This window comes from Gobio gobio (assembly GCF_949357685.1).
Source record: "Gobio gobio genome assembly, chromosome: 20".
Classification (NCBI taxonomy): Eukaryota; Metazoa; Chordata; class Actinopteri; order Cypriniformes; family Gobionidae; genus Gobio; species Gobio gobio.
Genome location: NC_137113.1, coordinates 37,158,343 through 37,293,868, shown reverse-complemented (window position 1 = coordinate 37,293,868; position 135,526 = coordinate 37,158,343). Strand labels below are relative to the sequence as shown.

Below are 135,526 nucleotides of genomic sequence, written 5' to 3'. Positions count from 1 at the left end.
CTCCACTGCTCTAGAGTCCAGTGGTGGCGTGCTTTACACCACTGCATCCGACACTTTGCATTGCACTTGGTAATGTAAGGCTTGGATGCAGCTGCTCGGCCATGGAAACCCATTCCATGAAGCTCTCTATACACTGTTCTTGAGCTAATCTGAAGGCCACACGAAGTTTGGAGGTCTAGCTATTGACTCTGCAGAAAGTTGGCGACTTCTCCGCACTGTGCGCCTCAGCATGCGCTGACCCCGCTCTGTGATTTTACGTGGCCTACCACTTTGTTAGTCAGTTGCAGTTCCCAATTGTTTCCACTTTGTTATAATACCACTAACAGTTGACCGTGGAATATTTAGTTGTGAGGAAATTTCATGAATGGACTTATTGCACAGGTGGCAACCTATCATGGTACCACGCTTGAATTCACTGAGCTGCATGCCTAGGTGCTTGATTTTATACACCTGTGGCCATGAAAGTGATTGGAACACCTGAATTCAATGATTCTTTTGGCAATATAGTGTACTTGTGAGGTCCAAAATGTCCCCACTAGGCCTGAAGCCTGTTGAACACCATCTGAGCTGGACCTCACAAGTTAAAAAGGCTTATTACTTGGCCAAATCAGGTTTCTAATTGAAAATCAAGTGTTTTGCACAGGTTTCTGTAAGGGTTTAGTGATCGGGGACCTCATAAAACGTGTGTTGATTATAAAATGTGTGTGAGATTTGAACTCAGAGCGTACGCTAAAATCCACACCTTTGTCTTTGACGAGGAAAGGTGCTAGCGCCACGGCAGATTCTTGTGGCAGAGTCGGAGTACTGCAGATATTTGGAATTCTAAGCAATGTTTGCCTCTCGCCATTCTCAAGGAAATGATTTGGACGTTGACTGGTGACCTTTTATGTGACATTAATTGGGCAGCGTTTAGGCAGAGATATTAAATCATTCAGCTGTGCAGGATATTTCAGGATATTTAGCGATTTATAGATTCCATATCTGGAACAGAGATGTTCGTTCTCTGCATGTACCTATTTTATATTTTGAGGAAAAAATTGGGTAATTTTTTTTTATCATTGTAAAAAAGTTTTATGTTCAGCCGCGTGTCCACCAAAGCATTTTTTCACGCGGATGGCTGGCGTATTCAATTGTTTTCAATGGGAGCACCACGTTTAGAACGCCATGAGCGTAAAGAGGTTAAAAGTAGGGTTTTTTTTATAAACACTTTTTGTTATACAAGTTGAAACTCTCTTAACATCCTGAGAGCAATCAATAATAGAAGTGGTCTAAATATAAAATTTTTTACATCTTTTGTGGAAGTCTCAGGACCAAAAATCCTCCAAAATTCGGTTTGAATACGATGATATGATGTCCTTTCCTGCCTGTGAATATGTGTATATACCTCTGTGCTCACGCAGACATATTTATTTTACACTTCCTCCTGAACCAAAACAACAAGCTTATGCTGCGTTTACACCATGTCATAGCTGTGATTACAAGATGGCAACCCGTGACGTTCCACCCTGAGCTGTTCACTGTTTCAAGCAACACTATCAACGCTGAAATGAATCTGCAGCAGTCAGGTGGTACAAATAATGCTGTCTTCCAGACAGATCGGGATTTGGATTATTCCCACCTCCTTCTAGGAACGCCACTCAAAGTCGGGCATTCGGCGTATGAACTTAGGGTACATCGATCGACTCGCATCCTTTGACGTCACCTTCAAGATATCGGCAAGTCCTAACATGCTTCCAATGAGCATACGTAAAAACAAACTTTAGACATTAAGTTTATGTAATATGCCTAATTTTTTGCTTTTCATCTGCTGTTTTCGAAGCGATTTTATGTTGTTTTTGCCATTGTTGACAAACATGATATGCTCTCATTGTGTGGTTGCGACATCATGTGGTCAACATGAACGTGACCTCTGATTGCCTGGAACTCACTGATGTCTGGGAGGTATTCCAGAAAGCAGGTTATGTGACATACCCGGGTATGTTTAAGAGTAAGTAAGCGGATAACCTCAACTTTCAGTTCCAAAAACAGAGGTAACTTTGAGGGTATGTAAGTAGCCATAACAACTTACTCTCTGAACATAATCTGCTCCGTATCAGCTCATGTACCAGGGTTAGTTTGCTTAAAGGGTCAGTTCACCCAAAAATGAAAATTCTGTCATTAATTACTCACCCTCATGTCGTTCGACACCCGTAAGACCTCCGTTCATACTCGGAACACAAATGAAGATATTTTAGTTGAAAGCTGATGGCTGAGAAAGGCTTCAGATAGGCCTCCATTGGCATTCAGTACATTTACACTCCCAAGACCCATAAAAGGCACTTAAAACGTCGTTACAAAGTCCTTCTCACCACAGTGGCTCTACAATAATTTTACGATGCGACGACAATAGATTTTGTGCGCAAAAAAAAATCAAAATAACACCTTTATCCAACTTGTTCTTGTCTTCCGTGTGTGCCTCCACGACGCATGCGCGAGAATATGACGCAGATCCGGCGTTCGGACACATGACCCAGAAGCGATTTGTTTACAAGCAGAGGAAGACGCACGTATCTAAGCTGTTGAATTCTACATTGATCGTGCTTTAGGTCTCGGCGTAGTTCTCAAAATCGGACTAAAGTGTGCATTTCATGGATTCCCGAACGCTGGCACTACGTCATATTCTCGCGCATGCGTCGTGGAGGCACACACGGAAGACAATAACAAGTTGGATAAAGGTGTTATTTTGATTTTTTTTATGCGCAAAAAAACTATTGTCGTCGCATCGTAAAATTATTGTAGAGCCATTGTGGTGAGATGGACTTTGTAACGACGTTTTAAGTGCCTTTTATGCGTCTTGGGAGTGTAAATGTACTGAATGCCAATGGAGGCCTGTCTGAAGCCTTTCTCAGCCATCAGCTTTCAACAAAAATATCTTCATTTGTGTTCCGAAGATGAATGGAGGTCTTACGGGTGTCGAACGACATGAGGGTGATTAATTAATGACAGAATTTTCATTTTTGGGTGAACTAACCCTTTAAGAGGCATTCAGATGAGTGATATATAATTAATGAAGCCTAGTTATATTAATATAACAAAATTTGTTATATAGTTGCAGTTGCAAAAAATGATTGCACAACCACCAAATAGGTGGCGATGTGCACTAGTAGGTTATGTAAATCGCCATTAAACAAAAGAAGAAGTGGAAGTAGAATGGCGCGCTCTTTCTTCTGTTTCCATGGTGAATCATCGATTTGTTGCTCTGTTGAGAATGTGTGTTAACCAGGAACATACTCTGAGTTGTCTGAACTTATGCTGCCTTCACGTGCTAGCCTATCGGAAATTTGATAATTCCGACTTCTGAAGCTCTTTGCATTCAAGTTTCAAAATGTGAGGGTGTTCATGTGCAATTTTTACCAAGGAAACTCGTATTTATGATAATTCCGAGAGCACCTGAAGGCAGCATTATTCCCGGACCTCGAGTAAGCAAGGTTTGGCTTAATCAACAAGTTCAAGGTAGGTAGGCCTATATGTGACGGTAAGTTAACCTTCCTTTCTGGAATACCCCCCTGAAGTGGGACATTTAATTTGAGATATTCCTACGTCCTAACTCCTCTGGAACGCAGCACAAGAGCTTTGTAAGTTGTTTGCGTTCATTATTATTCTTATATGCGTTAAGATAATTTAACGCCGTCGTGGCGCTTTACAGACTGCTGTGTTTTTTGAGCCATTCCACCGAATGGGTATAATTTCAGTCCCCAGGACATTTTTTGTATAAATTTGCATGGAAATGAACTCTAAAATACATTGTATAATTAAGCAAAGTGTCCTGAACATTAATCTAACTGCAAATGTAAAATATAAAATGTAAAACATTATTAACTACTGACACTAAAAAACAAATTGTATTTGTTACATGTCCCCGGTATCTAAATCTAAACTTTATCATGAAATATAATCATTAAAATCGTTCAGAAATCATACTTTTTTTTGCATTGTTGTGTGACTCCATATACCATCTATGCTTAAAAAATATATTTTTAATAAAAAATCCATAATATGTTATATAAAATACACATTTTAGTCGTGACCCCAGGTTTTCACTCAGTCCTGTTATCCTCACACATTGCCCCCTCTAAAAACTTGGAACATGCCACTAGACAAGCTTTTCAAAAGGATGTTGCATCATCTGGATCTTATTTAGGCCATGGGAAGACCAAAAGTAAGTCCTCTCATTTTTATTTCTGTATATTTGATAAAATTGTAACTTTGACTAAGAAGGTCATATCTCAACGCACTGTCCTGTTACCTAAATGATTTCTTATAGGTTATTTGTTTATTTTAAAAATATTAACTTTAGGTAAGTCACTACAATTTTGTCAGTGTCCTCATACTATTAGCTACTTAGCCAAGTGGCAATTTTGGCATGTATTTGCTCATTTTGTGCTTAAAATCTCAATCCTGTTACTTTCAGTCCTGTTACTCATATGAAAAATAACAGGACTGAGTAGAGTCCTCTGTTTTGTTGATAAAAAAAATTGTGAATATTAGTTGATATAATATTCACCTGATTTATGAGTTTTACAGTTGAAATTACGAAAATTGTTTTAGACATTTAGCACACGGCTATGTACACACTCTCTCTCACACACACACGCACGCACGCACGCACGCACGCACGCACGCACGCACACACACACACACACACACACACACACACGGACACTCATTCCTGTTACACAGTCTTCATTCCTGTTACCAAGTGTTCATTCCTGTATCAAAAAAAATATTTTTTTCTAAAAAAAAAAAATTTGTTAAACCACTGTTTTCATCAGTTTTGTTTGGTCCATCATTTATACAATTGTTTAATAAAACAAATAATTAAAAAAAAATAATAAACTTGTGGCTTCATTCTTCTTTAAAATGAAAACAGTTAGTGTTTTTTATTAAAAAGTCTTCATATAGAGTTTTTTAATCTCAAATATTAATTATTTGATCATATAACCAACAATTTCTTTAAAATATTTACTATCTTGAAGGATAAACAAAGGAATTAATTGACATGGTTTTAAACATGCTTTTTAAATGGCACATGAGTTTTGGTAACAGGACTGAGAAAACACGCACCCATCTTCTGCTTAGAAACCTTGTGAAGAACTAAATAAAGTTACCTGAGACTGACCAATACACATTTTGAAGAATTAAATATGTGTAGTATTAGATTCAGTGTTGAAAAAAATAAAAAATAATAACATTTTATTTTTAAGAGTTACAACAAGCAAATGTCACCCATTCGGTGGAATGGCTCGTTTAACGTTACTGGTCACATTATAGAAATCATTTGTAGATGCTCACGGTGTACTCATTTGTGAGTTTCTGTTCTTTCTTTCTTTTTTCCTCTCCAAAACGACATTCTTTGAGATTTTATGAATGGGTAATGTACAGGAGTTTTGGTAGTATAATTTCCCAGCTTTTGAAGGCATGGGACACCCTGGGCAGGTGACCAGTCCATCACAGGCTGATGCTGTTTGTGTTTCACAAATCAAGCATCATATTCAAGGCGAGTAAAATAAGAATAGTACTTGTGTACACTATTTCCACAGAAACTTCAATGTTTTATTGAAAAGCAGCTTTATATTCAAAATGGAAAGCGGGAGCATTGAGCTGACCCCGTCTTACCGATGATACTTCAAAACACAATTTCTAAATATTCAGTGGAGCTAATATGCAGCATCATTACCCATAATACATCTGTTCTCGTCTTATCTCACTTCATGAGGTAGTATTTTCATATAGCAGTTTAGTTCATCTACAGAAGTTGAGTCCAACATCATTTGTGTCTCAAAAAAGTTAAAATATGTTATACAGTATGGGTATTTTATGCAGTCAGACATTCAAAATAAAGAATAAAACAACCTATAAACAGAACAATAATTCATCAGGAGAAAGCACAGTTTAGTCCTGGAATAAATCACTAAGACCGTTTCTCAATACTTAAGTCACTTCTTCAAAACTCTTCACTCATAGAGCACAACATCAGTCTATGTCGGCTAAACTGTGGATCATTTTTCATTGCTTTAGACACAACCACCATCTAAACACCATCTAAACACTATAAACCTACAGGCAAATTTGCATGTTTACATACTCATACAAAACTGTTAAACTTTAAGACAACAATTTGCTGCATTTCTACAGTATTAGCATACTAAAATATATTCAATATCTAAAAAATGAAATACTATCAAAACAATTACTCGTATAGCTGGACTCCTACACAAATGTTGGAGTTTAGAAAACGTTGCCTAAGTATTGAGAAATTGGTCCTAGTGATTGTAAAAAAAACCCAATGGTATATACATTTCTAATGTGTAATCTATTTAAATTTTTACTTTATCCATTATTAGATCAGAATATGGTTAAACGTCAGCCATGCCTCTTAGCATGGTTCACAAAAGCAGTAAACTTTCTTTCTTAAGATAAGAATTATCTCTGACGTAAAACTAGCCTATAAAGCTCCTCCTGTGGGATTGTTGAGTAATCATATGTCAGACTTTGTCTTCTTGGTATGAACTTTCACAAACGCATTTACAGATATCTAAAGATAAAATGTAATAGTTTCTATTAGTTATTAAGTTATTCTAACACACACATCTAGTCTATTGTTGATGGCTGGATGACTGATGGTAAAGGTGGGCTGTATGGTGGAGGAGACATGTACCCCTCCATCTCTGAGTCTGGTACATCAGAAATATCTAATTTAAAGCTGGCCTGTAAAACAAAACATGATTCAAAGTTAAAAACAGCATTTCAACATAGAGATTTACATTCTGTAGATAAAACCAGCCTAAGCTGCACACAACTGGATTCAGATAGGGTCCACGTCTAACCAGCTGAAAAGTTGGCTAAACTAAGAGACCACCTAAGACCAGTCCAGCTGCTTTCTTTTCTGGCGGGCGGGAGGACAGACCAGATAGATAGACAGACAGACAGACAGACAGACAGACAGACAGATGATAGACAGACAGACAGACAGACAGACAGACAGACAGACAGACAGACAGACAGACAGACAGACAGACAGACAGACAGACAGACAGACAGACAGACAGACAGACAGACAGACAGACAGACAGACAGACAGACAGACAGACAGACAGACAGACAGACAGACAGACAGACAGACATAGATAGATAGATAGATAGATAGATAGATAGATAGATAGATAGATAGATAGATAGATAGATAGATAGATAGATAGATAGATAGATAGATAGATAGATAGATAGATAGATAGATAGATAGATAGATAGATAGATAGATAGATAGATAGATAGATAGATAGATAGATAGATAGATAGATAGATAGATAGATAGATAGATAGATAGATAGATAGATAGATAGATAGATAGATAGATAGATAGATAGATAGATAGATAGATAGATAGATAGATAGATAGATAGATAGATAGATAGATAGATAGATAGATAGATAGATAGATAGATAGATAGATAGATAGATAGATAGATAGATAGATAGATAGATAGATAGATAGATAGATAGATAGATAGATAGATAGATAGATAGATAGATTAGATTAGATTATAGACAGACAGACAGACAGACAGATGATAGACAGACAGACAGACAGAGGATAGACAGACAGACAGATAGAGGATAGACAGACCGACAGATGATAGACAGACAGACAGAGGACAGGCAGACAGATGATAGACAGACATAGATACATAGACAGACAGACAGACAGACAGACAGACAGACAGACAGACAGACAGACAGACAGACAGACAGACAGACAGACAGACAGACAGACAGACAGACAGACAGACAGACAGACAGACAGACAGACAGACAGACAGACAGACATAGATAGATAGATAGATAGATAGATAGATAGATAGATAGATAGATAGATAGATAGATAGATAGATAGATAGATAGATAGATAGATAGATAGATAGATAGATAGATAGATAGATAGATAGATAGATAGATAGATAGATAGATAGATAGATAGATAGATAGATAGATAGATAGATAGATAGATAGATAGATAGATAGATAGATAGATGGACGGACGGACGGACGGACGGACGGACGGACGGACGGACGGACGGACGGATAGACAGACAGACAGACAGACAGACAGACAGACAGACAGACAGACAGACAGACAGACAGATAGATTGATAGATAGATGGATAGATAGATAGAGAGACAGACAGACAGACAAACAGACAGATATATATATATATATATATATATATAAGACAGACAGACAGATGATAGACAGATAGATAGACAGACAGATAGATTGATAGATAGACAGATGGATACATAGATAGAGAGACAGACAGACAGACAGACAGATTATAGACAGACAGACAGATAAGACGGATAGACAGATAGATGATGGATGAACAGACAGATGGACGAACCGATGGATGGGTGGATAGACAGATCAGATGTACCTCTGCATATGATGGTGGTGGACACACTAGATCATATGGGGGTGGTGTGTACTCAGAATCCCCATGGAAGTCTGTCTGGTCTCGTTCGTCTCTCTCTTCTCTCACATGAATGGGATTTGGAATCACATAGACACGGTCGCTGTTTGACAGGTCGAGCGCTGAGTCAGTGTCTGAGACTTTCCTGCAGAATTTGCAGCAGTACCTCAGTATACACAGAGCCACAGTCAGCCCCAGCAGTGGTGTCAGCAGCGTCCTACACATCATGACACATCTTAGTTTGATGCATTGCCTGCATTCAGAATGATTTTATGAAGTGTGTGGTGTTGTGCTGTGAAGAGTGTTGTACATACTGGAGATAGTAGTATATATACTCAGCCATTGAATCGGCCTGGAATGTCTGCAGAGAAAAATGAGCGATTAAGGAATGTACATCTGTAAGTTATCAGAACAAGCTGTGTAAAATGCGTTAGATTCAATGACGTGACGCTCACTTTTGGTGTACAGAGCTATTAAGTTATTCAAAAATGCAGCTAAAAGAGGCAGTGGCTTAAATGCATGTCTACAACAAGTTTTTCCATTTCTGAATTCAAATTCATTTTGATCATTTTTGGAGGTTCTTAAAGTAAAATAATAGTGTTATGTTCATCCTGAGATTGTGTTTTTATTAAGATGGAAGTCTCTGTAAGGCTCAAATTATTGAAACATATCTAAAATGATTCTCCTTCAGTCAAAAATGTGTAATTTGTATAAAAACAAACAAACAGTAATACTAGTACTACTACTAATACATTGTGCAGTCAAACTAACAAAAGTTTGTAGATAAATAATATGTGACCCTGGACATTCACAAAATATCTTCATGGAACATGATCTTTTCTTAATATCCTAATGATTTTTTGGCATAAGGCATAAAATTATGACCACATTCCTAATATTGTGTTGGTCCCCCTTTTTGCTTGACCCCTGAAGGTGTGCTGTGGTATCTGGCACCAAGATGTTAGCAGCAGATCCTTTGAGTCCTGTAAGTTGCAAGGTGGGGCCTCCATGGATCGGACTTGTTTGTTCAGCACATCTCACAGATGCTCGATTGGATTGAGATTTGGGGAATTGGGAGGCCAAGTCAACACCTCAAACTTGTTGTTGTGCTCCTCAAACCATTCCTGAACCATTTTTGTTTTGTGGCAGGGCATATTATTCTGCTGAAAGAGACCACAGCCACCAGGGAATACCGTTTCCATGAAAGGGTGTACATTGTCTGCGACAATAGGTGGTACGTGTCAAAGTAACATCCACATGGATGGCAGGACCCAAGATTTCCCAGCACAACATTGCCCAAAGCATCACACTGCCTCCGCCGGTTTGCCTTCTTCCCATAGTGCATCCTGGTGCCATGTGTTCTCCAGGTAAGCGACGCACCCGGCCATCCACGTGATGTAAAAGAAAACGTGATTCATCAGACCAGGCCACCTTCTTCCATTGCTCCATGATCCAGTTCTGGCCTTTGTCAAACTCGCTCAAATCCTTACGCTTGCCCATTTTTCCTGCTTCCTACATCAACTTTGAGGACAAAATGTCCACTTGCTGCCTAATATATCCCACCCACTAACAGGTGCCGTGATGAAGGGATAATCAGTGTTATTCACTTCATCTGTCAGTGGTCATAATGTTATACCTGAGCAGTTTTTATGTTACAATATTATTCCAACTCATTATATTACAGTACAGTATTATTTATGTAATTACTTAAATCATTATTTCTTTCTTTAATATTAATGTTTTATTATTAATTAATTTGTAGTTTTCATATCTGTAGTGTTCAGGTTGTCAACTGTCAGAAATGTGTTGCTTGTTGAAAAAAAAGAAGAAAACTACTACTAATAATAAGTAGTGCTGTCAAATTGATGAATCGCTGGAAGACCAGGGAGAGAAGTAACACCTTTTCTTTGAGCTGGTTGTTTGTGCTAGATCTCAAAATTTGATGCATGATAGCCACATTTGTCTACTAGAAACATAACTTACTTGGCCGTGTACGACACCTTCACAGATAATGCAAATACTAAAGAGTTCCGTTGTTACAACCTCCCCCACTACTGGGCTGAGTTGTAACACAGGCTGGGGATAGATAAAACAGAGCTAATTTGTTGAAATAAGATCGACGCAAAATCTAAAATTTATGCAAGAACGTTATTGAAGAAGTATATTTTGAATAATGTGTGAAACAACAAGTGTCGAAAAAACATTGTATTGTATTTTTACTTTTATTACTTTAAATTGAACAAAAAACTTACTTGAATTTGTCTTAACAGGGGATTTGATTGATAACTGGAATCATAAGGGGTTGGTTGTAACATTTTTAATGAACTGTTACAACTATCCCCACCCAAAACAGCCACAACATAGCTAACTGTTATAGCATGTGGGGTTGAAGTTAGCATGAATGAACATCAAATTAAACTAGAGAAACAGTTGTAAGTCAAATAGATAGATCATCAATGATTGCTAGGCAAATAATCTTAATAAAATGTTTTACTTTCTTTCCTGAAAATCGTTTTTTTTGGTCATAAAATCTACAATGTTGCTCATAGTCACCATTTCTCCTGTGAACTCAATAAGGTGATGGGAGTATGATATTGATGACATCACCATAGCTCTTTTCTGACTTGTCAAATTGATAGCGTTAACTAACCCCGTGTTACAACACTCCCTGGTCTCGCCCTATATATGTACATGTACTGAATGTGTGTGTGTATATTTAATATATATATATATATATATATATATATATATATATATATATATATATATACATATATATATATACATACATATTAGTGCTGTCAAATCTATACACACACACACATGCAAACATTTCTTATACATATACATGTGTGTGTGTATTCAAATATACATAATAATTATTATACACAGTACACACATTATGAAAACACAAACTTTTATTTTGATTACAATTAATCGCAATTAATCAATTTATCAGTACTAATATATATATACATACACACAGTAAATATATTACTTACATTTAACCTAACCGATTACTTAACCTATTTGACAGCACTACTAATAAAACATTAGAATTTTGAAAAATTGCCTAAATATCTTCAAAAATGTCTTAAATTACAGGACCGAATTGATGTCTTTCACGATCTTAAAACCTGTTTGATCTAAAGGCTTATTTTAAATGATCAACATTACTTTTGTAGAGAAATATAAATTATGCCTACATATGAACTGCTACGCAAAACAAAATTTTATATAAAAATGAAATGGATGAGTTGGAGTGAATAGCGAAGGAAAAGCAGCCATAAAGAATTCCATGTGAACTCCATCAATTTGTTTAAAATGCGTCCCAACTCTACATAACAACATGCTTTACATAACCTTAAGCAAGTTTCATAACCACCACTGAAGTTATACTTCCATCTAAAATATTTTCCAGGAACTTGTAAATTAGTCAAAAATATGTTTTCACATTATAGTATTTTTTAGAAATGTCATACTCACAACTGTTGTATGTCATCAGACCCAAACCTGAAGAAAGTGGAACTCAAAAGTCAGTCAGGCTGTACGTGTGTTTTAACTGTGATCGTAACCCCTGCCTGACGTCCCGTAGAGGACTTTGAGCTGGACACAGCAGTCATCCGGGGTTGGGTTTGTAAACAGCAGGATTTGCACCATTCAGAACTGAGAATGACTTTTCAATTCCAGTTCATTTCCTCGATTTGAATTGAGACTTCACAGGATAGAGATTTTTCATTCCCATTTTAATCAACAAAACTAGAATCAAAATGGAAAACAATTGTTTTAAATAATTTGTTTACATTTTCAATCTGGAAAATTTAAACTTTATATGTCATATTTCAGTTTATGGCTCATGGTGGAAGGAGACTTCATTTCCCACAATGCACCAGTTTACTCTACATACTGTATATTATACAATCAATGTTGCCTATTTATTTTGATATTCTGAAAACAAAGTGGTGGATGTTTTTGGTGCGCCATGTGAAAATGAAAGTGTTTTGGTTTCTTTGTTAATGGTTTTGACAGTATTGAGCTTATTTTAATGAAATGTCAGTTGAGAAAAAAATATTCTACATACCAGGGAACAAACAGTCATCGTTTTACCACAAAACTAGCACAATGAGTTTTGCGGTTTCAACATCCCGGTCAGCATGCCCATTTCATTCAAATTTACACTCATTTAAAGTCTCCCCTACTTTGATAAACGCATTTGATACTTTCATATGAAAGCCAGCAAATCACTCCAAAAACAATGTCCCAGTCAGACCAGACTGAACCAAATGTTGAAATAAATTGACAAATGCATACTCGGCATCAGATTCATAATCATGAAACCGTTTCAAAGCTTATGTGCTCAAAAGCAGCTCTAAATTAGGTCAAGGTTAGGTTCAGGTCAAAGATTCTGTGCTTTTCTTATCATTGCCCTTTATCTTTGTCTTAAAAGTACAGTTCTGCACTTACAGTGGAGGTCAATGGCAACTTGTTACCGCCACAAAGAAATCTCACAATTCTGACTTTATTTTGTACAATAGCTAGTTTATATCTCACAATTTGGACTGTATTACAATTGCAAGTTTATATCTCACGATGCTGAGATAAGTCAGAATTGTTAGTTATAAACTCAAAATTGCATGAAATAAAATCAGAATTGCAACTTGTGTTATTTTTGGGAAGGTTACTTTGTAAATGTAATCGGTTACAGATTACAAGTTAATGTAATAAGTAGTGTAACCATTTCACTAATATATTTAAGTAATGTAACCGATTACATTTGATTATTAATTTCCAGCACTGGAACGCATTTTTATCACTTGCCATGGTGGCCACTCTCAGACAGGTTGCAGCCTAAAGATTTCAGCAGGCTGTGGACTGATGTAATTGGCAGACGTGGTGCTCTGCAAATTCAAACGAGAGCCAATCAAAAGCATCACTTTACTAAACATCCTTTAAATGGCAGGGGCACAATAAAAAACAGGCAAAGCAACAAATTAATATTATTCAACATATCCTCGCTTTTTTCAGAAAATATTCAGATGTACCCCCCTTTGTAATTGTTAACATTTTCATAAGTAACGCTTTTCCACTGGCCAACGCGAGCGCACACAGAGGCCGAAATCATGCCTCTCGGCACTCCCGCCCTAAACACGCCTGGACCACGTCACACAATAACAAAAGTACACCAGCAAGAGGAAGATGAATTAAATAAATCGCTATACAAAAATATCAGAAGCTGTCCTTTAGTCTTTATTTACTAACTTGGACACCGCACATGGCTATTGACTGACCACGAAAAGATAACTTACTTGCATTTGTCATTCGTTAATGTCTCGCAGGCTTGCGTTGTTTTTTTTTTTTTTACAATTACATTTCGGGCTAAAAGTGTGTTGTATTGAAAGTGTACCGAGTAAAATACAGAGTATCGAAAATGTACCGAGTAAAATATTACTGAAAATGTATTAGTAATGCCTTATACTACTGCGTTACAGCAAAAAGTAATATGTTACTGTAATGCATTACTTTTGTAACGCGTTACTCCTAACACTGTCTAGTTACATGTAACTAGTTACTCCCCAACACTGGGTATAAAGTCCGAACAGTGGGATATAGACTTTAATTGCAAGAAAAAAAAAGTCAGAACTGTGGCAGGAACAAGCTGCCATAGATGTCTATGGGGCAATTAACTTGAAATTGTAAATGCATTTCAATAAACTTTTTTCTACAAAGTGGAAAAAATAAAAACGATCATGCTAAGTGAGAAACAATTTATTTTTGAATACATTTGGGTGATGACAAAGCAACTTAAAGACAAAAAAACCTGCAGATCAGAGTCTAATGTTTACTTCCAGAGTTTCTTGATGGACATGTTTTTCTCACTGTCTTTCTGCATCACCTGTGAAAATACAGTCAATTATAAATTAGAGATATTCATGAAAACAAATGCCTCTAATATTAGGATTGGTAGGTTTAAACATTATTTGTACTAAAAGCATAAATAGAAAAAAGAAAGTATTTTTTTGTACCTTAGCCACTGCCATTTCAAAATCCTCTTGGGTAACGTGGACTCTCCTCTCTCTCAGGGCGTACATCCCTGCCTCTGTGCAGACACCCTGTCAGACAAGCACAGATAAAAACAGCTTACATCGATGCCGCTTCTCCTGAATAAGTGCCGCATAAACGCCCATAAATGACTGCAAGTGATCGCACAGGTTGAGCCCATGACCTCACCTTGACCTCAGCGCCAGACGCGCCTGGCATCAGCTCTGCAATCTTGCGCAGGTTAATACCACGCGTCAGGTTCATTTTACGGGAGTGGATCTTTAAAATGTCCAAACGGGCCTGCAGAGAACAACATAACACTATGAGGCTACTGCTAGTATTTATGCCTTCAATATTAGAGAGTCATTCAAATACAAGGATGTATTTCAGAATCAAGATGATTATCTGTAACAATCCCAGCTTACCGCTTCATTGGGAGGGGGAAATTCAATCTTCCTGTCAATACGGCCTGGTCGAAGAAGTGCAGAGTCTAGAATGTCAATACGGTTTGTTGCCATGATAACCTGAAGGAAACAAGAAAATATTCAGTAAATCAGACATTTCATATAGAAATATTATAAAAACATAGCACAGCACAGCAATGGTATAAATGTAAGTTTGAGCAGTTTTGTTTGGTCACAGCACCCCTGGTGGTGATGATTAGAACGGCAGTTCAAATACTATAAATGTATTATTTTATTAAAGCAGCACTAGGTAGGTTTTGCTCTCGGGGTCCCCCTACAGTTGGGAAACAGTATTGTCCTCTACTACTGTCGTAAACTCTTGTCATCCTTCATCAGGGGATGCATCGCACGCATTTGTTGACATGACAACTATGATAGCCCTGAACACTGCAGGAGGAGTTCACATGTCTATGGAGTTCACATGCAGATGTTCTGCTTGCGTCGCGTGTGAAATGTTTTCATCCCAGGTACAGTGGCAAATGTTTCAGCATGTCATATGAATATAATTTCATGGGTTTTATTTTTTTTCAAACGCCAAATGATCACGATGCTCACGTTTACAAGCCAGCGTCATTATAGTAGCCTAGTCTATTGGTTCCAGTTTTACGGAATCTATATGATACTTCAATTCAATGTTTGAGTGGTAGGTAATAACCATATATCGTCAATATTATAATATCAAGCTACCGTAGATGAATCTGCAAATTTGAAAAATCGATTTGCATTAAAGCTTGAGGCAAGACAAATAAACAAATATCACAGACATGTTAGGTATCCTAAAATATGATTTTGTACGTCTTACATATTTACTTGCAAGAATGTAGCCCCTCCTCCTCCAGCTCACGCCAACGAGCAAATGCTGGCCCAATGTTGATCCTCGTCCTGCCTTTAATACAATCAGTCTCGTTTCCTCTTTTTGCTTTCCTCCGACAAAACCTTTGCTTTCTTATTTTTCTGTGCTGCTTCGGCCATGACTATAACATTCGGCAAACAAATGATAGTTGGGCTCGGGCTCGCACGTCCGAATTTAAGGAAGTGGGGGTGGTGGTGGAAGTGACGTATATGCCGTAAAGCGGTCAAATTTTGTAGTTCTTTTTGTTCTCGGGTTACTACCCGAAACCCGAAGTTTAAAAGTACAATTAAAAACGATACAGACCCCGTCAGGCTATGGCAGACGTGTCATTCAACCTATTGTAAGTCGATGTATCATCACAAGAGGTTTGAAAATATATTATAAAGGTTGAAAAGTTACCTAGTGTTGCTTTAAAATATAAATTAATAGAAAATAAAGTATATTACTATTACAAATATAAAAAACTGAGCATTTAATAGTAATAATGTGACAATTTTACCGAACAGTAAGATTACAACACTAACATTTCTTCATTTTAAACCACTTCTTTAAAACCACTGAGCGTTTATTTTAGGCACAAAACCAAAGGGAGCCCTTGAAGCTGTTCTTTTGTTGCTAGATTTATGGATCATTCATATTACAAACTTGAAAAGATGGTTGGCACATGTTCCATTTTCAAACGCATGTTATAAGCGAGCCAAACTCAAAGTGCTTGGTGTGGGGTTTGTGTGAAGCAGTTGTACAGTGAACAGGGTCGCTCTGAGACTGAAAACACTGGCTCATGAGCTGCTGGGGTGTAAAAGAACACAGTGCCGTTCTTCATGTGCAGCACACCAGACAATCTTTGCAATTTGATAAATCACACTTAGCCACATCACAACCATGCATTGATGATGTTACTCGGTAGTTGACTGATAGCTTTTTAATTAATTCTGTTTTATGAATTCTATGTAAGGTGGAAAATAATCAAAGATATTTGAAATAGAACAAAATCATCTGCTTTGCTGTTAGCAGCCGTCATCGTGATCAAGATATTTGAAATTGACTCAACCCCCTCCCCCTTAACGCCATCAGAGGGACCAGTTGGAGCTAGAGGAACAAAAGAATGGCTGGAAGTCTGGATGGCAAAAAGGTTTTTACACCTTTGATTCAATGGGGGAAGTTTTGTCTGAGTTTAAATTTTGTATCCTTTCTGAATTAATCTGTAATTATTAACTATCTCCAATGTGGGACGGTATAATTGCAACAAAGGGTTAAAACGGAACGATTAAATGTATGATTAACTATCAAATATAAATGATAAAACAACCAGTTGGCATTCTCTTCTAAATGCGACAACTATGATAAATGGAGTCAGATAAAGAATATTATAATCAAATCCATTTTTCCAGCTGAAACACTGAACACGCGTGCGGCCTTCACCGCGATTCGCTACCGATCCTTGGAGCGAATTCATGCGGTCTTATATCTATGTTGTCTGTTTAAATTTGTTTTTAATTTGTCTGGATTCATGATTTAATAAAAATGTATCATCAAAAACGGTGGTAATCAAATAAAGGCGCTTTAACAATTTAATTCATCTTTTAAAAATGTAATCAAGTCGGCACCAATAGCCCAGTGGTTAGCGGGCCGACATATAGCGCAACTGCGTCTCCGGCGACCCGAGTTCGATTCCCAGCTCGAGGTCCTTTGCCGATCCTGTTCCCGCCTCTCTCCACCCCATGCTTTCCTGTCAAAATCTCTTCTATCCTATCCAATAAAAGGCCCCAAAAAAATGAATAAAAAAATAATAATAATAATTTAATCAAATGAAAAGTAAAGATTTTTTGGCAAACAAAGTGCAACAAACAAGTTTACTGCTAAAATTGTGATATTCATTAAAATAAAGTTTTCATTTTATTGATATTATTACTTTGAGATGTACATTCTACTGTACAATATATGTTGTCAACTTCTTCAAGTTAAACCAAACTTATTTTGAGGGTGTCAATTTCTGGGTGTATGTGACATGTTGATTGTTTTATCAAATGAAATGGTGAAATGCTGGTGAAGTGAGTCTCAGAGCAGCTCTGGAGATGAAGTTCATATCCTCATATAGTGAGACGGCTGGCGCCGAAAACAGCACAAGTGTCACGTGTGCTTGAGTAAGTGTAGTGGATGAAACCGCGCCACTCATACACACAGACACATGCTGACTTCCGTTTTAAATAGCAGTCTTTTTGCACTTTAATATTCATAAACACTACAGCTATATTTTTGATTTATTCATCTAAAACGTGACAAATTGTGTGACATTTCACGTTTTACTAGGGGTGTAACGGTATACGTATTCGTACCAAACCGTTTCGGTACAGGGCTTTCGGTACAGCCCGCGTGTGTACCGAACGGTTCTGAATGCAATCTTTAACAGTTAACAGTCGGCTTGTTTTAAGCACGGAACATTCTTCAATCCTAGTTCCCACAAGAACATATCAAGTATTCAGTCCATTTTATCATGAAATTCAAACGATAAATGCTGTTTTGACGCTCTCTGATCCCTGTAGAGGTGCATGCGTGTGAACGCGATCATCTCTTCCAAAAGAATAACATGAATTAATATCTTAAGGTATGTTGAGGATACATTAACACTTCAAACATATCATATGTCGTGTAATCGCTCAATCAGTGTTTCAACCGTGGAAAGACGCCGATATTAAAACAGCTTGTAAACAATGTCACACAGCATCACATTTACCTCAGAAGTCATTCAGTGTCCACAGCTGTTAGTTCACTAGAGAAATGAACTCTTTCGCTAAAAATATGCACTATATTAGGCTATATTAATTCTACTTAACCTGTTAAGTGATGTCTTGTTTATTTGATGCATGTTTAAATAAATCTGTCATGAAAATGACAGCCACGGTGTATAAAAGATTTCAACAACGAATTGAGAAAAAAACTATTTTACTTTTATTGGTAGATTTAGAAGTTAATGCAAAAACTGCCTTATGTGAATTTTACATGTTTGCACACAATGTGTTATTCGAGTGTTGATTATTATATCTAAAAATAAATTTAGGCTAATAGTTTGGGCTCTGTTGTTAACCTTTAATATTATAGTAATGTGCAAGTAAGGGTTCCCTATATAGTTTACAGCATTAACTTTAAGAAACGTTTAGTTATAATTTAATTCAGGGGTTTTCAAACTGGGGTCCGGGGACCCCCAGGGGTCCTCCAGAAGGTTGTAAGGGGTCCCCAGAAAAGACAAAACAAGAATTTATAAAGTCTACCAAACATTATAACTGTTTCCTTTCTAAATGTTTCACTCCTTTCTTGCCGTACATACTTCCCAGAATTGTATATGTTTGCTTTGTATCTTTCTGGTGAGTTTTTCTCACTATAGTCCCCTTTATCTTGCTCACTGGGGTTCTTAATGCAAGACGTAAGCTGCTTACATACATTTATTCTGAAAAAATGCTTATACAAATAATTTTTAAATTAAAATGTTCTTCTTCAGGTTTATATATCCAACATTAAGTATGGCCAATTTAAGTTTGGAAACAATATGTGGTATTTATAATGTCACACTTGCTATTTATACACACTTGACTATGTTTTTTCATACATAAAAATATATAGATTTTGGATTTTAGGAAGGGGGTCCATGATAAAAGATTCATCATATTTGGGGGTCCTTGGCATTAAAAAGTTTGAAAACCCCTGATTTAATTCATTTAAGGACAGACACAATTTTTTCATTAAACCACTGTTTCCTAAAAATAAATAAAAAGCAATTTTCTAAAACTGCTGTACCAAACCGTGACTTCAAAACCGAGGTACGTACCGAACCGTCAGTTTTGTGTACAGTTACACTCCTACGTTTTACTGTAAATCCCATTTTTATGACTGGAATTCTGACATTCTGCCTGCATTTTAAACATTGTGGAAATCAAAGATCCCTATATAAGATGTATGGTAAACCTTGGAAAATGAATAATAATAGTATTCAAAATGGTTGCGATCACACAGAAATTTTTTGCTATATCAGAAAGCTTTAAAACCTTAAAAAAAATAAAAAATAACTACCACTACCACTGGGTGCACATTTCAGTGTTTAGCCCGTAATAAAATGAGCAACTGACAGTTTGCAACCTTTAACTTTTCTCTCTGCAGATGTTTGCTTCTCACCTTGATGTTCTTGGTGGCCTCGAATCCGTCCAGCTGGTTGAGGAGCTCCAGCATAGTTCTCTGCACCTCACTGTCTCCACCTGATCCGCCCTCCAGCCGAGAAGAGCCGATGGAGTCGATCTCATCCATGAAGATGATGGAGGGCGCATGCTCTCTGGCCATGACGAACAGCTCACGCACCATACGAGCTCCTGGAATCAACACAGAGAGAATGTTGAATCAAATTAAGACAAGGAATCCAACCTAAGAAATCAGACTGATTTTTATAGTTTAACTTTCCAATTTCAGAGCTATCAGATGGCTTCAGAAAACTTGGAATACAGCAGATTTGTCATTTATGTTTTGATAATATCAATCAAAACATTTTGATAATATAGAATCAATGGTGCGAGCACTTCACTCGCATTAGCGACTAAAATGAGATGTGTGCGAACTTTAAAGTGTATTAAGGAGCACTTGCAAATAAAAAATCGTTTTATGAGATTTTAGGTCAAAAAGTATTACATCTCTTCAATGGTCTGTAATGTGACTATTAAACTTCAAAACGCTATGATTTATTTGAATAAATGTAAGCGCTCACAGTTTCAGAGCAGTTCGCAATTCACCCTTCGCCAGGAGTTTGATTGACAGGCGATCTGACCAATCACAATCTGCCGAACCGGCATTTTTGTCTGACAAAGCAGTCAAGAGAGTTCGTAGATTAACGTCGTGGACTTGAACTTGAAAAACGGTGTGAACTGACGTCTTTCCGTGGTTGAAACAACATGCCTACTGAAGTTCATGTTTGTTTGATACTATCAATTAACTAGAAGGAAGAGATGATCGGTTCACGAGCAGCTTGAACTGAGGTGCTACAGTGACCTGTCACCACACATTAAAGAGTCACAAAACTGTATTTATTGTTTCCATTTCTTTAAAAAATGACAACATTTTAGAGTTGAGACTTTGTTTCATGTTAAAAGTAACCTGCTCTGTCTTGTCTAGTGCGTTGTCAGTATCATCTTTGCTCTGCGATGTGTTTTGAATGTGTGCGGTGTGAGAGCACGGCTTATCAAACATAGCAACAGTAACTAAAGGGGGCGGGTCTTTGCGAATGGTCAATTAATGAATACTGTGCATTTATGCCAAACAATTCATTTTCTTTTTATGATTTATGACAATGTTTACTTTATGGTCCTAATAATGTAATTTGTTACAGATGGCTTATTTTGAATAAGCAGCTATCCATAATAAAATCACAAGAGTTTAAAAGAAGAGTTTTTCCCCAAAATAAGCTTGTTTAAAATTTAAAGTCCTTTACTATGGACTTTATTATGGCACCCCCTTGTTTTTCCTGCTGCCGTCTGTGTTTTTAATGTTAATCAAACAACAGACTTAATGCAAAAAAAATCACTCAATGCTCTTGACTGAATAATTTTAGTAACTTTAATAAGGATCCATATTTAATTAATACAGTGAAGACTATGCAGTGTTATTTTACATTTGATTATTCAATTTGCACTTTTTTATTTTTATTTAATTTGCATCTTTGTTCTATTTATTTGTTCTAATTACTTATAGTTTGATTATTTGTAGTTATTTTATTACAGACTGTGTACTTGACTTTAATAGTGTTTGATTTTGTTAGATTTTATATTATATTTATGTCAAATTTTTCTCATTCGTTCTTGCATTCCATATAAAACATCTAGCAAGTACAATTTGATTTGTCTGGAAGCCCACCAACCTTCTCCTATGAATTTCTGCACCAGCTCTGATCCGGACACCCTGATGAAGGTGCAGTCGGTGTGGTGGGCCACGGCTCTGGCTAACAGGGTCTTTCCTGTGCCAGGAGGTCCATAAAGCAGCACACCCTGCAGAACAACACACACATTACAAAATATGAAGGGGTGTCCAAGGTAGCATTTTTTTTTTTAATGACATGATTGACCTGATAAGAATGTGCAATGCTATCACTTGCCTTAGGTTGTGCAATTCCTAGAGCCTCAAACAATTCTGGGTGCTTGACTGGAAGCTCAATCACTTCCTTGATCTCTTTAATTTGTTTGTCCAGCCCTCCAATCATCTCGTACGTCGAATCTGGCACTTTTTCCACCATCATCAGCGAGACGAGTGGGTCCACTTTGTTTGGCAGGATTTTGTGAAGCGTGTAACTGTCATTACGAAGTGCTACACGGCAATTTGGAGTTACCTAGTGGAAATGAGAAATAAGTTCACTACCATATATATATATTTAACCAAAGGCTGCATGATTAAGCGCAATTTAATCGTTCTGTCCAATTAAATTGCATTTAATCATGCAGCCCTCGGTTTTAGTCATGAACGATACCTCAGGTTGAGGTGTACTACTACTTTATCACAATTTCTGGTTCTAACAATTAAGCAAGCATAACCGTCCGGTGTTTAGTTCCCCCTGGGAAAAAAATCCCCTTATTTGACATTTCCATGGCCTTACATTGGTCCCAAGCTTTCCTGATTGGGGTTGCCAGATGTCAAGAGTTAAAATCCTCCTATCAGAGCTTTTCTCTTAAATGGATACATTTTCTGCCCAGTGTTTTACTTAAAATCTCCGCACAGCTGATTATCCGAGAATATGACAAATATGTACAATACCGGTCAAAAGTTTGGAATAAAGTTTGACGCAGAAAATTCAGCTTTGCCACAGAAATAAATAACATTTTAAAATATATTCAAGTTGAAAACAGTCCTTTTAAATGTTCAGACTTATTGCTAGGGCTGTGCGATATTGAAGAAAAATGCGATATGCAATACCTTGATAAATAATGCGATGCGATATTGCTTTAAGTGTGTAAAATCTATTTAAATTATATTTTAAAATTATTTAAAAACTGAGAATGATACCATTTACGTGTTTCACATTCTTTCTGGGAAAAGAAAGCATCGTTACAACTTCTGAAAGTGACCAGCAGTGTTTAAGCAAAAAATAATGTCACAAATCTGACAATATAATTTTAACATCAATGTAAACAAACAAAAAATGTATTGCCAATATTTAAATATCAAAAACTCTTTGCTTGACTTGGTAATATATAGTTATATCAACGTAAAACTTAACATCAATCGGTGTGTGTGTGTCAGACAGCGCGAGACTGCAAGGAGTTGTTTTTCGCAAGTTATTGCGTTTAATAACTCTTTTTAACGTCAAGCAAGTCACATAAGTAACAGTCGTGTGCCCAATCTATTCTCTGTTATATGCGTCGACCTAAAACGAACACTTTTTACAATGTTGAAGTAGCCTATTAAAATCATTCAGATAATGCGTGGCGTTGCGATATGCATATCGCGATATGAACATTTGCGATATTTCGATATATTGTGCAGCCCTACTTTATTCTTAATTATTCTAAACTAAATCCATCACAAACTAAATCCATTGCAATAGACTGGCTGTGTTACATTTCATTAGAGCAGAATGTTTCTTCACGAAGCAGATCGTGTCGTGATTAAATCTGCAAGCAAACCTTCTCAGTGACAAACTTTACTACATCCAAACATGAATCTCGTCTATACTGTTTGATTGTGGTTACTGAAAAAATGGACTTACACCCAAAGTATATTTGTTTTTTATGTGTACGCTAGCATATGCGTACAGTAGCCTTTTAAGTGTACTCTATGATAGTGTGTGCAAACGCAGGTGGGCGACATGCGCTCTAGAAAGTTTCATCTTTATCTATTGTATGCACTATTTCTCTCCAAAAGTAATGACAGATAAAAATGTCTTTGTATTCTTTTAAACTAATCGCAGAACCCCCTCACACAAGGCCTTGTCAACGCGGTTACAAAAATTGGGCTGTGCACATACAGTATGCGCATACTATTATGGTGACAAATTTTTGCACACTTTACGCAGAACCCTGCTTACTCGTAAAAACTGAAGTATACTTTAGGCTTTACTCAACCTCTCGGCCACAAAACAAAGCGTTTTTGATTTAATAGAAAAATATTAACAATTCAGAATTATTGGAATTAATATTAGGAATTTCACTGTTTCAGCTTTTGAGAGAAGCTTTACTGTTTTACTAGTTTTTATAATGTAGAGAGTGTGTTGATGTATATGATATAAACAGAATAAACTAGGTAACTGAGGTAAAATAAACCCTGCCCATTAGTTCACTTGAATTGTTCTCATGCGAAAGAACAATGATGCTAAATAAATTTCTCAAATGAGAAAAATCGATCATAATTTGAGCAAAATAACTGTGATTAACTGCTTAACCATTATCATGCAGCCTTGGTTAAACCCAAAATAAAACACTTACATCATTTATATCAATGTTCTTATCCACATCCACCACAAACTTTCCTTCAGGATGCACCTAAAAACAAAGCATAAATATACAAATGAATAAACAATCTCTCAGCACTGATCATACTCATGAGAAAAGCAGGAAACAATGGCTGTCAAACCTTGACCAGCACTTTCTTCTTGTCCATGGCTCTGACCACCTCTCCTACATAAGACCCCTGCTCCTGCAGTAACTGAAGCTCCTCACGCAGGAGGCGCACTAAAGGAAACAAAACACATCCTGTCATGCCCTACTGATGATATTTTTAGCATAGGCTATTTGGCATTTGCACATGATCTCCAAAAAAATGACATTCATAAAAAAGTTGGTTGAAAGAGCTTTACCCTTGGCATTTAACTCGTTCCTTTGAGCCTGCAGACGTCTGAGATTTTGGCTTTTATCATTCACTGTCAACTGAGTAAAGAGACAAGCACATTTAGACACAACTTACCTTTGTGAAAAAGAAGCGAGCTTGATTGCACTGAATGTGCACTTGTAGTGGACTTCAAATCTTAAAAGAGTATTTTAATAATAGACATGCCAAAAGAACATTATTTATCTGAAATAAAACATTGTACTACCGTTCAAAAGTTTTGGGTCAGTAAGAATTATTTATTACTTTTTCTGGGAAAGAACTTAAAGAAATGAATACATTTATTCAGCAAGGATGCATTAAATCGATCAAAAGTGACAGTAAAGACATTTATAATGTTACAAAATATTCTATTTAAAATAAATGCTGTTCTCTTGTACTTTCTATTCATCAAAGAATCCTGAAATATTTAATAGAGAAATATTTTACACAACTGTTTTCAACATTGATAATAATCATAAATGTTTCTTGAGCAGCAAATCATCATAGAATGATTTCTGAAGGATCATGTGACACTGAGGACTGGAGTAATGATGCTGAAAATTCAGCTTTGCATCACAGAAATAAATTACATTTTTAAAATATGTTCAAATAGAAAACATGTAACAGTTAACAATATTAATGTTTTTTGTATTCTTAATTAAATAAATGCAGCCTTGGTGAGCATAAGAGACTTCTTTTAAAAACATTAAAAAATATTACCAATCAAAAACTTTTGAACAGCAGTGTAAATAAAAAATGTGATCAATTAAATTGTAAATAACGAACCTTTTCACAAGGGTTATTAATATCTACAGATTAAATTGTGTGTCAGCCAAACTACAATTCATGGCAATTCTCACCTGAAGCTCCTCGATTTTAGACAGGTAATACTGTCGGAGACCAGAGCCTCCTTTGCTCTCCTCAATATCCATCTGCAAAAATTATTAACAATAATATCAATACCACATACAGTTGTGTTATTAATGGTCAGGTAGTGTAACAGTGTCAGGTGGAGTAAAGTGGTGATTCATGAGGTTTTCTTAAGTTATACATTTACCATGTTATGAAGTATAATGAGAAATTTCTCACGTTATGATTCGAGAGTAGATTTCTGTGATGATGACATGATTAGAGATGTGATATTTCTTAAGTATAATCATATATATATAATTGTATTATTAGACACGAACGATTTCTGTGGTTATAATCAGTGATTTTGCATGTAATATCGGAATATTCATAATTTGTCATGTAATATATCCAGCTATCCCATGTTGTGATCAGTCTCAGTGACACAATGAGACAGCAAACTCGGCTTCATTCGGAGCAGGCGCGTTAAATCCAGACATTTTTATTTATACTTCTAAACAATACAATTACAGCAGATTCCGTTTATGAAATGTGTGATACTAGCGAACAGCTAAACTATACGATTCATATTAGAAGATTTAACACATAAATAAGACTTACTTGATCAACCCCGTCCAACGCCATCTTGAACATACAAACTTCCGTCCGTCAGCGGCGTTTTTTCCGCTTCGTTTTCCTCGGGCGTGATGCAGACTGAGGAGGATGAGATCTCTAGCGCCACCGACAGGCTGGAGAGACACACATTACATCTATTTTTTTTACAGTCTATTTTTTTTACAGTCTATGATCTAACCGCGATGAATAATGGTAACGGTGTAGAGGAAATATGTAAACGTTGAGGCTGGGCTCTTTTGACTCGGCCCATCAAGCAGTATGAAGTGACATGTATTAAAAAGTAATAGAGGCCAAATTACAGTGTTTTGTCATAAACTCACAGTGTTTTGTGCATTTGTATTTATATTAAATGTGTTGATATAGCCTATAATACCACAAAGCCATTCTAGATATAAACAATATTATACACAAAATATTACTATATTTTACCTGTGGTGATCTAAATAGACTACTCTATTTAATTATTCTTAATTTAAATAAGAGTAGAGTTATAACTAAACAAAAATGTCACCCTTTAAAAACGAGGTTGTTCTTTTTCCCAGATAGGCATACAGTTTGTGTATTAAATCTACACCCTAGTAGTGCCGATTTTTGCCACTACAAGCACCATTCACATTTTCTTCAGGAAATGTATATTAGTTGCTGTTGCTATTGTACAATATCTGCTGAAGCCCTCACAAAACCTTTGCTATTATGGAAGAATGAGTTGATTTGAGACATGTATGAAGTGTTTTGGTAGATTTAGTGCATTTTGAATGTGAAATTAACTGCTGTGACAGATGAAACTTGTTTAGGAGAACTGCAACCGTGTGAAACGTTTCGAAAAAGCACCCTATGTATTGAGATATAGGTCCTAGCGTTTCTAAAAAACTGTAATTGAGACCGGTATTACCAGACTAAACAGGACTAAAGACATACATGCATCAACATGACCGGTGTTTGGCTTTGTCAAACAATTTACCCTAGCAGACGGACATACCTGATTCTTACTTCTGCATTTTATTTCATCTAATGATAACATTTAATATTCCATCTATTAGGCTACTAATTTGATTCTTTTCTCAGACATTTTATTTTTGATCATAACATACTTTTTGTTCAGTCACATGTGATTCCCTTTCATGGAAACAACTTTATTGTTTAAAATATTTCCCAGTAAAAAAGTACAAAAGGTAAGCATTTCATTGATACAAAATATAAAACAGAACTTAAGTTGTAAGAACTTAATTGGCACTTGCACAAGGGCTTAATCCACTCATAAGTAAATCAAAAGTACAAGAGCTTGCATTTCAGATCAGCATTAATGCCGTCTGAATAATTCAGGTATAACAAAATGAAACCACTGAAAGGAACATTCAGAGTTCAACTGTATCGACAATATCTGTGGCATGCTGTCAATTAACAAAATCGAAAGTCAGAATCTCATTTTAAGCACACAACTGGCAACACATTTAGTTTTTGACCACTTTATAAACGGTAAAGTCAAAAGTAATTTTCTGTGGTGATCAGCAGCAAGTCACAGATGTTGAACCGGTTATATTCCTTATTTGAAAATTAAATTGCTGTCATCAATACTTACCACAAATGACAACACCAATATGAATGACCACATATTAAAACCCACTTAAACAGAAACTTTCCATCAGCTGTTTGGAATGTAGAAGTACACACTGAACTAAACTACTTATTAAAAAGAAGAAATATGGCTTTGAATACCTAAAAATAAAGAATAAGTTGATGGTTGGCACACCATCTTTCACAAATTCAGTCACTGCTGTACGGTCTGTACCACTTCAGCAGACTTGTTTTGAAAGCTAAATAATAACACGAACAGCACAAAAAAAAAAAAAATGTAAACACTAACAAGATGAAGACAGAAAGTCTGGTATAATGAACTAAACCAGCTGGACAACCAAATGTGCTGGAGTTCTCGTTGGGGCAGAAACACAAAAAGATGGCTCTTGAACACAGTGCAGCACATATTTTCCTGAGAGTCCAAATGGAAAAATCCACAATATTAAAAAAAGAAACACATTGCATTTTCATTACTAGTCAACCTAATTATAAGTTACTGCATTCTGACTCAAAATTGTGCAATTCATTTGTGAAAAAAGCCTTTGCGGAGAGAATTAAAACCTTTCAGAGACAAAATGGTGAATGTAGACTGAGTTTAGCAAATCCTAAAACCATAAACACAAAATGAATTAACAACAATAAGCGGTGTTGCATCTGTTTCCTATAGGAGTTTTAGCCAATTAGCTACAGTACAGTATTTCTTACTGTAAAATATGCAAAACAGAGCCCTACTTAACAGGATATAATAAAAGTAAAGATGTGTGTCAAAAAACTGAATCATGAAGACAATTAACTGGATGGCTTATTTTCATATTACATTTTCAGAATATATAAGAGAAGATTAGAGATTGAATTCAAAGAGGAAAATACATACAGAAGCGTTCCAGTTAACGTAACAGCATTTGAAATTTGATGTGACCAGATGCTGCAGCTGCGAAGACATTTATGATAGTGCAATATACCAAACAATACCAGCACCCAAAACTTCTATATGAAGTGCCTCTATTGGCTTTATTAGGGCACGGTGGTGTGAGGACCCTATTGGAATTGCTCCGTTTATTCTCATCTGTATTTGAGCTAATTCCTTGGATGACTGGATCTGGAGTCTGTATCGTCTTAAGTGAGTCGGATTCCCAGTACCTGTTCCAATTCTTGTCTCCTTTGCTGGACCTGAAAACAAACAAACAAACAAACAAAATACATATATATTCATTTTTTATAGTATTATAGATGCTATAGCATCTGATGTGTTTTGTAATGGAAAGAAATACCAAGCACTCACCTTTGAAAATATATAGCGTCCAACAGCTTCTGTGACCCAGGGTGAGTGATAAAACTCAGTTCTCCTCTCCTCCTCTGGATTTCCCACAGTGTCCGTCATCAACTGCATAAACCAAAGCAAAACATCCATAAATGACAGATGGAAAAAAAAGTCAGACCTAGTGCTGGGCGGTATACCGGTTCATACCGAATGCCGCTATTTATTTTTGTTATGATATGAATTTTGATTATACCGCAAAACCGGTATATGTCGTTTAAGCAACGTTTGGAACGCGGCGCAGCGCGACACTGTTTGAGAGGGGTCCCGTTTCACTGTTGCACTGTAGTGAGGACACAGCGGAGATCGCATTACAGCCTATGGCTGAATCCGATTTCGCCCCCTAAAGCCTCATTCTCTATTCCCTACTTTAGTCCAGTAATACAGATCAACGAAAACAAGTGAGTGAATTCGGACAGCCGTTGTGTGTATCGGCTGTACACTCGTTATTGCGGTGCAATGTGGGATTGAATGAGTGCACTCAATAACGTCCACTATGGTTTCGGACACCACTACAAATGGCTGTCCCCTCAAATAATGCCCTATTTGAGGTTATAGGGGGGCGATTTCTGCACGGAGCGCTGCGATGAGATTAACAACACTCACCACATGGATCATATAACACTGATATAGACCGGAGCGAGCGCGTTTAAGTTTTTTTATGGACCTATTTCATATACTCTAGTGCTCCAGCAGCATGTATGTGCACATATTTCATCACGTCTTCTTCAAATGAAATGAATGCAAAGGACACTGATACTACAGCCGTACGTCTGATCACGACGATAACATGATGGATTATTCTGATACACAGAAGACAATGACTTAAGTTAATAGACTGACAATTCAAAGAAGAATGGGCAAATATTTAACTGCTTTATTCTTTCTGTGTTAAACTGACGTGTGTTGTTTGTTCAGAGACTGTAGTGCTCTTAAATATATTGAAAATATCTTTAGACCCTTTTAAATGTTCTTCCACGTTTCTCCCTCGTTTTGGCAGTTTGTGGCTATATAGGGTTAGATTTTTAAAATGCTTAAGGTGCCCTCAACTCTTGTTTTTTTTCTCTCTCTGTGGTCATACTTTAATATTCATGTTAATATTTATATTTTAATAGTCTGTAATGAGCGTGTTGCAGGTCTGTGTTTTATTGGTTGTTGTCTCCCCACAGCATAATTTTTTCATGGTGCAAGCTCTCAGCGTACCTTGAGGTCTCGGCTCTGAGACTTGAGCCAGTCCTGGATGAAGTCCTGTGGGTTGTTACTGAAGCTGAGCATGAAGTCTCTCTGGGTCTTCAACTGGTTGATGGATTCAATAGTCTCATGGATCTTATGGAGAATGTAAATGTTTGGTTAAAAATTGCCCCATATATATAATATTGCCCCATATATAACTAATTAATCACACATTTTTTCTGTAATTTATCACGATTAAAAACATTTTGAAATATTTTTATATTGTAATAATTTCAGTTACTCTCCAAATTAACGTAGAAACAACTTAAAGACAGTATATTTTAACTATTTGTGGTAATGGCATCTTTTTAAGAATGAAGGCCAGTATCACTGATACTAATACTGCTACTGATGTCTCTATGAAATTGATTTTTTTAAAACATAAATTGAAAGCTATCACTTTCAACATTTATTAGGCTTTAAAACAATACCTTTTAATTTAAGTGAACTTAAAAAACAATCTACACATAAACCCATTATAATAAATGTCATATTTACCTGTGGCCTTCCTACCTGTTAGACATATGTATAGACAGAAATTGAATAGTTATCAAAAATGAAAAGTGATCAAACACTTTTCTTAACTGCATGAATTAGATTATATAGATTAATCCTTATTAAAGCTACAATTTTTGTTCTTTAACATTAACGACAGACATTACAGCAGCAGGTTTATACATGCCAAATATGATGCGGATCTGACACACTGTCATGCACATCTAATTTTCTCACAACTCGAAGTTAATTTAAGACATTATTTAACTCAATTAAGACTGCTCTTATGAGAATACTTGACAAAACGGGCATTTTGGCATAAATCTGTGTGTCATTGTTTGTTCAAGCGCGAAAGAGAACTCGATTCTGGTGAGTGTCTGTGCACACGAAACTTCTTTCTGTGCGTCGTGTGTCAGGACATTCACAGACAGTCGTGTTCTCTTTTGTCTTGTCACGCTTAAATGGTTTAAAAGCATTTGCATGAATAAGAACGTGATCATATGTGACCCGTCCCGTGCTGGCAAAATGAGTCGCAATGAGCAGATTGTCAAAAATGAGTTAGTTATTTTTACATTCTCTATTAAAAAACCTTCAAAATTATGTATGCTTTGTTGGAATTAGAAAGATCACCTAGCAACCATACCTTAAAATCCCTGGTAATAAAACCAAATTTGGCCACGCCAAGTCAAACCCCTATATCTACAGGAAAAATATTTATTCAACTTTTTTTCCCCATGATACCACAATTGTTTGATTAACAGTAATTAAACAGACAGCTTATATATATATATATATATAGACCTACTGTACCGCACGGATCTAATATAATGTTACACATCAGATGTTGTTCCCCAACAGTTAACCAAACATTCACTTAAGACAATCCTCATCAAGACAGATATTTAAGACAATACTGTAAATCTGTGTATATCTGGATCATTGGTTCAGACTCATGCCATTGAGAATTCGCTATGAATATTCACAAAGTTGGTATGCTGCTCTTTAAAACAACATCAAACTTGTGCTGAGGGGAAGCACAATCGCCATTTAAGCGAGCAGAGAAAAAAATCATTTTTCATGGACTCTCAGAAAACCTACCAATAAAGATACTCTTAGATGTTTAATTGCTATTTGGAACATTGGGATCGCTAGACAAGGGCTTAATTAACAAATTTTTTTGAAAAGCTCAAATTCAACCAAATGTTCACTTATTTTGCCTGTAGCTCGTAATTAGCCTGTGTGCATTCTGACTCATTTTGCCAGCATTGGTCACATTTAATGTAACGCTAGCCAAAGGATGATAGAAAAACAGATGCGTTAAATATTCTTAACGCATTAAACTTAAAATATATAACTCATAATAAATATTAATTTACACTTGGTCATTTACGTCCTTGCACACACACCTTCATCTCCAGGGCAGCAATCTCCTGCTGATTGGTTGTGGATGACAGGAAGCTGGTCATCTGAGCCTTCAGAGGGTCGTCCACCTCAACATCGATATCGAAGCATGCAGTCTTTTTCTGATCATTGGGATCCACACTGACAAAATGATACAGCAATAAAGCAGCATTTGGTCAAAATCAATTACTTCGACTATTAATATAATTTTCTACATTTAAGATGCTGAAAATAAGATATATAGAATAGTCATTCAACGTATTCAACAGTCCCCCAATATTCTCATCAATGCTGGACACAAGTTGGCTGTTTTTCTTTCCCTCAAACTCACTCATTTAAAATAAATACAATTTTAGTTTTGCTGAAAAATTTGTAGGTGCAAGCTATTTTCAGAAACCTTAGTGTGATAAAACGTTGGTTTGGTAGCTTAAATATTTATACGTCATATACATTTTGTGTATTAAAAACAACTAAAAGAGAGAAATTAACCAGAAAACATTCAGAGCAGAAACCATAAGCACACACCTGATGATATGATTGATGACGATGGGGTCGGGGTGCTGAAGGAGGCTGGCGAGTTTCATGGGAATATCTGAAAATCTCATCCTGGGGCATCCAAAGATCTGCAAGATTACAGCAGTTCAGTGACACATGGCTCAGTCTGTGACCAATGAGTTAGCACCTATCCCTTGGTTGTCTTTGGTTGCACTTGTGGAAAGCTCCCTGACACTATGCAGGGTGTTTGAAATATGGTTGCTAAGTTTTTTTGAATGGTTGACAACGGAAATTCATTTGTGAGTGGGCCCAAACAAGTCTCCATAGGGGCTTTCGCACCGGGTAGTTCTAGGAACTAGCCACCAGGGTGGTTCCCCGAGAACTAAAGGAACCCCTAGGGCAATTTTCCTGGTTGATGCCCAATGTCGCTAGCTGAGCATAAATACATAATTATGTTTCGCTTAGTCCCCTCAAAGTTGCGTTGGATTTTCTCTTTAGTGTAAAGGTTGAGAGGTCCATCTATCACTGTTTTCCATGTTCGTACAGTTAGTTCTGGTGTAAATATATAGGCTATAATCTGTGTGTGTACACACCTTTTTTAAATGGCCCTCCAGCTTTTTTTAAATGGCGCTCCAGCACCTGGTGTTTCACGTGCATTCAGCCAATCGGCGCACACCGGTAGTTCCTGCTACCGGTAGTGCTGGATTAGACCCTACTCAGAAGTAACTAAAATCGTCCTAGTTCCTGCCATGCAAACACACCAAAATCCAGGTACTTCTGCCAATAGTAATAGGAACTATGAAAAGGTTCCTCCAGTGCGAAAGCCCCTAATGATAATCAAATCTTTACATTTGTATTAGGTCTCTCCTTCTTTTTATAAATGGGCAGTTTGAAAAGAGATTCCATTGACAGGAAGGACGGAAGTAGCACAGGAGCTGATGCAGTTTTGAGTGTCATCAACATAACAGGGGGAAAATTAAACCAAGTAATGTAATTCATTGGTTTCAAGGAATTACAATTTAGTGAAATCATACAGAAGAGAATTGGGCCAAGAACCGAGCCCTGAGGGACACCTCTGTTGACAGGTCAGGGGCAGTGGAAAATTACCATTTCTGGAAAAAAGAAAAAATTGCTATCTATCTCTCAGGTATAATGTGCACAGCTGTGCCAGTAATACCAATGGCTTAGAGGCAAGTGAAAGCATGTTGCGGCAGACAGTGTCAAATACAAAGCTTAGATACCAGGGTTTCTGCAGTGTTTCTATTCTAATGTGTTTTAGATTGAGCTTCTGCAGGCTGTCGCAGAAAACCTATTAAGTTAAGAAAATAACCTTAGTAATAGTTCATTTATAGTTAAAAAGGGTAAAAACTGAACAGAGTTTTCTTAAGTGGTTTGTTGCAGCCAGGCACTGGATTGTAATTTCCTTCTAAAAGTGCTAAACCTTTTGCGTACCTGTCTGAAGTATCGGTTGCAGTTAATGTACTCTTTCTCATGGCAGTCTTGCAGCTTGTTGTTTTTGATGTAGAGCCACAGGGCCTGCATGATACTGGCTCTGGTCTGAGTGTGGACTCCCAACAGTCGAGCCAGACGTGGATCCAGCTTATACTGCGGAGGCTAAATCGAGTAGAAGGAGAAGTAAGATTATAGATCACCATATCATTAAAGACAACCATATACTCTGTAACAAACAAACTTATGAAATTAATAGACTGAAGTTTTCTTTTCTTTTATTTACTTTAGTTTTTTGGCTTTTAATCCATGTCTGTTAGCTTTGAGGCTATATGCAAGTGTTCTCCTAAAAGTAGACAAAACAAACTTTAAATTTGAAAACTTAAGTTAAAGGGAAAATGTACCAAAAAAAATATTATGCATCTTGGATTCATGGGCGTATCTAACCATGTCACCTGCTTCAATTCTGTTGAATGATTCTGTGATGTACACTAAAGACAACTGTCGATGAATACATAATACACTGCTTGGAATAATTACGATTTTTTAATGCTTTTGAAAGAAGTGTCTTTTGTTAAAGCTACACTGTGTGACTTTTTTAGTTTATTCTTAGCTAAAAACACTTAGTTCTTTCAAAAATATATGTGCTCATTAATTTTAATTAATTAATTAATTGTATGAGGGTCGCCATGTTGCCCCCTCCATCTTGAAAGTACATTAGCCAAAGAAGGACATACCCGTAAATTCCAGCTTCGCCTTTCCCGTTTTAACACGCGATGGCACCGTGTCAAATGTGGACGAGGTCGAACTGGAAGCCATATTAATCTTGGACTAAATCGGCCACCGTAGGAGTTAAAACGAAATCGGAATTGAGAGGAAGAGAAACTAATATTCACTGGTTGGTCATATACCTTTTAACCGCTAGATGGGGGAAAATATCACACAGTGTAGCTTTAACCAAGGCTGTAATTATTTGATAAAAATACAGTGAACAGTTATTGTATTTCTATTCTATTTGAATTTATTTCAAATAGGGATGCACCGGTTGACCGGCCAAAAACCGTAACCGGCTGTTTTTTGATTCTAGCGCGCAATCGGCAACCGGGCAGTTTTCTTTGTATTTTTCAGCCGATTTTTCCGGAAGTGCGCCCGCGTGCACATATGCCTATATTGCGATCATTCGCGAACATGTCACTTGTGTGTTACAAACGGAAACTGGAGAACTGAGGGAAGAGACGATATAGGCTGAAGGAAATGAAGAGCCGCTTTCCTGCGCGAGCTTACCTCTCCGCGCCCTCCACAAGCGTAGATAGTGAGCGTTTGTTCAGCTCAGCTTCTCACGTGTTGGATCGGATGAGAACGAAACAGACTAACTTCTGACAAAGCCGAAATACTTCTTTTTGTAGCCTAAAGAAGAACATGCATGCACTTTTGAAATTAATTACTATCAGTTCTGTAGCCTATAGGATGATCATTTTTATTTTACCTTAAAATTACATTGACTTAATTTGATTTAAAAAGCACCTGCATCTTAGTTGTTTCCGTTGCACTAAACATTATTTGATTTAACATTTTGGAACAATTATATGCTCTGGTTTTATTTAATTTCACTGGTAAAGACTTTTTTTTCTTTACACTGAATTTAAAAACAAATGCTGATTTAAGTAACATCTTTGTTTGGATTGCAGAATATGCAGTTGTTGCCTTAAATTTCACCTTTTAGCCTTTTAATTTCCAATTCAATTTCCCGTTAATTTCAGATTGCGGACTTGTTTTCATTAGCCAAAAGCCAATATAGGCTGCTAAATACCAAATAAACATCTTGTTCATGTATACTTTCATTCTTTTATTGTGAAAAAAAAATAAATTAAATCGGAAATCGGTATCGGTATCGGACAGTTTTCTTGTAAAAAATTGGTATCAGAATCGGCCATGTAAAATCATGATCGGTGCATCACTAATTTCAAAATGTTATATTTTATTGTAATGCAAAGCTGAATTTTCAGCAGCGATTACTCCAGTCTTTTCTTATTATTATCAATGTTGAACACAGTTTGCTGCTGTTTAACTAGAAAGTTAAATACAAAAGAATTTTCAGCAAGGATGCATAAAATCAAAAAGTCAATCAAAAGTGACAGTAAAGACATACAGGCCCGGTTTCAAAGACAAGGCTTAGATAAAACCAGGATTAGGCCTTGGTTCAATTAGGACATTTAAGTAGCTTTTATAAATGTGCCTTAGTGAAAAACATTACTGGTGTGTATCTTGAGACAAAACAATGGCACTGATATATTTTAAGATATATCCGTGCAAGTTGCTTTCAGTTCAGACAGCTCAAACATGCATCTTTGTCTGGGATTAGGCTTAGGCCTTATCTGTGAAACCGGCTGATAATGTTCCAAAAGATTTTTATTTCAAATAAAAAAATCCACAAAATGGTTGCCATACAAATATTAAGCAGCAAAACCTCTTTTCAATACTGTTTTGATAATATGAGCCATTATTAATAATTGAGCACCAATAATAAATGATAAAATTTGAGAACAAAATCAAGCATATTAGAATGATTTCTAAAGGATCATGTGATGCTGCAGACCAAAGGGCTGCTGAAAACTCAGCTTTTACATTTTAAAATGTATTATAATAGAAAACAGTTCCTTTAAATTGTAATGTTACTGTTTTACTGTATTTTTCATCAAATTAATGCACCCTTGGTAAGCTTAAGAGACTTAATTAGCTTAGACTTTAGAAAATCTTAAAGGGATAGTTCACCCAAGAAAAAAAAAAGCAGATCTTGGCAGCTATTGACTACCATAGTGGAGAAAAAAAATAAAAAATACTATGATAGTCCAGGGCTCCAGACTGCGACTAAAATTTGAGAGTGTGCGACCCAGTAAATTTGCCTGCTGTCGGTACTGGAGAAATTAAGAAAATACACATACTATTATAATTGATAGACGCTATATCTGTCAAATTCTATCTATCTTTCTCAGCCGTTTCTATATGAGATAATATTAAACCATTTGTCCGTGATGCATTTTTGCTATTCGCAATCCAGAAGAGAGAGAGAAAGCGAGAGAAAGCGAGCGAGCTCTCTCACGTGGAGCTACAGCGAACACAACACGTCAGTCAGCTAAATGAGTGACGATGGCCAAGAGAACTAAACAAAAGTTTATTCTGCTTAAACTTTAGGGATGTGCTGTGATATTAAAATAATTTTATTTTCGATTTCGGCTTCCAATAATTATAAAAAGAAGATATGAGGTAAAACTATACCTATAAGCCGTGTTCCGTCGAGCGCGACATCCTTCCCTTCACAGCCTTGCGCTGTCATTTCTCCCTAAACCTAAACTTAACGTCAGAATCAGTGATTGTTGTAAACTGCAGTCTCTACTGTTGCCAAACTGCGGGATGTGTTTGATAATAAAGAGCTATTAAATGCACAATAATCCGCGCAAGAGACGCTGTTTCCAACTTCAAGCGGCTTATGTGTGTGTGCTGCGAAATGGACCGACTTGCACTTTATATTTTAGGCTTCATGTGCGCGTCTAAACCATCAAATGAACAACAAATAGCCTGTGTCAAAATGACCGGATTGGAGAGTATTTACTTTAACAGTTTATATCTTAAATGGGCGTAAATAGTTTGGGGAAATAGGAGAATATGATATTATTAGTTCTGCATTCGGTCTTAAAGGGGCAGCGTCTAATAAACCTGCTGACCATTGAGCCATTAATTCGAAACAAACAAAAGGCAAAGAGAAAATATTCACATCTCTTGAATGAATAACTTTAGCTTCTATAAGCATTAATCTGTCAATTTATACAGTGAAAACTATGCAGTGTTGTTTTACATTTCATTACTTTATTAGATTTCTTTGCAGGTTTGTTCTTTCTAAGTAATATTAATGTTAGCAGACCTTCCGAATGGCTGCACACTGGTCCATTTACAAATAGATGTTTTATATTTTTGTTCAAACATTGCTGTTTCTTTTGCTATTGATATTTTACTTTTCAGATTATAAAGCCATGTTAATTATGTTCTTAATTAGGTTTTTTTTCTTCTTCATAAAAAAAAAACAAAAAACAGTATAATAAAAAGAACCGATAAGAATACCGTTAAAGTACCGGATCGGTAAGCGTAGTAATACCGTTAAAACCTTAACGATACCCATCCCTATACAGTGGACATTAGTAGATTTGGTTAGCATGTTGATTTACGGTGTGCGCCCCTAAAATTTTCAGTTGGCGGCCACTGTGCTCCTAGTGAAAAAAGTTAGTCTGGAGCCCTGTAGTCAATGGCTGCCAAGATCGGCTTGGTTACAATCATTCTTCCAAATATCTTCCTTTGTGTTCAGCAGATGAAAGAAATTAATACAGGTTTGGAACAACTTGAGGGTGAGTAAATTACTGGTGGTGTGTTTGTGAGATGTGTATGTAATACCTGGTGGTCTAGCATGAGAAGGAGAGTACATTTCACATTCACATCTCCTGGTCTCTTCACCTGAAATCCATCTGTCTCCTGAGTTGTGGGCATTCTGTGCCACTAAGACACACATAAAAAGATATGACTACAGATGTAATGACTGGAGTTACTGCAAGATAGTACATCTCTAAGAAAGTACTGGGTAATAGGAGGGAACTACATGGGTTAAGGTTAGGTTTAGGAGTCGGTTCAGGATTAGTACCTAGTTATTACCCAGTTATTGCAATTACTATAAATCACCCCTAAGAACCAGTGACACCCGATCCAAATTTTTATGCCAGTAATTATGGGATATCATTTAACTTGTGAATACGTGTCATTAGAGTCAGTTATTATTTACCCCCCCCCCCCCCCCCCCTAAAAAAAACAACACTATAAATGTCATACCTCCACCAAGTGGTTGTCTGGGCCATAAAGCTCTTTGTCCAGTTCAATAACCAGGCTTTTAAAGAAGGATGAAAACTTGCGTTTCAGTTTCCCAGGCTAAGGACAGAAAGAAGTAGGGAAAAGGGGAGAGAGAACATGAGATCTTTTTCAACATGAGATCAATGTGTTCAAGCCGTTGTTTGATACTGCATTGTTTGGAGCTGACCGCACTGGAGGGATTTTTTTTTTAGAAGCAGCACACACAGCTATTGCACCAGTATGTGTTTGCGCAATGCCTGGCCTGTTCCTCCCTTGCAGTACCACACAACTTATAACAATTGAAGAAAATAATAATTTCTTCTTTTCATGCGGCAGCATACATTCTGTTCAGCTGGCAAATACATGCCTAGATGTTTACTGACTAATTTCACAAAATAGGCTAAAGTTTCAATTCCCATTCCTTAAAAAGTCTGGGAACATGGAACAGCTTAGAGCACATCTGGTTTGGAGGAGTGAGCTGAGGACATGAGCCAGTGCAGTTAAGCTGGCCAACAGACCAAGAGACTCAAGACTGCCAAATAAAAAACATTAAGTATAAGGGCGACACATTCAGATTTATCTAGAGCTGTTACTTGTCATGAAACACTGGAAATGGACTCCAATGTGTGATCGCCCAACCTTGCCTAGAGTTCACATACATGCGAACAAGTGAACATGTAGTGAAAATCATTACATACATCCTCCAGGAGTTTGCCTTCCACTCGAAGTTCCCAGGATGACACCTTTTCAGCCTCATCTCCCTCCGGCTTGGCAGGTGTGTAGGTGTTGGAAATGTAGATCCTCAGTTTGCGTTTTTGCTGGATGAGTAGAAAAACGAGATATAAAAAATTTAATTTGGCTAATTTCTTCAAGTAGGCATAGAGAAAATACTGAAGCTAAAGCAAAAAGGGTTAGTTCACCCTCAAAAAATGAAAATTCTGTCATCATTTACTCGCCCTGACGTTGTTCCAAACCTGTATAACTTTGTTTTTTTGTGAGCACAAAATAACATATTTTGAGAAATGGAAGTCAAAGGTCACCAAAAGTTTGGTTACCAACATTCTTTAAAACAGTGTTTCTCAACTGGTGGGTCGCAAGACCGGTTTGAGTGGGTCGTGGACTGTGCAGTCAAAGAAACAACAACAAACGTAATAATTCCACGCATTTCTGATGCAAGACTTTTATTTTGAAAGATGTGCTTTTTTTTTGTCAGATGCAGTTTAAGTAAATAGTAGAAAAACGCGTTGTCCCGATTTAGTATCTGCGGTCAAGCTATATGTCAGTGTCATTATTCAAACATTATTTACGTAATTTGTTACGAAATAAAAAGTCTCTCACCTCAGAAAAGCAAACTTTCCTGGCCTGTCAGACTTTATACTGTACTCGTTGCATGTCGTGCTGTATATCACTTCATTATAAATAAAGCACAAAGGAAACTATTAGCATGTAATGTTGTAGTTATGTTGTCAATTAGCAAGTCATGAAATTACCTAGGGCTGGGCGGTACATCAAGTTTGTACGATATCAATATATTTTTTAGAAACTATATGGAATGAGGCAATACCGTTTATATCGATATACAGTAGATTGATACGAGCGCATCTGAAAAATAGCGGAGTATGCAGAGTGAGCTGATGCAGGGAAAGTGCATGATACAACTTGTCCTCAATATGACACATGCTTTATATTAAGGGCTTCAAAATAACTGGTAGCCTAAGATATAGTTAACATGTATAGTTTAAAGCAGCTTGCCCTGTCAGATGCTCTGAGAGATAGACTACTTGTGCTGACAGACAGATAAATATTTGCAGTGTTTAATGCGTATGAAATGCGGTGCTTTCCTCAGTGCATAACTTACATTTCACATGTATATTCTCCATCTGTAAATGTTAGAAAGTCATGCAAATACGTCCATTTTGCTGTCCGGAGGGGACGAGCCTTCTGCAAGTGAATCTCCGCTAAAATTCAGGCTTCCGTGAATGAGCGCCGCCGTGTACATGAGCGGCAGACAGAGGGAGCGCAATAGAATAAGAACGCAATAATTCGGGCTAAAATATACATATTTCTAAAATATTTGTTGTTGGACAATAAATGTGCCATATGTGGAATTTTAAACCTACAACTAAGTATATGTTTAATTTATTTAGGTAATCAAAAGTAGGCTAATATGCTTTTGTTTTTATTTTCATTTTTAGTTTAGTGAATTATTAATTTTGTTTTCAGATTGTAATGTTACAATGTTAGAATGTAATGTGATTTTAACACTCTTTTTGCACATAATATATTGCATAGCCTACACTACATTCAATGGATTTATTTATAGCCTTCAATATCAACATTGTTTTTAGGACATCATTAGGCAGGATGTGAAATAAAATTAATTATTATTAAAATAAATACAGATTTTTTCAAAAGAAAATTATTAGAAAAGGTATTAGAAAATACCAGGATATATACCGTGTATCGCCATTCAACCAAAAAATACAGAGATATGATTTTTTTGGCCATATTGTCCCAGCCCTAAAATTACCAAAAAGTACCAATTTACATAACTTGTACTTAGGTCAAACTCCTAAAAAATTGTGTCGCGGCTTATTGACCATGGGAAAATGTGGGTCCCATTGCCAAGCCAGTTGAGAACCACTTCTTTAAAATGTCTTCTTTTGTGTTTTACAGAAGAAAGTCATATGACATGAGGGTGAGTAAATGTGTGAACTTCTCTTAAACTAAGCTAAACAATTGCTAGTCCAGTCTACCGTGATCGGCTTTTTAATGGCCTCCTGAATCTCCATGCGTTTGCGAGCAATGGTCTGGTCCAGCTTTCTCTCAAAGGCCAAAAGGTCCATGTAAGCCTGAGACTCTGGGACCAGATCCCTGATCTGAGGAAAACCAAAATCATGAGAAACTATGTACTTCAGCATCACACACACACACACAAAAAAAAAACTGATTTAAACTATTCTGGTTAACCTCACCCTCTGTGGGAGCACTTTGTCAGCCATCTTACGCCTCTTCACCCTTAAAATGTAGAGCAGATGTGTAAGAAACATGACTCAACACAAACATATATTAAAATATTATTTCAATTACAGAGTTCAAAGTTTAGAGTACTGGAGATCTAAAGTGTAAGCCACATAATTATCCTCAAACAAACAACTTTTTCCTCATAAGATATACAGTGAAACAATCATTATTTTGAATAAACATTTGAAAATTACGAATCTTTCCTCAAAGGTTTATTGAGCTCAAATGCTGAATTACTTAAACTAAGCAGAATATATATATATATATATATATATATATATATATATATATATATGATAATTTTTTTTTAATTCCAACAATTCCATTTGGGAACGCTTCTAACAATAAACAATAAACTAAATAAAAGAGGAATGTGATTCATAAAGAGTCTCTGTTGCTAATTTTGTTCAAATAAATGTGCAGCGATGCACGAAGCACCATTCACACAGAAGTTATTTACAAACCATGCATTTTTCCGTTGGTCAATGTGGCTAATTCGCCAGACCAACTTGAGCATGAACGTGGGGAACTCTTTCGCCCTTCCACAAAACTTCAGATCGCATGGATTCCTATTGAAATGACTGGATTTTTCACCTGTTTTATCATTCAAAATAAAACATTTAAAAATCATCTGATTGCTTGCATCAGTAATAGCATACCTCTCCACAACTAGTAACTACATGCATCATTTAAGGTATTAAGAGCCGTTCACACCAAGAACGAAAAAGATAAGCTACAATGAGAACTATAATAGCGTCTACAACAGCGGATGATACCGTTCTGTTTAAGCACGTGCTGCAGTTTTGTCATCAACCAATTTAAATGCTCGAGCTCAAAGCAGAATAGATTTTGATTGGTTGTCAATCTTGTTATTCATCAGCTGGAAAAAAATTATTCTGAATTTGATTCCAATGATATCGTTTCTCTGTGCCATTATCATTTTTGTTGCAGTGTGGACTCTGCTATTCTTTTAATTTAGAATAATTTTATTTAACTATATTGTTATCGTCCCTGGTGTGAACGTGCCTTTAATCATTAATGCTTGTATCACAAAGAACCAAAGTTTAAAGGCACATTATGTAAGTTTCACCGCGAGAGGTGGCTTATTCAAAACAAAGGTGAAGCTTGATGACGGAATCATGGGAGTTGTAGTCTTGACACTTCACCTCCACAGCTGATGGAAAGGAATCCGACGGAATCTTTCCCGTTTGAACAAACAATAACAAACAGAATTTTACCAAAATGTCTATTTTGTTGAGTATGCTCATAAGAGCAGTCTTAAATTAGTTAAATAATGTCTTAAATGAACTTGAACTAAAATGAAATGCGTCATGTTCGGCAGCGGCAGATCTTAAAAGTCACAGCAGAGACTAATGCTGTCTGTCATTAATGTTAATCAAAGACCAAAGGTAGCTCTAATGGTGATTAATCTATAGGCTATTTAATTTATTATTTATGCAGTTAAGAAAGGTGTTTGATGTCTAACAGGTAGTGAGGCCACGGGTAAATATGACATTTATTATAATGGGTTTATGTAAAGATTGTTTTAAGTTCACTTAAATCAAAATTTATTTTTTAAAGCCTAATAAATGTGGAAAGTGATAGCTTTCAATTATACTGTAATGTTGAATGTCTATCATAAAAATAAAAAAATTCATAGAGACATCAGTATTAGTATCCGTATCAGTGATTAAACAGATATTTAAAATATACTGTCTAAGTTGTTTCTGCATTCATTTGGAGAATAACTGTGAAATTATTACACTATAAAAATATCAAAAACTTTGAAAAAAAAAAAAATGTATCACATTTTTTCATCGATTGACAGCACTAGTTATACCGCTACTCTGCTTTTGCTCGGTGACTGGTATAGGACACTTGTTGCACTTTGCAGTAATCTAGATCGATATTAGAATTTCATGTTAATAAAAACAGGATGACTAAATGACATGCAATTCATTTTAAAATACATTGTATGAGGGAGAAAGCTCTCTCTGATTATGCTATGTTAGGCGCTAAAAAAAGTGTTTCTGAGGCATGGTTAAATCATTACTCGCGGTGAATCAAGAAAACAAGCGATTCAAACAATAATACTAACTGTGTTGTGCTGCATAACAATGATTAGTTTTCTTATGATACATGTATATACAAACAGCTGCTCACCCGTCTAATTAAATACATAATATATTAAAGCGCTTTTGGTGTTTCCGAGATTTCTACGGAAATCAAGGGTAGCACCGATATGACGTCACTGATAAGCCACACAAGGACACGGTCCATAGCACTGGTTAAAATAGATGATTTCTCTGGATTTAAACATTAACGTTTGGAATAATGTAAGGACACATGTCAACAAAATATATAACATTGTTCTAGTGGTTTTTGGATATTTTAATATATAAAAAAATATTGTGCCTTCAACATTTATAAAAAGGATAGTTCACCCAGAAATTTAAATTCTGTCATTATTTACTCACCCTCGTGTCATTCCAAACCTGCATGACTTTCTCCTGCGGACTACAAAAGATGATATTTTGAAGAATGTTGGAAGCCAAGCAGTTTCGGCGACCACATTAAGACAAAAAAATATCTTCTTTTATGTCCAACAGAAGAAAGAAAGTCATGCAGGTCTGGAACGACATGAGGGTAACTAATACATTTCCATTTTTGGGTGAACTATCCCTTTACGATTTGGTTTAAAATGCTTAAGCAAACATCAGTAATAACAAAAACACCTGCCCCATGGTTGAGTCTTCTAGGGCCCTGTCCCAAATGGCACCCTAAACCCTCACGGTCTTCCTCTGAGTCCGCACTTTCACGACGTAATGCCACTTTGACTGCCAGGAAGAAGTCCGCTGCGTAACCCGCACCAGTGCGCATTGACGGCGCATATCAACCGCAAAGGGGGCGCTCGCGAGCACACTTCTCAGACCAAAAATGACAAATGGGACACCCTGCGGTCTCGTGGACTTAACGGACATGCGAACGCAGCAGCCATTGTAAGTCCACAAGACCGAAAATGCACATGAAGTGTGCCATTTGGTACAGGGCCTAGTACAGTGGTTCTCAAACCTGTTCCAGGGACCCCCCCACCAGTGAATCGGGTGTGTCTGATGAGGAATACATACAAAATGTAGAGTGGTGAGGGGCTCAGGACAGGTTTGAAAACCACTGTTCTAGTAGATAGTAAATACGGTTTTGTTCAAAATGCTTTAGCAAACATCAGTAATAACAAATACATCTGCCCCATGGTTGAGACTTTAAAACGTTTTAAAGAGCACCTATCATGGAATTTTGAAATTTACCTTTCATGTAGTGTGTAACATAGATCTGTGAACAAAAACATCCTGTGATAGCTTGAAATATGACAGTGCACCGTATATATAGTTATTTTCTTTCAAAAGTAAGAGTCGACTCAGAGTCATTTTTAAGAATCGTTAGAAGACCGAAGCTTTTTCTCTGACTAGTTGACGTCAACTTGTCAAGTTATTTGAATACGATACGCCCACTTATTGCGTTCCAAGACGCCAGTGAAAACTAGAAAACATCATGGCGACGAGACGCTGTGTTCTGAAGTGCGACTCAAAAGCAAACTTCTTTCATCTGCCCAAGGATGAGCATTTGAAGACTAAGTGGCTTGAAGACAAACCATACATCGTCGCGATTGTGTGTTTATTAGTCGTCAAATGTATGTTTCGCGATCTCAGGAAGCTTTTATTATGGACTTCTATTATGGCACATGGTTCTTCTTCGTCTGTCTGTACCATACATGGACTACATGTGCACAGAGCGCCCTCCGGCTGCCAGTATGAATTGAAAACAACACATAAGAGACTCAATCGCTCATGATTAGGCTATAACTGCCCATTTTGAGGAAGTATTGAATAAAAAATACTCCTCTGTTTAGAAATTTGACACAGACATATGAGAATCTATCAATATGTCTCCTCATCTGCACACTTTTGAACTAAAAGCCCTGAGGGATGTTGATTTGTCGCGAGTCTTCGTGAGGAGAATAGAGGAGTTTTTTTATGAATGAGATCAGCTGAGGCTCATATTACAATCAAACAGTACCGACGCGGTTTTCATATTCATAACTCCTGACACATATTAACAAATTACTGTCACTATAAGACTTTGATGGGCGTTCCGTTTCCGAAAATATCTGCACAGACTAAACCAATCACAACTGACTGGGTCATCGGACCAATCACCGCAGATTAGCGTCACGTAAAGGCGGGGTTTTGAAAAGTGAATCACTAAAGGAATCATTTGAGAATCGCTGTCAAAACAGGTAAAAATAAATGCATATTATAAGAAAACTAAAGTCTTTTTTGTCATTGCATGCATGCAAAACTGTTGTTGGGGACTTCTAAAACAATATTTGGAACATTTTAAATGCCATGATAGGTGCTCTTTAAATGTTGTAAATATATGCCAAGTAGCTATGCTACGCTTCTTTGGTAAAGTAAAACAAATGTCTCTGAGTTAGAAGGACAAAGAAGCCTTTGGTTTCCAGAGACTATCTTGTGGCAAATGACACTTTGGGTTCAGTACCAAATTTTTAAAGTGAGCATGAAACAGAATTTGCGATAGTCTTTTCTTCCCTATTGTGATGTATATCTGAGTGAAACTGCTTTTCAAACAAGAAAAAATGTAGCGCACTATATTTACTGAACTCGACTTTGTCCATCTGGAACTGATTTGGATCGTTGTGGTTTGCTATTGCAGTGATCTCATGTGAGTGACAGGTCGTCCCTTCCTCGTGCCAGTAAACACTTCATCAGATCGCAAGTAGGCCTGTCGCAATAATCAATATATCGACTTTATCGCAAAATATGGACATGGCTGCGATCATTTTTTGTGACACGGTATATTGGCCATTGTGTTTATGTGCATGTTTAATTGTTTATTTGTCAAAAGTATCCTTTTAACATTTAAAGGTGCACTGTGTAAATTTTAGTGGCATCTAGCAGTGAGGTTGCTAATTGCAACCACCCACCACTCGCCCCTCCCTTTTGAAGCACATAGAGAAGCTACAGTGGCCAACACAAGACAAAGATGTCCTCTGAGACCGCAGAGAGTAGCTAGCGCTCTGTAGAGCAGTTTGTCTGTTTAGAGCTACTGTAGAATCATGTTGCTGCAAAATGGTGACTTCCCTGTAAGGGGACCCGCGGTGTATGTAGATAGAAATGGGTCATTCTAAGGTAATAAAAACGTAACGTTTCATTATGTAAGGTCTTTATACACCACTGAAAACATAGTTATGTATTGCATTTCTGTCAATAGAACCTCATATATACTACACACTGCACCTTTAAGGGGATTTCCCATGATTGGAGTCAGTGCTGTTCAATGCATTGAATCAATGCCATTGTTGATCTCTATAAAGTGAAACATCGGCTTCAACGTTACACACGTGATGCGTTGATCGTCAATTGAGCCTTGTGAAGTGGCACTCAAATTAAAGTCATAAACATCCCTTGCCACCACCTACTGGCGTAACAATGTAACTGCTAGAGGTCGACGATTGATCGGTTTTGCAGATTAACCAGCATGATAACCGATTTCTGGAACCATTTGTTATCTGCAAAAATCCATATCCAAATCTATTTTCGCATCTACCGCTGGAGCGGCTGAGAAGGGTCTGCTATCATTATATAGTACGAGAGCAGCCTCTAGAGGCCAAATAAAAACTATCACTGATGCCTCGTGGAGATTGACAATGAACGATACAGATACAGTACACTACTGTACATGTTTTCATGTACACAATTATAAAGAAATCAATTTGTTGACTAGATGCTGCATTAGTGGAGAACAGCAGTATGTTTGCCGTTGAGCAGCACCTCAAGTGGTTAAAACTGTGACAAAAACACACGCAAGCCCAACCCAAATGTTTAATGTCACAACTGTTACCATCTATTTGCATTAGTTTATATCCAGCTGGTCGATTTTATGCATTCGTTATGCAGCAAAAGTGGCTTATTAAAAGCTAGTGAGAAAGCAAACTGTATTGTCATGCAGCCAACAGAAACATATAAACAAATCAGAAACGCATTTGATTTCAGTTCTTGTTATTGTCACTGTAATACATATTTTGATAATTAGATAATTAGATAATCATCAAGTGTTCTAAAATAGAGGCAAAAAGTGTGAAAGTATACATATAATATACACATGTCTAATTTCAATGCTAGTGCTTTTGTTAAAGCCGATAAATAATGTATTATTTCCTTCAGCTGAGTCACTTCAGATGCGCACTGGCTGCCATGATGGTTTTGAATTGCTTGAAATATGATGGGAATCACTTCAAAAAAGGAAAATACAGTAAAGTGCAACATATTCAGGGCAAGTCTATCATATAGGCTACATAAAATTATAATGAGAACATTATAATTATGTGCTTGGGACATGACTTTTAATGGTAAAACTTACGTTTTTTTAATCAGGCTCTCAAAAATTCTATAAAAATTTGGATTTAGATTTATCGGCCAATATATTGGTTATCGGCTTTCAAATATAAAGAGTTTTGAAATTTTTGAAAATGTTATTATCGGTGCATCCCTAATCTCTTAACATTAGTTATGCATTATGAACATAAATTATCAAAGTATAATTAATATATTAATATAGTACAGTACATTTTCATGGTTCAGTACAGTTTTTAAATGTTTGTAATAAAGTTCAGCACTATTTTAAGCATTATGTTTGTTTACATTCAGTGTCCGTTTAAAAAAAATATAAATTGATTAATTGGTTAACGGCCAGTGCAGTCCAACCTAGTTGTTGTTATCTATAAAATCCACTATCGGTTGACCTCTAGTAACTGCACTGACTGACAGCCTGTCTAGCGTAACATGTCAGTGCTGATACTTCTGAAATATCAGAACTTTTTGAAAGCGTCTTGCTCAGCCAGATTTGAGAATCAGAACTAACCTTTATAAATACAATAATAGCCCAAATAGCTTCTTTATATAACAAAATAATAAAAATACTTATATGGCAATAATATATAAAAAAAATGAATGATGGGCATAAATAAATCATAATAAATACTGCAATATTCCATTAAAATAAAATAAAAAACAACTTTAACTAACTTTAACATCATCTAAACCAAACTATACTTGGGGCTCCAAAAATAAAACCCTCCTTTGTTCATAAGGCCCATAACCCAGACACAGAATTGTGAAGTGAAATAAATGCTACTGTAACGTCAAATATTTTGACCATACATGCACAAACAATGATACTAAATGTACTAACCCCCTTCTCGGACCCATAAGACCCCCGGACTGCTGCTGTTGCTGCTGAAGAAGTCTCTTCCGGGTGGGGTCCATTGCGGCTTGAGGCATCCCGGGTCGCATGGGCATGCCTCCACTATAAGACGGACCAGGTAGAGGGGAACCCATAGACCCCATGCCCCCCATTGGCATTCCTCGGCTGGGTGGCATACTTGGGCGCTGTGGGTACAATTGCAGGATTTGAGACTGTTATTATAGGTAAAGTTTGTCCAACGTAAAACTTCATGTAGGAATGCATGACTAAAACAGCCTATAAAGGCAGCGTACAAAATACGGTAATATTTCACAATAAGGTTCCATTTGTTAAAATTAGTACATTAGTTACCAAGAACTAACAAAGAAAAATAGTTCAACATTTTTATTTTTTTATTATTTAGTTAATTTTGACATGTAATAATTCATTATTAAAATCAAGTTGCATATATTAATATTATTTAATAGAACTGAGCTTACATTAACTAACAATAAACAATTGTATTTTTTTTTAACTAATTTTAAATAAGATTAATAAATAACTCATCTGTTACTGAATTTAGTTAATTCATTAAATAACTAATGGGAACTTATTGTAAAGTGTTACCAAAAATACTGTGGCAGTACCATGGTGATACAGTGATAATATCAAATAGCTTTTAACTTGAATAAATAACATGAGAATGACAATGAATAAATGAATACCATATTCATTTAACGTTACACGGCATTTGAGTGGTCCTCAACAGCTCAGTAAATATTATAATATTACTATGGTAGCCTAAATGTTCAAACATTTTGGTATTACCATGTTATATGTCGAAACAAAATCGTATTACCATGGTATATAACTAAATGGAATACTATTACCTCATAACTTTTTTTAAGTTTCTGAGCAGATTTGCAGGTAACCTTAACTTAGTTATTCAAAGTAAAGCACGCGCGTTTTCTTCATGGTGGGATCCAAACGCGGAAGTAGATATGTTTATTCTTCGTGGGCCTCAGCGCTCTTTAAGTGTTTTTTAAACATTTTTATTTGTATTTTTGTAAAAATGCATCCTTGTAGATTATTTTCTGACAATTTTAATGTCATAAGTCTGCTAATAAATCGTCAATGACGCTAATGAAATGACAGAAGGGAAGACTGAAGCTATGGCGTGATGCTAAACGCTTCAGATAACAAATAAAGAGTTTTCTTCACTTACTTGGTGATACTGGTTGGGAGTACTGCCCATCCCTCTGTAGGGTGAATTCTGTGGCATTGCTGGCATTCTCAGTGCGCTGCTGTGGCCCGGGTTCATGGGGTTCATGCTGGGGTTTATTGGGGTACTGGGGTTGACGGGGAAACCCGATCTATTAGCCATGTTCGATTACTTTCACCGCTAATAACTGTTAAGAAACAAAATCAAAACCGTTACGGAGTCACGCGATAAACGTGCGTAACCATATCTCGTTCAAATATCGATTTATTCTTCCGTCTTTAATTGTCGATCGATGTCCGCTCAATGTGTCATCTCTTCCTCTAAAGCTTGTCAAACCCCCATTTAATCTTAATGGTTTCCTCTCAACAACATTTTAAGAGCCTGACCAATGTCTACACAGTTATCAGTGTGTGTGGCTTCTCAGATCTCCTCCCCCTGGGTTGCCAAATAACTTTGCCTCGTAATAATCTACCTAGGTTTTTTTTCTTCTTTTTTTTAGATGCATAATCATAGAGTGCATAATAGGCTCATCACCTTGCGACAGACAGACCCTTTCTAAAATATAAAGACAGATATACATTTTAATGTATAAAAACCCATTTATGCTTTTAAACTAAAAAATGAAATGTTTCCAAAATTAAATTGCCTTTTATATAAAAATGACAGCATATCTGAGATTAACATAAACGTTGGCCTATGCATATTTGTTTTCTGACCATAGTTGGGACTATTAGAATATGATCCACTGTCAAATTTGGTAAATATGTAATAAAATTGCATTAATATCTTGAGAGCATGTTAACTTTGATAGCCCTAAAAATACAACTTGTAAAATATATTTTTTTTAGGAACCCCTAGCATCCGCTGATTAAGTGGGCCAATAACACTCTAGTAATGAACTTAACGCTTTCACAAGGAGAAATAGTTCCAAGACGAACAAACAAGAAACGAAAGCTGCAATATTTGTGTGCGATAATATACAAGAGGTATGTGAAATATAGCCTATTAAGCATCACCAATTCAGATGGATCCATATAATTTCAAATAAAGACTAAATAAAAAAATATATATTGAAATGCCAAAAGTGAAGTGTTTTACTATTAGGTCAGTGTGTACTTAAAATGTTACAATTTTATATATTTATATATATATATATATATATATATATATATATATATATATATATATATATATATATATATATATATATATATATATATAAAATCTATTTATATTTTTACATGGATGCAATTGTCAGTTTATTTTATAACTGAAATTAAGTTTTCCCAAAAAAATTTTTAATGAGTAATTATATACTTATCACTTAATAAAAATAAAAAAAATTCAAATTTTTCCCTAAGGGGGTTTTTGGCAGATGTACTCTATAATATTACACAAGCAAAAGTCCTATTGTTCTGAATAGAAGCATTCCTTTGATTTAGCACTAAACACAGACAAGCAGAGAGATACAAACTGTGAAATTTCACAATGCGTCCAAATCACATACTGACTTTTACTGACTACATTTGATCAACTTTGCGTCATTAAAAAGCATGTGTTCTAAAAAGTATCCACTATGTTGCCATTGTGGAACGTACCATTTTCGCCTAAATGGAAATATTCGGACACGGAGTGATGTACTAAATATCAGGACTCCTTGAATGTAGCTCATCCAGTCAATTCTGAGGACCAGAACTATCTGTCTATACAAAAACTTGCCAGTTAATATGTACATTTCTTATGTGTAAATAAAAACAGTTCCAAAATAAGCCAAAAGCCTCAAACATTGCATTTTACACAAACTGGAACAATGTATGCGAGTGGATCCGGTCTGTAATCACCCAGCTCCAGCTTCACTCTGGGTTTTGAAAAACTCAATGTAAAATCTCTCTCGGTGGTCCGAAATGGGTGCCTTAACAACACCCACATTTCTGAAATAAATGTGTAGCACACACATGAAGCATGTTCAGGAGTTCTAATTTTTTTTATTACATGGATGACATGCCCATAAGCATATGGCTCACGGTCAGGATAGCAGCATCTTTCACCTAGTCAAATATATATACACAGTTACAAACAAAGTGAGACCGCACAGGACACTTTACACTGTAAACATCTAATACATAAAAACAAAAAATTTGAGAAAAGAAAAATTACAATGATAAAGATATTCTCAAGCCTTAATTCTTTTTGGAGGTCTATGCCAAACTCTCTTTGCAACCAATAACTTACTATTGAGAAAAAAAAAATGTAGTATGATAATATGCTATAGAACTAGTGACATAACAGTACAACTGTACCACATTTTGGCTATTGAAGTACAGAGAAAAGAAACAACTCTACTGGATCATGATTCTCAATTTTTTCTTTTAATATTAAACATTGTGTAGTAATTACCTGATGGGGAACAGTTCATACGGATTTATGATCTTGATTTGCTATTAATCTTTAACAATTTAATTATTAACGGATGCAAAATCCTCCCAGAATGAGAAATTACATATGAGAATGATTTAGAGAGAATCCTGCACCTTAAGTTATGGGAGAGCTCAACTGGCCCAACGTCTACGACTCGGCTGTTTCTGGCTGCCGATATGATGATCTGAGTTCTAACTTCCTCCCTGAGAGCATCGTGCAAGTTCCTCTATCCTAGATGTGCCATTTTTGAGAGACCAGCCATCAAAGCTGCATGAACAGGATATGAGAGATTGTGCAAAAATTTCTGAAGACGTAAAATGAAAGAAAAGAAAAAAAACTAATGTAAACTGAATGACAGAAGAATTAGTCCACATCTCCACTGATCAGCATAATTCAGCTCACACAATCCTGTGATAAGGTAAACCGTGTGGCACTGTGGGTAGTGAGTGACTTCTGCTACGCACAGTGTTATTGAGAGAATGTCTTGTCTCTTAGCAAAACACACAAACTGTCCTGATTCTCCACACGCCGTTTAGGACCCAGCAAAGCTTTTAAGAAAATGATTCACCAGTCAGTTAATTATAATGTCTTTTTGCCAATAACTTTCAATGACTTAAATAAAGACTGTTAGCATACAATAATCAGTTACAATATTTTTTTCAACTAGCGTGTAAAGCTTTTAAATTGGACCTTGAACATGCTAAATGCACCGTAAGGGGCCGTTAACACAGAATTTGTTTTTGCATTCCACTGCGCTGCATCTCCACTGGTTTCAATGTAAACGTGCTAGACGGATGTGTTGATTGTTGCGCTTGTGTCTTTTGCAGTGTCACATGCTTGACACGACATTCTAAAAATGCGGTGCTTACGTTAAAAGTAGTTCAACTTTATACAAGAAAAAAAGTGTACTTGTGTGTTTCCGTTTTTCAACGCAAAAACGCGTTCTGTGTGAATGGCCCTAAAGGCCCGATATACTTCAAGCAAAATTGAAGAAAGTTGAACTTGCGCGTGTGTCTGTCACGTATTTTTGAACAAAATCAGGTCAAAACAAAGTTTGTGTTGGGAGTCGAAACGGCTTGGCAAAGGGAACTTTCCAGAAAAGTTTGCTCCAGCTAGTAAACCCCTTCAAACTACCATTGGTCCGTGGTGATTACGTAATGGTGGGTGTGGCTCTGAGGCTCCGCCTTCTTTGACGTGGAAATCTTCTCCAGTTCTTTTCTTCTGTTCAGTCTGTCGAATCACAAGGGAAAGTTGTAATTCTTATTGAAAGATACACTGTTTTTTTTATGTTTAATACTGTAAAGCATAGGGCTCCTCGACTATGGTAAAAATCATAATCAAGATGATTTTGCTTAATATTGAAATCACGATTATTTAACACGATTATTGGTGGGTGATATGATGAAAGTCTTATTTCATGATATGGGTCATTTTAAAATGTCTATGAAATTTCACAATTATCAACCCTTCAGCAAACTAATACTAGGTTAATTAATGCAAATAAAAAAACAGTTACAGAAGACAAGTAAACAGTAATACAGTAAGAACAAAGAAACTAAATTACAAACATAACTGACAAAAAATACAAGTTAAATAAATAGTGATTTAGGTTTTTCAGGAAGATGTTCTAACAGTGGTATTCAGGTAAATAATAGCCAACAACAGAAATTGAATACAGCAATCAAAAGAAAATTAAATATAGACTAATCCTTATTAAAAATACTGGCCTTCAATCATAAAAAGATGCCATTACAACACATATTTAAAATATACTGTCTTTAAATTGTTTCTACATTAATTTGGAGAGTAACTGAAATATTACAATATCAAAATATTAACACACACACACACACACACACACACACACACACACACACACACACACACACACACACACACACACACACACACACACACACACACACACACACACACACACACACACACACACACACACACACACACACACACACACACACACACACACACACACACACACACACACACACACACACACACACACACACACACACACACACACACACACACACACACACACACACACACACACACACACACACACACACACACACACACACACACACACACACACACACACACACACACACACACACACACACACACACACACACACACACACGCCTTGATTAACCTCCCTGGAGACATGTGGACAAGTACTTATATAATGGATGGAGGCATTGTATTCGCCTGAAAGAAGAATATCATATACACCTAGGATGGCTTGAGGGTGAGTAAATCATGGGGTTATTTTCATTTTTGGGTGAACTATCCCTTTAAGACATAAACGACTGTGCTAACAAGCATACTTACCAAAAAGGTATTTTGACATATTTGTATGTAGGCTATTTGACCAGTTAGACACACAGGAGGCGCCTCGGGAACAGTATCTCTTACGCGGCTTCATACACTTTTAATAATTCTGTTTAATATCAAGCACGTCCCGCAGTTCAGCAACAGTAGAATGCATTTCACAACACTCCTTTATTTGGCTGATTTGAATGTCAAGTTTGGGCTTTTAGGGAGGAACGAAAGTGCACCCCTGTGAAGGAAAGGAAGGTTCGAGCCGGACGGAATGCAGAAGCGGCACAATAATAATTTCACGTCGATTAGCTTGTTTTGTTCGCTGGAAGCGAAAATCAATTACGATCAACTCACACAGCCCTAATAAAGCAGTTTGCTAGCAATCTATTGTATAAAGTGCTATATAAATAAACATATCTATCTACACCGCTATGATCAGATATTTTCCTAACTGTTGTTTTCTCACCGCTGTCATTTCTGTTTTGTTTATTTTGCTATTGAGGGAAAAGCATGCAATGCATATTAACATATCTAATTGCTGATCTCAGTAGTATGGGCTATTGGGATATTCGCTAACAGTATACCACTGCAAAAATGATACCGCAAATAACACACACACAAAAAAAACTTGCTGTGAGTATATCAGGGCCTTAACACTTGATATAATGTTAATATACTAGGGGTGTAACGATTCGTTTTAACAACGATTCGATTCGTATCACGATTTGAGGTTGTCGATACGATTCAAGGACGATATTGGTTCATTTAGAACGATTCGATCCGAAACGATTCAGTGACTTGAAATCGATTCAGTAACTTTTTAGCCAAAAATTGTGTGACTGAAATAAATATCTGGATACTGCTCAATGCAGGTGAAGTTTCCTAGATTCCTGTTGTTTCTTGTAAGGGAATCAGGTATCAATTAATTATGGATATAAACAAACAAGTAAACAACAATTAATGGCAAATGCATTCAAATTTTATTTGAATAAAGTGCAACCAACAGTTTAGGTTGAATTAAAAGGAAGTTAACCTTTTCTGCTCTCATTTTCAATTTTCAATACATTTTCAATAAAAGTACAGTAAGTGCAACCAACATTTCAACAGTAGGTTAACCTGCTACTTATGCTTTTGTTTTCCAACATAAAAATATTACAATATTAGTATAAAAAATAAAGTGCAACTAACTACTCTTCAGGTTTAATTAATAGTAGGTTTACCTGCTACTTTTGCTGTTGTTTTACAACATTAAAATAATACAAATACAATATTAATATCAAAAATAAAGTGCAACCAACATTTCTTCAGGTTGAATAAACTGGCTGAACCTGCTACTACTCTCAGTTTAATAAACAAACAATATTTAACAAAGATAAAATGTAAACAACTACTCTTCAATGACTCTACAGATTTCTTTTTCAAAAATATCAACATGATCTGACCGCAGAACACTTCTCTGTGCGTTCACTATGTCGCCAGCAGTACAAAAACTTGCTCTGCAGGCACACTGGTGTCAGGAATTCACAGGTAACATTTAGCAAGGGTTGAAAGTACAGGTAAAACGTTACTAACTTAGCTCTTTCTCCTGGTGGCTTGATAATTTCTCGCACGTTGGCTTCTCTGTCATCCGCCATGCTATGTTTTGTTTTCTTAGCGCTGCTGCTGGTGCGTGCGTTGCGATGATGTCACAGATAGGCAGACTTAATCGAGTAACGTTTAACGGCTTTATCATTAAAAGTGCTAAGAAAAAAATATCCATATAAAGTCTGACGTGCTTAAATCCAATGCGTTATTTCCCATGATTGATACAATCGATTGATTACCTTTTAAAACGATGTTAGATCGATATATGTCGTCCGGAAGGCCATCTTGCCGAGCACAGATCGATGTAGTTAGATCATAGGAAAATAAATCGATACATCGATGTAGTAGATGAATCGTTACACCCCTATAATATACTGTTGTTGTTATGGATGGAAGGGGACATACTTACCATTTTTGTGTTTCATGGATTTGGATCTTCTTGGTGAATTTGGATTCTGTACAGAAAGAAAAAGCACAAACTATTAGCCTGCAGCCAGGACATGCAAAGAAAGCAATGACAAGACATGGAAAAAAATGCAGGCACAATACGCTATAGTCCAGCACTGATTAGAGCTAATTTCTGTATGAACAGCTTGTAGCCAAAACATTATTGTTGACAGGAATTGTGGATAAGAATTCTACACCCTTTAATAAACTCATGCTACAGCTAGGTCTATAGCACCATATTCTGTGGCTACAAATACTGAGAGGCCATCTAAGAGCAGAAAAAAACAACTGTAACAGTAAAATAAACTTACCAAGAGTACAGGTTGTTTCAAAGAATGTAAAAATACCTTATCTGACTTTCTCTTCTTGGCTGAAAAGCAAAATATTGTAATATAACGTTAAAATGCAAAGACACACAGAGACATTCATAAAGAGTTGCAGTCACTATTTATGTAATGTAATCCAGAGTGGTTTAGCAATAATCTAGAATATTCCGAAGGAAGGTGATGTATAACTGTCTCACCTTTCTTTTCTGCCCCATAAGACCAGTCATTGTCGTTGACATCATCATTGTCTTCTTGATCGCTCTCTGATTTGTTCGTATTGTTGCCGCTTGCAATTCTAAAACACACACACATTACCATCACATGTTCCAAAAGTGCAGTCACATGACCAGCATTATCAATAATGAACTCCAGACATTCAGACAAGCACAACCTTTTATGAACATTTGCCTGGAGTTCAGGTGGCATCTATAGTTTTCTTCTGGGCGGTGAAGGTAGTGTTTAGTCATAATACCTGCGGTTGGCAATGCGACTGCTGTTGCGGCCCATGCCGAGGCATTTCTCCAGGTGAGGAGCAAAGCGGGAGGCGGCGATGCTCCGGCTGCAGTTGGGACACACACACTCTTTGTTTTTCCACTGGTTGTACACTTGCCCGAAAATGTCTACTCCAGGCTGGTCCACGATTTCTACAAGAGACAGTGAAAAAGGAGTTTCAGGTGGATTTTCACTTATAGATGGCTTAAATCTGAGTCTGTTCCTCCAAATACCCCATATATCAAGACAGTTCACTCACATTGCAATGAATGAGAGAAAAGCTGACTGTGTTCATGCCATGTCGTAATTACCATAACGATTCTGAACTGTAAAAAGCCTTCACATGCTTGTAGAACTTTTAATTGCAACGTGTAAACTCGTAATTTTCTGAGATCTACGAATTGTACCATGTGGCCGCTGTACCACATGATCACTGCAGATCTAAGGTGTGTTCGACTTCGACTTGAAGTGGCGCTGTGCAGACCGATCAGTGTGTGTCATCAAAGTACAGTGAGAGTGATTTGAAAGGATAGAGCTTTATTTATGGTAATTAAAAAAAGGCGTGAACAGTAAAAGTGCAACACGCAATACGGCAGAACATGTCCCGCCTGAAATACAAGTTTGTATCTACGAATTGGTAAAGCCATACCATTAGAAGGCTGCCATATTTATGTTTAAAGTCGGCGTGAAATTGTAGCGATAGTCTTTTCTTCCTCATTGTGAGTGAAATGACTTCTAGAACAAGTCAAAAATGTAGGGTGGGATTTGATTTTGTCTATCTGGAATTGTTTGGATCGTTGTGGTTTGCAATTGGTCAAATATGTGATTGACAGGTTGTCCCATCCTCACGTCAGTAAACACATCATCAAAAAAGAGGTGTTGCTGCAAGGGGGAGGGGAAGTTATTTTGATCAAATGTTATTTGCACAAAAAATGTTTTAACAATCTTTAAAGTAAATACTACAATATCCCATAAAATAAAAATGGTCCTTTAAAATGTTTATGGTTCATATCAAATGTTTTTTACATTTGTGTTGAACAAGCAGTTCAGTATTATTATAGCTTTCAGTATTTCCCCATTCAAGAATATAGAAGTTAGCATGCCAGAAATAGCATCCTAGAGACATTGCAAATGGTCACTGAGTGAGCTGATTTTTCTTTAAGTGCCTCTATTATGGATTTTTGAATATTCCCTTTTCATAAACAGAAACAGAAGCTCAAACATGTTTGCTTGATGTGTGAGAACCAAAGAGGTTAATTCTTGTGTGTTATGCACAAGCGGCAACCTCCTCCAGTTTCTCTTGAAGCCAATACGGAAGAGAATTAAAGGTCCTGTTTTTCGTGTTTTTTTGAAGCTTTGATTGTGTTTACAGTGTGCAATATAACATGTGTTCATGTTTCGCGTGTAAAAAAACACAGTATTTTTCACACAATTTACTTATCCGTATACTGCTGTTTTCACTGTCCTCAAAACGGCTTGAAAGATTTCCCTGTTCTATGAAGTCCCTCCTTCAGAAATACGTAACGAGTTCTGATTGTGCCAGCGGTTCCCGTGTTGTGATTCGACAGCAGCTTAGGGCACGCAGAGCGCACGTTACCGGAAAGGTCACGCCTCTCACCATAACGGGGATGCATGCGCTCAATGATCTCCAAGTACAGCGTCCCTGGGAAAGCCAAACAAAGGTGACTTGACTCCGGGATGAAAATAACAGCGTCTCGACGACATGGCGACAAACAAACTATACGAACGCAACCGAACGCAACACTTCCTATTCTCCACGCGGGAGCAGCAAGACCACGCCCCCTTTTTTGCGTGTTCTTGTGGGCGGAGGTTAGTCGACATACTGCTCTACTGACGTAATTAAAGCAGGAAATACCAGGATGTAGTCCTAACCGGCCGTTCGCTGTAGGCTTTGAAAGGGAACTTCTGTTAAATAAAATATCTCGCTTGGGATTGAACTTTGAGCGTTATAATTTTACAGGTATTATAAATGCTCTAACAGCAACATTACACACTAACTAAAGTTTGAAAAATGGGATCACGAAGAACAGGACCTTTAAACTTCAATTAATCGACTGGCCACTAGGGACAGGCTCCAGAAGGGAGCAGAATCTCATTGAGCCCCATGTTAACATGCCCAATATTACAGCATGGTACAAATTGTGGTTGTGGTCTATATAGTGAATTTTGCCCTTCATGACAACTGTGAGGGGGGTGAATTTTTTTTATAACGCATTCGTTTACATTATATCGTCGCTGTCCGATGAAAACCACGTATGTCCATTTTGCCGATTTTTAGATTTTTCGACGGATTGAATGTCCAGGTTAATTTCCGTATAGAATATGCTTCACATATCTAAATGGCCAATGAAAAGTTGTGAAATCATGTCATCTGTTTTTCACGTATATCCATTTGGTGTCAAAGCTGTCAATCACGCCGCGTATCTCCCACCCTGTGGAAGCATCTCGCCGGTCTCGTGAAACATGGCCTGGTGAGACAATGACTTTCCTTCATCGAGGTAAACGTTTCCCCCCTGACGCCAGACGTACGTCTAGGAGTGACAAAATTACGGTAGGACTGTACAAACAAAGTATCTGTCTAGCATTACCATGTCAGTGTATTGATTCATTGTCCCTTCATAGTTTGCAAGAGATATTTAATAAATGTATAATTAATATTAAATAAACTAGGCGTAGGCTATTTAAAGCTACACTATGTAACTTTTCCATCCACTAGAGGTCGCCTGTTCAAAACAAAGGCGTAGTTTGATGACGCCATGTTTGAGCGCGGAATCTTGGGACGTGTGGTCTTCACCTCACAGCCGGTGGAAAACAGTCAGGATAGGACTCGGGCAGAAATCATGTTCATGGATGCGATTATTAACATTACTGTAGTGAAGCAGAGCAGGACGAGTGTTGTGGAGCTGAGCAAGGCAGCAGGAGCGATTGAAGAGCGGGACTGTTATTATGGCATAGTCGCTGGCGGGACTTTTATTATGACACGGTTGCCGGCGCAACTTCCTCTTTTCCAGTCATGAGTTTGAGGTAACGCAACTCTGTTTATCGTATTAGATATATCTGAGTGTGATGAAAAGGAAGTTATGACGTTCGCTCGGCGGCTGCTATGACACTTGTTCACACTGCAGTGAAAGTAAAGTGTTTCACTGAATAAAACCGGAGACCGAGGGTGACGCAGATATGACGCAATCGACAGGCGACTCCCTCAAACGCATAGCTCACACGTCCCGGTTCCTTGGTTAAAATAGCAATTTTCTCACGATTTACAAATAGTTGAAAACATTTGGGATATTCTAAGTACTCAACTGAACAAAATATATAACACTGGCCTGGTGGTTTCTGGATATTTTACTGCAAAAATCCTACATAGTTCACCTTTAATAAACTGAGCGTATTCCGCTGTCAATATGAAACGCGACTTGGTCATTCTAATTAATGATCGGAAGAACGCGTATCGACCACCAAATGTTGGTCAAATGTGAATTATATCATTACACTGGCAAGAATATGGTTACATTTAAAGATGCCGTACCAAGTATGACAACGCTACATTCAACTGCTTTTGAAATACTGTGTTTTTTTTCACTTCTTGAAAAGTAACCGTTTTGGACATACGTGAGTTTCATCGGGCAGCGACGATATAAAGCCTTAAAGTTCTGCATAATTAAGGGCGTGGCCACTTTAACTGACAGGTGGATAGCAATTTATCTGATGTCTGTTAGGCCCCGTCCACACGAAGCCACAACTTTCCCTATCCGTTCTTTTTTTTTTTTTTCTCGTTTCAAGAAATATCTGCGTACACACGAGAGCATGAAAATGGCTCAAAACGATGTAGCATACATGCCAGGCCAGTCAGAGAAGAAGAGTTGTGGCTAGAAGGGGTACGGCAACAGTCGGAGGTGAGGTAAAATCTCACAATAAAATGACAATAAATAAATTTGCTACTTACCAGATGTGTTTTATTAACGCATACACCTACCCCAACCCTAAACATACCCTTACAATAATGCAAATACAGTAATTAAACAACGCAGTATTGATGTGCGCATGCCCAGTGCCCGTAGTTGTATCCCTTCTAGTCTTTCCGTGGTGTGATGACATCACCGTTTCACAAAATATACGGATTGGCTGTATACACGAAACCGCAAGGGTGTCGTTTTCAGATTTATCCACTTTAGGACCCGGTTTCAAAAAATAGCTGTTTCAGTCTCCCAAAACGCCGGATCCGTGTGGACGAAACGCCAATACAATAAAAAATGTATACGTATACAGTGATACGCGTCTCCGTGTGGACGGGCCCTTAGTCACCGTTTCCCCTCAGCTCCAGCCACGTCACGCCTTTTTGCCCATTTTCTGTTATCCGGGAGTGACGCGCGATGATGCGCTGCCAAGATGGCAACTACTTTACGCTTCAAAACTGCTCTTCAGAAACTTATGGGTGACGTCACGGACACCATGTCCATATTTTTTTTTACAGTCTATGGTTATGCAGCACGTTTGTGCTTCCACAAGAACCAATGAGGTTAATTCTCTTGTGTTACGCAGCACGTTTGAGCTTCCGCAAGAACCGCAATGAGGTTTGTTTTCACGCATCAAGCAGGTTCAGTTGAGCTTCTGTTTATGTTCACTGAAATTAGAGTTTATATGTAAATAAATGCCTAAATAAAATATGATCATCATATAAAGCGATCAAGTCTCTTCAGAAAATTTGGACAAAACAGCTCGATTCATATGGATTAGTTTTACGATTTCTTTATGAACTTTTTGAGGCGTCAATGTGGTAGTTGTGAAGCTGTCAATGGAGGGACAGAGAGCTCTCAGATTTCATGAAAAAGATCTTCATTTGTGTCCCTAAGATGAACAAAAGACTTACAGGTTTGGAACGACATGAGGGTGAGTAAATTACAATTTTTATTTTTGGGTGAACTATCCCTTTAATATACGTGTTAAATTGGAATATCGCATAACAATGCGTGAAATAAAGCAACATTTCCATCCATGTGTTCAAGAGACCAAACAGTTGATTGCCATAGTTAAGAAAGGTGTCAAGAGTCTCACCAAAGTCTTTCATACTCTCCTGGTCTGTATCATCCAGGAAAAAGTATCCCTGTTTGACAGCCCTGTGAACTTCAAAACAAAGACCCAAACAGGCATCTTCCACCAGGTCAGACAGGATCTCTTGAGCAAAGCCCTGTGGGTGAAGGCGCAACACATGCAAGGGTTAATGCGCAATCACACTGTAACCTTGAGAACGGTGAACATCATATTCGCACTCACTGGACACAGCAGAGAAAACCAATGAAATGAGTGTAAAATGTATATCGTGAGAGACAAGCTTCATGACACTGAGGTGAAACACCCGCATTAAGTGTTTGTACATTCAACACTGATCGGATTATGCAGAATATATAACACATGAAAAACAAAGGCTCACCTCCATCTTACTGTTGTCCATACTGGACAGAGACACGTCCTCCATTTTCATTTGCAAAAGCTCCAGGAGAAAGCACTGCTGTCTACATGCTGTAGTGTAGCAGTCATGGGCTGAGGAGAGGCTGGAACAACAACAACCCAAACAAAGGAAGACAAACAGAGACACAGGCAGGGAATGAGAAAGCAATATATAATCTCTGCTGCATTTATAAAGACATACAAAACAAAAGTCCTCGACGTGTATTTCTGGTTGACTTATAATAAAATGAACAATCGAATATAAATACACACCGCTGTAAAAACTGCTAGAAGAATGAGTGATACTCCATGCATTTCCTTAAATAAAAGCCGTTTATACTCCATACTGTAAACATTCGCATATCATATCGCAATGATTAAGGCCATTTCGTATTAACAAGGGTTACAGGCATCATATATTTTCGTTAATCGATGATTGATCACGATTAAACATACATCCCGGCTTGTCTTCGTTCGCCTTGACTGAAATAACAGGTTACGTTTAGAAGCTTGGGCAGATATATATCAAAATGCTGTAATGGAATAAGATAATAAATGGCAAGGTATGTTGTTAAATATGATTAATGAAAAAATTTATTACTATAAAGACGTTTACAGGGTAAGATTTGCCTCCATTGGCTTGGATAGCCGCCCTCTACTGACTTGAATTTGAGTCGTAAGTGGTTATACTTTACACTAACTGCGAAAATCCCAACGCAGACTGTGGCGTGGTCTATATTGTTTATCTGTATTATATGGACATTACTGTCACTCACCAGCTCTGGAATGGAGGCTGTTGCTGTTGTCGGTCTGTTCACTGCACTGACTGAAGCTGCTCATCTGATCAAATCAATAATGAAATCTCAAAGGAATCTACACGTTCTTTGTCACATTAAAGGTTTGCGCATGAAACGGAACACATACAAAAGGTCAAAAGAGACATTTCTCCTAAAGTATTTCCTCACTGACAAAACAAAGTTCCACATACAGCGTTCAATCTCTTATCCCCGTTTGCAGACTTCCATTTCCCTTCGCCCAGACCTGACCAATCGATCCTCGTTCATCTTATGTTGAAATGCCTCACCGCTGAATCGTCTAGCCAGGTCTGAGAAAAGGAAAATGGAAATTCAACTAAAGTTCTCATTAAAAAGGGATTCCATTCCAACTTATCTTGTCGCATCTGCTATATACTATAAGATAAGTTATATATATATATATATAGACCAGTACATAGTACCAAAATTTGGAAAAAATACTATTTTTAATGTTTTTGAAAAAAGTATCTTATGCCATCAAGCCTGCATTTATTTGGTCAAAACAGTAATATTGTGAAATATTATTACCATTTAAAATAATGGTTTTCTATTTTGATTTAGTTTAAAATATCATTTATTTCTGTGATGCAAAGCTGAATATTGGGTCTTTAGTGTTACATGATCCTTCAGAAATCATTCTAATTTATTATCAAAGTTGGAAACATCTACTTCATTTTTTATAACCTTTGATACTTTTTCAGGATTATATGATGAATATATAGTTTTACAAAATGTAATAAAGTTGAACTAAAATTAAAACTAATTAAAATTATATAACATAATAATTATATAAAATATGAATAAAAACTATAATATCGCATTGATACTAAAATAATACTGTTGCAGTATGTTTTGCTGTTATATGAAATCTTACCTGCTAGTGATTTATAAGCTAAAAAGCCATATTGGAAGGGTTGAATCCGGTCCATGAACACCCTTGAGCAAACGAACTGTGCGTCTGCAACCCTATTAATTCACATGTATGAATATCTACTGGTATTTAGCAATGATTTTTATAGAATTTGGTTTAGTATTAATGTTAGATAATTCTGCACATGGTAAATAAAAAATATAGGTTAAGGCTCTTATAAATATTACTGATCATCAGAGAACTCTGCCAAGATTCTTGGTTCTTATAACCATAAGCTCCTCAAAGTTGTGGTATTTTCAATAAAAAAAAAACATAATTTTTTAGTCTGAGTGATGAGATTCATCTGAATTGTTAAATTAACTATTCCAAGGCTGCATTGACATATGGTAACTGTATAGGCTCCAATATGTTACAATTCTGTTGATGGGGACAATAGCAAAACAACAAACTATTACTATGCATATTATTATTTAGCATTTGCAGAATTATATATATACACCGATCAGGCATAACATTATGACCAATATTGATACCAATATTGTCTTGGTCCCCCTTTTGCTGCCAAAACAGCCCTGACCCCTCGAGGCATGGATAAGGCCACAGCCACCAGGGAATACTGTTTCCATGAAAGGGTGTACATGGTCTGCAACAATGCTTAGGTAGGTGGTGTGTGTCAAAGTAACATCCACATGGCAGGACCCAAGGTTTCCCAGCAGAACATTACCCAAAGCATCACACTGCCTCCGTGGCTTGCCTTCGTCCCATAGTGCATCCTGGTGCCATGTGTTCCCCGGCCACCTTCTTCCATTGCTCTGTAGTCCAGTTCTGATGCTCACATGCCCACTGTTGGGCATGGGCACCCTGACTGGTCTGCGGCTATGCAGCCCCATACACAACAAACTGTGATGCACTATGTAATCTGACACCTTTCTATCAGAACCAGCATTAAATTCTTGAGCAATTTAAGCTACAGTAGCTCGTCTGTTTGATCGGACCACACGGGCCAGCCTTTGCTCCCCACGTGCATCAATGAGCCTTGGCCAATGACCCTGTCACCGGTTCACAGTTCCTTCCTTGGACCACTTTTGATAGTTACTGACCACAGCAAACCGGGAACACCCAACAAGAGCTGCAGTTTTGGAGATGCTGAATTTTCTTTTCTTTTTCTTCCAAATATGGCACCTTTATGCATTGTCACATTGGCTGTTTTGTCTTTTTAAATAAGCGTGTACATGTTTTTTTGATGTAGATCTATCGCTGACACATAAAATACACATTCTTTAAGAAATACACTACAGGTCAAAAATTTGGAATAATTAAGGTTTTTTAATTAAAGATTTTTGTTTTGTTTTTGAAAGATCATTACAAGGATCTTATCTGTGTGATGTGCTGGATGTCCTGGTCCTATGTACATTTTAAAGACCTTCATAATGCAGTACCTTACTGAATATTAGTGCAAAAGTTATAAAAGGCACTTTGTATGTACATTTAAATTTTGCATGTCGTGATGACATGTCATCTTGTATGAACTGTAATAGACCAATGTGATAACAATTTACAGACAGAAAAACCACATACACCAGTAAAATGAACTTGGTCGGGCATCATTTTGTCAAAAAATGTCATGGGCCGGCTGCACTCTAATTCTGTTGACATGAAAAGTTGATTGTTAAAAGGATCTATAATGGCATCTGAGTTTCGGAATACACATCCACTCCTGGCTCCTCTTCAAATGTTGCCTTGGAATCATCACCGTCAAGCTGTAATGGTTATACAGAGTACAATGGAAATGATTAAGATATGTTAAATAGATAGTTCACCTAAAAATTTAAATGTTGTCATTATTTACTCAACCACGTCTTTCCAAATCAATCTATTGAAGCCACAACCCCCCCCCCCCCCCCATAAAGTTAATTTATTTCAGTAATTCAACTTAAAAAGGTGAAACTAATATATTATATAGACTCATTGCATGCAAAGTGAGATATTTCAAGCCTTTATTTGTTATAATATTGATGATTATGGCTTACAGCTTATGAAACCCCCAAAATCCAAATCTCAGAAAATTAGAATATTACATGAAATCAATAAAAAATAAGATTTTAAATACAGAAATGTAGGCCCTCTGAAAAGTAGAATCATGCATAAGTACTCAGTACTTGGTCTGGGCCCCTTTTGCATGAGCCTGTGGCACTGCTGAGGTGTTATGGAAGACCAGGATGCTTCAATAGCGGCCTTCAGCTCTTCTGCATTGTTCGGTCTCATGTCTCTCATCTTTCTCTTGGCAATGCCCCATATATTCTCTATGGGGTTCAGGTCAGGCGAGTTTGCTGGCCAATCAAGCACAGGAATCCCATGGTCATTGAACCAGGTTTTGGTACTTTTTGGCAGTGTGGGCAGGTGCCAAGTCCTGCTGGAAAATGAAGTCAGCATCTCCATAAAGCTTCTCTTCTGAAGGAAGCATGAAGTGCCATAAAATGTCCTGGTAGACGGGTGCGTTGACTCTGGACTTAATAAAGCACAGTGGACCAACACCAGCCGATGACATGGCTCCCTGAACCAACACAGACTTGGGAAACTTCACACTGGACTTCAAGCATCTTGGACTGTGTGCCTCTCCATTCTTCCTCCAGACTCTGGGACCTTGGTTTCCAAATGAGATGCAAAATTTGCTCTCATCAGAAGAGAGGACTGGACCACTGAGCAACAGACCAGTCCTTTAATTCTTTAGCCCAGGAAAGACGCTTCTGACGACATTTGAATACCATGTTCAGGATCCGTCTGTGTGTGGTGGCTCTTGATGCAGTAACTCCAGCCTCAGTCCACTCCTTGTGAAGCTCCCACACACATTTGAACAGCCTTTTCCTGACAATCTTCTCTAGGCTGCGGTCATCCCTGCAGCTTGTGTACCTTATTCTTACACACGTTTCCCTTCCACTTAGAGGAATAGTTCACCTCAAAATGAAAATTTCCTGATAATTTACTCACCCCAATGCCATCCAAGATGTCCATGTCTTTCTTTCTTCAGTGGAAAAGAAATTACATTTTTTGAGGAAAACTTTTCAGGATTTTTCTCCACACAATGGACTTCAATTGCAACCAATATTTTGAACGTCCACATCAATGCAGTTTCAAAGGGCTTTGAAGTGCTTCAAATGGTACTGCGCGATCCCAGCTGAGGAATAGGGTCTTATCTAGTGAAACGATCGGCCATTTAATTTTTTTTTTTCAAATGTATATACTTTTTAACCACAATTGATCATCTTGTGCTGATATGCAACGAGCCAGGCATTACGTAATGTACGTTGAAAAAGAGATGGACATCTTGGATGGCATTGGGGTGAGTAAATTATCAGGAAATTTCCATTTTGAGGTGAACTAATCCTTTAACTTTCTATTAAAGGTCCCATTCCGCATGATCCCATTGTTCAAACTTTAGTTAGTGTGTAATGTTGCTGTTAGAGCATAAATAATACCTGTAAAATTATAAAGCTCAAAGTTCAATGCCAAGCGAGATATTTTATTTAACAGAAGTTCCCTTTCAAAGCCTACAGCGAACGGCTGGCTTGGACTACATCCTGGTACTTCCTTCTTTAATTACGTCAGTAGATCAGTAGAACAGACTAACCTCCGCCCACAAAGAAACGCGAAAAAGGGGGCGCGGTCTTGTTGCTGTCCCACGTGGAGAAGCGGACGTGTCGCGTGGAGAAAAGGAACTGTTGCGTTGAGTGTGTTTATCGCCATGTCGTCGAGACGCTGTTATTTTCATCCAGGAGTCAAATCACCTTTGTTTGGCTTTCCCAGGGACGCTGTAGAGATTATTGAACGCATACATCTCTCCGTTAAGAGGCGTGACCTTTCCAACATGCGCTAAGCTGCTGTCGAATCACAACACAGGAACTGCTGGCACGTGCGCTAAGCTGCGGTCGAATTACAACACGGTAAGCGCTTGCACAATCAGAACTCGTTACGTATTTCTGAAGGAGGGACTTCATAGAAAGAGGAAATCACCAGCCGTTTTTAGGACAGTGAAAACAGCGGTACACAGATAAGTACATTGTGTGAAAAATACTGTGTTTTTTTACACGCGAAACATGAACACATGTTATATTGCACACTGTAAACACAATCAAAGCTTCAAAAAAACACGAAGAACGGGACCTTTAATGTGCTTTGATACAGCACTTTAAGAACATCCAACTTCTTTTGCAATTACCTTTTGAGGTGTTCCCTCCTTGTGGAAGGTGTCAATGATGGTTTTCTGCACAACTGTCAGGTCAGCAGTCTTCCCCATGATTGTGAACCAGACTGAGAGACTATTTAAAGGCTCAGGAACCCTTTGCAGATGTTTTGGATTAATTAGCTGATTAGAGTGAGACACTTTGAGCCTTCAATACTGAACCTTTTCACAATATTCTAATTTTCGGAGATTTTGATTTTGGGGGTTTCATAAGCGGTAAGCCATAATCATCAAAATTATAACAAATAAAGGCTTGAAATATCTCACTTTGCATGTAATGAGTCTATATAATATATTAGTTTCACCTTTTAAGTTGAATTACTGAAATAAATTAACTTTCCACGACATTCTAATTTATTGAGATGCACGTGTATAGCCCCGTTCCCAACGAAATTACCTGAAACAATTTGTACCAGGAACTTAAAAAAAAAAAAAAAAATTGTCCCCAAGACCTGCTACTGTCTGCGTTTCCACTGTGGTCTAAAGTACCATGAAGATTAGGCAAATTAGATTCAAGCAGTAATAGCAGTGCATGCTTTTGCTGGTTATGTATTGGTTTACTAAAGAGGTAATTAACAAAACTGCGGAAAAGAGACAAGCACTGATACTAAAGCGTATTCTGAAAGCTCGTAAAGCTAGATTTAAAATAAGACAACGTATGTTATCAGCTATAACTGTTACATGCACGCCAGGCTCCACTCCCTCACTACCACAACGATCCCTGTCACCTGAGTACTGAGCACACACACCTGCACATCATCATCACTGCAATCACCACCTGCACTTAAGCCCCACGCTCACACTCAGTCACTGTCCGGTATCGTTTGCACATGACCCTACATGCTTGCTTCCTCAGACTCACCTGACTACTTACCTGATCCCCTTCGAACCCTGAGTGTCTCCTCGTTGCGTCCTGTCTCCTGGTCCTTGTCTCCTTCGATCCATTGTTCCTGTGTTCAAGATCCCAAGATGTATTGTATTACCAACCATTCCAGCATTGCCAGATACTCTCACTCAGACTCTCACCGCACCTGCTCACTTCCTGGTTACGAAATAAACTCTGCTTTCACCTGCCTCTGTTATCCGTGTCTAACTCTGTTTGTAACAGAATACCGGACCAACACAGCGCACCAGGATGAGCACCCCGGATCCATTCCAAGAGCTCGTCGACGCCGTTCGGCGAGCTCTTCCCACCAGTGCACCTGCACATTCACCGGCGAGCACTTCCGGGATCCACACAGTCCCATGGCCAGACCGGCGCCCTTCTCTGGTTCGGCGGAGGATTGCAACGGATTCCTACTGCAATGTTCGCTGGTCCTGGAGATGCAGCCGTGCCTGTACCCCAACGATCGCGCTAAGGTACCGTTCATCACTTCTCAACTCTCCGGTAAAGCGCTCCGTTGGGCGGAATCCATGTGGTCCACAGACAGTCCAGTGATCCAGACCCTGTCGGGGTTCCTAACTCACTTTAAGGAGGTCTTTGGGAAACCATCATGGGATTCTTCGATCGGAGAACAGTTATACCATCTGAAACAAGGTACCTCCACAGTTAATGAGTATGCTCTACAGTTTCGAACCCTCGCTGCTGCTAGTGGATGGAACGAGCAGTCCTTGCTTACGACCTACCGACAGGGTCTGGATCCTCGGGTGCGGCTGCATCTCGCCGCATACGAGGATACCATCGGGCTAGAACGCTTCATCCAACTCTCCATCCGCTTCGTTCCTCCGTCGACCAGGTGATGTCAGCACTCCAGAACCCAACCCCGAGCCCATGCAACTGGAGAACTCCCGCTTGACGTCAGCTGAACGGCAGAGACGGCTGACCCAGAATCTCTGTCTCTACTGCGGTCTACCTGGGCATTACATCTCAGAATGCCCAGTCCATCCTCCTCGACCCATGGTGAGTGCAATCATTCCTTCACTCTCTAAAATGAAGCCACTCACCACAACTGTGAACCTTACTGCTGCTGGAATCTCCCTTTCAGTTACTGCCCTCCTCGATTCTGGGTCAGCCGGGAACTTCTTCTCTGGAACCCTCTGCCGTCAGCTCAAGCTCCGCACGTCTGCAACTTCGACGATCTACCAGGTCCAGTCGGTAACGGGCAGACCACTCAGTCGGAGGCAGGTTAGTCGCTCCGTGGGCCCCATCGGAGTGCAAGTCGGAATCCTCCACATGGAGCGACTACACCTGCTGGTTCTGGAGGAATCCACCGCTGACATCATCCTAGGGCGCCCGTGGTTAGAGCAGCACAACCCCGTCATCTCCTGGAAGACAGGTGAGGTCCTGAAGTGGGGCGACAGCTGCTTCCCGGACTGCTTCCCATCTCCACCGATTCGTCCCTCTCCGCGTCCCCAAGATCTCCCCATCTGTGCCACTTCCATCGAGAGTCCGGTAGAGAGACGATCGGTGGATGCCCTCCTGTTAGGCCCCCTTCAGAGACGTCTTCTGTCCCCAACGGGCCTCCAAGCTGCCTCCCCATCGGCCATGGGACTGTGCCATCGATCTGCAGCCAGGTGAACCAGTGCCCAGGGGGAAAATCTATCCCCTCTCACTCCCGGAGGAGAAGGCCATAGAGGAGTACATCAAGGAGGCGCTGGAGCAAGGCTACATCCGTCCATCTACCTCCCCTGCTGCTTCGAGCTTCTTCTTCGTGGCAAAGAAGGACGGAGGCTTGCGGCCTTGTATCGACTACCGGTCATTAAACAACATCACCATCAAGTTCCGTTACCCCCTTCCTCTCGTCCCAGCTGCCCTGGAACATCTCCGTGGTGCCACTGAGTTCACAAAGTTGGACCTCCGCAGCGCTTACAACCTCATCCGGATATGTGAGGGGGACGAGTGGAAGACCGCCTTTGTCACGCCCACTGGTCACTATGAGTACTTAGTGATGCCCTATGGACTCGCCAATGCCCCCTCCGTATTCCAGGACTTCATCCACGAGGTGCTCCGGGAGTGTCTCCACAGGTTCGTGCTGGTATATATAGATGACATCTTGATCTACTCCCGGAGCATGGCCGACCATCGCCGTCACGTTGCGGAGGTCCTACAACGCCTGAGGAACTACCAGCTCTACCTCAAGGCCGAGAAGTGCCGACAAGTGGTAATGTTACATGCACGCCAGGCTCCACCCCCTCACTACCACAATGATCCCTGTCACCTGAGTACTGAGCACACACACCTGCACATCATCATCACTGCAATCACCACCTGCACTTAAGCCCCACGCTCACACTCAGTCACTGTACGGTATCGTTTGCACATGACCCTACATGCTTGCTTCCTCGGACTCACCTGACTACTTACCTGATCCCCATCGAACCCTGAGTGTCTCCTCGTCTCGTCCTGTCTCCTGGTCCTTGTCTCCTTCGATCCATTGTTCCTGTGTTCAAGTTCCCAAGACGTATTGTATTACCAACCATTCCAGCATTACCAGATACTCTCACCGCACCTGCTCACTTCCTGGTTACGAAATAAACTCTGCTTTCACCTGCCTCTGTTATCCGTGTCTAACTCTGTTTGTAACAATAACGGACATATTGACCGTGAGATGGCTCTGACGAACGCGCGTCACCAGATAGAAAGAGCAAGATATTCGCTGAACGCAGAACGAACGATCCTCGCAAAAGACTTTTAAAAATGCCGGTTGAAATAAAATGCTGCATGAGCTCAACCAATCAGCATGTTCAGCGCCCAAGTCCCACCCCCGAAAGTTCCTGAACTTTGAAAAAGTACTACATCGCAAGCAGGGACTTTCGGAGGGGGACTTTTTTACCCGGAACTTCATTTATTTAAAGGATTAGTTCACTTTTAAATAAACTTTTGCTGATAATTTACTCACCCCCATGTCATCCAAGATGTCCATGTCTTTCTTTCTGCAGTCGAAAAGAAATTAAGGTTTTGGATGAAAACAGTCCAGGGTTTTTCTCCATATAATGGACTTCAGTGGGACCCAAACGGTTCAAGGTCCAAATGACAGTTTCAGTGCAGCTTCAAATGGCTTTAAACGATACCAGATGATCTATAAGGGTCTTATCTAGCGAAACGATCAGTTTCTGCAAGAAACCGAGCAGTATTTATGCTATTATTTTACCTCTTAACAGAGGAACGCGATCGTCTCTGAGCTCCGCCATTTCTTCCGGAGAGTGAGGTCAAATTTGATCGTGGTTATAGATGTATCGATAGTAGATTCCTCATTCTACTGATCCGTGCAGTCGCTAATGAGGCATCTACGTGTACATCTATGACCACGATCAAATTTGACCTCACTCTCCGGAAGTAATGGCGGAGCTCAGAGACGATCGCGTTCCTCTGTTAAGAGGTAAAATAATAGCATAAATACTGCTCGGTTTCTCGCAGAAACTGATCGTTTCGCTAGATAAGACCCTTATTCATCGTCTGGTATCATTTAAAGCCCTTTGAAGCTGTACTGAAACTGTCATTTGGATCTTGAACCGTTTGGGTCCCACTGAAGTCCATTATATGGAGAAAAACCCTGGACTGTTCTCATCCAAAACCTTAATTTCTTTTCGACTGCAGAAAGAAAGACATGGACATCTTGGATGACATGGGGGTGAGTAAATTATCAGCAAAAGTTTATTTAAAAGTGAACTAATCCTTTAATATCAGCTGTATATTAGGTGAGTGCACTATAAGTGAGGACTTGGACTATAGCATGTATGTCAAATGGACTACTGGTAGGGTGCTTTTTAGGTGATCATTTGTTATTTTTTTGGAGCCTATGATTTGTTGTATGAACTGTGTGAAAATACCTGCAGGAAGATTCTTAAAAATGTTCCACAGAGATCGAATTTTCATTTTAGGGAAAACGGTTCTTTTAAGATGTACTGTTACTGTTCATTAAAAATTAAGATTTAGAAAACCTGAATATCAGGAAAATGTAATGGTAAGTTCAATGCGCTTTATGTTTCCAACTTGCAATAAACACTTTTGTTGTTGTCTCTGACTGTCAGTGCTCCACTTACACATTTCATCTCTTGCTCAGTGAAAAGTTGTCCAGTCATGAACATGCGCAGAGGGATGGTGAGTATCAGGACGAATGGCAGAGCCAGTGACACAGGGCTCGATTTCACCATCCACAGGATTGCCAGACACACGATCTGGATCACAGTGTACACGTGCATCCTACTGGTGCTGACCTGCAGAGGGAGACAGAGACCACATGCAAAAGGCAACCAACCTTGAGAATGAAACATATACAAGGAGAAATCATGTAATGCAAATAATGCAAAGTATTCCAACAGAGTAATGGTACCACATACTTTTGTAGCATAGGGTTCATTGGGGTGATACTTTTTGGGAATAAGGAGGAGCAGCATTCGATCCCAAAGCTGAATCCCACTGAGGGATGTGATTCCCATGTAGAGGAAGATTCCAAACAGAGCCGTAATAGGAATCATTTTTAGAACGGGCTCCATGAGGATTGAAAGACCTGCAAACAGACAGACAGAGAAGATGTTAATGTACTCTAGGAAGTATAGGACTGTAAGAACCAGGTTTAGAAGAACGTTAGACGTATGTCAACATACCGACAAGCAAAGCGACTATTACTCCACTGACTCTCTGTTCCAAAACCTTCTCAATCTCAGGTTTTGGGCCTTTGCTCATGACAGTCAGGGCATTGGCATGAGATACGGATCGTACGGTTGCGGCACTCAACCAAGGAACGCCAAATATGGCACCCAGACCTCCCATGCTCACCAGGATGAGAAGATCCATGTGGAAGCCAGAACCCTTGACCATTTTTCTCTCTGGTTTACTCACAATTAGTCTTGAAATATGAGAGACAAGAGAAAAGATCAGTTTATAAATAAATTAGCATAGCAAATAATTTTTGTTTTATTTTTATGTTGGTTATGCGTTGGTAGAATCTTTCATCTCCAATAGCAAGGGTCATCACATCACACTAACCCAACCAGTCACTTTCAATTTCTGTCACGCTGCGTAATACTGCTCTATACTGTTTACTTCATGTTTCCAAAGGAGGGATAGAATGATGCCATAGAAGAACCATTTTGGGTTCCCCAAAGAACCTTGAAAATCAAGTTTTTAATGTTGTTAATATGTCTATGTGTTGTATTTAATATGCTTTAAGACAAACCATGTACAAATTCAAGTCAACACCATTGCTGAGAATTTTATCCTTAAAACTGCTGTGAACCACAAACACGGTTTGAAATCGGTGTTGTTGTCTACATCACAAATACCACAATACCAACGTGCGGGTGGGCTTTGGCATATCATTAACTGTGCTTTGAAGCAGGGGAGTCTCAAGAGAAGCCAGGTTATCCCGGTATATTTTTCTGTTGATATGAAAAGTCAGGTACATTTAGCAATATAGCGGTGAATTATGTATATGATGTATATTAAGATGTTATGACACCGTATGTGCCTTTCTCCACTGATGTTCTAAGTTTCTAAGGATGCTGATTTTAGAAGTTTGAACATGGTTTGTCTAACATTAGCAAAACATTATTAGCTATTTAATAATGTAGTCAAAAAAGGCTACTCATATTAATTACCATTGTGTGTCCGACTTGGTAGCGATACATAAAATGCATTACTAATACAAATGCTTGTAGATGACTCTGTATAATTCGCTCTTCCACTTCTTCTGAATCATTTTCTGGTTCAAACATTAACTGAATTAAAGCTACACTGTGTAATATTTTCCCCCATCTAGCGGTTAAAAGGTATATGACCATCCAGTGAATATTAGTTTCTCTTCCTCTCAAATCCGATTTTGTTTTAACTCCTACGGTGGCCGATTTAGTCCAAGATTAATATGGCTTAAAGTTCGACTTCGTCCACATTCGACACGGTGCCATCGAGTGTTAAAAAGCGAAAGGCGAAGCTTGAATTCACGGGTATGTCCCTCTTTGGCTGATGTACTTTCAAGATGGAGGGGCAACATGGCGACCCGCATTCGAACCCATTACCGTATGTATTTTCAATGGCATATTATAAACTTACGAGAATATTTTATTACTTGAAAGAAGTAAATATACATTAATGAGCACATATATTTTTCAAAGAACTAAGTGTTTTTAGCTAAGAATAAACAAAAAAAGTTACACAGTGTAGCTTTAAACATTAGCTGAATTAAACAAGTATTTCCACTTGCCATTGTGCAGCGTATACAACAGTAAAGTTGACCGAGTGTGCTTGGTATTCTGAGCTTGTGTGATTGAGAGCAGGCGGGCCTAATTTGCATATTCATGAATCAGCGTATACAAAATTAAGCAAGGGTGTAAACTTACATTCAAGATATTTTAAGGCATGAAGATTTTTTTTACACAGGAAAAAACATTTAAATATGTAATTTTAGTGATCAAAGATGAGTTTTAGAGGCACAATATGTCGTTTTTCGCCGTTAGAGGTCACCTATTCAAAACAAAGAAGAGCGTGGAATCTTGGGAGGTGTCGTCTACACCTCGCAGCCGGTGGAAAACAGTCGGGATGGGACGTGGGCAGAAATCATGTACATGGATGAGATTATTGATGTTACTGTAGAATGAAGCAGAGCAGGGCCGAGTGCTGTGGGAGCTGAACGAGGTCGCTGAAGCCATTGCTAAAGAGAGACGAGCGTGACATGCAGCTCGAAAACAGCGTATGTGGGGTATTTGTGTGTTGAAAATTATGCTATAACGTTACTCAGCGTTCAATCGGCGGCTGCTATGAGATACTTGTTGCACACTTCAGTAAGATAGATCGATATTAGAATATCATATTAATAAATGCTGGATGGCTTGTGTTGCTAAGTGGCATGCAATTAATTTGAAAACATATTGTATGACGGAGAAAATGCTGTATTACTGCACAATAATTCGTTTTCTGTCTATAAATGTATCCAAATAGTTGTTCCATTGTCTAAAAAGACATAGAATATATTAAAGCGTCTTTGGTGTTCCCATGGTTTCTACAAAAGTAAAATCGAAGGGTACGGCAGGTATGATGTCATTGATAGGCGACACATTGACTTGGTCCGTGTCCTAGTTAAAATTGCTTATTTATCTGGATTTAAATATTCATGGGAACATCTGAGATAATGCAAGTACACAAGTCAACCAAATATATAACACTGTTCTAGTGGTTTTTGGATTTTTTAATCCCAAAATCTTACATATTGTGGCTTTAAGGGATACAATTATTGACTACAGAGGGACTTTAAGTTATGTTGCAAATGACGCACTACACTCTGCACTATGTACTCAACTGTTTAGTGTATACATTTTATACAGTTATTTTGCCTTTCAACATTGAATTCTGATATCCATTACCCTCAGGCTACATGAATAAAGCTGCGACAGTTGAGTAGATGAAGTGTCCAGCATTCCACATTTAGTTTTTTCAGTTTAATTAAGTGCATCATTCGGGTATTTAAAGTGCACTTTTTCTTTTTTTCAGCATGAACACACTACTCACACTGTTTAAATTACAAAATTGCATAGAATAGTGCATAAGTACACAAATGCTCCTTTGGGATGCAACTTTAGTTTGAAGATTTTTGAAGCACCTTTTGTGCATTGGGAAGATTCCATGGATCTTAACTATTCGTAATGGAACCATCAAAGGCAATAAAAAAAACATTTTCACTTCAGTGAGGACAGAACATTTTGTTGGAGCTTGATCCTGTCAGTTTATGGGGAAATTGATTGTACCAAATCATATTTCCCAGAAAATATCACTCACGTGGTGATCTGAGACTCAAGGAAGATGAGGATAAAGACCAAGATAGCTGGAACAACAGAGGCGAATATCATCCACACAGGGAAGGGCTTGTGTTCACCCATGGGGTTGATTAGCCAGCCGCGCATCTTAGGGTTGGACACCTGAAGACCCTTAGGCACCACCAGTTTCTGTGACACAAGTCAAAGGTCAGAGAGGTCAAGACAGTAACTTTATAGGATTGGATATGAATTGTGACCTAAAAGTGTTATCAGTCTATAAAGGAGCCATTACCCATCTGATTTTAATTCCATGGAATTAAATAATATTCACAAATACTAAATAAAAAACATACCTGAGTGTATGTATCCTCAATATTGATATCGATAGCAACCATGAGGAAAATTGCAATGGGAACTCCAAAGTCACCGAGCAAACGTCGAATCTATACATCAAAAAGATCTTTACATTAATGGAACCTACTCAATGGAAAACGGAAAACTCAATGGTTTTTAGTTTAAACTAATATTTAGTCTCCAACCAGGAGTAAAGGCCCGTTCACACTAAGGACAATAACTATAATGATAATGGTAAAGAGAGTTTTAAAAAAACAGTCTAATTTTAAAAGAATAATAAGAATTGGAATCACTTTCAAAAAAATTTTTTTTCCTGAGCTGATGAACAATAAAAATATTGACAGCCAATCAGAATTCATCTTGCTTTAAAGACCTCGATCAGACAACAGAACTGCAGCGCATGCTTATAATATACAGAACATTATCATTCGTTGATGCTTATATGCTAATATAGTTATCATTATAGTTATCGTTCTTGGTGTGAACGAGCCTTAATGGTTGGAATAAAACAGCAGATTGATTGCATTCCATCAATAAACTCATATTTTATCTGACACACTTCAGTTCTAGACATATATGATAATGTTGACATTTATACACATTTACATTTTAAGAGATATAGAACATTGTGTGAATAAATGAATAGCGGCTCTTGATGACCAACCCTCTGTGTGCACCACTCAGTGTTGTGCACTGAGCGATCTCTTCTCTCCATCATTAGTAGACACGCCCCTTACTGCTGTTTGGCTATACGTTTGTTTTGGTACTCGGCCAGAGACACTTCTCTAAAGCATTTTTGAAACACTTTTAAGTGAGGCAAAAGAAGTTAGAATCAACCATAACAGGATAAACGTCTCGGTGACATATGTAACCCTCATTCCCTGAAGGAGGGAACGGAGACGTACGTCGGAACTGACCGACGAATTGGGATCTGTTTCCAGAGACCGACCTACTTCGAGTGATTAAAACGAGCCAATGGACATTGGCATGCGGTTCACACATTCCACGCACCGCCCCGCAGCGCGGGTATAAATACGGAAGTGGAATACCGCATCATTGCTTTTCAACTGAGGAGCCGAGATAAGTGACTTGGCCTTCAGCTGAAGCACAGCACCTGGCGACGGGACGTACGTCTCCGTTCCCTCCTTCAGGGAACGAGGGTTACATACGTAACCGAGACGTTCCCTTTCAGTCGGTCACGTTCGAGGTACGTCGGAACTGACCGACGAATTGGGATCCCTACCAACACGCCAGGAGGCTGGCCCTTCCAGCGTCCTGCCTGAGCTCGCTGGACCACTCCTATGTTAGAGTGGGAGTCAGGGCTCCGGGCAGGGAAGGACAGTCACTGCTGTTCCTGCAAGACCCACTCAGCGTGACTATTGGATAACGCTGGGAAAGCGTGCCCGTCTCGGGAGATGGTACGCTGCGGACCACATCCTTCAATGGAAGGAGAGGTGGAATGCACATAAGGACTAACCTAACAGGGTAGTGCAACAAATGGCTGTCTCTGGGGTGGACCCAACCTGGTTCCAGGGGGGGAAGAAACAGCCAGAGACGACAGAGGAAGCTCTGTCGAGGGAAAGACACGGGGCTAGCCGAGTAGGGTAGCTGGTACCGTGGAAAATACACATATGGGGTAGCCTAGACGGGACCGCAACATATGGAACCCAGCCTACACACACGTTCCACAAGCATACGGGTGCAGGCCTGGCATCAGACGGCCGCCACGTCTGACACCGGAGGGGTGACGGAGGAACTCACAGGGTTAGCCGATTTTCGGGGAACACGACTGGAGCAAATAGACGCACGTATCCGGCCCAGAGGGCGGGAGTGGCGTATGCAAGCCAACACTTAGAACGGGCACTTAGCGCTGCTGGCCACTGGGGGCGAGAATGCGGGAAGATACCGGCTCTACACGGAGGCTATCAAATCTAGCGAACGTGTTAGGTGTCGCCCAGCCCGCAGCTCTACATATATCTGACAGCGAGGCGCCTTGAGCCAACGCCCAGGAAGAAGCAACACTCCTTGTTGAGTGTGCTCGCAACCCGAACGGGCAAGGTACGTCTTGGGACCGGTAAGCCAAGACAATGGCATCCACTATCCAGTGGGCCAACCTCTGCTTGGAGACAGCCTTTCCCTTCTGCTGGCCTCCGTAACAGATGAAGAGCTGCTGTGAGGATCTGAAGCTCTGAGTCCGGTCAACGTAAGCGCGAAGAGCGCGGACGGGACATAACAAAGCTAGGGCTGGGTCTGCCTCCTCCGAAGGCAGCGCTTGCAGGTTCACCACCTGGTCCCGAAAGGGAGTGGTAGGAACCTTGGGCACGTATCCAGGCCGGGGTCTCAGGACAACGTGAGAGTTGGCCGGCCCGAATTCTAGGCACGATTCGTCGACCGAGAGTGCATGCAGGTCCCCTACCCTCTTGATTGAAGCCAATGCAATCAGGAGAACTGTCTTCATGGACAGGATTTTTAGCTCAACAGACTGCAAAGGTTCAAATGGAGGACCCTGAAGTGCTCTGAGCACCAGGGCTAAGTCCCAAGAGGGTAACGAGGTAGAACGAGGAGGATTTAGTCTCCTCGCACCTCTGAGGAACCTGACGATTAAGTCGTGCTTACCTAAGGATTTACCGTCTACTGCATCGTGATACGCCGCTATTGCTGCGACGTACACTTTGAGGGTGGAGGGAGACAGCCTTCGATCCAACCCATCCTGCAGGAAGGAAGCACAACGTTAATTGAACACTTTCGGGGGTCTTCCCGGCGGGAAGAGCACCACTCGACGAACAGGTTCCACTTCAGAGAGTAGAGGCGCCTCGTAGAGGGGGCTCTAGCTGAAGCGATGGTGTCTACCACTGCTTGTGGTAGGCCACCTAGAACCTCCGCGTCCCGTCCAGGGACCAGACATGGAGATTCCAGAGGTCTGGACGCGGGTGCCATAGAGTGCCCCGCCCCTGAGAAAGCAGGTCCTTCCTCAGGGGGATCGGCCAGGGAGGGGCTGTCGCGAGGAGTGTGAGTTCTGGGAACTAGGTCCGGTTGGGCCAGTAGGGCGCAACTAACAAGACCTGCTCCTCGTCCTCCCTGACCTTGCACAGTGTCTGTGCGAGAAGGCTCACTGGGGGGGAACGCATACTTGCGTAGGTCCCGGGGGCCAGCTGTGCGCCAGTGCATCTATGCCTAAGGTACCTCCGGTCAGGGAGTAGTACCACTGGCAATGGGTCGAGTCCGGAGAAGCGAACAGGTCTACCTGTGCAACTCCGAAGTGGTCCCATATCAGCTGGACGCTCCGGGGGTGGAGTCGCCATTCGCCCGGAGGTGTCGACTGGCGAGAGAGCTCGTCGGCTGTCTGGTTCAGCGCACCTGGGATGTGAATGGCACGAAGTGACCTCACAAACTTCTGACTCCACAGGAGGAGATGGCGGGCGAGCCGGAGCATGCAACGGGAGCGTAGACCACCCTGACGGTTGATGTACGCAACGGCCGCAGTGCTGTCCGAACGGACCAGTACGTGCTTGCCCCGAAGCGGTTTCTTGAACCGGGCCAGGGCAAGACGTACCGCCAGTAACTCTAGGCAATTGATATGCCAACGCAGTTGGGGCCCAGTCCACAGACCAGAAGCTGCGTGCCCGTTGTACGTGGCCCCCCAGCCCGTGGATGAGGCATCCGTGAAGACCACAGCATGCCTCGACACCTGTTCTAGGGACACTCCGGCCCGGAGAAACGAGGGGTCTGACCACGGACTGAAGGTTTGGCGACAGTAAGGAGTAACTAGGACCCGGTGCTGACCGCTCTGCCACGCCCATCTCGGGACTCGGTCGTGCAACCAGCGTTGAAGCGGTCTCATATGAAGCAATCCGAGCGGCGTTACCGCGGCTGCAGATGCCATATGCCCCAGGAGCCTCTGAAATAATTTCAGTGGGACCGCTGTCCTGCCTTTGAACGTATTCAAGCAGTTCAACACTGACCGGACGCGCTCTGGAGTGAGGCCCGCTGTCCGGCTGACCGAATCCAGCTCCATACCGAGATAAGAGATCCTCTGCGAGGGGTAGAGTTTGCTCTTCTCCCGGTTGACCCGAAGTCCCAACAGGCTGAGGTGACTGAGCACCATGTCCCTGTGTTCGCACAACTGCTCCCGAGACTGGGCGAGTATGAGCCAGTCGTCGAGATAGTAGAGTAAGCGAACGCCGCGTTCTCTGAGCGGAACAATGGCTGCCTCGACGACCTTCGTGAAGACGCGAGGCGACAGGGACAGCCCGAAGGGCAAGACTTTGTACTGATATGCCCTCCCCTTGAACGTAAAGCGAGGAACGGTCTGTGTCGAAGAAGGATAGAGACATGAAAGTACGCGTCCTTCAGGTCGATCGCTGCGAACCAATCTTGGGGACGGATGCATTGGAAAATGCGTTTCTGCGTTAACATTTTGAACGGAAGCTTGTGCAGGGCCCGATTCAGAATGCGCAGGTCCAAGATTGGCCTTAACCCACCCCCTTTCTTGGGTACAATGAAGTAGGGGCTGTAGAACCCCGACCTCATATCGGCAGGAGGAACCGGCTCGACCGCGCCCTTCGCCAGCAGGACATCGATCTCGGACCGCAAGACATGGGCATCGCTGCTCCGCACGGAGGTGAAAAGGATGCCCCTGTACTTGGGAGGCCGGCGTGCGAACAGACGTACCCGGGGTGAGGCAGCGAGGTGGAGTATTCAGACCCGACTCGGAAGGCCTGGAGGCGGCACGGAGTGTTGCCTGAATACTCCAGGTGGGGCAAAGAGTGGGTGAGAAGGCCCGGGGGTGTCCTTGGTGCCCAATCTGCTGCCCCCTGGCGAGGGGTGAGAGGGGAGGAAAGGAGTGGCAAGGCCCGGGGGCGTCGCACACTGCCAACCTGTCCCTCTCTGGGCTCAGGGAGGGAAGAACTGCTCTGAGAATGTGGGTACCGCTGGACTCCGGGGAGCCAGCGGCAGGACCGAAACCAAAAAAATATTCTCCCCCCGGTCCTCCTCCGGGGGAGGGAGGGGTGTGGACACCGTCTCCCCGAGCAATTCCTCTCTCGCTGGGCTGCCCGTTTCAGGGTCGCTTGCCCTTGTGCTTGCTAGCAGGCTCGCGGGACCCTGGACGGGTTGGGCACCTCCCTTGCGCCCAGCCACCTGCTGCCTGGGTGGAGGCGGACGCAGGGTGGCGCCCTCGGCAACAAGCAGATGGAGGTGCTGCGGCCGACGACTGGGTGTAGGCAGCAGCTGGTCGTCGGGGCAGGTTTGTTTTTTGTTTTTTTTCATTTTTAATTTTTATTTATTATTATTAATTTTTTTTAGCCACCTCCGTCTGCTTCTGGGCCACCAAGAACTGCGGGGCGAAGTTCTCGTTGGCATCGCCGAAGAGGCCAGCCTGACAGACAGGGGCGATGAGGAATCGAACTTCGTCGGGCTCACGCATATCTGCCAGGTTTAGCCCCAGCTTCCTGGACCACTGGTGTGGACATCGCCTGACCCAGGGCCCAGGGAGCGTGCAGTGACTTTCGTCACTCCGGAGAGCGAGGTCCATCACCGCACGCAGTTCCTGCATAACCCCTGGGTCGGGACTACCCTCATGCATGCAGGACAGAGGGCAGTGAGAGAGGGAAAAACTTATACAGGTTATGGCCCTTTTGGTGTTACATATTTTGACACCAAATAGTTCCATGCTGTTAAATTTTTCCAATGCACATCCGGGCAGCCACCCTGGAAAGCATTGCTGTCAACTCTGAATCTGATTCAGCATGAACACACCATTATAGTGGGAAACTCAGCATTATCATTTCCAGCGCATAACAGCCCTCTCTCCGATGCAGCAATTGACATCTGTCCTCCGCCAGAGCGCCAAATGAAACGCTAGATCCCCCTTTTTTTTTTTTAAAGGACCAGCAATCCCATCTGTAAGCTACCAGCAGGCATGTGAGACAATGAGCGTGGCCGTCAGACTTGATGGCACACCGCGCGCTAAACAATCCAGCCCCTATGAAAGAGCAAGGTGAACAACGCGCCGACGTGGTCATGTTCTCGTGAGAGAACATGAACCACCCACAAACAAAGTCTCAGCACGCTCGTGATTCGATAGAGGAGTGGGGGCCCGAAGAGATGTACTCGGCGGGGAAGCCCCACTGTAATCCTCAGGTCACCAGCGCTTATTAGCCAAAGTAATCCTTTTCTGGAGCCCCAGAAAAGAAACTAGATCGGGGAATAAGTGAAGGGACTCAACCCCGTTTGAGGTTTCATAGTCTCGACCGCGCATCAGAGCGCCGAGTGATGCGCTGGGTTGCCGTGACAACCCCTGCTATCAGCCGGCGCGAGACGGCACACGGCGCGCTGAACGCTCAGCCCTCACGAGAAAGGTGAGACGAACAACGCGCCGACGTGACCATGCTCTCCTGAGAGAGCATGGATCACCCACGAAAGCGATCTCACATGTTTATATGCGAGAGAGATCGTGGCCGTCAAATGAGGACAGGAAACAACTGCATCCAGAAACACACGGTTTGAGTGACATCTTGAAAAAGACGCAGGTCAAACCGTGTTGCTCTTTTAGAAGGAAATGCTCTTTTAGAAGTGCTGAAGCACTCAGGGAGATGGCCGCGGCTCACAGCAGTCCGATTGCAAGCCTGCGTGTGAGCACTCAAAGAACGGAAACGCCCAGCCAACCAACACAGGAACAAGTGTATGTTGCAGTGGCCACTCGCTGACTCGCGCCGTCACACCAGCACCCAGGTAAGAGAGCGATCCTCCTCGAGACTCGTCTAAACACTCTTCGTAGAAACAGCTTGATACAGCAAACCGTTCGGCTCCGAAGTTAAAAAGCAATGACGCGGTATTCCACTTCCGTATTTATACCCGCGCTGAGGGGCAGTGCGTGGAATGTGTGAACCGCATGCCAATGTCCATTGGCTCGTTTTAATCACTCGAAGTAGGTCGGTCTCTGGAAACAGATCCCAATTCGTCGGTCAGTTCCGACGTACGTCGAACGTGACCGACTGAAAAGGAACTGAAATTCACCACGTTTTCAAGGCTGCTGTTGAATCACTGATGGTAAATGTCATATTATACGACTACTCATTAATTTATGGAGCGCTTACGACCTACTAGCTACACTCTTCCTTAAGAACCGATGATGCAACCAAATTAAGTACAAAGTTACAAAGTAGCTTATAGTTACTAAGCCTCTAGTGGAACTTTATGTTCCAATTAAAAGTAAGAACTTATAAACAACTGGTGCAATCCGAAGACTGCTATAAACAGTCAAGTTGTCATATTTTGATCACAATATTCAAGAATCTATTTACCTTGCCTGGCAGGAATTTGCCATTCTTGAACATGCGTAGGTAGTATGCAATGGAGAAACAGCCAAACATGAGACACATGGACAGAAGAGCGGTGTTGGGATAAGGCTGGTGTTGAACGCTTCTCACGACAGATACATTTCCTGTAGTATTATCCAGGAGTCTCTGATAGTTGACAACTGAGTGCCAAGGGTCCTCAACGGTATTGTTTAAATGTTCATAATTCAGGATAAGAGGGTGTTCTTTAAAAATCTAGAATGAAGGATAAAAAAGAGAGAAAGGTATATTATTGTACAATATTATAGTATATTAATGTCTTGAGTGAGTATTCTCACCAGTCACCACTATGCTTGCTGTGTTTGCTACTATTAGCTGCTGCAAATTAGCAAACAAATTTGTGATATGTGGAGAAAATTAAGTGAATCATGCTTGTCCATGTAAACTCATTGGCTCAATGCTATGGGTGGTTGCTAGGGTGTTGCTGAGGTGTTCTGAGTGGTTGTTAGCCTGTTGCTGAGTGGTTGCTAAGGCACTGCTATGCAGTTGCCAAGGTGTTGTGAGGGGTTGTAAGCACACAGCTGTGCTACAGGTTGTTCTGCTTGGTTGCATTAAGTGGTTGTGTGATGGTGTTCTGGGAGGCAACAACTTGCTAAGTGGTTATTACTAGTCCAAGGTAAGAGTTCAGTTTAGACAAGTAATGACACTCCTCTCCTCAACAACACGCAATTTCACGTAAATTCAATTGTTCTCTATAGGGGTGGGTGATATACCGGCAAACACGATTAACCGGTACAAATTTGTTAACCGGTAGAGATTTCGGACTATCGTCTCTATCATGGTTACGTGCTCATGTGCTGTTGCTGTCCCACGCCATCATGAAAGCTTATCAATTGCATGCGTTTTATGCATTGCTGTTCAAAAACAAGATATTTTAAACTGTTGTAGTCCAATAAGTAATGAAAGAGAGCATATTTCGGTATGAGAGATGGTTTCTGAGTGCTGTCTCAGAGACGTGCGTCATGAAGCCGCTGCTCATCATAAACCATGTGAGTACTGAGTTGCTTTTGCCGTATTATTGAGCTTTTTTCCCCACATTAATTTCCCACATGTCTAGTACAATTATGTGGTTATGTTTCGTTAATACAGGGTATACTTTTTTCTTGATTTACCCCGAAAGAATGGAAGTGAAACATGACAACATGCACCATAGGTGGGGTACAATGTAACATGACCAAGTGACAGCTTAAAATAGTACCTGATATAATAATAACTAAAATATTTTGTCAATAAAATACAATTATTAACTTTTTCAAATAAAATAATGGCATTTTTTAATAATTAAAAATATACTATTTTTTGAGTTTGACAACAAACACACCTCAAAACCAAGTTATACAGCATAGTAAAAAAAATATTTATAATAATTAAGCATTTCTGAACATTGACTCTCAGTCTTTATTCACCTTTTTCTTATGGTTTCTCAAAATAATTCATAAAATTATTTTGAAAAGTATAGAATATAACAGCATATTTCTAATAGGGGCACATTGTAACGCAGTGTTACAACGCACCCCGCCTGCGCAACTGGGAGTTAAACCCAGCTCGTGTCTTCTGCTGGTTAGATCAGCACTAAAGAACTAAATCAACTGTTAAATAACAGATTTCAGATTAAAATAATATCAGATTTGTCTTATTTTAAATAAACACAAAAACAGATAAAAAAATTACTTTACTTTTAAAACTGGAATATACTTTTGCTATGGTTAAATAAATGTTCAGTGATATCTTCCAAAGATTTTTTAATTTTGAAGCAGTTTTTTCTCTAAATAATGCTGATATGGCAACTAGTAAACACAAACAAAAGTAAACACTAACTTGCATTAGGTTGTGCCCTGCTCTCCCCTATATTACATCAGTGCATTGGGTCTTAAAGTGACAGAACCCAATATACCTGCTGCTGTCTGTGTTTTTAATGTTAATCAAACAACAGAAGATAAAGAGAAATTGGTCCTGACTGAATCACTTTTGTAACTTTAAAGGGGTCATGAATTGAGAAATCAACTTTCGCTTGAGCCTTTGATATATAGTTTATTGACAGCTGGCTCAGCAAATGAGGGATCTGCGAATTTGCCTCCATGTGACGTCAGAGAGCAGGGAAATGCCTCCTCAACAGAAGAAGACCAACACCTAATTCTGTAGCCCTCGCGCATGACATAACATAAATAACATAGGCCTACGTGGCTCTAAACCGGATCGAACTTCTAAGCAATAAACATGCCGTTGAAGATTACAACATAGTTTGTAGTGCCTGTTTTTGGAAGAGCACAGTCGCTGCATAAGCTTCCTCCCACTCCAATATTAGTAATGCGGTTTAACTTTATTTTTAATTAAGTTCCAGCTCACGTGGGTAAGACATTGCATGTTTGTTCATTAATTTCACCGCAGATTCTTTTGTAAACAAGAGACTGGATTTGCAGACAGAATGAGATTAAAAAACAATGCTGGCCATCTATATTGGATCTGACAGAAATGCTGCAATACACTTGTGTGTGTAAAATGTGATAGTATTGCATTGTTACAGACCGTTTGATATCTACTGATTACGTGTCTAACTAAACATAATTAATGATACGACGCTACCACAGGCTGGAGTATCCTTTGTATTTGAGGTGTTGTTGGTTCATTGTCCTGCGATTCGGGATCAGACTCAAACATGTATGGGCCAGGGCTCGCAAAATTGCTAGCTTGACATCCAGGGGCTACTGTGTTTTCCAGTCGGGCTATCAAAATGTATCACCGGGCCTGCCCGACGGGCTATCTTAAATAGTGAAATAAAATTCTGTTCTTGATGTGCGTTGTTCACTCTCTTGACTCGTTATTTGAAGGAAAACTATGGGAGTTTTGAACATGCTGATTTGTCTACAGTGAAGTTTTGCTCATGCGCGTACTTGGCTTGTGTGTGTGTATGTTTGGGTGTGTGTTAGTGATGCGTGGTTATATCCACCGATCGTGGGCCAAGTAATACAAAATAACATTCCAATTAATTGCGGGTGAGAGATAAATCATAAATCATGTGAGGTAAATCACTGTTTGTTTGATAAATACATTTTGTGAGCACTGTGGGCGAATCATTCCGGTTGCCGTTTTCAAAACAATTCCCCAGGTGTACTGACAGGGGAGTCAAAACTCATTATAATATGCAAACCTGTTATCCAATCAGCAGTGGGCATTTACTTCCTAGTCATAAAAACAGAGCGTTTCAGGAGAGAGGCTCAAAATCAGGGTAGAAAATAGCCTATTACTTATTCATTGGATGTTTTTGAATGTAAAAACCATGCAAACATCATAAGTTGACCTCAGACAACAGTATAAAAAATAAAAAAGCCAGTTCATGACCCCTTTAATAGGAATACATTTATATTGAATTTACACAGTGAACACTATGCAGTGTTTTTTGTACATTTATTTACTTTATACAATTTATGTAGCCTAGTATTTCTTATTTAGTGCTTGAATTTGTCTTTTTTCTATTATAGTTTTGTCCTATTGCTTGTAATTAATTTTTTGTTCTTATTTTATCACTGACTGTTTACTTGACTTCAGTAAGCTTGAGATTTTTTTTTTACTTGGGCTAGTGTTAGTTTTTTGTGATATCGAAATTGGTGACAACGATTATGAGATTTCAATGGAATAAAAAAATGTTATATCATAAAAACCTTATTTAAAGCAAAAATAACTATATTGTGATATATATCGTTATCGTTAAAATGAAATTATTCATATTGCCCACCCCTAATTCTCTAGGTCGGTTGCCTTTTGCATGTGATAACAAAGTATGGTCTTATGTCTCCGGTTAACTAAATTCCTAAAAATGAAACATGCAGCAAAAATGTATGAAGCAAAAAGATATACAGGGATGGTTGCATGAAGATATAAAAGAATGCAGCAAAACATCAAAATGGCAAATAAAGTGTGTACCCTGCCGAGTTTTGCAAAGGTCTCGTAGATGAAGATGAGGGAGATGAGGATGGAGAAGATCTCTTGAGTGAAACGGGAAATGAAGCGGACCAGAAAGCTTCCTTCCATGGCAACAATAACCACAACGATGACCACCAGCCACATGCCAATCCACACACGGCCTACGATGTACTCAATGCCCTGAGACTTACAGAACTACAGCCAGGAGGGAAAGCATGATGGGAGAATTTCAATAACACAAGATAGATGCTGTATATCAAATAAAACATTGTAAAAAGAGACACTCACATTAAAAAAAGCTTCTTCAAACACCAGCAGCGGCCCAGAAAAGCCAATAACAAGTATAGGTTGGGCAGCGATCAGGCAGAAGATAATGCCCAGCACTGAAGTGGAGATCATCAGCTCCGACACACCCATCATGTTATCCACCTTATCAGCTGTGGAGAGAAGCATAAGGCCATAAAATAAATTTTATAAGGCCAGTTTTCGTAAGTCTTGATTCGAATTGTTCACTCTTTTCAGCTTTGCTTAGACAGGCAGAAAGAATCAGATTTTTGATGTAATTAATCAGCTGAAAAACACATGAAGACCTACGTAGTTTTTATTGTACGACATGTTTTACTTTTTTGAATTTATAGTTTAAAATTTCTAGACATTGAACGAAATTGAATTGTTTTTCTGAGATATATTTAGATTAAGAAAATGCAGCCTAAAAATTCTGATGCTTGACCTTTGGCCTAGGTTTTGTACAATTTAAAATTTTGTATCTGGGGTTCTGAGTTGATTCATCTAAAAAATTGAAGCTGTAATTTTACAATCTGAATTTTCAGACACGAACATGAATTCCAGCATGACGCTTACATTTTTTAACGGTGAAAGAGAGTGAGGTAAGGTGTAAGAAGCTGATTTTGGTAAATGTCATATATCATATCATTTATTTAATTGATTAAATATTTTTTAATCAATTTACCAATTTATTTCAATTCATTAATTTAAATCGTTTTGTTATTTTTCTAACTTCATCAAGACTGAGCCCAATCTGGATTTTTGTAAATGTCCTAGTGGATTTCAAGTAGTTTTGTTTATTTTTTTGATAATTTAGGATGCACTGTGTATGTAATGTTAAACAAAGACTCATTCACTCACTCTTTCCCTATATAGTGTGGCATTTACTCGTGAACAATAAATGAGAAAATGTATTACAGTACAGTAATGCCTCTGAAATTTCACATTTTCTGTTTTCTCTTTCCACACTTGACAGCTGTTCTCTAAAAAAACAGAATCATTACTTCACTTGCAAATTCTTAGTGTGAATGTTCAGTCCTTAAAGGAACACGCCGACTTCTTGGAACTTTAGCTTATTCACCTTATCCCCCAGAGTTAGACAAGCCAATACATACCTTTCTCATCTCTGTGCATGCCATAACTCTGTCTGACACACCCACCGCTAGCCTAGCTTAGCACAAAGACTGGAGGTAAACGGCTCCAGCTAAGCCTACTGCTCAATAAGTGACAAAATAACGCCAACATTTTCTTATTTACATGTTGTGATGTGTATAGTTACATCGTGTACTAAGAGCAACGGAAAATGAAAAGTTGCGATTTTGTAGACCGATATGGCTAGGAACTAAACTCTCATTCCTGCGTAATAATCAAGGAACTTTGCTGCCGTACCATGGGCGCAGCGGGGCAATGATATTACGCAGCGCCTGAAAATATTTGGTATGTATGGACTTATCTAACTCTGGGGGATACGGTGAATAAGCTAAAGTCCCAAAAAGTCGGCGTGTTCCTTTAAAGGCCGGGCCCGGGCCACACCAAGCCAACATTTTTAACACTAGAACCACCAGGGGTCGTTGTATACCTAAAACCTCCTGCGGGTAAAATTCATCCATGCACATGATTAGTGTTTTAATTTGGCTAAAAAACTTATTTGGCCCTATTTTAACGATCTAAGCACATGGACTAAAGCACACGGTACAAGTGCACTTAGGGCGTGTCCGAATCCACTTTTGCTAGTTTAACGACGGGAAAAAGGGTCATAATCTAAAAGGGTTGTTCCTATTACCTATTATCTCATTGAGTAATGGTTTGTGTTTGGGCGTAACGTGCAATAAACCAATCAGAGTCTCATCTCCCATTCCCTTTAAAAAGCCAGTTGCGCTCGCGCCATAGTGTATTCGCTATTTGCGTAGCAGTATTTGCAAGTGGAAAAAATGAACGCTTCTCCAGAGAGGAATCCTTTTATTTTTAATATTTAAAAAAGTTTGTGTGCTGCTGCTGCCCTGTGTTTGTAATAAGCAAAGTGTACGCGCGTTGTGGACCCTACTATAGGCACACATTACTAACGTGTTTTTTAAATAACAAATTATTTATTTCAGTTGCCTCAAAATAGCAACATGCCAACAATGGCTGAACACACCAAGTCTTCAGACCAGCACGCCCATGGGTGACCAGATTTGGGAAACAAATGGGATTGGTGTGCAGTGTGAGTGAAGCTTTCTTTAGGCTAAACATACATACCAAGTAGACCTCCGAAGGTGATGGCAGGTGAGAGTGCAGCAAAGTAGATAAAGATGATGGCAGCAACAACCTGAGAATTCAAAGCATCAGTGATGTCACTGACATAGTGTTGGTATCGTCTCTTCATGTCTCTCATCATGCCACCGAATGGAACACCGGTACGTGCTAGAGGATCTTCTGGAGGGGATCCTGAGGATTTTGAAGCTGTGGGAAGATAAATTAACATTAGATATCTGCTCTGTTAACAGTAAAACATTTTAAAAAGATTTTTAGCATTAATGTACAGTCAATCATTATCATAAAGTAAACACCAACAAGGTGATCAAGACCCAAAGTGGAGGCATCTTATATAACTCACAAGGGGTTTATTTTATGATAATGAAATTATGATAATGACCACCTGACTGTACATTTCCCACTAATTTCACAGAATATTGATGAGTATTTTATCGTCAGGCTTCCACTAAGAACCTAGAACAGAAAATCTGCTTCTGGGTCACTTTTATAGTGTAGTGTCTATATATAAAAATATTTAGTAATGCTTTACAATAAGTTTCCAATCTTAGCTAATATCAATTTCAATATTTACCAATACATTATTCAAATCAAAAGTTGTATCTGTTAATATTATTTAATGGACCTGAGCTAACATGAACTAACAATGAACATATGTAGCCTATGCTTATTAACTAATGTTAACAAAGAATTAAAAACTGCAACAAATGTATTCCTCATTGTTAATGTTAGTTGAGGCATTAACTAATGTTAACTAATGGGATCTTATTTTAAAGTGTTACCAGATATTTGAGGTTGCAAACTGAACACTATTTTAATATACCAGTAGACTACCTTAAGATTACAATTGTATGCTATAATGGGATAGCAACCCCTCATCTGTCAGGGTTCTGTCACTTCGGTCTAGTTTATTCATGGTTTTATGACAGAGCCCTGACACTCCTGTATTGTTTGTCTTGTCTTGTGTGAGCGCGCAGCTTTGAGCATACTCACTCGAGCTGCGTGCTCTTCTGTCCTTGTGTTTTGTGTGCGGGTGTGGTGTTCGGATCCCAGCACTTCGGTCTAGTTTGGGTTTCAGTTTTGTGTTGGGATTCGGACATTCATGCTCCGCGTGTTTGTTTTGTCTCGAGCGCACAAAATGAGCATTCGCACGTTCTCGTGCACTGTCTTGTCATGTTAGCGTGTGCTCTTCTGTCTGTGTGTTGTGTTCTGTGTAGCACACGGTTCATGTTTACATCGGCCGTGTGCTTTCATGTTATGTTTTGTCTTATGTTGTGTGGCACGTGGTTGGTGTTTTTCACTGGCTGCGTGCTTTCATGATGTCAAGTTTTGTGTGAACATGCAGCTGATGAGTTTTCATTAGCTGCATGTTCATGTCACGTTTGGTGTGAGCACATGTCTTGTCAAGTGTTTCTTTGTGCCATGTGCTCATGTCTATTGTCTAACCCCGCACACCTTGTTTCCTGATTATTGGTTCATTTGCCCCACCTGTCTTCCCTCGTTACCCTCTTTTGTTTGTTCCCTATTTAATCTCCTTGTGTTTGCAGTCCAGTGCGGAATCGTCGTCGTATTTATCTCATGTTTCCCTGCTTCTTGCTCAAGTCAAGTCAAGTCAAGTCAAGTCAAGTCAAGTCAAGTCAAGTCAAGTCAAGTCAAGTCAAGTCAAGTCAAGTCAAGTCAAGTCAAGTCAAGTCAAGTCAAGTCAAGTCAAGTCAAGTCAAGTCAAGTCAAGTCAAGTCAAGTCAAGTCAAGTCAAGTCAAGTCAAGTCCTTCCCCTCGGGTATTTTTGTTTTGTCTTGTTTGATTTTATTATTATCATCAAAAAGCCCATTCCTCTGCATCTCTGAGTCCTTGCCTCATCCCTTCAACATACCCTGACATCATCTGCTTGTAGTTTTTTTTTTTTATTAGTCATATGCTATTATTTATCGTCATGAATTTTGTGTTTGCCAGTAAGCACTTGAGTTCTTATTCAATTGTTAACTAAAACACTGATCTGTTGCATATGCCCCCCTTATACAGTTATCCTATCCTTTAATCATTGGTTGTGCTTTGTGTATGTGATCTTACGTTTGCGAGGTTTGACTTCAAGGCGGAGTTTGGGGTCGGAGGGGCGGAGTCTTTCTTGCAGTAGTCTCTTCTGGAAGGGGATGAGTGATGTTAGCATAGACTCGTTGGGAATCTCAGTGGGCGGAATCACAATGCAGCAGTCCATAAAGTCCCCCACGGCTTCAGTCAGCTCCTGGTCACTCTGAGCCTGGAAAGCTGCTTGGTTAAACACCTGTGTGTGAAGGATAGTTGTAGGGGAAAAAAAGAGAGAATTTGCATAATTTGATGTTTCTAATTTTCAGTTAGGCTGAATGAAAGGGTTAGTTCACCCTTTTCAAATTCTGTCATTAATTAATCACCCTTATGTTGTTTCAAACCCTTAAAACCTTCGTTCATCTTCGGAACACAAATATTTTTGATGAAATCCGAGAGCTCTCTGACCCCTCCATAGACCTCTATTTAATTAAAGGTCCCGTTTTTCCTGTTTTTTTTTTTAGCTTTGATTGGGTTTACAGTGTGCAATATAACATGTGTTCATGTTTCGCGTGTAAAAAAAACACAGTATTTTTCACACAATTTAATTATCTGTATACCGCTGTTTTCACTGTCCTAAAAATGCCTTGATGATTTCCTTATTCTATGAAGTCCCTCCTTCAGAAATACGTAACGAGTTCTGATTGTGCCAGCGGTTCCCTTGTTGTGATTCGGCAGCAGCTTAGCGCACGTTTCCCGGAAAGATCACACCTCTTACCATAACGGGGAGATGCATGTGCTCAAAGTACAGCGTCCCTGGCCAAACAAAGGTGATTTGACTCCGGGATGAAAATAACAGCGTCTCGACGACATGGCGACAAACACACTACAAACGCAACCGAACGCAACACTTCCTCTTCTCCACGTGGGAGAGCAACAAGACCACGCCCCATTTTTTGCGTATTATTGTGGGCGGAGGTTAGTCGACATACTGTTCTACTGACGTCATTAAAGCAGGATGTACAGGGATGTAGTCCAAACCGGCTGTTCGCTGTAGGCTTTGAAAGGGAACTTCTGTTAAATAAAATATCTTGCTTGGCATTGAACTTTGAGCTTTATAATTTTACAGGTATTATATATGCTCTAACAGCAACATTACTCACTAACTAAAGTTTGAAAAATGGGATCACGAAGAACAGGACCTTTAACACTCTCAATTCCTGATGTGTAGCTAATTATTCAAGTTTACACAGACTTTCTTTCTAAATAGTTTCTTTCTCAACTGTTTATGCATCCGTGAATCAAGCCAGTGACTAAGCAATCAACTTCACATTGTTTCTCTTAGTAGCATGAAACAAATCTGTTATTTAAAGTGTGATTAGGCTACAGACAGTGATCAAACAACACTCTCTTTATAATGTTCGAAGCTGTCAATCACACGTCGCGCGTACACTTGCCCAAACTGCCTTTATAATGAATGACGCTGTTATGCTGCACAACGAAGCTCTTACTGTATTCATATCGATATTGTGTTTGCTGTTAGTTGTGGTGAAGGCATTTTGTGAGAGATATAGCGTTGCAATGATGAGATCACTGCATTCACATGATAAACAGACAGTCTTTCTACCCAACGCTCATCACTGCAGCCTTTCATGTGATGGGAAAAGATCTAAAAAGAATGCTATAATCAACACTTTCACGGTTTGTTAATCTCGACGGCTGTGATGGGTTCCACATGTAATATACAATCACAACAGTTGGCGTTTCCACTGAAGTCTCACAGCAGACACGCTCGTTCAAACAGAGCAATCAAGCCAGAGGGCTAAAATCAGGATAGAAAAATGCCTTTTATTTCTAAATTATGACATTTTATGATGTAAAAATCATACTAACAATATAAGTACACCTCAGGAAACATTGTTCAGGAAGCTCTCGGATTTCATCAAAAATATCTTCATTTGTGTTTCGAATATGAACGAAGGCCTTACGGGTGTGGAACGGCATGATGGTGAGTAAGTAATGACAAAATGTGCATTTTTGGGTGAACTAACCCTTTAAGATGAAAAGATGATTGTTTTGTGGTTCACATTCTCCTTTTTCCTTGCATGCCCTGGGACATAAATAATTAATATGGTTGCATTATTAGGCTGCTCCACTTTTGTACATTTTTGTTGTCATTTTAGTTTTTTATTTTAGTTTTATTCATTTTAGTTATTTTTTTATTTTATTTAGTTATATTGTGATGTCAGAATGAGTCTGTTCCTCAGTAACTTTCGTAGTGTTTCAAGTTAGCATACCTTTAAAAAGAGTACTTATTACGGAGATAATAAACAACATTGAAATTAATGTATAGTTTTGGCACCTTAATTGCATTTTGAGCTTTTTTTTTACCCACTTAAGTAGGACAGTACATATTTATATGCAATTTAATATTTACTTATATTGTCTTTAATATGGCCAAATGCACTGACAATCATTTATGCTAAACTAAAATATACTTTGATGTCATTTCTATTGAAATGTTAAATATATTTGTAATTACAAATTTTTTAATGAAGTTGCAATGTAGTACATTTAAAAATATTTTAACTTTAACATTTACATTTGACATGTGGTTTAGTATGTCAGTCAACACATTAAAATAAGTGTACTTCTTTAAATTTAAATGAATAATACATAATGACTTAAAAGGTATGTTAAAGTAAAACTTTTAATTTGACATTATTACAAAGGGCACTTTTTAAAAGTGTACTTAAGTGTGTTAAGAAACAGTCATTACAGTTTATTCTCTTTAAAATACACGTAAGTGGTCTTTTATTTCATTAATATTATGTTATCGCCAAGTTTAAAAAAATGTTTTTTCAAAAATTTGAAGCACACTTTAACTGCACATTCAGTACAATTAAGAACAAGGGGAGGTCAGTGTGTGTAGCGTTTAAACATTATAGAAAACATGAACATGATTTTTAATAAGTTACAACCATATAAATACAGGGAGCACTTTGCATACTGTAGAGGTTTTTTTTAAATGGATAGAAAACTGTTAGGTAACTGTTGCAATTAGATTTTCCTGTCAGTTCTCTTACTTTGTCAGCTAGTAGTGCTGCCATTGCTCGGCCGCACTCATGATAGTCCATGTCATTTGTGGTTGGGCCAATCAGGATGAAGATGAACCGCACAGGCACTGGAGCTTCCAGAGCCGACTCCAGCACCACAGCGTCCCGGAGACGCACGAATGCTAGTGTAGGTCTCTCAAGGAACTCCAGAGAACCTTACACACAAACACACACTATTATTGCTGTATAAAATACAGTCAATGTTTGCTAACAGAAACACATTACTAATTTATTAAGTCACAGTTTTGAATGAAAATGATATAATTAATGAAAACACTGGCATTTATCTTATCCTCACCTACGAGCACCATTGAAGCTTCTGCACTATCAGCTGTGTCCCTCTTTGGTTGAGAATAAAACCACATAGTCAAAAAAATTCAAATGATACGTCATTGCATTCAAAACCAAGAAAATAAATAACAGCCTACATTACATGTGTTAAGGCCCATTCACACCAAGGACGATAACTATAACTTTATTCGTGTTCACACCAGCAGAAGATATCGTTCTGTTTATTCTAAGCATCGCTTCAGTTTTGTTAAAGCAGAATGGATTCTGTCAATATTTTTATTGTTTATCAGTTCGGAAAGTGATTCCAACGTTATCATTTCAGTGGTTGTTGTGTGAACGCTGCTATTCCTTTATACTTAAAATGATTTTTAGAACTTTATCGTTATCATTAGTGAGCATCCTTGGTGTGAACAGGCCTATTTAGTAATGCTCGGAACAGTTACAACAAGTAAACTTGTGCTCACTTTCTCGGTGACAGAGAATTTCTCTATCTCCATGCCTGATGTCAGAGGCTGGGTCTCTACTGATTGGCTGGAGAGAAATAAATAAAATGAATGCTTTTAAAGGTGAATTGGTTCAGGATGACTACTGCTATCAACACTACAAGTCTGAAGAAAACGAGGCGCATGACCCTGCAAAATTCACTGCCGAAATACTATTCTGTTGTCAGTGGTTGCTATACGGTGTTCAGTGTTTTAGTGCATTGTTATGCAGTTGCTAGGGTGTTGTGCGTGATTGCTAAGTGGTTACTTACTGGCCCCTAAAGAGGACACCCCCAAGTCTCTATGATATTCTGGTTCTTTAAATCCCCAAGTATATATATATTTTTTAATGCAAGTACATCGTTAAAGATACCTAATGTAAAGTAGGACCATCATTTTTGTAACTGTTATACTGGCATATAAATGATGTCTTGTATTTTGTACTTGAAACTAGGGGTGTAATGTACACAAAAATGACGTATAGGCATGTACCTTGGTCATGCTATGTTTTTGGTACAGCAGGGGAGAAACAACATAAAATTGCTTATTTTTTGGTTTATTGACTAAAACTATAGTTCTGTGTATTACAAAAAAAGGTCTTTCAAAATTCAGTTGTACTGCAGGTAAGTGGTGCTGTTTTTAAATATTTTGGGGTCAAAATATTTCGCAAAATTTATATTTCAGAATTGTTGCACTCCCATTCACTGCTCCTTCAGTGAATTATGTGAAGTTTACTCACTTGCTGTCAGCAGTATGAGCCTTTTTGCTAAATTAAAATGCACGCGTGACTTACTAACATTTACAGATAAGAATAAAACCATAAAAACAGGTCTCAAATGCAATATTAGCATATCTACTGGATATGCAATCGACAGGAGAGCGAGTCACTTAAAAGTCTTAGGATTTAGTTTGAATCTATGGAAGCCCATTTCAGCCACTTAGTATGTCATAATTTAGATTTTTTAAACATTTTATAATTATGACTTAGTATGTCATAATTCTGACTTTTTATATAATAGTTTTGACTTTAATATCATAATTATGACTTAGTATGTCATAACTTTGACTTATCTCATAATTATAACGTGTCCTAATTGTGACATTTTATGTCATAATTTCACATTTTATTTCACAATTATTTCTTATAAGATAAAGGTTTCCACAAAAAATTCTACATTGATAATAATAAGAAATGTTTATTAAACACCAAATTAGTATATCAGAATGATAATTTCTGAAGGATCATGATTCAAGTGACACTGAAGACTGAAATAATGACTGCTGGAAATTCTGAAATTCCAAAGCATGATTTTTTTTCTTATGTGGCAGAAATGGGCTTCTAAGCACATCTCATGTTTGAACTTGAATCGTTCACTTTTCCTGCATGCAGCTTGCTCTGTGTTCTATGTTATTTTTCGAGAAGCATTCGCAAAAAATATCGCAATATATTGGCTAAAGACGGTATAGTAACATAAGGAGTTTTAAATTACATTCCACACACAAAAAACTTCTGTGAACATGATTTCAACAAGACCAAGTACAGCATGTTCCTGGATCAACGTCTTTGGAACAACATCCAAATCAACCAATCAGATTCGAGAGACAAGTTTAGAGTTTATGTCAGGTTTAGGCTTACAACCAGGGTTAGGTGCTTCTACATCAGTGTTATCCACCTATCATTTCCCTCTAATTTTAAGGATATTTTGGTAGGAATATTGTTATACCCATACTTGACACCTAGTGTGGATGCAGCATCATGCAAAGGTAAAATTTTGCATTGTAGAAATGCCCTATTTGCAATCAGCTGTCTTTAGTGAATGGTTACAAACCATGATGTGTTACTTTGTAGTATTTAGTTTTGTGTAAAACATTTCAATGAGGAAAAATTACTGAATATACCTTGATATATTTGTCAGAAAGTGTGTGTAGTACCTCTGTTTGTGCATTAATGCTTGAAGAACCTTATCTCTGTCCCCTGGCTGAATCTCCCTTTTACTAACCAGGGCATCCACAATCTTCTCAATAATACTGGAAAGCATGTTCTCCTCTCTGTCCAGCATCACCACACCTGATCCAGACAAAAAACATGAAAAAGCCAATACAAAGGAAAGAGCAAGGCAAAAGGAGGATGAGGGCTCTGGCTGAGGCTGAGCTTTACCACAATGAACATAAACACTATGGCCAAAGCTGAGGAGCACAGGTTGAGCTGGTTTTACGGGAGCATGTGCAGAGCATGTCTCAGCTGAGCATGAGCAGGGAAGGTACATTCTTGCTCACATTCCACGCTTGCTAATAACCTAGGACTTGAGTGCAGGTCAACCTTTAAACGCATTAATATTTCACCAATCATCATTACATATTTGGGTCTTTAGCGACCCGGATCTATATCTAACACGGATGGATATCTACCTGCCGCAATAATATACAACTCTCCTGATATTAGGGTTACAATTACAGAAGATCATCATTTTCATGATATAGTTTTCAACATCTTCAAAATCAATATTTCGATGACTGAACAGCTCCTTCACCAGATTCACCATCAAGTGACAGTGACTAATATTTGATTGTGTTCAGTACTTCCTCTGTAGTAAATCGCTGAGCCATTTCACGTTTTGCTGATGATTCTTCCTATTCTTTTGTTTTCTGCCTGCGGTAACTGTGTGAAACGTCACTTCATCATTGTGTTTCAGATATTGTCACCTTGTGGAATAAAGGTGAATGGCACTTATTCAGTCATCAAAGATACAATTATTGTTGTGGACAAAAAATTTACTTACACTGTTACACACCTCGGGTCATTTGTGACCCTATAAATTTTTTACAAAAAATGAATGGAAAACGGGCATTCGTTTATAATTTTCTTCTTTTTTTTCTTCTTGTATTGTTTATAATGAATTGATTGAGGAATACTAAGAAGCTTGATGTCTAACTTTAAAAAATGAATGAGGAGGAGGGTAGTGAATGACGTCCCGGGTCACTAAAGACCCGAGGTATGTGTTTAAGGGTTAATCCTTATAGGGACACTTCCATAACTGTCATTTATAAGTCATAACCAAACATACATATACATAATTCTTAATATATTAGTACAGTTCAACAATACATCGATAAATTATAAATATCTATTAATCATTATATGATGTAATACTTAATGAGATAAGTATTATTTCACTTATTTTTACTGTAAGCTATTGTAAAATGACAGGTTAATAAAAATGTGCTTCATGTATACATTATTTTAAGATACATTATAATAAAAATATTTGGGGTCAGTGAGATAAAAAAAAAAAGATTTAATACTTCTATTCAGCAAGGATGTTGATCAAAAGTGGTAGTAAATACTTTAACATAGTTACAAGCAATTTCTATTTCAAATAAGTGCTGTCCTTTTGAACTTTCTATTCATCAAAGATTCCTGAGAAAAAGATACTAAGGTTTCCACAAAAATGTCAACATTGATAATAATAGGACAACTGTATTAAACACCAAATCAGTATTAGAATGATCATTTCTGAAGGATCATGTGATACTGAAGACTGAAGTAATGGCTGCTGAAAATTCAGCTTTGCCATGACAGAAATTAATTGCAGTTACTTTAAAAAATCAAAAACAGTTACTTTAAATTAATAATAATATTTTTACTGTATTTTTGATTAAATAAATGCAGGCGTGATGAGCATAAGACAGCTTTGACATAGGAAATGTGAAGAAACTGATCTGAAACTTAATGTAAATGAAATTAATTGTATTATATATAAAAGAGGCGAGCAAAGGTTTGACCCCGTAACGACCTCACAGTCACTCGCTCACCCGTGTTCATTGTCCTGCGTAACTGCACCAGGCCCTTGAAGGTGAGGCAGGAGATGTGGGAGGGACCCCAGCAGCCCGCCTCAACATCATAGGTCTCTTCATAGCCCACCCATCTGCCCGTCTCCTGCCAATATCTCTGCTGGTTTGGGTTATTTGCCGTCTCGTTCATCTCCATATAAGTCTGACCACAGATAACGATAAAATGACAATAAACAGCTCTGAGATCTATCATACAGTCCACTAAACATCACAATGAATTTAAAGCATATGGAGTAATAATTGGTCATTCCTACAGTTTGGTGGATTTAATGTCCCCATAATTTTATTTTACATAAAATGGTAACACTTTACAATAAGGTTGTATTAGTTAACATTAGTTAATGCATTAGTTAACATTAACCAACCATGAACAACACCTCTGTTCCGCATTAGTTAATCTTTGTTAATGTTAGTTAATAAAAATACAGCTGCTCATGGTTTGTTAATGTTAGTTCACAGTGCATTAACTAATGCTAACAAGATTTTAATAATGCGTTAGTAAATGCTGAAATTAACATTAACAAAGATAAATACATTCTTTATAAGTGCAGTTCATTATTAGTTCATGTTAACTAATGTAACCTTATAGTAAAGTGTTACCCATAAAATATTAATAAACTTGCATGCCACATGGTTTTCCATGCATAGAGGAACCCAGATTCACACAAATTCTTAATGATAGGTGAGCAGTTCTTGGAAGATTACTTACAAATTGTAGCCTATTACTGAATACAAATTACATGATTCAAATTGTAGTTATGTAATCTATTAAATTACACATAAAACATTAAGTATTTGCCCTAAATCACATTACTTACTAGAAGTGAACTCCTTTCCTAAAAGCAACCCTAATAGCATAATTTATTCTCTCTTCTTCTCATTTTTAGAAGACTTATCTAAAAGTGTAAAACATGACATGTCCACCCTGTTGTGTCAGTTTTATATCAGACAAAATTCTTAAAATCTTTGATTATTTTTTAAAAATAGATTTAGATAAATCTTATATAAACCCTAACCCTAACTCTTTATGAATGCTACTTTTCTGCTGGCATGTTGTTCTTTCCTAGCTAATAAGCTTTATAAGTTAAAAAAAGTCCTGTTACACACTGCAGTAAAATGTAATGTATCAGGGTGGACAAATTTCCTACAATGTGAATTTGATATATTAGTTCAGGATACGTTTTACTAGTCTGAGCTTGACCAGTGTGTTTTATGACAGACAGACATTTCTCCCTCTGACAAGACAAAAAAAGAATGACTTGCATGTACATTTTGATCAATTACAAGTGGATTGCATGCATTTATGTTGTTATCCTGCAATGTTTTGAAGGTTTTGGCACTAAATGTGCTTCATGTGGGAACTTGTAAATGAACTGATTTCATTAAAGTTTTAAATGAACATTTTACTACATTTTAGACCAGCGCCAGGCATTTAAAGGGTCAGATCAAGTAGGAATACAGTACATCCTGTATGGAACAACTGCATGTTATTACTTTTTAGTGAATTGAAACAGTGAGATGTCATATAACATCCTTCTTGTTTCACTGGTTGTTATAGTTCAAAGCAGAGATGTAGACAACTTAAACATGATGGCGGGAGCTCTCGTTTGACTGTATTTGTGTGTGTGTGTTTCCTGTCCAGTGATGACAGATAAATTAAAGCTCATGTTTACCCTCAAAACATCAGGAGTGTGAGTGGCACAAGGCAGACTGCAAATGTGGAAACTTATCAGTGAGCGTGTCTGTGTGCTGTCATATTAAGTCAAGTCAAAGTAACTTTACAGGAAGTCATATTAGAATCATGCGGTTGACACCTCTCCTGTCCCCATGTTGAGAAAAATGGAAAGATGTTGTGTGCGCTGTGTAAACATGCTAGTTATTGTAGTTCTAGACTTAATGTGAGCAATAATTTACTCATCTCACTTGCACAAAAACCGATTCAGTATTACTAAAAATGTATAAAAACAGTCAAATGAAAACTCAGAATATTACACAAAAATATTATTAGTTAAATAACACAAATATACTTTATGCATTTAATCTCTATTTATTAACTGATGTCATTGCTGCTGCAAAGATCCAATTCAACCATTCTAATTAGCAAAATTACTTTAGATAAACTTTTTAAGATACATTTAGATTATTTATTTATTTATTTTTGCTGAAAGACTAAGTCCGAAATTGCCCCCTTTACCTTTAAATAGGGCACTTTTGGGTAGCCATTTGTCATGGTGTCTAAAACCATAGTGGACAATATTGAGTGCACTCATTCAATCCCACAATGCACCACAATAACGAGTGCACAACTAATGTACTCTCAAAGTCTAATACCCACAATGCACTGTGACAATCACAGTGAAAGAATTCTAGTGTCTTGCCAGAAAATGGCGCCCGCAGCATAATTTCATACAGGTATAAATTCCTTTTTATTTGACTAATAAATTGTTTAATTACGTTTTTATTACATTTCCATGATAGAGTTCAAGATAAATCTTTATTACTACTGGATCTGCCAGTTTGCTATGTTTCAAATGATTGATTATTATGATTATTAAACAGCAAGCACAAACTGTGCAAAAGCGACAGCCCTTTCAGCGCACTCAGTGTCCGAATTCACACATTCGTTTTCATTCACTCCTTCAAGTGGACTATATTAGTGGAGTAATGTAGGGAATAGTGAATGAGGGTTTAGGGAGCAATTTCGGATTCAGCCTAGACCAGAGTCTTGGGCTGAATGCGGAATCACCCCTATCAGGGCATTATTTGGGAGGACAGCCATTTGTAGTGGTGTCCGAAACCATAGTGGACATTATCAAGTGCACTCATTCAATCCCACATTGCACCATAATAATGAGTGTACAGCCTATGTATGCTCAACGGCTGTCCGAATTCGCTCACTCGTTTACATTCACTCCTTCATGTGAACTGTATTAGTGGACTAACAGGGAATAGTGATTGAGGGTTTAGAGAGCAATTTCTGATTCAGCCTTGAACTTTTTTCTCCTATGTCCTATCCTAAACAAAACCACATCATTTTACTAGACATGTGTGCAATTAATGTGGGAAACAATAAATACTCTGAACTCCAAGTGGATTGTTGAGATGGTGGTCCAGTGGGTTAAACCATGGAACTGATACGCAGAAGGTTGCTGGTTTGATCCCAGCGGTCACTACCAGTGTGTCCTTGAGCAAGGCACTTTACTCAATGTTGCTCCAGGGGGACTGGCACTGTAAGTCGCTTTGGATGAAAGCGTCTGCCAAATGCATAAATGTACATGTAATTTACACAAACTGAGAAAGTCAAAAAGCGTTAGGTTGTGCCCCGCTCTCCCCTATTTGCATTTCCTTCAGTCTGAGGCATTGAATTATTGATGTAAAAGTGAAGAACCTTCATTTGTAAGTGTATAGAACACAGAAGTGTTGACATGCAAACAATACTTTGATCTGGCAACACTGCGAACTACTGAAGTTATACATAACTTTCAATAATTAAAAAAGTTGAATATAAACTGTTTATATACTTTTGTTGTTAAAGGCTTAAAATTATGGTTCACACTTTATATTAGGTGTCCTTAACTACTATACTTACATCAAAAATAAGTAAAACGTATTGTGTTCCTATTGTATTGCAAAACACCTTTGCTGCTATTGAGGAGGGATATGGGTTATTGACAGGTTAAGTTTATATATTTATATAAGTTTATTGACAGGTTTGGTGGTTGGGTAGGTTTAAGGGTGGGTTAAGGTGTAAGGAAAGGTTCAACAGTGTAATTACAGATGTAATTACATGCAGGTATTTAAGTGCATCATATCAAATGATTAATTCAAATATTAGTACATAGTCGTTAAAGACACCTAATATAAAGTGAGACCAAATTATGTTGCTGTTGTACCTCTTGATTTATACATTTAGCCACTAAATCTGGTGTGTGGGTCTGTTTTGGGTAAGTTTTTGTTGACCCTTGTACATTAGAAATTTTAAATAAAGAATTGCATGAGACTAATAATTTGAGTAATTTGACTAATAATCATGCAACAAATAGTTTTTGTGCTCAAAATGTTAAAGTGCCTTCACATGTTTAAGTCATCATGCTAATTGCTTAGTTATATAGCAATTATAAGTGAAGCTTTGTAAAAAGTAATATTGTTCCATACACTTCAGCATCCAATGAACAATTAATTGTAAAATGCAAATATTACATTTTTATATTTAATTGCATTTTCTATTTGGAATAGACTGTTTCAAATATTTGATAACTATCTATAGCAGAAAACCCCAGATAAAAAAGAAAAAGAAAAGAAAACATGACATATGTAAAACTAGTTAAAACAACACAACTAAATTACAGTTAAAAGCCAATAGTTTGGTAATTGCACTTACCTTAAATATTTGACAGCTCAAGCAATATTCTCTGTCACAGACCCTCACAAAAGTGTGCAGACCTTTATAAAGTCTGTGTATACCTGCAGCTATCAGACACACCTCTACTCACACTCCTATTCATACACAGTTAAAAAAATGCCTGCAGACAATCATGTTCCTAAATTCTTATAGGCACATATGACCCCTAAAAGAGTACTTAGCCACTGAAGGCACTTTAATATCCAAATTGTATTAGAAAAAAGGTGAAATTCATTGTTAAAAAGCATTTTAGATATTTTAAAATTGTCGATATATACTTTTTTATAAATATGTTATGGGGTCATTTTATGTACATGTTTGGATACATTTCACTTTAGACACATAAAAGTATTAAAATGTATCCATATCTCCTTTTGTCTTTTTCTAAATCACACACAAACACATCCAAGACAATGCGTTCTTGGACTCACCCATAATATTGATGCAGTAAACAGTATGTCTTGATAACTGTGCACTGGTTGAAAAAATCCAGTGTGTGTGTGTGTGTATGTGTATTTGCATTCTCTGTATCTTATCATACTTATAGAGCCAGTGTCACCTACACACACTCTAGTGACACTAGTTTCCCCTCACCTTCAAAATCTCTATGAACAGTGTCCTGCCTGAGGAAGATTCCCCTCCGCTTCATCTCTCGTCCCATATTTTTGTCCATGAAGGCTCACAGGGTCAAGACTCGGGTCATAGCATCCATTATGATCTGGGCAGGCCTGCGTGAAACCAAATGAGAATGTTATAACGTCAATAAACACCGTTTTGCTTTAGCAAAAAATTATTGATACAAAATAATGTTTTATACAATATTACTAGCCTGAGAAATTGAATATTTTTTCACTTTAATTACTTATTTTGAAAAGTGGAAATTGGTAATAATTAAGAATGAGCAGTGTATCCACTCTTTTGTTTATTTTATTGAATTTTGTATTGTGCATGTGCTTAGAAATGGTTTGGTTAGGGTAATATTCACTTATAACAGGCTTTATTAAAACATTCATCTTTATTTCTGTTAATTAAGGCACCGTCATTTTCTTTATCAGATTTATGGTTAATCTTGGTCCCATCACCACTCTAAAAAATTACATTTCTTACCTGGAAACTCACTATGTGTCCATTGCTGCTCTTCACTCTGTGTTTGTGTGTGCAATTGCCACCACAAACAAAAGTCATGTTGGAAAATATTTGTGAAAAAATTAAACAGCATCGCACCTCCCATAGGGATGAGGTGGGTGACTTTGTTTTAAAAAAAAAATGCATTTTATGGTTGGTCCTGTAAGTTGCAAGGTGGGGCCTCCATGGATCAAACTTGTTTGTTCAGCACATCCCACAGATGCTCTTTTGGAGGAAAGGGTGTACATGGTCTGCAACAATGCTTAGGTAGGTGGTACGTGTCAAAGTAACATTCACATGGATGGCAGAACCAAAGGTTTCCCAGCAGAACATTGCCCAAAGCATCACACTGCCTCCACCGGCTTGCATTCTTCCAATATTGCATCCTGGCGCCATGTGTTCCCCAGGTAAGCGTCGCACACGCACCCGGCCATCCACAAGATGTAAAAGAAAACGTGATTCATCAGACTAGGCCACCTTCTTCCATTGCTCCACGGTCCAGTTTCCTTTCGTTCAGTCACTACAACGTAACGTTAGTGACTAATGAATGGGGGTTTCGCTTAGAAGCCTATCAACTTCGAGATCTTAAAAAAAACGCCCAATGGCAGTGCCTATGCCATGGGCATGTGGAATTTGCATACGTAACTCCGCCCCACTGCGTGGGCATAAATAGGAAGTACGTGGCAATTTCGCATTACGTTTCTGCTTCGGAGCCAAGAGTACCTACCTCTTCACTCCTTACAGCCTTCTGAGACTCTGTCAGCTTCTTCGAGACGAGCAGCTTTCCAGTCGGTGTTGGTGTGACGGCGCGTTCCAGTGATCGCATACTTCCTGCCCAGTGTTGGGCACGTTACTTTAAAAAAGTAATTAGTTGTAGTTACTAGTTACTTCTTACAAATAGTAACTGAGTTAGTAACTGAGTTACTTCATTATAAAAGTAACTAATTACCAGGGAAAGTAATTACTGCGTTACTTTTTTTTTTTTTTTCCAAATGTTCAAATATGTCAAATAACTTGGATGCCCCCAATATAAGTTATGTTAAATGAATGAATTGGACACTAAATATAATAAATTATTATTATAAAACATTGTACATTAATGTACACTATTGTAATGTTGCTGTGGGACAATGTAAGAGACACCTATCAAATTCAATGCATTATTGTAAATATTATCAGTAGGCCTACTATAGTGTAAATATTGTGTAAATATTATCAGTATTATACTTTCCTTTGGTAGTGGAGCTCACGTTATCACCTGGGTTTTTAGCCACTATTTTTGTGGCATATGATGATGTGAGGCGCTTCAGAATCACTTGCCACCGGCGTGGAGAGACTCTTTCTTCCTGGGCATAAGTTGCATGTTACATAAATATTCTTACCTTTCACCTCAACGAGGGAAAAGTAGCGCTTATACTTCCAGTTTGCGAAAGCTACCTTTGAAGTCGTTGGACCATCGCTGAATGTGCATATGCGTGTGCGTCATTAGTGTATGTGTGTGTGTGTGTGTGTGTGTGTGTGTGTGTGTGTGTGTGTGTGTGTGTGTGTGTGTGTGTGTGTGTGAACCATAGACCGTGAAAAAAATAGGTGTGAACTCAACCTATCAACTTCAACCTTGTCTCCCACCCACCAATCATCATCAGTTATGTGCACCACCGCACCCACCCCCAACACGCATGGCTGGTGCGCGCGCACACACACACACACACACACACACACGTTGCAGGTCCGACTGACAGAGAGCCTGTTCGGATGAAAAGCGCTTCAGTGAGCTCAATTATAGTAACGCGACTAACGCCGCTTTTTTTTCCTCAGTAACGCTAACGGCGTTGTAACGGGAGGAACAGTAATTCGTTTGATTACTCGTTACTGAAAAAAATAATTCCGTTAGTAACGCCGTTTATCTGTAACGCCGTTATTCCCATCACTGTTCCTGCCTGCTGATCTGTGCAGTGGTCTGCATCCAACTGGTGTGTGTTTCCCTGGGCTCGTCGGCATCGACTGCAAAGTTTCCTCTCACAAAAAGAGCTTGCACGTGGCACGTCCTTTTCAGGATGTCTCGCCCGTGCACATCTGGGTGCGGTCGGTTTCTCTCGCCCTCTGATGGGCACGAGCGCTGTGTGACGTGTTTGGGCTTTCAGCACGCTCAGGCAGCGCTCGTGGATGATTCATGTTCCCACTGCGGGAACATGATCATCTCGGTGTTACGGTCGAGACTCCGTGACCTCCGTGCTGATGCCGGAGCGAGCTTGTTTGATCCATCCACTTGTTTGACTGGCGACAGCCGATGATGTCATCAAGGTGCGACCAGGAAGTATAAAAGGGCGCCTTTGCCAACATGACACCGCCCTTCGTCTTCAGGGACTGTTTGGCAGGCAAGCCCTGAGGCATGGCAAAGCGACACAGCATCTCGTTCCCTGTTCTCAGGGAACCTAGGTTACATACGTAACCAGAGACGTTCCCTTTCGAAAGGGAACTCACGCTGCGTCAGCTTGACGCTACGGGGAACGATATACCCACGCCGCCATGCCGAGGGGAGTGCATGCCTACTGGCAGTGACAACTGTCAGGACAAGCAAATTCAATTGAAATGCCTGAACCACCCCCCCTCTGGTCACAGAAGGCTGTCAGTGACAGCATTCCCTTCGGTCATAGCCCAAGCTATAAGCCTGAGTAGGAAGCTTCGAACACTTGAGTTAATCTGCTCGATCCTAGGATCTACTGAGCTATTATCAGATAGAAACACTCAGGAGGCCAGACTGGCCTAAAAGCTGATCTAATTGGGAGGCCACCCTAGGGGCCTACGACCATCTAATCAGGCCCAGGCAGCTTTGGGCTCACATACGACCCTCCGAAAAGAGGGGAGCTTAAAGGGGGCTGCCCGGTAGGTAAACCAGGTTGCAGGCTGAAATCCCCTCCTTGGGGACCAAGTAGCAGAAGCGACACCAGTCGCGCTAGGGTAAGACCTTACTAGATGCTGCCGGCTAAGGGCCGGATCACTGATAGCAGGTCACCACTAGCGTCATGCCAGTTAGCAGTCCTCGTACTGAGAACAAAAGACCCGTTAGGGAGGCCTAGTGAGGCCCATTGTATGATAGAAATATATGCCAGAGAAGCCTGAGAAACCATGCTCAGGAACTCGCTTAGAGGGAGGCCTGGTGAGGCCTACTACCTGATAGCAGTTGAAGCCGACTGTCAAAGAAGCTGAAAAACGGAAACTCGTTTTCTCAAGGAGGCCTAATGGAGGCCTACTACCTGATAGTCAAGCTACATCAGTTAACCAAGCATCCTGACTCGGGAAGTCACCCTCAGGGAGGCCTAGTGAGGCCTACTACCTGATAGCAAGCTTTGCTAACTACCTGAGCATCCTGACTCAGGAACTCACCCTCAGGGAGGCCTTGTGAGGCCTACTACCTGATAGCACGCCCTTAGGGCCTGATAGCGAGCCTTCAGGGAGGCTTAGTGAGGTCTACCGTCTGGTAGCAAACTAAGCTAGCTGCCCGAGCATCCTGACTCGGGAACTCACCCTCAGGGAGGCCTAGTGAGGCCTACTACCTGATAGCAGGCCTTTAGGGAGGCCTGGAGAGGCATACTACCTGACAGCAAGCTATGCTAGCTACCCGAGCATCCTAACTCAGGAACTCGCCCCAAGGGAGGCCTAGTGAGGCCTACTACCTGATAGCGGGCCTGCAGGGAGGCCCAGCCTGCTACCTGCAGGCGACTCGTGCCAACTGTTTCTCAGGTGACTGGAGCCCAGGAACATGCCCTCAGGGAGGCCTGGTGAGGCCTACTACCTTATGACAAGCGTTGGATAGGCCTAGTAAGGCCAACAATCTGATAACGGGCCCTCAGGGAGGCCCGGCAAGGCCTTACGGCCAGTCTTCAGGGAGGCCTAGTGAGGCCTACTACCTGATAGCAGGCCTTTAGGGAGGCCTGGAGAGGCATACTACCTGACAGCAAGCTATGCTAGCTACCCGAGCATCCTAACTCAGGAACTCGCCCCAAGGGAGGCCTAGTGAGGCCTACTACCTAATAGCGGGCCTGCAGGGAGGCCCAGCCTGCTACCTGCAGGCGACTCATGCTAACTGTTTCTCAGGTGACTGGAGCCCAGAAACATGCCCTCAGGGAGGCCTGGTGAGGCCTACTACCTTATGACAAGCGTTGGATAGGCCTAGTAAGGCCAACAATCTGATAACGGGCCCTCAGGGAGGCCCGGCAAGGCCTTACGGCCAGTCTTCAGGGAGGCCTAGTGAGGCCTACTACCCAGCAGCAGCCTAGCAGTTCCTGTGCTAGCTGACACGGCAACTGGCAAACAGGAGCCCTCCTTCAGGGAGGCCCGGCGAGGCCTACTACCTGCCAACGGTTCATCACAACCCACCAAGTGACTGAGCCCAAGCATGCGTCCTCAAGGGAGGCCTGGTGAGGCCTGCTACCTCATGCCAAGTCTTCAGGGAGGCCTGGTGCGGCCTACCACCCATCAACAGCTTAGCAGCCCATGCTAGCTGACACGGCGACTGGCGAATGGGAGCCTGCCTTCAGGGAGACATAATGGGGCCTACCACCTTACAGCAGGCCTGCAGGGACGGCTTCCTGGTGGCAGGAGTGAAAAACTGGCTGTTATAACCTTGGGATGACAGTAGCTTCTCTGCTGGCTGGCAAACATTAACATCCAACTCCTAACTAGGGTTATTAGATGGGAAATTCTGCTACTTGAAGCCGACATCGTTGGGGAGCAATATATACCCCAATACACATGGGGCCGAACCTTTGCAAGAGGCCTACCAAGGCTGACTACCTAACCAGGTTGCAGCTAATAAATTTGCCAACCTCCCCAAACGTCGGGACTCACTCGCAAGGAGGCCTGTCTCTGAGGCCTACTACCTGACCTGGAGTCTACTGCCAAGACTGCCCCAGCTGGCTACTCACAGCCAGCTGGCCTACAATCCATCCCAGCCTAGCTGGGTGACCCATCCCGGAGGCCTCCAATTCCTTCTGGAGCCAACTGTATAATGGTGCAGTCTTAACAGTAGCGCCTACAAGCACTGGAACCTAATCACATTGTCCATAGCAGGGTACTCGGCAAACGTCTCTATGACGAAAAACTATGAGGGATCCTTCTTCCTACGGGAGACCCGCCCCTTTTGCGAACCTCCTCCTAGGAGGGGCGCACGAAAGGCCATACTGGTACTCTGGCCCTGTCTCCAGCCCTCGGGCCATGACAGGCCAGGCCCTCCCGCCTGCCTGGGCGCGGATCCGGATCTCAGCGGTACGCAGGTTAAACACTGCCGAAAGCGCCTTCGCCTCTCCACACTTTTATTGAAAAGTTTGCCAGGCAAAAACCCGGCGCATCGTGGAGAAAGCTCTTTCCTTTCTCCACGATATCTGCCGAGTTCGACCACAGATGTCTCTCCGAGGCCACCATCTCCGCCCACGATCAGCCGATCGCGGCAGCCGTTTTGCTTGGTGGCACGGAGAGCTAGACCTGTGGTGCTGCGCAGTTCGACTACCGCATCAGGGGTTAAAAACCTGCCCCTGATCGAGATCGCCCAGCAGATCTGCCTGGTATGCCTGAAACACCGCTATGGTGTGAAAAGCAGCACCAGCATGACCTGCTACCGTGTATGCCCTTGCCATTAAAGCACAACGTGATTTAGAGAGGTAGACGGCAGAGCTTGAGCTCTCAGTGTTGATGCCCATGAAATGCAAGAAAAGTTAGCAAACTTTCCTCGCCAGTCGGTAGCATCAACACATATCCATATTCCCCTATCCCCTCGACATCAGCGAAGTTAAAACGCTGATGTCGATGAATATTGGGTCGAATATGGATTCTTCCATGCACTCTCGATCTCTGTAAGAAGATCAGGAAGGAATGGAAGGCTCATCTGAGCTGATGGTTTACGGCCAAGGAGAAATCGATCGTGCAATCTATCACGAGCGATCTCTCCTCTAAAGCGCCAACATGGCAGCCGCAGCCTGCCTGCAGCATGTTCCATAACATTCATCAGCTCAGCATACACGGTCAGGGTGGCTGAGAGGATTCATACCACTCTCACCAGCCATCCCTAAGAGCACTTGCTGATTAGTCTCATTAGCCACCAGATCGTCCGAGAGGAATATAACCTCTCGCGACGATCGGCGAGCTGCATCTAAGAACCCATGATGCATGCCAGCGCTCAGCCTCAGCATGAGCGGGACAGCATCATCCAGTCCCAGATGCCAAACTCTCTTCCCTCAAGAAAAAAGCCAGACTAGAGTGGAGCGATCTTAGATTGAAAACCGTTCACACTCACACACAAACAATTTCAAATGAACTGACTGTGCATGCTCTTGATCCCAGGCAGTAAATACACACTTGTGTGTATTAACAAATTAATTTGTTTTACCTTGACTCGTATAGCACTTCAAACAGACAGTCCCTGAAGACGAGAAAGATGTGTATGTGTTGGCACGGCGCCCTCAAATACTTCCGGGTCGCATATTGATGTTGTCATGGGCTGTCGCCGGTCAATAGGATTGATGTGATTCGATAGTAGCTTCAGACACCAGTCACACCGAGGGCGTTCCCCATAGCGTCAGCTAGACGCAGCGAGAGTTCCCTTTCGAAAGGGAACTTATTTTTTTGCCATAAATTTAATGGAATTGTTTTTAGACACTCCACCTTTAAATTCACGTTTTTATCATTCATGGAATTGTTAATTTGCAAAGCTTTAATTATTCATCATAGCCCCTAAGCTAACTGAGTAGCTACAATCAATGAATTCAGTTTATTGACACCCCTTCAATTAAAACATATAGGTGTTTAATTCAGATGTATTTCTTTGATTCTGTTGTTTGATTTACCTTGAAAACATTATATCTGAGCGCGGCCTACAAACTCCTTGTGAGACTTGAAGCTGGCTTCTGCTGATGAAACTGCAAACTATTCTTCAGTAAATTTGTATTTAATTAAATCGCACTCCTGACTCTTGGTCTTCATTTTTCACTACTGGTCCTGGGTCCAAAACGGTTAGCCCAACATAAGTTTGCTCTTGCCAAATATTCCACTCAATACACAACAAGCCAAACTGTCTAAAATTCATCCACCATCCTGAAAGCCTTTTGATATTTGGGGTTCTTCTGGAGCTTTTTGAGTGGTGCCACTTTGCCCTTGCCTTTGAAGGTACTGGTACAGCCCTCACCATTAAATACATAGTAGCCAAGCAGGGTGCTGCAGTACAGCTGCCCAAAAGAAGTGGCCAGCTCTGTGCCATTGACCAGCTGACGGTGCCTGCCCATGCCAGTTTCAATGTAGATGACGAGGTTGATGGCGTCAGTGTGATGCAGGAGGATGAAGAAGATGTCAGTGTCCAGGATCCTCCCTACTGCCGACTTGAATTCTAGCTTGACGGCATGATGCAGGTAGAGCACAACCCGGCTGTCTGTCTCCTCCTGGTCTGACTGGAGGGGATGGATCTCAATAAACTAAAACTGAAATGGCAGAGAACACCCAATGCATGGTAGCTTGTATTCTTGGCAAACAATCTGCTAACACAAGGCCTCACCGAAGTTAGGTATGGCTCAATCAACTTACTTCTCCATCCGACGCAAGCCTGCAGTGCTCCTGTCAGAAATTGAAGCTTCCGCGCCTCGATCGTCCCCCGGTGGCCGGTCCCAGTATAGCTCCTAAACCCCACCCCTCCATGTATTTGAATGGACGCGAGACACACTAAACAATTCAATTACACTTCAAATAATTGTTTCCTAAAGATCATTTTAGGCAGTTTTTATTACGATGATTTCATTTCAAGTGTTCCCTTTTTAAATAAGTTTAGTTTTAGTGAGTTATGTGATGCTATAAAAACGGGGTGTGTGACGTCATGATTGACAGCTGAGATTGACGGCTTCTCCGAGTGAAGTTGTCACTGAGGCACTAACGGACTTTTTTCGGGATTTTTGGGAGGAGATTGGAGCTTTAGCTTTAATCTCTACATTTCTATAACTGTTTATTTCACACCAACATAATGAATTGTTCTGCATCTGTGAGAGTGTGGGCGGGCTCTTGATAATCGCGCCTCTACTTCCTGTTCTCTACTGCGCAACTCCGGTCCCGAGATCACTACTGCGCAGACTCGGTCCCAAGATGTCAGCGCCGTGAGCGAGCATACAAAAGCTTCAACTATGGTCAGCGGAAGTCAATGAAGTCGCGTCGTCCATATTTTTTTACGGTCTATGATCCGACGACATTAGCTGATGAGCTGTTCCTTCCACAATGAGAGCAGCTGTCTCACACTTTGCCAGCTGGGATTCTGCTTCCTTACTCCCCCAGACCTTGAGCATCAACAGAGCTGCCGCTTGTTCTTCTACAGAAGAGAAAGAGCTTTCCTGGTGGCCGTACCCTGCACTATAAACTTCTCAGATAAGCCGTGCCCCAGCCTCTTCTGTACCATGATGGAGTCAGTGGAGAAGATGCTTCTTGGCCACCATCTGGTTCAGGACCTGCAGGGAGATTGCACCGAATGTATGAGGCAGGTGGAATTGAATGAATTCGAATGAACCAACTGCTTAATCCACAGGTTGGTCGAATCCTTGATCCCAGTCCTTTCCCGTGTCAACATTCCACTGGTAAGGCATTTTTAGCCTTAAGCAACAAACAGTAGAAAGCGAGTTTAATTGTATGGATAAGAGCAGGGGTTTGGCAACCCTGAGTGTGTGAGATTAATGTTATTAAGCCCATAAAGCAGACTGTATAATATTTTATATGCTAATTTCGAAGGCCTCTAATTGATCAACTTAATCAAAACTTTGCTGAAAAACCATTTGCAAACAATCTACTGTCGTCTGATCGATAGTTTAATTATCCATACATAATTTTTAAAAAACCCATGTTAAAATGTGAGTATCAAAGATGATCCATCAGGCTTTTGAGTTTATTTGTTCATCTCTCAATCATCATTGCATTGTATTGCATTATATGTTTTGCCCCCTTCAATAAAAAAACGACAGAGCTTTGATCATAAAAGCATTTAAATATAATCTTACTAAGACATTATTGGGAAATATAGAGTGACAATTGATATTTAAATGCATTTTATGTAAGCCTATTATAAAGATCTCGCTGGCTGACATTACAAGCTATCAGAATTTCATCTTACGTTTTGACAATATAAGGAATCACTGAATCAAAGTTTTTAATCAAGTCAATGAAACAGGTTCAAACTAGCTAAAGTATATTTATATTAATAATCTCATCGTGGATCACCAGACAAAGAATCATAAAGCGAGTTTAATGAAACTCTTTAGGAAATGTACAAATAAAAAGTTGCATTAAAATAATTGCAATGTTTCCTATTTATATCTACAGCAAAATCATAGTAAATATTACAATATATCATCCTTATCGCAAGAGTTGTTCAGTCCAAAATACTAAGTTAACCACATACTTTTAATGATACACACTGAATAAAATTGGTTCTTCAGTGGTTCTGCCACAATCACCAGTGAGGGTGCCCCTCAGGGGCATAGCCGTCTTTTCATAAGTGAGGGGGACAGAAATGTCAGGTATAATACCTGTTTTTTTCTGAACTCTGTCTAATTGACAGTTTTAATTGATCTATTGCTTTTAATTCAGTAAGATATCAAATACACTGCTGAACAATAACCACTAATATGTATAATATTTTCCCCTATATTTTATGCCAATTTTATGATTGGTTTATGCACTACAAACACTTGTGCATTAAGTACCCATGGATTTTATGCAATGTTAAAAAAAATCACTGAACAAGGCAGTTTAGAAAAGTAAAAAAAATACAATTGTTCAATGTTTTTGAAAGAAGACTTCTGCTCACCAAAAGCAGAATTAATAAAATTATTTAATAAAAAATGCAGTAAAAAAGTAATACAATGAAATATTATGCCAATGTAAAGCAGCTGTTATCTATGTGAATATATAAAGAAATTAAGTAATTTTTTCCTGTGATCAAAGCTGAATTTTCAGCATCATTACTCCAGTCTTCAGTGTCACATGATCCTTCAGAAATCATTCTAATATGCTGATTTGCTGCTCAAGAAACATTTATGATTATTATTAATGATGAAAACAGTTGTGCTGCTGCTTATTTTTTGTGGAAACCATGATAGTACTCAAACTTTTGTGGTAAGATTAAAAAAGAGAGAAATTAATACTTTTATTCATTAAACATGCATTAAATTGATCACAAGTGACATTTATAATATACATAAATATTTATATTTAATAAGTGCTTTATTTAATGCAAATAAATGCTATTCATTTAACTTTCTATTCATCAAAGAATCCTGAAAAATAAAATGCATCATGGTTTCCACAACATTTTTAAGCAGCACAACTGTTTTCAACATTTATAATAATCATAAATGTTTCTTGAGCAGCAAATCCTCATATTATAATGATTTCTGAAGGATCATGTGACACCGAAGACTGGTGTAATGATGCTGAAAATTCAGCTTTGATCACAGGAATAAATTACACGTTTACTAGCCTATATATTCACATTGTAAACAGCTGTTTTATATAATAAATGCAGCCTTGGTGAGCAGAAGATAATAAACATTAAAAAGGATGTCAGTTAGCACTGCATTATTCATATACTTTTTTGTCAATAAATACCTTGAGATGGCTTGAAAAACACACATGAACCATATATTGTCGAAATCATGTGTTTGTCGTCGCGTTTCATCAGTTATAATTCTTTTTATTTAGCTACTGGTACAACACAGTCTCACTCCCACTCGTCACATATTGACGCTTGGTCAGGACCCCTCGTCGTCACTTTTTTACGTACAGGGTACCCCTTGAAAGGCATTTTTCGACGTTAAGGGTACTGCAGTGATTCCAATGAGACACCTTTGGCGTCATACACAGACGTATTGGGCATGTGAATGTTATCATGATGTAACTATTTATATGGTTATAATTTTTCCATTATGACATGTTGGAGTATGATTCTCAATTTAATCAGCCAGCATTATTTTATTTACATTTATTGATTTGTATTTACGCGACCTTTTCTCAACCAGAGGAAGAAGTTGTAACATCCCATTGTCAGGCATTCTCCAGTCCTGGTCTAAAAGTAAAAGAAAAAACACAATTCAAATTAAGTTTAATGTAGTCAGGTTAGCATATGTTCTGCATGATTTAAGCAGTGGTTGGCTACTCTGGGCCTCAGCATCCATTGTCCTGCAGATTTAGCTCCAACCTCAAACCCACCTGCCTATAATTATCTATAAGTAAACCTGAAGACTTTAGTTACAAATTCCAGGCATGCTCGATTAGTCTTGGAGGTAAACTCTCCATTTCAAAAGGCCCAGATTTGCCCATTCCTAATTTAAATTTACAAAGCCGCAGTCAGTACATTATATAATATACACATTGAAGCATTATGTATATAATATTGCAGCACATTATATTAGCCAAGTACTGACAAAAAATATTTTACCCATATCAACAGCAACCTTTTAAACAGCAGATCTTTAAAAATATATTTTAGAAAGGCATGGTCTCTTCTTAGCCTTTGCCAGCGATGCTAGATTTCTTTTAAGACAACATACTCTTCTGTCACTTGTTTCAAGAGCATCACTTGTGATAGCCTGCACAATGTAAAATTGTTAAAATAAGGCAATACAATAGGTACAGAGGCACAAGACTTACCATGCTTATGAAGCACCCATGGCCATGCATAGTTCTCAGAGACTGGAGTTTTTGCCTCTTGTATTCCTCCTTGGCTGCACATTAGTCTTTTCCTGTAGAATCTTCTGAAGTGTGTGCCTTCTCTTGCTATCCATCTTAAAACACAAATGCAATGTGTTTTAGTCTGTGGAGTATAAAGCCTTGTTTCAAGCCAAAAAACTAACCAGATATTTCACATAATTCAAAGAACATTTACTATTTGATTCCTAATATATGCCACAACTCATTATCTTCCAAAGCTACACAGAACCACCCATGGTCTACAAAACAATAGAGAAATACCTGGAGTTTATACCAACTAAATGCTTTTTTTAACCCTTCAATACATGTCTGCTTTTATCTAAGACAAACAGACGGTGCCATTTTTAAGAATTGAAGGCCAAAAGTGTTCCAGCCTTTAGGCTAAAAGGCAATCATTTTAATAATAATTGTATCAAAAAGGGAAACAAATATTTACCATTTTAGATAAATCCAAGATACAGAACCTAATTTGCTCATTTTAGGAGTTATAAAAAGATTTAGACATGAATAATGGTGTGTATTTTATCAGAGTATAGAAAGAATGATCACAGCTGTCCTTTGAGAGATCAACATCAAATTCTGTACTACATATTAAAGCAAGACAATACATCAATACAAGACATACCAATGGACTTGCGCACTTTTCTGTCGTCTTTGGGCACAAGATGGCCATGTTCCTTCCTCACCCTAAACAAAGGACTTATTCGATTAGCTTGCTTCGATATAAGGGTCTGGTCTTTCTTCTCTGCTGTAAAACAAGAAAGTCTCACTTACTTTATGTGCAATTACTATTGTTTTTGAAACATATACATTAAGACAGTTACAATAAAATGAATTTACATACAATTCAGGGGAGCATTTCATGAGTAAATACTGATATACTAAAAATATTATTTACCTGATTACGGCAAGATTCACTACAACTAACTAGTAGCTCTTGTGAGGGTTGGCTCATAAAAGTAATCTGCAAGTAATCCTGCAAAACAGAAAGAAAGGAAATTTCATTACATTGCATGCAAGTTGTGATTTCATACATAACTGTTTCTTTCTTTAAAAAGTGTTGCATAATTAAATGTTAAATACATTTATGAAACAAGTTCACTGATAGGTGTGCATTTCCATTATTAAAAGTATATTTTTAGTAGCACATATGAATTTGTTTAAAAATGTTGATTATTTACTTGATCTTTTGATCACGTAAATTATTTACATGCAAACAGGACGTTATCAGCAGTGCAACTGATGACAAAATAATAGAATATCTGATGTTATGTGAGCATTTCCGCTCTTGCAAACAGAGGTAGGTCATGAGGTGTGAAGAGACCTCCCCAACAGGGCCGGCTCTAGCTCTTTGGTTGCCATAGGCGAGATTGAGTTTTGCGCCCCCCCCCCCCCCTAATTGTTAAGCCCACCGGCAACTATAGTTGCCAGTGTATAGTTGTCATTTTCCTTCTGTAAGTATTTTTCTAGATATTATCCATGTTTTATATCTTAATGACACACAAGCAGACAACCAAATAAAGGATTTCAAGAAAAAAAAAAAAAAGTATTAATTTCCTTCCTGTCACATGAGACTGCCCACTTCCTACCCCTACTTCCAGGGAGCACAACGAAGGCAAACCCTCCCAAAGAAAGGATATTTTCATGTTACTAATAAGTATTTTTTGTTGACATATATATATCAACATAATCATGAAGGTCTCTAGAATCATCCAAACATAACAAATCTTACAACAGATCTATAGTTTTTAGTATACTTAGTCAAACATAATAAATTTGATTATGAATACAGATTGATCTGTTGAAAGCAGTTATTTTGAGTTAGATGCTAAATGTTCTCCTCTTATACATATTTGACATTGAAGGGGTGCATAGGCTACAACATATTTGCCCACCGGCAACTATAGTTGCCACAGATTCAAATACGATTTTCAAGAAAAAAATACAAAAACCTGGGGAAAATAAATGCAGGACATGCCATTCAGAAAAAAATTGAGCACAAATGGGTTAAGTATTTATAAAAACTATACAAACAAAAATGCTCCTATAGTTACTCCAAGACTTAAAAAGCTAATTATGACTTAAATGATACAAAAATGTTACAAAGAACGTTGGAGGATATTTAACAAATTATGACTCAAACTATGGATGAACAAACAAAAAGGCTTTTATAGTCACTCCAACACTTAATCAAGAAAATTAAGACTTGAAGGATCAACTGCAATAAATTGTTCATACACAAATGCTAGAAAGAATGTTCAAGGATATTTACCAAATATTAACTCCATAAACTGTGCAAAAACTCTCTTAAGCACCTGTAAAGACACTTAAGCAAATTATGACCCACAAACTGGATTAACTATACCCTCTACAAACAAAAGTGCTATTATGGATACACTGTACTTACCACTATACAATTAAAATATATAAGTTCTTGTAGCTCTATCCCTATCTTAAATAATAAAAGATGAACAGTTGTTTCTGGCATTTCTATTCACCTTCAAAATTGACGCAGCATTAAAATTTGGCTCGTCTGGATTTCCTTATTGTCAGTGAAATGCGTAGAAATATGTAGATAACTAGCTAGCTAGTGATAGCTTAGTGACAGCAATAAAACGTCCAATGCCGTCCAATATTAGTTGATAATATCGATAATACGAAGTAAATTTATTTTGTTTGACACCTTTATGGCTGAGATGAGAAGACTTACCTCTATACTGGGCTTTCTTGTGATCGTGTACCTTTCTCTTTTTCCGTCCCTGTGCACTCGAGGGTTTAGACCGCTTCATTTTTGAAGAACGCGCCAGTGATAAGCACATGCCTGACCAACCGCCTGAACGCCTGTGCTCGACAATACTCGCTATCAATTCAATCTAATAATCAGGTTAAGTAATTAAACGTACGGCTGAGGGGGCGCCCAAGGATGATCATGTTTAATAAACAGTATGTTTTATTTCGCTTGTTTTAATTCTATGCTTAATGGGAAGTAAGTTTAAGGGCGCCACTAGAGGGCGCCTGCGCGCGCCCCCAACACATTTGTCGCCCTAGGCAACCGCCTAGCTCGCCTATAGCAAACGCCGGCCCTGCTCCCCAATGGCCCAATTTGTAATCATTTTAAAGAATACATTGGACCTAATATAAACTTTTCTTTCTGGGACTGCTTTCCAAGAAGGGGAGCAACTGATTTACAAAAATCATGATAAATATGTACAGGAATTGAGGCTGTAGCCAATGGCAGGAGTCGGAGTAAAAGCTGCAGGATTATGTATGAGTATTTGTACAAATATGTACGAGTATCATATGAATTTGACAGTTTGTTAAATCTTGTGAATTATTAAGACTTTGAGAACATGTTCTCACTGATTGAGCCATGGGGTTTGTAAGAATATGTTTAAGAAATAACAAATGCTTGATAAAGAGTTCAAACCAACACATACTTACCATTGCAAATATTTGCTGTTGCTGCTTTCGGTCTTCTCCATTACTTTTCCATGAACAAGAATGGGCTGACTGAGTCCGAAAGGCCCTTTTGGTCGTTTCAGGTAAAAAAAAAAAAAAAAGAGAAAAAGTCATAATATATAACAGATACATTATATACAGGACAAAGTACTATTTACATCACAATATTTGGATTTTACATTAAAAGGCATTAAAAAGCATGGTAAGTGTTGTGGATACTGTCTATTTACAACAATCATCACATTACAACTACTAAGGTTGTTTTTATTGTGCTTCTACTACAAATGCCACGTTGGAACTACACTAGTTGTTATTATTAAATATGAATAACTGTTTAAAAGGTCTATAGCACGTCACGTGACAGTGTTTAATCGCCCTATTAGCAAGGTGTGTTGATTTAGAAAGCAAAGAAAAGCGAAGCCTGAGTGGAAATGAAAGATATAATGCAGTGACTGAACATAATCTGATCAATAACGACAGAAAATACTTTATATCAAATATTCATGGCTACTCACCAACATGTGGCCCACGTGCACTGATGCCAAACATCGCGATGTATTCTGAATGAGACTTCTTCAGCGAGATTTCATACCGATAGAATACCGGCAAAGGTTTCCCATTGAAAGCAATGGAGTTCCCAGTTCGTCTATAGACTGACGCCGAGGGGTATGGCCGTGCCTGTAGCGTCTTCACTATGACGCCGGGGTGCGGAGGGAAACGCAGATCGCTTTTGGGTCTTTTCTTCACACAAATCAATCGTTTGGCCTCGGAACAGTTGGAATACTTGACATTTTTCAATAAAGTGTGCATGTTGTCTGTTATATTCTGTGTTATATATCATATAACGCAAATGGGTAGGTTAAGGGGCGGGGTTGGGCTACTTTCAAACGTGTCTGAATAGCGTAAATACAAATCAATAAATGTAAATAAAATAATGCTGGCTGATTAAATTGAGAATCATACTCCAACATGTCATAATGGAAAAATTATAACCATATAAATAGTTACATCATGATAACATTCACATGCCCAACACGTCTGTGTATGACGCCAAAGGTGTCTCATTGGAATCACTGCAGTACCCTTAACGTCGAAAAATGCCTTTCAAGGGGTACCCTGTACGTAAAAAAGTGACGACGAGGGGTCCTGACCAAGCGTCAATATGTGACGAGTGGGAGTGAGACTGTGTTGTTTTATTCAGCAAGGATGCACACATCAAGTATTTTTTGAGCATCAAATCATCATAGAATGATTTCTGAAGGGTCATGTGACACTGAAGACTGGAGTAATGATGATAAATTCAGCTTTGATCGCAGGAATAAATTACATTTTAAAATATTTTCAAATTGAAAAGTTATTTTAAATTGTAATATTTCACAATATTACTGTTTTTTCTGTAGTTTTAATTCAATAAATGCAGCCTTGGTGAGCAGACGAAACTTCTTTTAAAGGGATAGTTCACCCAAAAATGAAAATTCTGTCATCATTTGCTCACCCTGAAGTTGTTTCAAACCTGTATGAGTTCTGCTGAACACAAAAGAAGATATCTTGATGAATGTTTGTAACCAAACAGAGAGAGAGTAACCATTCACTACCATAGTATTTATTTCCCCTACTAGTGAATGGTTGCTCTCTCTGTTTGGTTACAAACATTCATCAAAATATCTTCTTTTGTGTTCAGCAGAACAAAGAAACTCATACAGGTTTGAAACAACATGAGGGTGAGCATTTTTGGGTGAACTATCACTTAAAAAACATAAAAAAATCTTATCGATCACCCTTGATTTTATAAACTTGTCAAACCGTTATGAATCACAAACAATGTCTAATAATGTTTTTTGTTGTTGTTGTTGTTTTTGAATATAGGACAGTCAAAGAGATGACTTCTTGAAAGACCTGGCAAACATCACTATGGGCATGCGTGATTAAAAAGGAAGAAGGAGTTCTCTTGGAGACTGGTGATATTGGAATTGTTGTTGATGGAGTAATGATTCTTGAGCAGATCATTCAGCAGATCAAAAGTGTGTTTGTAGAAATGGACTGTTATTATGGGCAATGTTATAAACGTCAGCCATTTGTTAGCAATTGCATTCTAATAAATTGTGTCTGGTTACTTGTGTGGCCAATTGTTACCATACAGTTTTAACAAGAAAGGATGTAACTGACTGTTAATTACTGTTGTTGTACTGTTAATAAACAAGTTTGCTACATTTGCAATCATTAAAGATACGTTTACAAAATTAAAGAGTTTTCTGTGTGCATTTGAAAGCCATTTATGGCTTATTTATGTAGATGAGCTGGTAGAATAAACAATAAAAATAAAGTAAAATAAAAAATGTAAGAAGTAACGATTAAATAGGGGTGGAATAATTTTTTTATACTAAGGTAACTAAATAAAATTGATTAAGTTCAACTAAATGTGTTAAGTATAAGTAACATGATTAAATTGGGCTGGAATTACTAATTGTTTTTATATTAAGGTAACTAAATAAAATTGATTAAGTTCAACTTAATATGTTTGTTTAAATTGAGATAAAATCAATTGCGTGCAACCACTTACGATAATTTTTTTTAGTAAATTCAACGAATCATTTTTTTCAGTGCAGGACTGAGATTGATTAACAGATTTATTCAATTCAAATGTATTTGTATAGCGCTTTTCACGATACATATCGTTTCAAAGCAGCTTCACAGAAAATGTATCTACATTACAATTTAAATTGACTTGTACATGTTATGCATTTCAGAAATGCACATGTACAAAGCACACAGATTAGCTAACTATATCTATTATTAATCAAGATAATAACTATGGCACAGAAATAAGAATACATGTTGTTAATGAATGGTGTATATAGTGATGAGCGTGAGTGCGTGTTGATGTAGAGCTGTGTCATCTGAAGTCCTCGCTGGAGCTGAGTCGTCTCTTCACAGGTGTTGGTCATCTGAAGTCTTCACGAGAAGCTGGATCCAGACTGGAGCTGACGGACTCTCTAGCTACCTCGGGATGGGCGTCCCCGAGATAAAGCAGAACAGAAAAGCAAAGACGATCGTGTGCATTGATAAAATGAGCAATGATGGAACTGCATTAAAATGAGAAATGATGCTTCAGCAGCAAGCTAAAAACACAGCATTTATTTACAAGTTAATTTATTAAAATAAAACATATATATGCATGTATTTTCATACATACATATAAACAAACACACGCAAGGGCCTACAGGGCCAACCAGGGCAACCATCATACCTGCACAGGAAATCCTAGCATATTATCCATATGCAAGCAAGGAAGCATATGTCCGGATACCACTGCAATTGATCCCTTACCATAATTGGTTGTATTGTCGCTGAGTATATATACGCCTGTAATGACCTCTGTTTCTCTTTGACGGTAACATACAATTTAGCCTGCGACTTTTACACGTTTGCTATACTTGCACAATCAAACATAGACATGTGAACATCGAATGCACATACGAATGCAAATTGTACGTTTATTTGCTTAATATGCCGTTTTAAAATCCACAACGGTAGTATTACCCATAATGCTTTGCAGCTTATGCAAACACGCAGCCTTGCTATTGGCCAAACGTAGTGATAACGAATACGAAACAGAAAAATGGACAAAGACTCTTTAAATTTTTTTGAGGTTAGTTCAACTCTTTCGCAGTACTACCACACAGTTCAGACTAGTCCCACGCCGCTGTGGTTAGAGCGGTCAGCGTATATCACGCGATCAAGACCTAAATCCAAACGCTCTCGCGGCGTTGACTCACGTTGGCGCTGGGCCAGCGAAAGACGCGCTCATCATATGTATATAGAACAACAACAACAACTATTCACTGTTTTCAACCGCGTGTGTTTGTTTATTATAGGTTTCAGACATATTATTAAATATACATAAGTAGCAGCAAACCAATAGGGCTCGGGCGCTGCGTTGCATTCTGGGACGTGGCGGCCATGTTGATGGCCTCGCGAATGTAAACATACAGCAAATCGAACGAGGAGAAGCAGAGTTGGGAGAAAGAAAAACTATGTTAAGATCCCGAAAAGGATGTGGAATTTACCGGGATACGTTAAATAGGGAAGCCAGGGACCAGTATATGGACAAAATTGGAACTATTAACGGTTTGGATTCATATGAAATTTGCAGTTCACAAATGGATGGGTTCAGGAGCTGCAGACCATGAAGCCTATGTAACGTTAACCTTTTACCTTGAAGCATTCTGCACCGTTCTGTGTTCTCGGGTTGCACTACTTGCAAATAAACACTGAAAAATATCTGATTGTGTGACACTTCTTGCTTGTGCACATTATACGGTTATTGCGATTGTGTGACACTTCTTGCTTGTGCACATTATACGGTTATTGCGATTGTGTGACACTTCTTGCTTTTGCACATTATACGGTTATTGCGATTGTGTGACACTTCTTGCTTTTGCACATTATATTGATTTAAGTATATTTATTTTGAAGATTGTGGATATGGATGCAACAGACACTTATGGCTGTATTTAATGCACATTTATTTTATTTCAACGCTAGGGCTCATGTTTGTCAGAGCACAACATACATACACAATCTTATAGAGGAATGTCATGTCTTCGTCCTTGCTTGGCAACACCATGTGAATCGGTACTTTATCTGACAAAATAGTGTACTTGTTGCGGACGGTTACAATCACCCTTTCCACGTGAATTCGGAGGTGGGCATTTTTTCTTGTGCTCCCCACATCTCTTGCATCCAGCTGACAGCGTTCTTTTGTGAAAGCAGGGATTTTTACCTCGGCACACATAAGTCCCACACTGTCCTTTATGTCAAAGCCGCGATCAGCCAACACCATATCCCCAGGTAACAGTTTGTCTTACAGCCGCGATCCAAGCGAGCCGACGACTCTGTTACCTCGGATACTTGGTCTCCGTAGTTGCGTCTCCAAGCAGGAAAGCGGTGGAAAGTTAATCCATTTTCGAAATTTTTCCCATGGCGATTATGTGATCTAGTGTTACACCCCACAATGCAGCAACGGTTTACCATGGTTTCCAATAATAACGCCAAATTAAGACACACGACTGAGAGGGAGCACGTCTATAAACAGTGCGCAGTAGTCCGAGAAGCAGCAAATGAGGCCATCAACATGGCCGCCACGCAAAGTAATGACGTCATACGCCCGAGCCCTATACAGATGTAGAGTTTGTAAAATACACGCGGATGCCTATAGAAATCAGTAAAAACAACCCTTTTTCCACTATCCTTAGACAAGGAGTTTTATTCATATCAGATAAAACACATTGTGTAAGTAACTTTAAAGTTCCCTCTATTCACCGGCCACTTACTTTCATGTATCTCGGCAGAAGTGGATGATTTCACGTGTTGTTAATTCAATAGATCCGATTGTCAACAGCTCAAATAACGCCATCGTTGTGATTAAACAACAAAACACATCAACTGTAATCACTTGCGAGAGACAGATCTGTTCAAGACAGTTGTTTTAGTCAGGGATATCGGCGGCAAGCACTAGTCAGTGCACTTGATAGCATCGCGCAGGTGGACTCACAGTTTGCACGCAACGAAGCAACCCTCCCGCACGCAAGTGACCCAGACTGCAATTCATCGACTGGCCGCTAGGGACAGGCTCCAAAAAGGGAGCAGAATCTCATTGAGCCCCACGTTAAAATGGCCATCTTTACAGTAGAAAAACAAAACAAAAAAACACATGTTTACAGCCTGGTACAAATTGTGGTTTTGCTCTATATGTCTAATAAATGTCTAAGTCCTGCTTGCCAAAGGGGAGGGGCTACGGTGGTCCAGTGGTCTAAACCATCAAACTCATATGCAGAAGGTTGCTGGTTCGATCCCAGCGCTCACCACCTGCTTCCAGTGATGCGCGGGTTGATCCAAAATGAGCGGGTGCCTGCGGTCACCCGCGGTTACCCGCGGTAACGAGTCATCCAAAATAATTTTTAATGATATTCGGGTCGCGGTCGGTCGGGTCATCCTTATTTTCCTTTTGAATGTTGAGCGTTATTAACTTTTTAATAAATACTGACGCGGGACAAAATGCCCGCTTTCCCAACACGTTGAACTGAGCAATGCCATTGTGCCATTTTAATAGGCTACTTTTAAACGCATATAGCTCAGAAAAGTCAGTTTTATGTATTTTCTGAGAGGGGGCGGGATTTTTGTTGTCAGGGGAGAGACGCACACATCGATTAGACTGGATAAACACATGCAGCATCTTAATTGTTAAGAAAATGAAACAAAATAAATGAATAAATCAATCCATTAGGAGCGCAAACTGTTCTTTTTCTGAATGCTGTATGATATAGTCTATGTAATAAACATGTAATTTAGTTGAAGCTTCTATTCAAAAGCAACTACATCACTCAGCTGGCATAAGAAAGTGAAACTAGCTCTTAAGGGCTTTCTCGCAGTTGACCTGCTGATGACCTTCAAGCCGGGTCGAAACATAAACATCGCGTTCATCAATATGCATCTAGACAGCTGAAATGGAAAATGATGGGCCGCCTCAAGAACTGCCTGCTCTCGCCGCTGCACCTCTGAGCGCACTACGTCAGGGCCTGAAACATTTTCTCAATGGCCCAATGAGCTACGGTGAGCATTTATTACTTTAAAAAAATGCGGGTCAGGAAGCGGGTCGGGTACAATATTTTCTTCTTTTTTTTTGCGGTCCGAGTTGCGGGCGGGTTAGTTGAAAACGTCGGTCGGGTGCGGGTTGTTTATACATTGACCCGCGCATCACTGCCTGCTTCCCTCTTGGGGGAATGGCACATTCAAAGGAGCTTGACTTGACTGATAATAATAATACTTTTTACAACTCATTCGTAAAGTAACGCATTACTTTTCAAATTTACAACTAAATAGCTCACTTACTTTTTTCTTTGCTTTTTTTATTAAGGTAACAAGGCAAGGCAAGGCAAGGCAAGTTTATTTGAATAGCACATTTCATACACAGTGGCAATTCAAAGTGCTTTACACAGAAATTAAATACAAATATTACAGTTATAATAGGAATTCAAAGAAATAAAAAATAAAGAAAATATTGAAAGATACAAATAAAGTGTATAATTAAAAATTTAAATAAAAACAGGGTTAAATTTAAGCATATAAAGTAAAATGCAAGCAGTTCGGACAAAGCACGTACAGTGGCATAGCTCATTCAGTAAATGCACAGCTGAACAGATGTGTTTTGAGCCTGGATTTGAAAGTGGCTACTGTTGGAGCACATCTGATCTGTTCAGGAAGCTGGTTCCAGCTACGGCTGGCATAATAGCTAAAAGCAGACTCTCCTTGCTTTGAGTGAACCCTTGGTATTTCTAACTGACTTGATCCTGATGATCTGAGTGATCTGTTGGGTTTGTACTTAATCAGCATATCTGCAATGTATTTAGGTCCTAGGTCATTGAGTGATTTATATACAAGTAATAGCACTTTAAAATCGATCCTAAATGTAACTGGAAGCCAGTGTAAAGATCTGAGGACTGGTGTGATATGGTCATATTTTCTGGTTCTGCTCAGGATCCTGGCAGCAGCGTTCTGTATGAGCTGCAGCTGTCTAATGGTCTTTATGGGAAGGCCGGTGAGGAGACCATTACAATAGTCCACCCTGCTGGTGATAAAAGCATGAACGAGTTTCTCTAAGTCTTGCCTGGAAACAAAGCATCTAATTCTTGATATATTTTTGAGATGATAGTAAGCTGATTTAGTTATTGCTTTGACATGACTATTGAAACTCAGGTCTGACTCCAAAATCACACCAAGATTCCTGACTTGATTTTTTTGATTTCAGGCCTTTAGCCTCAAGATATGCATTCACCTTGAGAATTTCATCTTTGTTTCCAAATGTAGTAATTTCAGTTTTGTCTTTGTTTAACTGAAGAAAGTTTTGGCACATCCAACTGTTAACTTCATCAATGCATTTACATAGAGAGTCAATGGGGCTGTAGTCATTAGGTGATAGGGCTAAGTAGATCTGGGTGTCGTCAGCATAGCTGCGGTAAGCCATTTTGTTATTTTTCATTATTTGGCTGAGTGGCAGCATATACAGATTGAATAGGAGTGGTGCAAGAATTGACCCTTGTGGGACTCCGCATGTCATGGATGTCCACTCAGACTTATGGTCACCTATACTCACATAATAACCTCTAACTTCTAAGTATGACCTGAACCATTTGAGGACCATTCCAGAAAGCCCAACCCAATTTTCTAGCCTGTCAAGAAGTATTTTGTGGTCAACAGTGTCGAATGCAGCACTGAGGTCCAGTAGTACCAAAATTGATGTTTTGCCTGGATCTGTATTGAGGCGAATATCATTTATTATCTTAATGAGGGCCGTCTCTGTGCTGTGATGCGGTCGGAAACCAGATTGAAAATTGTCAAAGTATCCGTTTGAGCTTAAGAATTTGTTCAGCTGACTGAAAACAACTTTTTCAATGATCTTGCCTATGAAGGGGAGATTTGAGATTGGTCTGTAGTTGCTCAATATGGAGTTATGGAGAGTATGGAGAGGCTTAACTACTGCGGTTTTTAGGGAGTTTGGAAAAGTCCCAGAAAGAAGTGAGGCTTTTACCACTTCTAGGAGATCTGCTTCTAAACAGTTAAACAACAACTGCAGAGGCCTTGTGCGGAAACATCATGGTTATTGTACTTCTAGACTAAGTGGGAGCATTTATTTATCTCACTTGCACAATAAACATTCTGTACTCCTCAAAATTAATCAAATCAGTCAAATGCAAAAGCAGGAGTACTATGCAAACATACAATAATTCAATGTTAAATAAAACAACTCTTTTTTTTATATGCGTTTTATCTACCTTTATATTTCATTTACCAATATCTTGCTGCTGACCTTTGATGATGAAAATTACTACATTTTTGGTTTTTATTGTTAAAACTTTTTTCTCCTGCATCCTATTCTACCATTATCCACAATAGCAGCACAGCAGAGCTGCGCCCTCTACTGTTCATGCGTGAATTTGCATTTTTACCTCAGCCTGGGGCTTATTATTTCAATTTTGGTATGAAGAGGTCTTTACAAAAATATAACTTTTTTTTTGTTATTAAAAAAACAAAAAAACAAAAACAAGCCCAGCCCAGGTGAGAAAAAGTAACGCAAGAGTAAAGTAACGCATTACTCCTCTTAAAAAGTAACTAAGTAACTCAATAAGTTACTTTTTAAGGGAATAACGCAATATTGTAATGCATTACTTTTTACTTTGAACACTGACCAGTGTGTCCTTGAGCAAGGCACTTTACTCCATGTTGCTCCAGGGGGATTGTCCCTGTAATAAGGGCACTGTAATTCGCTTTGGATAAAAGCGTCTGCCAAATGCATACATTTAAATGTAAGGGCGTGGCCACTTTGAGTGACAGGTGGATTACCGTTTGTCCGCTGTCTGTCAGTCATCACGTCACCTCAGCTCCACCCACATCCCGCCTTTTTACCCATTTTCTGTTATCCGGGAGTGACGCGCTGCCAAGATGGACACTGCGTCCATATTTTCGTACAGTCTATGGTATGCGCGCCTAACAACAACAACAGCAACTTCTTCTTCTTTGCTGCTGTTAAGCCAAGTCGAACAGCATTAGATTGCCCCCTACGCGTCAATCCACAAGAGCTCACTCTATTTCAGCCCATCGAAATTTCAGACATGTCAAGCTATAGTTAACAAATGTCTGAATATTTTTAGTAAAAAATTAGAAATTAGATAAAAGCACACCATCAGTCATACAGCACTATTGTGACAGCGGGCCGGGGTGTCACGTGACAAGCAATAAGGTGACCGGTTCTAAATCAGGGGTTTTCCAACGGGGTCCTTCAGAAGCTTCTAAGGGCTCCCCAGGAAATTTCAGAGAATAAAAAGACAAAGCAAACCGCGATAAAGTCTACCGAACATTCAAACGGTTTCCATTCATACTTTCCAGAAGTGTGCATGTTTGCTTTGTGTCTGTCTAGTGTTGTAACGCAACTGCTCTGAGACAGAAGGTAGAGGATCCAAACGCAGCTTTATTGAAAGGGTAATCCACGATCGTATAGTCAAAAACAGGCAGCAGGTCATACACAGGCAAGCAGGCCAAACAGGCAAACAAGGCAGGAGAGACAGACAAAAGGGTAATCCACGAAGCAGGCGAGTAATCCAAAACCAGAGACAAGAAACCAGGGAAAACACTCAGAAATGCAGTATTACAACAAACAAGACTTTGCAGTGAATGGAATGATTTTTGGGACAGATATTTTGGGGAAATGCTTTGAAAATGTGCAAAAACTTAAAAGTACTGTGGGCAAATTCCATTCCCTTTCATTATGTTCGGGATGAAACATCCAGTAAATTAAACTGCTGTAAAAAATGGATCAGATAATTTTTGTTGTTGTTGTTGTTGTTGTTGTTGTTGTTGCATGAATCGATTAATCAACCTCAATCCTGATCAAAACTACTAAATGTGTTTTTTTTCTTTAAATCCAGGATTTGTACTCTTTAATTGACAGTGATTTGGGGAAGAAGAAAAACCCACACAAAATCACTTATTTTCAATATAAAAAGTGATTGCGGACTGTATATATATATATATATATATATATATATATATATATATAGTGATTTTTATCACAGTCTTGGGTATGTCAAAGATTAGTAACAACATTGGCTTTGATGCATTTGTTAGTTTTTGTGCAGCATCAGATTTAAAAAATTTTTCTCTCTCATTTACTGTTTGTGGCTGTTTTTGCCCAATTGATTTCCGTTAAAGGTGAACTATGTAGGATTTTTGCAGTAAAATATCCAGAAACCACTAGGCCAGTGTTATATATTTTGTTCAGTTGAGTACTTAGAATATCCCAAATGTTTTAAACTATTTGTAAATCGTGAGAAATTTGCTATTTTAACCAAGGAACCGGGACGTGTGAGCTATGCGTGTGAGGGAGTCGCCTGTCGATTGCGTCATATCTGCGTCACCCTCGGTCTCCGGCTTTATTCAGTGAAACGCTTTACTCTCACTGCATTGTGAACAAGTGTCATAGCAGCCGCCGAGCGAACGTCATAACTTCCTTTTCAACACACTCAGATATATCTAATACGATAAACAGAGTTGGGTTACCTCAGACTCATGACTGGAAAAGAGGAAGTAGCGCCGGCAACCGTGTCATAATAAAAGTCCCGCTCTTCAATCGCTCCTGCGGCCTTGCTCAGCTCCACAACACTCGCTCCTGCTCTGCTTCAGACTACAGTAATGTTAATAATCGCATCCATGAACATGATTTCTGCTCGAGTCCTATCCTGATTATTTTCCACCGGCTGTGAGGTGAAGACCACATGTCCCGAGAATCTGCGCTCAAACGTGCCGTCATCAAACTACGCCTTTGTTTTGAACAGTCGACCTCTAGTGGACGGAAAAGTTACATAGTGTAGCTTTAACAAAATGTTTTGATTGCAAAGCCACGACACCATATAATCATGCATTCTGATTGCTGGTGGTTTGTTGGGCTGAGGTAAAATGTGTGTCATTTTTACTGTTGATCACCAGGTGGCACCATTAACCCTTTAGATAGGCCTGTGCAACAAAAACAAAAGAAGCTTAGTTTCTGGCTTTTATATGGAGTATAACAGCATATAATTGAGGGAGAGAAAAAAGTAAAATCTGATGCTGCACAAAAACTAACAATGCATCAAAGCCTATGTTGTTACTGATCTTTCACATGTCCAAGACTGTGAGGAAAGGTTAAAACAATAAAGTAAGGAATTTTGCAATTAAAAGAGTAACAAATCCAGATTTTTTTTTTTTTTTTTTTTACATTTCATAGTTTTGCTCACACTGAAAAAAATGATTATTGCCCTTATTAAATTAAGCTTAATAAAATTTAGCTTGCTTAAATCATTTAAATTTAGTTTTTGAATTTAATAAAAAAAATTAATTGAATTACATGTGTTTTGAACCAAGCTAAGTAAATTAATTAAATTCAGTATAAAAGTTGGTCCAGTGGCTTAAAACCATGGAACTGATATGCAGAAGGTTTGCTGGTTCGATCCCAGCGGTCACCACCAGTGTGTCCTTGAACAAGGCACTTTTCTCCATGTTGCTCCAGGGGGATTGATCCCTGTAATAAGGCCACTGTAACTCAGTCCACTTTGGATAAAAGCGTCTGCCAAATGCATAAATGTAAATGTAAAAAAAGGTTGGTTCTCTGCGCATGCGCGTGAATACTGTTTCTTTGGCGCCTTTGAAGTCAGTTTCACGCATAGGATTCACGCAGTGAGAGTTGAATCGAGTTTCATCATTCGATGGATTCGCACGGTAAGTAATATTTCATATTATACATTACTGTTTATCACAATAAATAGTTTGTTGACTATGACGTTAAAGAATATAAAAGGTTCAGAACGCATATTAGACAAATTCTTCAGCGGCAATCGATCACATAAGTTACCTCGCGCGCCGGCAGCCTTATAACAGTTATACAAATACTGCCTATTTATGTCATGTAATGTACTTTTAAGATATTTTTTGGCAAGAATGTTGCTTTATAAACTTAAAATATACCGTGAGCTCCAGTCGTCATCAGCCGTTCTCACCGAGAACAGCTTTAATGTTAACCGCCACCGGTGCTGCTAGAAGCGGCAGTGGCTTTTAATGTG

The 135,526-nt window shown here is 39.0% G+C and overlaps 5 protein-coding genes across 9 annotated transcripts; all 5 read right to left on the bottom strand.

Moving 5' to 3' along the window:
- Nucleotides 1–5,218: 5,218 nt before the first annotated feature.
- On the bottom strand, nucleotides 5,219–12,100 carry LOC307143721 (uncharacterized protein). The gene is made up of 4 exons (XM_079845481.1): nucleotides 11,994–12,100; nucleotides 8,822–8,868; nucleotides 8,472–8,724; nucleotides 5,219–6,747 (listed from the first exon to the last, which is right to left on the bottom strand). The coding sequence occupies exons 2-4, from the start codon at nucleotides 8,848–8,850 to the stop codon at nucleotides 6,631–6,633; spliced, it is 399 nt and encodes a 132-aa protein (XP_079701607.1). The 5' UTR covers nucleotides 8,851–8,868; nucleotides 11,994–12,100; the 3' UTR covers nucleotides 5,219–6,630.
- A 2,157-nt stretch (nucleotides 12,101–14,257) lies between these two features.
- On the bottom strand, nucleotides 14,258–26,244 carry psmc5 (proteasome 26S subunit, ATPase 5). Its single transcript, XM_079845480.1, has 12 exons — nucleotides 26,163–26,244; nucleotides 25,553–25,624; nucleotides 24,682–24,751; nucleotides 24,459–24,556; nucleotides 24,311–24,367; nucleotides 21,991–22,221; nucleotides 21,757–21,883; nucleotides 20,031–20,221; nucleotides 14,972–15,070; nucleotides 14,736–14,846; nucleotides 14,531–14,617; nucleotides 14,258–14,400 (listed from the first exon to the last, which is right to left on the bottom strand). Exons 1-12 carry the CDS (start codon nucleotides 26,193–26,195, stop codon nucleotides 14,347–14,349), a joined length of 1,230 nt encoding a protein of 409 aa, XP_079701606.1. The 5' UTR covers nucleotides 26,196–26,244; the 3' UTR covers nucleotides 14,258–14,346.
- A 993-nt stretch (nucleotides 26,245–27,237) lies between these two features.
- Nucleotides 27,238–50,947, bottom strand: smarcd2 (SWI/SNF related BAF chromatin remodeling complex subunit D2). 2 transcript variants are annotated; one of them, XR_013815340.1, is made up of 13 exons: nucleotides 50,543–50,947; nucleotides 49,327–49,523; nucleotides 42,009–42,051; nucleotides 41,790–41,912; nucleotides 39,732–39,851; nucleotides 39,016–39,111; nucleotides 38,587–38,688; nucleotides 34,147–34,308; nucleotides 32,725–32,822; nucleotides 32,189–32,340; nucleotides 30,274–30,396; nucleotides 29,035–29,136; nucleotides 27,238–28,922 (listed from the first exon to the last, which is right to left on the bottom strand). XR_013815340.1 is itself a non-coding variant. In XM_079801298.1 (13 exons), exons 1-13 carry the CDS (start codon nucleotides 50,699–50,701, stop codon nucleotides 28,869–28,871), a joined length of 1,515 nt encoding a protein of 504 aa, XP_079657424.1. In that variant the 5' UTR covers nucleotides 50,702–50,906; the 3' UTR covers nucleotides 27,238–28,868. The 2 variants fall into 2 exon arrangements, 1 of the variants encoding a protein (XP_079657424.1); XM_079801298.1 differs by having other exon boundaries at nucleotides 32,205–32,340; nucleotides 50,543–50,906.
- Nucleotides 50,948–52,499: 1,552 nt separating this feature from the next.
- Nucleotides 52,500–64,688, bottom strand: atxn7l3b (ataxin 7 like 3b). 3 transcript variants are annotated; one of them, XM_079801309.1, is made up of 9 exons: nucleotides 64,607–64,661; nucleotides 64,395–64,458; nucleotides 63,602–63,722; nucleotides 63,226–63,358; nucleotides 58,130–58,301; nucleotides 57,855–57,952; nucleotides 57,679–57,701; nucleotides 57,294–57,339; nucleotides 52,500–54,187 (listed from the first exon to the last, which is right to left on the bottom strand). In XM_079801309.1, the coding sequence occupies exons 3-9, from the start codon at nucleotides 63,650–63,652 to the stop codon at nucleotides 54,183–54,185; spliced, it is 528 nt and encodes a 175-aa protein (XP_079657435.1). In that variant the 5' UTR covers nucleotides 63,653–63,722; nucleotides 64,395–64,458; nucleotides 64,607–64,661; the 3' UTR covers nucleotides 52,500–54,182. The 3 variants fall into 3 exon arrangements, 2 of the variants coding, with proteins under 2 accessions (XP_079657435.1, XP_079657434.1); XM_079801308.1 differs by having other exon boundaries at nucleotides 64,395–64,688; XR_013815341.1 differs by having other exon boundaries at nucleotides 52,502–54,187; nucleotides 57,294–57,701; nucleotides 64,395–64,669.
- A 1,925-nt stretch (nucleotides 64,689–66,613) lies between these two features.
- On the bottom strand, nucleotides 66,614–106,595 carry slc4a1b (solute carrier family 4 member 1b (Diego blood group)). Of its 2 annotated transcripts, XM_079801296.1 has the most exons (18): nucleotides 106,548–106,591; nucleotides 105,244–105,420; nucleotides 102,128–102,308; nucleotides 100,247–100,382; nucleotides 98,297–98,363; nucleotides 97,840–97,882; nucleotides 97,512–97,696; nucleotides 94,474–94,684; nucleotides 92,389–92,592; nucleotides 90,154–90,302; nucleotides 89,866–90,060; nucleotides 85,891–86,139; nucleotides 78,586–78,675; nucleotides 78,255–78,421; nucleotides 75,092–75,333; nucleotides 74,825–74,994; nucleotides 74,528–74,701; nucleotides 66,614–67,064 (listed from the first exon to the last, which is right to left on the bottom strand). In XM_079801296.1, exons 3-18 carry the CDS (start codon nucleotides 102,300–102,302, stop codon nucleotides 66,984–66,986), a joined length of 2,538 nt encoding a protein of 845 aa, XP_079657422.1. In that variant the 5' UTR covers nucleotides 102,303–102,308; nucleotides 105,244–105,420; nucleotides 106,548–106,591; the 3' UTR covers nucleotides 66,614–66,983. The 2 variants fall into 2 exon arrangements, with proteins under 2 accessions (XP_079657422.1, XP_079657423.1); XM_079801297.1 differs by lacking the exon at nucleotides 105,244–105,420 and having other exon boundaries at nucleotides 106,548–106,595.
- Nucleotides 106,596–135,526: the final 28,931 nt, after the last annotated feature.

Coding starts and splice junctions, on each gene's coding strand:
- LOC307143721 (XM_079845481.1), bottom strand. CDS start 8,850: ATGGCTGAGTATATATACTACTATCTCCA. Junction 8,725..8,821: donor TATATATACTACTATCTCCA/GTATGTACAACA, acceptor CATGATGTGTAG/GACGCTGCTGACACCACTGC. Junction 6,748..8,471: donor CACCACCATCATATGCAGAG/GTACATCTGATC, acceptor TTTGTTTTACAG/GCCAGCTTTAAATTAGATAT.
- psmc5 (XM_079845480.1), bottom strand. CDS start 26,195: ATGTTCAAGATGGCGTTGGACGGGGTTGATCAA. Junction 24,557..24,681: donor GAACGAGTTAAATGCCAAGG/GTAAAGCTCTTT, acceptor TGTTTCCTTTAG/TGCGCCTCCTGCGTGAGGAG. Junction 20,222..21,756: donor GCAGAAATTCATAGGAGAAG/GTTGGTGGGCTT, acceptor TGTTGATTCCAG/GAGCTCGTATGGTGCGTGAG.
- smarcd2 (XM_079801298.1), bottom strand. CDS start 50,701: ATGGCTAATAGATCGGGTTTCCCCGTCAACCCCAGTACCCCAATAAAC. Junction 41,913..42,008: donor ACAAAGTGCTCCCACAGAGG/GTGAGGTTAACC, acceptor GGTTTTCCTCAG/ATCAGGGATCTGGTCCCAGA. Junction 32,341..32,724: donor GTCATCAATCATATCATCAG/GTGTGTGCTTAT, acceptor TCATTTTGTCAG/TGTGGATCCCAATGATCAGA.
- atxn7l3b (XM_079801308.1), bottom strand. CDS start 63,652: ATGAAAATGGAGGACGTGTCTCTGTCCAGTATGGACAACAGTAAGATG. Junction 57,953..58,129: donor AGTCGCATTGCCAACCGCAG/GTATTATGACTA, acceptor TGTGTGTTTTAG/AATTGCAAGCGGCAACAATA. Junction 57,340..57,678: donor AGAAGAGAAAGTCAGATAAG/GTATTTTTACAT, acceptor CTTTCTGTACAG/AATCCAAATTCACCAAGAAG.
- slc4a1b (XM_079801297.1), bottom strand. CDS start 102,302: ATGGAGATGAACGAGACGGCAAATAACCCAAACCAGCAGAGATATTGG. Junction 100,383..102,127: donor ACGCAGGACAATGAACACGG/GTGAGCGAGTGA, acceptor TGTCTGGATCAG/GTGTGGTGATGCTGGACAGA. Junction 74,995..75,091: donor AATAGTCGCTTTGCTTGTCG/GTATGTTGACAT, acceptor GTCTGTTTGCAG/GTCTTTCAATCCTCATGGAG.